General features: G+C 43.3%; 1 protein-coding gene and 1 pseudogene across 4 annotated transcripts; both read right to left on the bottom strand.

Annotated features, from left to right (window-relative positions):
• Nucleotides 1-9,484: 9,484 nt before the first annotated feature.
• On the bottom strand, nt 9,485-108,554 carry LOC119969700 (casein kinase II subunit alpha). Of its 4 annotated transcripts, XM_038803692.1 has the most exons (14): nt 108,216-108,554; nt 105,693-105,793; nt 81,612-81,820; nt 61,658-61,769; nt 60,213-60,314; nt 54,363-54,413; nt 49,358-49,417; nt 43,845-43,928; nt 31,434-31,544; nt 23,479-23,580; nt 16,045-16,145; nt 15,815-15,963; nt 15,380-15,469; nt 9,485-15,223 (listed from the first exon to the last, which is right to left on the bottom strand). In XM_038803692.1, exons 3-14 carry the CDS (start codon nt 81,710-81,712, stop codon nt 15,108-15,110), a joined length of 1,179 nt encoding a protein of 392 aa, XP_038659620.1. In that variant the 5' UTR covers nt 81,713-81,820; nt 105,693-105,793; nt 108,216-108,554; the 3' UTR covers nt 9,485-15,107. The 4 variants fall into 4 exon arrangements, with proteins under 4 accessions (XP_038659620.1, XP_038659619.1, XP_038659622.1 ...); XM_038803691.1 differs by lacking the exon at nt 105,693-105,793; XM_038803694.1 differs by lacking the exons at nt 31,434-31,544; nt 105,693-105,793.
• Nucleotides 37,969-39,168, bottom strand: LOC119969701 (annotated as a pseudogene).
• Nucleotides 108,555-110,917: the final 2,363 nt, after the last annotated feature.

Below are 110,917 nucleotides of genomic sequence, written 5' to 3'. Positions count from 1 at the left end.
TTGCGATGGTTAACGTGCAGCCAAACTGGGGAGCAGTCCCTTTAGAAGAAACACATGCATTTATATAGCACCTTTCACAACGACTGAACATTCTGAAGCGCTTTATAAGACCAGAAGACATAGAAGCAGAATTAGGCCATTCGGCCCATTGAGTCTGCTCCACTATTCAATCATGGCTGATATTTTCTCATCCCCTGCCTTCTCTCCATAACTCCTGATCCCCTTATTAATCAAGAACCTATCTATCTCAGTCTTGAAGACACTGTGATTTGGCCTCCACAGCCTTCTGCAGTAAAGAGTTCCACAGATTCACCACCTCTGGCTGAGGAAATTCCTCCTCATCTCTGTTTTAAAGGATCATCCCTTTAGTCTGAGATGTCCTCTGGTTCTAGTTTTTCCTACAAGTGGAAACATCCTCTCCACGTCCACTCTATCCAAGTCTCGCACTATCCTGTATGTTTCAATGAGATCCCCCCCCCCCTCATCCTTCTAAACTCCAACGAGTACAGACCCAGAGTCCTCAACCATTCCTCATACGACAAGCTGTTCATTCGAGGGATCATTCTTGTGAACCTCCTCTGGACCCTTTCGAAGGCAAGCGCATCTTTCCTTCGATATGGGCCCCAAAACTGCTCACGATACTCCAAATGGGGTCATACCAGAGCCTTATACAGCCTCAGAAGTACATCCCTGGTCTTGTATTCTAGCCTTCTTGACATGAATTCTAACATTGCATTTGCCTTCTAATTGCTGACTGAACCTGCACATTAACCTTAAGAGTATCATGAACAAGGACTCACAAGTCCCTGTGTGCTTCTGATTTCCTAAGCATTTCCCCATTTAGAAAATAGTCTCTGCCTAAATTCCTCTTTCCAAAGTGCATAACCTCACACTTTTCACAATGTATTTCATCTGCCACGCCCACTCTCCTAGCCTGTCCAAGTACTTCTGTTGCCCCCTTGCTTCCTCAATACTACCTGTCCCTCTACAGATCTTTGTATCATCTGCAAACTTAGCAACAGTGCCTTCAGTTCCTTCTTCCAGTTCATTAATGTATATTGTGAAAAGATATGGTTCCAGCATTGACTCCTGAGGCACGCCACTAGTCACTGGCTGCCATCCTGAAAAATACCCCTTTATCCTCACTCTCTGCTTTCTGCCAGTCAGTCAATCCTCTATCCATGCCAGGATCTTACCCTTTAACACCATGGGCCCTTAACTTATTTAACAATCTCCTATGTAGCACCTTGTCAAAGGCCTTCTGGAAATCTAAATATATTACATCCACTGGTTCTCCTTTATCTGACTTCCTTGTTACCTCCTCAAAGAATTCTTAACAGATTTGTCCCTTTGACAAAGCTGTGTTGACTCAGTCCTACATTATCAAGTACTCCGCAATCTCATCTTTAATAACGGACTCTAAAATCTTACCAATGACCGGTCAGGCTAACCAGCCTATAATTTCCCATGTTCTGCCTCCCTCTCTTAAACTGTTACATTAGCCACTTTCCAGTCCTCTGGGACCCTTCCTGCCTCCAGTGATTCCTGAAAGATCACCACCAATGCCTCCACAATCTCCTAACAATGTACTTTTTGAGGTGAAGCCACTTTGCACACAAAAGCTTCCACAATTAAAAATGCTTTTTTTGATGTTGGCTTAGGGATAAATATTGGCCAGATCGTGGCAGAACTCCCGTTTTTCAAAATTGTGTGATAGCAGCTTCTCCATTCCTAGACGGCAGACAGGATTTCCTTTTATTCTCCCATCTGAACGCATTGCAGAACTCATGAAATTTACAACACTGGTTCTGTGCCGGAGTTTATCCTCTACATGATCCTCTTTCCACCCCACTTCATCTCACCCGATCAGCATATCCTCCCATTCCTTTCTCTCCCAGGTACTTATTTAATATCCCCTTAAATGCATCTATGCTATCCATGTAGTTGGAAGCTCTGTTGGGAAAGAAACTTCTCCTGAATTCAACATAGGAATTATTAATGACATATTTATAGCCTGTAGTTTGGATCTGCCCCACAAGCAGAAGCATCTTCTGCAGGTCGATTCACTAAGGTTCGCTGCATCCTTTCATCTGCCTCAGATGATGGCCGTGCAGTAATCGGATCTGTTGGGAATGGGGCATAAGGTGCACTTTTGCAGATGGTTGAGGAAACCAATCGGAGGTTCTGCCACAATTGCTGCATATGAAGTGCTTATAAGGACTTCTGGTTGCGGCTATGCGGAGCTAAGCCGCACGTTCGGCAGCTCCCCCTAGAAACGGACTTTGGGGCTCTTTTCAGGGCCCCCAGCGGTGCTTTATTGACGATTCCCGATGTGGGAAGGGGTCTGCAGTAGATCCCCATGGTTCTATGGTCCGGACCAGGAGTGGGGTGAGCAGAAAAGCGGTGGTAGCGCCTCTGGAAAAGCGGGGGAAGGAAAACAAAATGGCAGCCGGCAGAGCCCTCGAGGAGTGGAGGCAGTGGGCGCCGGAGCAGCAGGAGACTCTTCGGCGCTGCTTTCAGGAGCTTAAGGTGGAGCTGCTGGAGTCGCTGAAGACTACCACCGGTAAGCTGCTGGAGACTGACAGTCCAGGGGGTCCCAATCCGGGAGCTGCAGCAGCAGGCCTCCGAAAGGGAGGATGAGGCCACGGCCCTCGCGGGGAAGGTGGAGATGCACGAGGCACTCCATAAAAGATGGCAGGAGCGGTTCGAGGAGATGGACAACCGGTTCAGGCGGAAAAATTTATGGATCCTGGGCCTCTCGGAGGGGTCGGACCTGGCGGCCTATGTGGTAATTTTGTTGAACTCGCTGATGGGAGCTGGGTCCTTCCAGGGGCCCCTGGAGCTGGAGGGGGCCCACAGAATACTGGCCAGGAGGCCCAAGCCGAATGAGCCACCGCGGGCGGTGCTTGTGCGGTTTCACCGGTTCGTTGACCGGGAGTGCATGCTTCGGTGGGCCAAGAAGGAGCGGAGCAGCAAGTGGGAGAACACGGTCGTGCGGATCTACCAGGACTGGAATGCGGAGGTGGCTAAGCGGAGGGCCGGGTACAACCGGACGAAGGCGGTGCTGCACAGACAGAGTGTGACGTTTGGCATGTTGCAGCCGGCGCGTCTGTGGGTCACCTACAAGGATCGTAACCATTATTTTGAGTCCCCGGAGGAGGCGTGGGCCTTTGTGCAGGCTGAGAAATTGGACTCAAACTGAGGGTCAGGGATGGGGGTTTTGTATGTAAATGTAACTGTCTATTTTTTGGAGGGGGGGTTCTCTGTTTCATGCAGGATGTCTGTTGGCTTTAGGGTGGGTGGGGCGATGTATTTATGTCTTTTTGTATGGGTCTGGTGGACGGGTTCGGGCAGGGAGGTAAACTGGGAGTGTGGGAGCTGGTGGTGGGGACTGGCAATGGGAGTTGCCCTAGAGGGGGCGGGGTTGGGCAGGGCGAAAGTGCGGCCTTTCCTCTGGTTTCCCGCGCTGTGGGGTGATGGGGGCTGGGTTGGGGCTGAGAAGTGCGGGTCTTTGCTGGTTTTTATTTTCCCGCGCAAGAGCTGGGGGGGGGGGGGGGGGGGCTGCTGATGGGCACGGAGGAGGAGGAGTAGCCCCACGTGGGGAGGGGTCGGAGGTGTGGTGGGGGCCGGGTTCAGCAGAAGTTAGCTGGCTCACGGGAGTGCTATGGGGGGGGGTATGGCTAGGAGGGGTCCTAGCCTGTGGGGGGGGGGGGGGGGGGGTGGTACCAGGTTGCTGCTGAAATGGCCAGGAAGGAGCTGGAGTATGGGGGGGGGAGGAGTTGTCGCCGTGTGGAACAGGCCGAGTGGGGGGCGCTGGCCAGTGGCGGGCAGGGGATGGGTTATGGCTAGTCGGCAGGGGAGTGGGGCAGGGAGCCCTCTGATCCGGCTGATAACTTGGAATGTGAGGGGGCTGAATGGGCCCGGGTGTTTACGCACTTGAAGGGGCTGAAGGCGGATGTGGCCATGCTCCAAGAGACGCACCTGAAGGTGGCGGACCAGGTTCGACTGAGGAAGGGATGGGTGGGCCAAGTATTTCAGTCAGGGCTGGATGAGAAGAATCGGGGGATGGCGATCCTGGTGGGAAAGAGGGTGTCGTTTGAGGCGTCAAAGGTGGTGGCTGACAGTGGCGGGAGGTATGTGATGGTGAGTGGTAAGCTGCAGGGGGAGCGGGTGGTGCTGGTGAATGTTTATGCCCCAAACTGGGACGATGCGGGGTTCATGCGGCGCATGTTGGGCCGCTTTCCGGATCTGGAGGCGGGGGGCCTGATCATGGGGGGGGGGGGGCTTCAACACGGTGCTGGATCCCCCATTGGATCGATCCAGGTCCCGGATGGGTAGGAGGCCGGTGGCGGCGGCTAAGGTGTTGAGGGGGTTTATGGATCAGATGGGAGGGCTGGATCCCTGGAGGTTTGCGAGGCCAAGGGCCAGGGAGTACTCGTTTTTCTCCCACGTGCATAAGGCCTATTCCAGGATTGATTTTTTTTGTCCTGAGCAGGGGGCTGGTTTCGAGGGTGGAGGATGCCGAATACTCTGCCATAGCCATTTCGGATCATGCCCCGCACTGGGTAGACCTCGGGCTGGGGGAAGAGAGGGACCAGCACCCGCTCTGGCGCTTGGAGGTGGGGCTGCTGGCAGACGAGGAGGTGGCCGGGAGGGTTCAGGGGTGTATCAAGAGGTACCTTGAGGCCAACGATAACGGGGAGGTCCAAGTAGGGACGGTCTGGGAGGCATTGAAGGCGGTGATTAGAGGGGAGTTGATTTCCATCCGAACCCATAGGGAGGGGGGAGAGCAGAGAGGGAGAGATTGGTGGGGGAGATGGTGAGGGTGGACAGGAGATATGCGGAGGCTCCGGAGGAGGGATTGCTGGGGGAGCGGCATAGCCTTCAGGCCAGGTTCGATCTACTGACCACCAGAAAGGCGGAAGCTCAGGGGAGGAAAGCACAGGGAGCGGTGTATGAATATGGGGAGAAGGCGAGTAGGATGCTGGCACACCAGCTCCGAAAGCGAGACGCGGCCAGGGAGATTGGGGGAGTGAAGGATAGAGATGGGACGGTGGTGCGGAGGGGGGTAGACGTTAATGGGGTCTTTAGGGACTTTTATGGGGAATTGTACCGGTCTGAACCCCCGGTGGAGGGGGGGGGGGAATGGGGCGCTTCTTGGACAAGCTGCGATTTCCGAACATGGAGGCGGGGCAGGTGGAGGGACTGGGGGCGCCGATTGAGCTGGTTAAAGGGATAGGGAACATGCAGTCGGGGAAGGCGGGACCGGATGGGTTTCCGGCTGAATTTTATAAAATGTATCCGGACCTGTTGGGCCCCCTGTTGGTTCGGACCTTTAACGTGGATGGTTGGATCTTGTTCTATTCCGTTATTTTTTGTTACAACAAAAATCGTTTGAATAAAAATATATATTTTTATTCTAAGTTTCACCAGCCAGAACCGTCCCATCAATTAGGTCATATGGTCAAACCCAGTTCCTACTGTGGTTTGTTGTCTCCAGCAGCACAAATTTTGTCTCAGGACTGCACTATTTCAGGTAGTTTTTGAAATACAACATGAAACAAAGGCCTTGGCTGCCCTCAAGTAGATATAAAAGAACCATGTGCCATTTTGAAGCAGTGATGACCTTAGCCCCCACTGTTGTGGCCAATATTTACCATTCATCCAAGACATATTACAAATTATGTCAGTATTATCATTTTGCTGTCTGAGATCGTGCTGTGCATAATTTGGCCATGTTTCCCATAATACAACACTGACTACCTTTCATTTCAAAGCACTTTGGGACATTCTAAAGTTGGGATAGTCACTATATAAATGCAAGTTTTCTTTTTTTTGATTAGCTGCACAGAAATAACCACAGGAACAAGCTGTCCTTATTTTTGACCCTGCCTTTTACACATACTTCTGTCGAGGGCAAAGAGCAACATAAGCAAGAAATTAATTTTCCAAAGGAACAATGGTGATGTAGGAGAGATGTGCCGCCCACCCCTTTGTTGTGGTCAAATCTCTTTCCACAGCTTGTAACAGAGCTAATAGGTCAAACACCAAAATCCTGCTTTGATGTTGGCATTCCAAACTTTGAAAGTTGCCCAGCAAAGCAAGCATTAGTTGTCAGACCAATGATTAGGATGGATCCTGGGCTTCAGTACAGCTTTTCACAAATCTGCCTCCCAAGTTTCATGGTTGGTGGTGGGGAGCAATTTCTATAAATCCTCTTGGGGCACAGTATTTTCCCTAATACCATTTGAAAGCCCATTGCACTTGCTTCACCTCTACAGCTGAGCTATCTACTCTAATTTCCTTTTCTAATTCGCCAATGGTCACATGATAAAACTCCACATTCTAATCATTGAAAAATAACTCTTCCAACTTCAGTCTTCATTCAATTTATGCCTCGCGTTACAACCCAACAACCAATGAAAGCAATCAATATATTTTAATTTTATACCGTTTCCCTATTAGTTAAAACACACCCAATATTTTGAACTTTCTTCACAAAAATATTCTTCCCTGCACCCTTTCCATGGCTCCTATTGGGTGTGCAGAAACACACACATTACTCCCAACTATTAGTGAGGTGTTATGCAAAAAACCAACATGACTTAATTGCTTTTAAATGTGATATTTTCCATTTAAAGCCCCAAATCTCATTTTCCCTTCTTCCTGTATTCCCGTTTTAAAAAACTGTACTCACGTAAAAAAAAAATCTATGTACCTGAACCACCACTTGTGTTCAACTTCGACTATAGCTGAGGAGACACACTGCCAAAGGTTTTCCTCTTGCATTCATCAGGACAAATGCAAGAATGCCAAATTTCAAACAATCACAATTTGTCCTACAGGAGAAAAGAGTGCTGACTGGCTAGTGATTATAATTTCCCGTTACTTCATCCCAAAATACACTGCCACAAAATGTATCAATCGCCTATGCAAGATTGTGGACAGCAGAAAAGTAAAACTGTTTGGATCGCTCTTTCAAAGACAGAAAGAGATGAGACAAATAGCCTCCTTTAGTGCTGTACAATTTTATCTGTACTCCCATCTTTCCTGTTCTCCGTAGCCATCAATATCAGCAGCTCCAATTTCATATCTATTGTAAAATATTTATACATAAAAAAGTTCTTTCAAAGATACTTTACCAATTACTTTCTGAAATTATCTACACCACCCATTTCCAACACATTTCCTTTATTAATAAACACATTTCCGTTGAATGTCACACCCTTTTGAAAGATCAAATAATTTGGCACCAAAGAGTTGGAATTTTAAGTCTACTTCCAGGTTTCTCTGGCAGGCAAAGGAAAAATAAAAACGTAAGATTTAAAGAAAAGCACAAATGTCAAGGAAAGTATGTGAAAGGCATATAAAAATAAGAGAATTAAAAAGCTTTTGAAAGACATAATGGATAAAGTACAGATAGAGGGAGACAGAGTGGAAAACCAGCAGAAAAAGCAAGTTAGAAATAATTTAGTGTGAAATAAGCCGAAATAGTGGAAAATTGAATTTTATTTTAGCCACAAATGAAATAGGGGATCAATTGGTTAAAAAAAGATGAGAATTTGTCTCGCTAAAAAATTCTTGCAAAAAAATCCTTCAGGAATGCATTGAAGTACAAACTTTTCAAAATTCTGACTGGCAGTTGCTTCTGTCCACACATCCTTAAACTAATAGGCATCCAAGAACACCATGCATTATAAGCGTTCTGCTCCAACGCTGCCAAGCAGGCAGTGTTACTGCATAATGCAAAACTTCAATAAATTGGGGGGGTGGGAAGCATCAGGTTAAATTCTTGATTTTTGCTGAGCGAAGCAATCTTTACCAATGCAGCAGTTTGGATGCTAAAAATGACCTCCCAGATTCCCAGGGAACACAAGTAATTCAGCCGTTGCCCGATTGCTAATTACTAATGTCTGCTGGAAGTGTACTTACCAACTGAAGACTGGCTCAGGCAAAACCTGATGACCCTGCCTGCCCTCATTCTCCCCCCCCCCCCCCCCAAATATAGTCAAAATAGTCTGATGACCCACTCTTCAGCAGGTGTAGGAATTATTTATTGGATTCTGTGACAAAGGTTGCTGCTTCCTGTTGAGTGTATCCCAGCACAAATTACTGAATCCAAATAAAGGAAATAATACTTGTATTTATGTAACATCTCATGTAGTTGAAGTATTCCAAAACACTCCAGTGAATTGATTGGAGACCAAATATGTATATATGTAAATATATAAACAATACATAAACAAAACACCAAAACTTCTCACCTACAAAATCTAAATTCCAAAACAGTGACCCAAATCAATAACTACATTTACACTTTAGAAGTTAGAGTCTGGAAATCTTCAATTACAGTGGTAGAGGTGTTTTGGAGGATGTACAATACTTCATGCTCCCACAGAGATGGATATATAAAATAATTTTTGTGCCAATTTGGTTTTTGAGTTAGTTGAACTAGTTTCCCTCGGAACTACAACTAGTAAGTTACCCAAGACATTGCTCAAGGTCAGTTAATGAGTAAATTTTTTTTGTATATGTGCAAGTTGGGACAGACTTCAGAAACTTGTACCACAGAGCAATCTAGTGGCTAAAGCCAGCAATTGCATTGTGACCAGATAACACAGCAAAGCTTAATGGACATGTTGTTGACATAGCAATATCCAATTATAAAAGCATGACCAAAAATCATGACAACTGTAAGCTTTGTGGACATGAAGTGTGTGCCTTGTACAAGATCTTCAATATATTGCGTCTTACTAATTTAACCTACAACTCTGGTATATAACTATTTCTACTTGCAAGTGTACAATAGTGTACTTAGCATTAAAGGCACTTGGTTAGCAGTGCGCAATTTTATTTATAATTTTAGCACTCATCCATTGAAGGATGTCGGTCCTGACTAGGAATTGGAAAGCCAAATTCCAAAATGTTGGTACCTAATAAGATTATCCCAAGTGCTCTCGATGAAGAGCACTTACAAGCAGGCAAATACCTGTAATTTCTATACGTTTGGGTAACAGCTGGAAACAAACATTGCTAACCCACCATCAGCATCATCTAGTCAGCTTCACCCACCCATAAATATTTATCTGCTCTCATTGCCTGGCACAATATATCATCTCCACAGAATTCAAACTGTAACCTGAACGTATACACATCAAACATCTCTGAAGGAACATCTGCATAAAAGGAGCTGTCCTGCCAAGATCACAATAAAATTAAGATAGCTACTATAACTATCTATCGAATTGAATGACTTGTTCCTGCATCAGCCTGAGCTGCATAGTCTCGGTTATGCTCCAAGCTTTGCATTGAAAGAGGCCAGGAAATTACTGCAGCAGCATTCAAGGGCAAACCATTCTAACAAGGTGAGAACATCTACACCCTATCTCCCCACCCCCACCAAAGTATCCATATCTGGGAAAGCCAGCTTCCTTTTTAAACGTATACTCAACAAATTATTGATTAGACACTGTTGAAAAATGGTACTGTGACGTGATAGAATATTTATTGGCGTTTGGGTACAGTAGCACCACTGCACAGTGAACAAGTACTTCTGCATACTTTTAATGGCATACCATATTTTGCCACAAAGAGAGGAATAAAAAGAAAAGGAGTATGGGCGACTGACACAAAGTCAGGCCCCTCATTAAAAATAAGCACTGCAATACTGGATGACCCTCTTAATTATATTTTACACACACACACACAAAACCATTTAAAAATGAAATGTGAACGTGGCTTTCAATAGGTACACTGCACTGAATCTCCTAGATTATTAAAAAGGAAATTCTTTGCTATAAAATGCACCATAATTTTCCAAAGTTTTTATATATATATATGGTTGTCAGTTGTTGACATAAAATTGATCTACATACCATTTGACTGCTCCCCCCCACCCATCCCTCCATTTAAGTTCAGATAATGCCACGCAAAGGAAGACAGGTTTTAGCAGATATGAAATATCTGTTCCAGGCACTGATGGGGCAGGCGAGCTGTCACAATTCTTGCATTTAATTTAATTTAATTTAATATTTGCAACTGAAATATATGGTCAAAGAAAATCCTCAACACATTGGCAGTTTTCATGTTTTCCCTCTGGCAGGTTTATCAAGAATAAAACTACAACCTGCAGGGTCTTTTTTTTTTTAAACTCCCAACATTAAAAACATATCATTTCAGACTAGTAATTTTTCCTGTGCATTTTTAAACAGATTGAAAGTTGTATTCAGCAGCACGGTAAAATATTGGCTATTAACCGTCAGAATCAAATGTGAGGCAAAAGTGCTGAAGCACAGTTGTTTTCAAATACATGAGGTAATTTACAGATGCAGTTAACATTGCAACACTGCAACGAATGGCAGAAGTCCAACTTAGCATTCACTGTCATTGCAAATTTGTCTTCCGTCTGCTCGGTTGCTTGTTTCGGAGGAAAGCGCAAGTCAATGGAAAAATATGTCTTCAATCTCAATTATTTTCCATCTACTCCGGGCTTAAACTATACATGTTTGAAAACAAATCTGCAAATAAAAGTTAACCTTACATCCAATAAGTTGGATGCTGCAACATTCAGTAATGCTATGAGGCTTTCAACACCAGATGAGAATTTTCATTATACAGCGAAGTTCCATGGCGCGATCTCTTCTGACTGCTTCAGTGGGTTTTACACAGACAAGGCATGTTGACTTGTCCTCAACATGACATCAATCAAGTCTACACTCCTAAGTCAATCTGCAGGCGACTCAGAACCCAGGTCCTTGCCGAACACTATAGGTGCTCCATTGCACCGAAAATGTCTGGGCACACAGCCCAAGAAAAATAGTCACATCCACCTGTACAAAAAAGCAATACAAGATCGAGATATCCCAAACCAAGCTCTATTTTCTATCGTTAATTTTACTTGGAATTAATGGTCGCCAATCTTAACCCAGCAATTTTACCTCTCCAGTCGTTTTTGATTGTGTGTGTGCAGGGCACTGGTATCCCATAACCCCAATAAAGTGACTCACTGCTCCAGTGCCTAAGTTTTATGTGACAGAGCCTCCATGGAATGCTTCCTGTGCGCTTTGGCTCGAGATAGCTGCCATTTATTTTAGAAAGCTACCTTTGGGCACTGGTTGGGGGAGTGGGGTGGGGGAAGCTCTGGAATAGCTGGCTGCAATCTGGCGCTGAAGAGTAATACCAGTTAGGGGAAGGTTTGAATAATTACAAGATAATAATCACAGTAATGAAATCTTGGGTCAAGAGCAGCATCGTCTACTCCCTCTATCGGTGAAGCAATGAGAAACTCCCTAGAATATAACAAATGAATCATCTGGCATTCAAATGGAGGGGAATAAATCTGGAACAATTTGGTGAAATGTTGGATAATGGTGAAGAAAGAATGAGGGGACAAGAACAGACATCTCCAATCTGTTTGGGCATTTCACGCTGTGCTTAAAAAAAACAGAAGCACATTCTCTAAACTCAACAATATACTTCAAAATTACATTTCCGCTTTTCGTGAAACAAAATAACCAATGTTACCCATAAAGGAAGTAGTGTTTCCAACAGTTTTTGAGGGTACAAATCAAAACAATGAGCTAGAGATCGTAGAGCACAAGAAATGTAATGTATCTGCCCTAATAACTCCTTATGGGGTAATCAAATTTCTGTCAAGTACTGGGCTTGCCAAGTGATCAGATAGTTCTTCAAGTTTAACCATAACAAAACCATTGCTGTTTTGACATGATGGTTCGGAATAAATTTACTGTAAAACTGGCTTCAAATACTCCTCCCATTAACTTTAGAACAAAGCAGAGACTTGTAATTTTAGCAATTTATTTTCTGACAGATCACCTGTCAAATCTAAATGCATTTCACAACTAAATTAGTTATTCCTAAAACTGCAGGATAACAATCAGCTTCATTTAATTATGTAAATAGGTGCACATGGCCATAGTTTTTTTTTAAATAAAAGGAGACAATGTCTGATGCATTGAAGCTTAGAACCTTAAAACACATTGTGGTTTCGGTCGGAAATTCAAAACAGTAGATACATTCTATACGCTGTTTAATGATGACTATTTTAATCATCACTTCTTCAGGGACTGAGATTGTTGGATCAATATATACATACATCTAGGTGGCCCAAGAGTTTCAAATGTTATGCGCTGCTGCTTCCCTATGACTAGATGGCGCTAGTAAGCACAGCAATATTGAACAGTGGAACCAGCATACTACAGTGCTACAATACGAATTAGATACCCAAGTGCTGTTAGTAAGGCTGTAATTCACTCCAACTGCTTAAAAGAACACCATAAACCTTTAAGATTGGACAGCAGTCAATTTTGTGAGTTTAACAAAACCCTCCCTTCATATAGGTCCAATTCCAACCTTAAACCCCATTCTTTGCATCTTGATTATTTCATGGTGAATAGGTTAGTAAATGGTGACATCCACTCCTTATAGTTGCACAGTAGCACGACATAGATACAAGGTTTGTAAACGTGAACTGAGACACAGCCATAAAACCGTACCAATCATATAATGTTCATTGTATCACAAATAATCTTTTTGGGACTTTTTTAAAGCGTTTTCAATTTTTGCACAGGTCCTGGATTTAGGTCCTGCTTGTGATTCAAATTTGAAAAGCAGATCTCGGGCTCTCTGCTAGTGGAACTTTGAATCCCCATGCCCAGAAATATTAGAAAATTAAAAAGGGAAAGGGGGCTTAAAACATTTACTGTGAAACAGCAACATATATGACATATTGCTGCGTCATTGTGCTAATGAACCGCCTGCACCAAATGGAATGTGAATTCAAACAGATGCAGAAGTTTGCATTGTCTATTGAACCCAGTTTTGACACAAACTCAAAGTGGGGATCTCATTAGAATTTGTGAAATAAAATGAATGAAAACTACAAATAAAACATGAATCAGCATCTGGCCTAAGTATCCAAAATGGCTCTTAATTTTCTCTACTAAAATATTTTAACAGCCATTTCAGAATACACATCACCACAAACACTGAACCATAATACTGTTCTCCAATGGGTCATATATTTTGGCAAAACAATGATTAAATTAGGAAAAAAATGACACTACAATATGTCAGCTGGATATCGCAGTGTTTTCTATTGCTTTCATTATGCTTTTTTTTTGACATGTAAGTCTTATACAACAGATCAACGATGGCCTCTTTATTTGGAATGGGAAGAGAGAGGGATGAAGATAAATATCAGGACCACAGGGTTTGGCATAAGATTGTTCACCTACCCACACTGACGTTGTTCACCCACAAATGCACACTGACCCCCTAAAGTGTGGACTACAAGAGCCACAGAAAAAACAAACATCTGCCTGCTTTTATGTCAACCTGCATAAGTAACACCATATTTGTACACCAGCACTGCACCTATTTTTCATTTTCGGGCAAGTAGCTCTCAGGTAACCAGTTTAATGGATGATTAAATATTGACTTTTACCTCTTCCCAAAGCAAAAAAAAAAAATTCTTATCCTTTTCTTGATTAACTGCCGTCTGGAACCTTTTCAGCTCAACTTATATTCACACTAATCTTTTCAAGAGTTGATCTGGGGCTACATTCAGCTAGAATAGGACTGAAGAAAATAATGCACACCAATGCAGGGGAGTACCACCACTCCAAAGTTTGCTAACAGAGGGATGGCAGTGCAATGTACTCCCACCCATTTAACAAACACCAAGAGGTTTTAGCACCCAGGAGTTCAGAACTCCAGCAAGCCCTGGACACGTCTCAGATGCAGAACGCTCCAATTTCTCTAATCTGCTCCAGTCCAAATAGGGCTGCAGGTGCACGAGTCTACACATGGACCTGATCCTGACCCACAGCAGGTCTGAGGAGCCAGGAGGACAAAGTACAATGATAAAATGCAGAGTGGAAAGAACAAATAATGCACCTAACTGGATGACATGTATAACCAGGGGCTGTTTAATAAAATGTAGTCAAACATACTATTTACTCAACTGCCTCCCCCTTAATCAACAGCGGTTTTGTTTCCAAATGCTTTTCTTAAAAAAAAATCCCTTCCCACGCTCCACAAAATAACTGAGCCCCATTTCCTAATTCGCCCCCCCCCCCCCCCCCCCCCCCGTGCTTAACTGCTTTAAATAAAAGGCAACTGAAAAGAACACAGTAGACACTGAGAAATGAGCATATGAACTGGTCGTCTACATGGTGCTAATTGTAACGATGCTTTTTTTTCTCCTTTCGTTTCAACATTCTCAACACGATTAAAAGCCTTCAGTCCAAGTGTTTGAAAACAAATCCACCAAGGTTCGAACTCCGATAACAGTTGCATGATAGATAGGGCGTAGTGCACTCAGACCAAAAAACAGGAGGAGAAATACAGGTTATGACTTGCTTGTGATTTCCAAGCAAATAATTATTTTCTTTAAAAAAAGTCAGAGCAACAGATTCATTTTTAAACATACTCTTAATTAACAGCAGGTGTAACAGAGTACTTTCAAAAGCACAATACAAATTTAATGCCGTGCTTCCAGTATTTCATGTTCCCAACAGGTTTCATGTCAGAGACCGAATCCCTTTTAGCACGAGCCCAAGGCTATTTGATTTTTGGATAATAAAAATGCAACTCACACTTACTCCCTTTACTCTAATTGTCTGGGAATAAGACTTTAATGAAAAAAAATTCATTTGAATGCTCCAAAGTAAATTATTTCCGAACCACTAAATTATTACAGCAGACAGTTCTCGCAATATTGACATCATCTGCTCAAACTCCACTCAAAACTCAGGGGGAAAATGTGGTAACACTGAACAAGTGCATGAGAACAGTGTGTAGGCAACAATTTCTGACAGAGAGGCATTACATATGGCCTAGTTTAGGACTAAGAGAGGTATACTGTCTCTAAGTCTGGTGACATACAAAACACAAAAAAAAAAATTCTCAAGTAAAAATCAGCCTTTTTTCCTTTTCAGAATGATTGAACTGAAGAGAATCCATAAGCAACTGCTCAGATGTGACATGCCCAGCTGGTTCCCCGTGCTTCCAAGGAGGAGTGAGGTGGAGGGGAGGAGGGGTGGACCAGGCTGTTGACAGGGTTACAAGTGGTCAGGAGGGCGATGTCAAGGCTGAGCCCCGGCAGTGGCTGGAACCGGCGTCCCGAGGGTGTTGGTAGCAGAGATGACTGGTGAGCCAGCAAGGGGTCCCAGTGGTGATGAGGTTGGCATTGCAGATATCCCTGCATTGAAACATTAAATAACATTAGTCTTCAAAAAGAACAAATGTATTTTCAACAGATTTCAATCTAGCAGACTTTGGCCAAAACAGATCTGCCCAAACATTGATATTATTGAGACTTGATTACTACGTTTGGCTAATTAGCAGCATTACTAACCTGACATCATACTGGCTGAGCTGATCGGGGTGCTACCAGTTGGCATGTTAGCACAGGAGCCCATTCGGGACTGGTCTTTCACAATTGGGTCTGTGGGACAAAATAAAATCGAAACAATGGTATAAGCATACCTGATTTCCCCCAATTTCACCCTTCCCAGTGCTGCACCATGAGTTTTGAGGACAAACCTCATCCCACAACAAATAAAACACAGCAGCACTTAGTATCTTGCCCTTTCAACTGGTTGAAGGAAGGATGTAAAGAAACAAACAGACCAACTTCCCTTTCGGCCTTGCATAGCTGTGTTCCCACTCAATGCCTCTCTGGCAAGGGGAAGATTAGCATTAGGGTGGGTGGGGTAGTAGGAAGAGGCGTTCAGATCTCTGGTGGGCATGGCCATAATAAGTCCTAACAAGCATCATAGGGAACACTTACAAAAATAAGGATGTTCCATAGCTTCTCGTGCTGTTAAACGTGTTTGATGATCATATCGTAGAAGCTTGTCCAAGAAATCCAGTGCTTCGGAGCTAACCAGGTGCTGATTCTCACTGTGGACAAAGCGTTCCCATCTTTTACGGGAATGTCTGAAACAGGGAAACAAGAATCTTTTAGGTAAATAATACATAAATCACCCCATATTAGTACCAAATGTGTTCCTTACTGACCTGCCCAGGATGTCATTAAACCGTGGGTCCAGCTCAATGTTGTACTTGTCAATGTAGTCATACAGATCTTCTGTGCCTAGCACCTTGGCTATTCGGACCAACTTAAAAGACAAAGAGGAAGCATGTTACAGTCATTAGATTAAAAAGGAATCACACCACAATTGGAATTTAAAGAGTTACCAAAGAAGCATTTACTTTAATTTGATCTTGTTTAAATGATAAACAATTTTGGCACAAAGAAAACTTGCTCGAATGTGCAACTGCAACACTAACCCCAAGTTAGAGGAGATGGAAAGTTTCCTTTACTTTGCTCCAACAAAACAGTACTCGATGCCAAGAATTTAATTACTTCCAACATTTGTGACATTAGGGGCTGGTTTAGCACAGGGCTAAATCGCTGGCTTTGAAAGCAGAGCAATACAGGCCAGCAGCACGGTTCAATTCCCGTACCAGCCTGCCCAAACAGGCGCCGGAATGTGGCGACTAGGGGCTTTTCACAGTAACTTCATTTGAAGCCTACTTGTGACAATAAGTGATTTTCATTTTCTGTGCCTTCAGCTACCTGGGCCTTAATCGCTGGAATTCCCTTTTTAAATCTTCCCGTCTCTCCAGCCCTCATTCCTTCTTTAAACAGCTCCTTAAAATCTCCTTGACCAAGCTTCTCGTCACCTGTCCTAATATCTCCTTCTGCACGTCAGTGTCAAATTTGAATTGAAAACTTTCCCGTGAAGCTCCTTGGAACGATCTACGATGTTGTAAAGGGCGCTTTATAGATGTAATTTGCTGTTGGCCTCTTTCTGTGCTGTAAAATGCACCTCCGCCTTCAACACCATAATCCCAGCCAAGCTAATATCCAAACTCCAAAACCTAGGACTCGGCTTCTCACTCTGCAGCTGGATCCTCGACTTCCTGACCGACAGACCGCAATTTGTAAGGATAAACGACACCTCCTCCATGATAGTCCTCAATTACGGGCCCTGCAAGGCTGCGTACTTAGCCCCCTATTATACTCTCTATAGACACATGACTGTGTGGCAAAATGCGGCTCCAACTCCATGCTTGCTGATGACACAACAGTAGTGAGTCGGATCTCAACAACGATGATTCAAAGCACAGGAGAGAGATAGAGAACTTAGTGGCACGGTGCAATGACAACAATCTCTCCCTCAATGTCAGCAAAACTAAGGAGCTGGTCATCAACTTCAGTAAGCGAAGTGTCGTACACACCCCTGTCTGCATCAACGGGGCCGAGGTGGAGATGGTTGACAGCTTCAAATTCCTAAGTGTAAACATCACCAACAATCTGTTCTGGTCCACCCACATCGATGCTACGGCCAAGAAAGCACAACAGTGCCTATAATTCCTCAGGAAATTAAGGAAATCTGGCATGTCCACAACAACTCTTATCAATTTCTATAGATGTACCATAGAAAGCATCCTATTTGGCTGCATCACAGCCTGGTGGTACTTGCTTGGCCCAAGACCGCAAGAAACTAGAGAGTTGTGAACACAGCCCAGTCCATCATGCAAGCCCGCCTCCCAGCAACTGGCGCTGTCTACATTGCCCGCTTGGGAAAGCAGGCAGCATAATCAAAGAGCCCTCCCACTCAAGTTATTCTCTCTTCTAACCTCTTCCATTGTGAAGATACAAAAGTTTGAGAGCACGCACCAATAGATTAAAAAACAGCTTCTTCCCCACTGTCACCAGACTCCTGAACGGCCCTCTTATGGACTGAACTGATCTGTCTATGCATCTACAGGCAGCATGGTGGCACAGTGGTTAGCACTGTTGCATCACAGCGCCAGGGACCCAGGTTCAATTCTGCCCTTGGGTCAGTATGTGTGTGGAGTTTGCAAGTTCTCCCCCGTGTCTGTGGGTTTCCTCTGGGTGCTCCGGTTTCCACACTCAGTACAAAGATGTGTGGGTTAGGTGGATTGGCCATGATAAATTGCTCTTAAGTGTCCAGGGATGTGCAGGTTAGACTACGGGGTCATGTGGATAGGGTGGGCTGGACATGGGTGGAGTGCTCATTCAAAGGGTACGTGCAGACTCGATGGGTCGAATTGCCTCCTTCTGCATTGTAGAGATTCTATGATCTATCACCTTCTTTAAAGTTGCAGCACGAGCTACTGTATACTTACCCGCTGCCTGTGTTTATGTGTTTTCATTATGTATCCTCATGTATTTATCCTATGTTCTCATGTATGGAGCAATCTGCCTGGACCGTACACGGAACAATACTTTTCACTGTACCTCCGTACACGTGACAATAAATCAAAATCTCCTACTCTATTTTTCCACATAAAGAATCCTAGCATATTTACATAGCCAGAATGTCTCTGATGCCAATTAACCATGTAAACAAATGGCATTTATCAGTTTCAAGTATCCAATATTTTGCAATTTGACAGATGTACCTGGTTCCACTACATGCCTTGTTTTGGGACACAGTTCTAACATGAGATAGAACATGAATCTGATTGAGAACTTATAGAATCTATTCGTTGCAAGTTGCATCCTAGTATATGCTGATATGATTTCAAACGATTCTGTTGAAACAATTTTGCCATTCCCCAAACAAAATAACATTAAATTGGACTGGAAGAGATTTGTGCTGATTTCCTGAAGTGTCAGAAATTTCAGAACTCATTGTCAAAAGCTCTTCCTACAAGTGAGAAGCATTTGGAATGGACTTCAAGGAATGACAGCTCAGATTTCTTGAATATGACATCTTACAGCTTTACAAGTCCAAGTCGGACTCTGAAGTCACAGCACTGTGCAATGTTAAGGGGATTGAGTGCAATTCTGCAGCTGATTTCCATAGGTCGGATTCATTCAGTGTGGTGAGCAGTTCAATCCGGGTGACCACAGCTCAAGACAAAAACCGTAGAATAATTTATCAGATTCTGAGAGTGTGAAATGGGCAGGTACTTAAGCTAGGATGGTAAAACTTCTTACTCATTCAGAGCTTTCCCCATTTTACAGGAGTGATGCTGTGAAAAAGCACAAATGTAGTATACTTTTTCCACCAGCAGATGGGGGTGTTTTTCTACACCTGACAGGATTCTTGAAACATCCAACACAAGCACATAATTTTAGCAGCGTTGAGTGGGTTGTACCACCCACTTGCATCAGCACTGTGCTGGAGAAAAGACAGCTCTGTGCAGGCTCATTCAACAGCTGCACTCCCATTCAGAGGAGCAGACAGGATTTGTGTCAATGGAAGAACAGTGAGGTGTAAAAACTGAAGGGGGAAACAGAACCAGAGAGGATTAACAAAACCTTCAAGGCCTTCTACCAAGAGCTGTACACCTCAGAGCCCCCAACGAGGAAGGCTGGGATGAACCGGTTCCTTGATGGACTGGTCATACCAGTCGTGGGAGAGGGAAGGAAACGGGACCTGGAAGCACCACTAGCACTGGGAGAGATCATGGACAGTATCAGCTCCATGCAGACGGGGAAGGCGCCGGGACCGGACGGATTCCCGGCGGACTTCTACAAAAAATTTGCGACAGCGCTGGCCCCGCACCTGCGGGAGATGTTCACAGACTCGCTAGCTAGGGGCACACTGCCACCCACGTTAGCACAGGCCTCAATCTCGCTGATACCTAAGAAAGACAAAGACCCAACGGAATGTGGGTCATACAGACCCATATCTCTGCTGAACGCAGACGCCAAAATACTGGCCAAAATCCTAGAAGACTGTGTACCTGAGGTGGTCACAGAGGACCAGACGGGCTTCGTCAAAGGTAGACAGCTCACCTCGAACATCAGGCGCCTGCTGAACGTGATAATGACCCCCTCCGGGGAGAGAACACAAGAGGTGATCGTCTCCCTGGACGCAGAAAAGGCCTTCGACAGAGTCGAATGGAAATACCTCATAGAGGTACTGGAGCTGTTCGGGCTTGGAACAGGGTTCACCGCGTGGGTAAAACTCCTATACAACGCCCCCATGGCGAGTGTACGGACCAACAATACCAACTCCCAATACTTCCAGCTGCACAGGGGCACCAGACAAGGATGCCCACTGTCCCCACTGCTGTTCGCACTAGCAATCGAACCGCTAGCAATTGCGCTCAGGGCAGCAAAAAATTGGAGGGGGATCCGAAGGGGAGGCAGAGAGCACAGAGTCTCACTCTATGCAGACGATCTGCTCCTCTACATCTCGGACCCACAAAGCAGCATGGACGGAATCATCGCGCTCCTGAAAGAGTTTGGAGCCTTCTCGGGCTACAAACTCAACATGAGCAAAAGCGAGATCTTCCCAGTACACCAGCAAGGGGGGGGGGGAAGCACTAAAGGGGCTGCCGTTCAAACAAGCCCGACATAAATTCCGCTACCTGGGGATCCAAATAGCCCATGACTGGAAAGGGATCCACAAATGGAACCTCACCAGCCTGGCGGAGGAAGTAAAAAAGGACCTGCAAAGATGGAACACACTCCCACTCTCCCTCGCAGGAAGAGTCCAGACGATCAAAATGAACGTATTGCCCAGATTCCTCTTCCTGTTTAGATCCATTCCGATCTACATCCCCACGGCCGTCTTCATAGCGCTGGACAAACTTATCATGGCGTTCGTATGGGGGGGTAAAAATGCTAGGATCCCAAAGAAGGTCCTACAGAAAACAAAATCCAGGGGGGGGCTAGCCCTCCCGAATCTACAATTCTACCACTGGGCGGCAACAGCCGAGCGAGTAAGGGGATGGATCCAGGAGCCAGAAGCCGAGTGGGTGCGTGCGGAGGAGGCCTCCTGCATGGGGACCTCCCTCCGGGCCCTCGCCACGGCAGCACTCCCATCCCCACCCAAAAAACACTCCAGCAGCCCAGTGGTGACAGCCACCCTCCAATCCTGGAACCAACTGCGGCAGCAATTTGGCCTGAACAAAATGTCGGACAAGGCTCCCATCTGCAACAACCATAGGTTCAAACCAGCACTGACTGACGCCACCTTCAAAAGGTGGAGACAGGACGGGGGGACACTGACAGTCGGGGACCTATACACGGACGACAGGATCGCAACACTGGACGAACTGACAGAGAAATTTCAGCTAGCTGGGGGGAACGAGCTACGGTACCTGCAGCTCAAAAACTTCCTACGAAAGGAGACAAGGACGTACCCACAACTGCCACTACTGGAAGACCTACTGGACGCAAGTATCCTAGAGAAAGGGAACTGTAGTGACATGTATGGCCGACTGGTAGATAGGGACGACACCGTACTGGACGCAACAAGAAGGAAATGGGAGGACGACCTGGGGATGGAGATAGGGTGGGGACTCTGGAGCGAAGCACTGCATAGGGTCAACTCCACCTCCACGTGCGCAAGGCTCAGCCTGACGCAACTAAAAGTGGTACATAGAGCCCACTTAACGAGAAACCGTATGAGTAGGTTCTTCCCGGAGGTGGAGGACAGATGTGAGCGGTGCCAAAGAGGCCCGGCCAACCACGCCCACATGTTCTGGTCTTGCCCCAGACTTGTGGAGTACTGGACAACCTTCTTCGAGGCTATGTCCAAAGTGGTGGGGGTGAGGGTGGAGCCATGCCCGATAGTGGCGGTCTTCGGGGTTTCAGACCAGCCAGATCTATTCCTGGGGAGGAGGGCGGACGCCCTTGCCTTTGCCTCCCTGATCGCCCGCCGTAGAATCCTGTTTGGCTGGCGGTCAGCAGCACCGCCCAGAGCTGCAGACTGGCTGTCCGACCTCTCGGATTCTCTCCAAATGGAGAAAATCAAATTCGCCATCCGAGGGTCGGACGACGGCTTCCACAGAACGTGGGAGCCATTCATGCAATTGTTCCGGGACCTGTTTGTGGCCAACGTACAAGAGGAAGAATAGTCGGGGGAAGGTAGCCGGCGGGGAGGGGGGGGGCTACGGGCTCGTTACGGGGATTTGATGGCTAGCTAAGGCCCAAAACCAAACTAAATAAATGCCAATAAACATGTTGGGGAATGTAAAATATGTATGCCGGCAAAGAGGGGGAGGCCACAGTTATTACTACGAAGATGCTCACCTGTAAATATATATGTTAATTTTTGCGTGTTTTTTTTTCTCTCTCTAACAATTTGTAATTTGTTCAATATAAAACATGAAAACTGAATAAAAAACATTTATAAAAAAAAAAACTGAAGGGAGGTATAGAAGAGGGTGCCCTGTCTTTGTAAACTCAACAATAGTAGAGCAGTCCCTATCCTGGAATGGTATTGTACTGGTTACACATTTCAAATAGAACCATTTCCTATATATTATTTCTTTTCTATGATAATTTATTCAATTTTTTTTAAAAATTCATTCGGGGGATGTGGGCTTTGCTGGGCCAATTGCCCTTGAACTAAGTGGCTATTTTCAGGGGGCTTTTGAGAGTCAACCACATTGCTGTGGGTCTGGAGTCACATGTAGGCCAGACCAAGTAAAGTAGATTTCCTTCCCTAAAGGACTCTAGTGAACCAGATGGGTTTCTACAACAATCGACAATGTTTTAATGGTCATCATTAGACTTTTAATTCCATATTTTTACTGAATTCAAATTTGACAACCTGATGGAATTCAAATCCAGGTGCCCAGAGCATGACCCAAGGTCGCTGGATTACTGGTTCAGTAACAATTCTAGTCTGCCACCACCTCCCCTGTAATGCTCCTACAGTAATAAAATGCTCCAAAAGTTTTGTTCAAAATATAAAACAAGGCAAAATTATGTCAATTGCCAGATGCGAGACCTCAGGTTGACAGTCCTGCCAAAGCAGATATTGCTCTTCAACAGGGCTGAATACACTGGATACACTGAATCCTGGATACCCTGACCAACACAGTGCAGATTTGAACATGTATAATGACCAAACAGTGGGATGTGGGTCACTAAGCTGCTATTCCCAAACTGCAACCCAGATCTTTGCTGTGCCTTAGCACAGAAACAGAACAATCCCAAAAAGGGAAAGGAGAATTAAAGGGTATCGGGGTTTCTGAACTGAGGCAGGAAGATGGGGTGGAGATACAGATCAGGCACGATCTAATTTAATGGAGGAAGAAATCTGAAGGGTTGAATGGCCAACTCCCTAGTTTCTGTTTACAGCAATGAAGAGTCTCGGGATTTGTAGGAACCTTCTGCACAGAGATACAAATCTCGTGTTGTCTGGTTAGGCTTACTGTGAGAAAAGATAAACAACATCTGGAAAAAAGCCCAGTGAAAACATTTTAAAGCGGAATATCGTGACTATAAAACGAGGAACCTGGAGTTTGCACGATGGACATGAGGGGGATTTGCACTCGTCAACTCTACCAATGCAAGTTTGGCATTCTTGATTGGGCAGGAAGGAAGGAAGACATGACGGTCAATGTGCAAGGTACAGTGCAGGTGGTCTGGTGATAGTCATCAGTCGAAGTATCTGCCACTGTGGCAGTGAACTTGCCTCTGAATAGAGCCAAGCTGAGCACTCTTACCTGATCATAATTGTCATGACCGTGGAAGAAAGGCTCTTTTCGGAAGATCATGCTGGCCAGCATGCATCCTAAACTCCACATGTCTAGACTATAATCGTACATCTGCAATGAAGCAAAAAAATATTTTCAGTAATTGGAATTGAAACTTATAAAGGAGAACATTAAAAAAACACTTTAACTCAGTCACGAGATTCTTTTCAAAACACTGAAGGCACAAATGTAAAATACTTTATGTATTTGAGGGACTCTGATACCTGCCCATTTTCTGAATGCTTGTTCGTTATTGGTTAATCACTGCAATGCTCGAATCAAAGTTCAGATGCTGAAGCCACTCCTATAGCACCAATTGCAGATTTTTTCCACTCAAATCACTAACACATATCCAATCTGTACAATTCTACTGCTGTATTTGCTTCTCAAACTCCTCCCCTTTCAACAGTGGCTATTTACACTTCTGATGCACCAAGTGCAAGCAGACTGATGTACTATGTAGGGTATCTCAGCAGAACTTTCCAACAGGGGCACTGTAGTGGTCTGAGCAGCAATTCTGAATGGCAGGCCAGCAGCACGGTTCGATTCCCGTACCAGCCTCCCCGAACAGGCGCCGGAATGTGGCGACTAGGGGCTTTTCACAGTAACTTCATTGAAGCCTACTCGTGACAATAAACGATTTTCATTTCATTTCATTCCATATCTTCAATTAAGCCAATTGAAATGCACCACTTTAAAGCCAGCACTGACCAGTGAATGAACCTGGAACCACGTTTGTCTTTATGGCTCAGCTAGCTATCCAATAAACTTACTGGGAAATGGGTGATAAAGAAAGAACAACCTGTATTTATATAGCATTGTTCATGACGGTAGGATGCTAAGGTAGCCCATATAATTATTGACCAGGGTACCACAAGAATAACCCTGCACATTTATGTGCACCCGAGATGTGAAATGGAACCTTAGTTTAATGCCTCATCTGAAAAACGGCAGCTCCTCTTAACCCTCTTTCCTCTTGTTAAGAGGAAAAAGGAGGCCTATGTGAAGATGAGGCGTGAAGTCTCAGTTGGGGCGCTTGATAGTTACAGGGAAGCGAGGAAGGATCTAAAGAGAGAGCTAAGACGAGCAAGGAGGGGACATGAGAAGTCTTTGGCAGGTAGGATCAAGGAAAACCCAAAAGCTTTCTATAGGTATGTCAGGAATAAAAGAATGACTAGGGTAAGAGTAGGGCCAGTCAAGGACAGTGGTGGGAAGTTGTGTGTGGAGGCTGAGGAGATAAGCGAGATACTAAATGAATACTTTTTGTCAGTATTCACTCAGGAAAAAGATAATATTGTGGAGGAGAATGCTGAGACCCAGGCTATTAGAATAGATGATGTGGATCTGTTCCACAAGGATCTGTTCTGGGGCCGTTGCTGTTTGTCATTTTTATAAATGACCTAGAGGAGGGCGCAGAAGGATGGGTAAGTAAATTTGCAGACGACACTAAAGTCGGTGGAGTTGTAGACAGTGCGGAAGGATGTTGCAGGTTACAGAGGGACATTAGAATAGATGGCATTGAGGTGCGTAGGGAAGAAGTGTTGGCAATTCTGGACAAGGTGAAAATAGATAAGTCCCCGGGGCCTGATGGGATTTATCCTAGGATTCTCTGGGAAGCCAGTGAAGAGATTGCTGACCCGTTGGCTTTGATTTTTAGGTCATCATTGGCTACAGGAATAGTGCCAGAGGACTGGAGGATAGCAAATGTGGTCCCTTTGTTCAAGAAGGGGAGTAGAGATAACCCCGGTAACTATAGGCCGGTGAGCCTAACATCTGTGGTGGGTAAAGTCTTGGAGAGGATTATAAAAGATACGATTTATAATCATCTAGATAGGAATAATATGATTAGGGATAGTCAGCATGGTTTTGTGAAGGGTAGGTCATGCCTCACAAACCTTATCGAGTTCTTTGAGAAGGTGACTGAACAGGTGGACGAGGGTAAAGCAGTTGATGTGGTGTATATGGATTTCAGTAAAGCGTTTGATAAGGTTCCCCACGGTCGGCTATTGCAGAAAATACGGAGGCTGGGGATTGAGGGTGATTTAGAGATGTGGATCAGAAATTGGCTAGTTGAAAGAAGACAGAGAGTGGTGGTTGATGGGAAATGTTCAGAATGGAGATCAGTTACGAGTGGCGTACCACAAGGATCTGTTCTGGGGCCGTTGCTGTTTGTCATTTTTATAAATGACCTAGAGGAGGGCGCAGAAGGATGGGTAAGTAAATTTGCAGACGACACTAAAGTCGGTGGAGTTGTAGACAGTGCGGAAGGATGTTGCAGGTTACAGAGGGACATAGGTAAGCTGCAGAGCTGGGCTGAGAGGTGGCAAATGGAGTTTAATGTGGAGAAGTGTGAGGTGATTCACTTTGGAAAGAATAACAGGAATAAGGAATATTTGGCTAATGGTAAAATTCTTGGTAGTGTGGATGAGCAGAGGGATCTCGGTGTCCATGTACATAGATCCCTGAAAGTTGCCACCCAGGTTGATAGGGTTGTGAAGAAGGCCTATGGTGTGATGGCCTTTATTGGTAGAGGGATTGAGTTCCGGAGCCATGAGGTCATGTTGCAGTTGTACAAAACTCTAGTACGGCTGCATTTGGAGTATTGCGTACAGTTCTGGTCGCCTCATTATAGGGAGGACGTGGAAGCTTTGGAATGGGTGCAGAGGAGATTTACCAGGATGTTGCCTGGTATGGAGGGAAAATCTTATGAGGAAAGGCTGATGGACTTGAGGTTGTTTTCGTTAGAGAGAAGGTGGTTAAGAGGTGACCTAATAGAGGCATACAAAATGATCAGAGGGTTAGATAGGGTGGACAGCGAGAGCCTTCTCCCACGGATGGAGGTGGCTAGCATGAGGGGACATAGCCTTAAATTGAGGGGTAATAGATATAGGACAGAGGTCAGAGGTGGGTTTTTTACGCAAAGAGTGGTGAGGCCGTGGAATGCCCTACCTGCAACAGTAGTGAACTCGCCAACATTGAGGGCATTTAAAAGTTTATTGGATAAGCAGATGGATGATAAGGGCATAGTGTAGGTTAGATGGCCTTTAGTTTTTTTCCATGTCGGTGCAACATTGAGGGCCGAAGGGCCTGTACTGCGCTGGATCGTTCTATGTTCTATGTTCAACCATGCTGCATTCCCTCAAATAGTGTTTGAGAGTGAAGTATTGGTTCTAGAATGCCAGTGGGGATTAGGTACTCAATCACAGAGCTCAAAATATCCCACAAACCTTCTGACTCAGGTAAGAGTGGTACCACTGAGCAAAAGGCAACATTCATTTTCTTTTAACAGTTTGTTTTCAGATGGATTCTTGTGCCAACAAATTTTGAGCAGGAATCCTAACCATGGGACACCTTTACCAAATGAAGAGTGCTTTGAACTCAATAACCAAAACCTCGTTTTGTGCTCATTTGTGGTTTGTTTGTGCTTCGTATGTAGAACATTTAGCCTGAGATCTGATGCGCTTCATATTCTTCTGAAGCATTACAAATGGAGAGTGCAGTTTTGAGCAGTAATTCAATGCCATCTCTCTACACAATAGTCATCAGATCTGTAACAAATATCTAGCTCATGTTAATATTTAAGAGGTAATTTTTTAATCTGGGAAGATTAAAGTTTAACTGCAGGAAGTAGGGTTAATGCAACTAAAGCAGTTTAAAGACAATTAAACTTAAAAGGTCGAGGCCATGTTGACTTAAGGGTCAACCAGTTAGAAAGGCAAGGTCCGAAAACAGCAGGTGGGCTTACGCAGCTGAAGATGTGACGTCTACACTGCTTGCAAAGAAGTGCAGTCCAGAGAGAGGTTTTGTTTTCAGAGTTCTAAATTAGTTAATTAGTTAGTTAGCTAAATTAGTTAATAAAACATTGAGCGAACCCCGAAAGACGTCATCATGGAGATGGGGGGAGTTGAATTTATCTCTGTTTGTTAGGAGAACGAGTGTTCTGCAACAGGTGAAGGGGTGATCCAGGTAGTTCAAGCTCAGAGCAGAGGCAGTAGCAGAAGGTTACTGGTTCCGTGCTGGAGGCAGTTCGCGTTCAAGAGAAGTTCTGGGAGCCATTTGTAGCTTGCCATAGTTCAGAGAGGTACTGTCTGGGTTTAGCGAAGCTAGCAGGGTGTGAAAAAGCTCGAGTTGTGATGATAATTACAGGCAGGAGTGCAATTTTCTGAATCTTGCGGAACACAGTCTCGGGAGAAGAGGCTGAGCAGTTGTTGAGGCAGTCCGAGTTGATGCAGCTTTGAGGGGGATTCATCGGTGAGAGCATTGGAAGTGAAGAGTTGAATTTTCCCCCGAGGGAGACGGAGTTTTACTAAGAATTTGTGAATCAGAGTGGCCATTGATGTGTCCGTGATTTGTTGAGAAATACATGGGATCCACCTCGGACACATCTGCCACTTAACGGACAGTGTGGTGTGTCTGACCGAAGTTTGTCAGCTGATTTATAGTTATCTCCTGTTAAATCTGAATGACCAAGACAGATACTGCAAATAGTTTTACTTTTATGACTTTGTATAGTAAAGTTTATCTTGTTTAAAACTATAGAATGTTGTGATTGTATTTAAGTGTCTGGGATTTCAAACTTTGTCTACTTTAACAAAAAGTTACTAGCCCCTAATTGGATCGTAACAATCAGAGGCAAAACAAGTAGGATTTATTGAAATAATATAAAGCAACTTTTTCTCCACTATCTCATACCTAAAGCACAGAGTCCAAACTGCAATCGCTGGAGGTCAGATTTGTCCATTAACCTCCTTGCACATTTTAAATACTGTCCACAAATATCCAGCTTCAATCGGGTAACTGGCACAATCACCTTAAAAGAATACATTCTCTCAAAAGTGGCTCAATATTTGCATTAGAACAGCTTCTAGGAAAATCCACAGCTTATAAGGTATTCGCCCCACACCCGCAAAGTACTGAAGCTCATTCTGCCCCACAGCCCCGTGGTATTTATTTCCCGTGCCAACCAGCTTCCCAATCGTTTGAACCAGAATCTTCCAGCAGTGTGGAAGCACCTCGCTGTGAGTTACCTGCTGTTTCCCATCTCTCCACACGAGCCACAGCCTCAGCGTTGCAGGGCACTTTGCTTCCGGCAACAAGGAATTCACAAAGCAGTAAATCCACACAGGACATGGGGAGGCGTTTTACAATTAAAACAACACATCTCGCTCTTTCCACATTCGGATTACAGAAAAATCATATTCAGGAAAGCCAAGTTATTAATTTTTGCTTTTACTTTGCCCAGCACTTCATGCTGCAGTATGGTTACCAAGGTGCTCAGTGACGCAGGAGCTGTTGTTGGCAACATCTCAGGAAATTAAGTCTTTGGATTAGATTTCCTATATCCATCATAATAGTGGACAGAATATAATTTGGTTTAACGGTCTTCTGGAAGCTAAAAGGTGAATACGTTTTCTCTTTAGGAAGGGAAAGATCCTCTGAAAGGATTTCACTCACATTCACAATAATGAGTTTTCAGAAGGCTGCCTAGAAACAGAATCTGCACCTCAAGGAGTGGAGGAGGGTAGCTGGGCAGAACAGGGTAGGAGAAAGCATTTTAATGCCTGTTAAACCTTTTCCCCTTAATGAAGCTGTGACAAAATCTTTTTGTTTGTAAGGCTGTGGGAAAAATATATCGGAGCTTTTGGTTTTATAAGCCGGAGCATTGAGTGTACAGGAATTTATGCTAAACCCTTCTAATTGGTTTGGCCTCAGCTGTAGTATTGTGCCCAATTCTGGGTACCACACTTTAGAAAGGATGTCAAGGCTTTGGAGAGGATGTAGAAAAGTATACGAGAATGATACAAGGGGAGTTTACTTATGTGCTGAGACTGGAGAAGTTAGAATTGTTTTCTTGGAGCAGGGAAGGCCAAGAGGAAATTTCACGATAGTCTTCAAAATTAGATAATCATAAATAGTGAGACAGATGCAAGATAATTGCCAAAACAACGATAGGGCAGTTAAGGAGAAAACGTTGATCTGAAATGTATTCTGTGAAAGGGTGCTGGAAACAGATACAATAGTAAATGTCAAATAAACTGGAAGCACGCTTGAAAGGGAAAAGAATGAAAAAGCGCAAGATTAATTAGCCCTTTCAAAGAAGGGCTGAACATCTTCCCAATGTGCTGTATGATTTTAAAAAAAGGTTTCCATTACCAACATCTTAGAACTAAATTTCCCATTGCTAAGAACACAGTGTCTGGATATCGGAGGGAAAGAACAGAATAATTTGAAGGGATATCCTGTCAGCCTGAGGAGCAGTCTACACCAAAACACTTTCAACTCAAAAACACTTAACTCACATCCTCCATAACTGAAAAGATGCAGAAAGAAACAAATCAAACCATCAACCATGAAGCAAACTGTCAGCAGAGGGCATCCACTGTTGCAAATTTTTCATTCCAGAAAATTTAGCAAGAAAATTAAGCGTTGCTCAGGGGAGCCCGAGCAGGTGGGAGGGGGGAAGAGAGCAGGGGGGGGGGGGGGGGGGGGGGGGGGAGGTAGCGAGGGTGGTGGGGAAGGGAACGAGGGGGGGAAGGGAGCGAGGGGGGGGGAAGGGAGCGAGGGGGGGGAAGGGAGCGGGGGGGGGGGAGAGGGAGCGGGGGGGGAAGGGAGCGAGGGGGGGAAGGGAGCGAGGGGGGGGAAGGGAGCGAGGGGGGAAGGGAGCTAGGGGGGGAAGGGAGCTAGGGGGGGAAGGGAGCTAGGGGGGGAAGGGAGCTAGGGGGGGAAGGGAGTTGGGGGGGGAAGGGAGCTGGGGGGGGAAGGGAGCTGGGGGGGGAAGGGAGCTGGGGGGAAGGGAACGAAGGGCGGAAGGGAGCGAGGGGGCGGAAGGGAGCGAGGGGGCGGAAGGGAGCGAGGGGGGAAGGGAGCGAGGGGGAAGGGAGCTGGGGGGGAAGGGAGCGAGGGGTGAGAACTCGTTAAGCTGGCTATAAAATCCCCGTGTGTGTGTGGGTTTCCTCCGGGTGCTCCGGTTTCCTCCCACAGTCCAAAGATGTGCATGTTAGGTGGATTGGCCATGCTAAATTGCCCTTAGTGTCCAAAATTGCGATTGGTGTTGGGTGGGATTACTGGGTTATGGGGATAGGGTGGAGGTGTTGGCCTTGGGTAGGGTGCCTTTTTCCAAGAGCCGGTGCAGACTCGATGGGCCGAATGGCCTCCTTAAGCACTATAAATTCTATAAACTCTAATTTTGTTCAAGAATTCATAACTGGAAACAGGTTGGACTTGGATCCTATGAGGAAGAGTTGGATTTGAACCCAGCTTTGAGATGGAAGACAGTTTTCCAACCTGCATTCCAGTCACTATTGCCTGGCTGCTCTTATATACTACACTTACTGTAAAATGGAAGTTAGGCATTCAGTGCTTTAAATTAAGCTTTCAGAATCACAAAACAGAAGTATTTCACAAATATTTTAAGACCACAATGAAGTTTATAATTGTTTAAATGGACAGTATAATACTGTTAACTTATCAGTTTCGTTCAATAAATCTGCCGAACATTTTAATTATTTAAGCCATTCTCTCATGACCTTCACTTTCCTGCAGCAAGTTAAACCTCGTGGTAGAATGTGGCATAATCCTGCAAACAGAAAACACTAAGAGTTCTCAGTCTGACCTGTGCTTTACACGTACCAAGATATTGGTTGTAAGAAGCAAACGAGTTTGCGTACTGGGTGGCTTATGTCAGTGAACCCAAGGAAAATGTCTCGTGTTAAACCGTAAATGTGTAACAAGGAATTCATCATACTGTATTCCAAAATTGCAGTAGATCAGTTAAATTTAACAGTAGACACCAAAATAATTAACTTCTGTACTAAAATGAAAAGTTTGTTAAACTGAAAGGAGCATGGTTGCAATCCATGAATGGCCAGTAGAAATTAATTCAGCACACACAAAAGCTTGCAATCCAAAAAGGGTAATTTTCTCACCTGATAATCTACAAGTAGTTCGGGTCCCTTAAAGTACCTGGAAGCCACTCGGACATTATATTCCTGCCCAGGATGGTAGAACTCCGCCAGGCCCCAGTCTATCAGCCGTAACTGATCACAGATAAAACACAAATTTAAAAACAGATTGTGAATATGGGATGAGAAGGCCTTTCGTATCTGAAGAATTGGCTGAGAGTATGGAGGTAATTAAAATTGGAAGATCAACAGTAAATTATTTCCCATCTTATTTAAAGACAGTGATTCCTGCTGGGATACAGCTCCACAGGTGCTGTCAGTTTTTTGATACTTCATCCAAGTCCCCAGTGCTTCATCTCAAAACTTAGTTATTGGACCACAGAAAACACCACAGGTGATCCAAACCTGCCCTTAACTGAAATTCACACAAATTCATTATCCAGCAGAGCTCAGTGCACTGTGATCAGGGACACTGGAGCAGGAGTAGGCCATTTAACTTCTTCCACCATGGCATCATGACTAATCTGAGACATAACTCAATACCCCTTAATGTGGTTGATTGACAAAAACTAATCAATCTTAGATTTAAAATGAACTGACCTAACATCATTTGTGGAAAAGAATTTCCAACTTCTACGAAGTGTTTCGGAACTTCACTCATTGAACAGCTAGCTCTAATTTTTCAAACAAACTTTGCTCTCGAGTCCTAGACTTCCCAACTAATGGAAATACTTTCTCCCAAACTACCCTGTTCCCTTAACATGTTGAAAACTTAAAGTAACCCTTTAATATTGCTGAAAAAGGGACATGCTGTTGAAGCTTTTCATCTTACACTCATCAGCACAGATATGCAAGAATGCCAATTGTAAAGAGAACAACAATGTACACTATATGAGCAGAGTGCTCAATGGTTGGCAAGTGGGCTCTGCCATGCAGAATGCAACAGGGCAGTTAGCTGCCAAGCCTTTGTTTACATTCAAACTATGCACACCGACTCTGATTCGGCAAGAACCAGGGAATGGCTATCCCCCAAAATTATGTTGAAAAAGGCATAAGACATGGACATGCTCCTCTGCCTACAAAGTACAGGGCCCTGTGCATGTATGTAAGTAGCTTCCAGCATGGTGAGGCACAAAATTGATTAGTGTAATTCTTAGCACAATCAGGACTGTTTAGCAAGTACTGTCCAATTGCAGATTTGCAACTAGTGTTGGACATGGTGTTTGGACTACTTTGGCTGTTGTGAATAGCCAAAGGGACATGCTGTTTGATACCATAGGACCATAAAAAGGTTAGGGTGCAGAAAGAGGCAATTCAGCCCATGTGTGAGCACCAGCCAAAAGAAAAGAAGAAACTAGCCGCTCACTTGAATCCTACTTTCCAGCACCGAATCCAGAACCTTACAGGTTCCAGCACTTCAAATGCAAGTCCTGGTGTCTTTTAAACAAATTGAGCACATCAGCCTCAACCACCAACTTAGGTCATGGATTCCAGATGCCTGCCACCCTCTGGGTGAAGTCTTTTGTCATATCTTCTCTAACCATTACCAATCATCTTCAATTTTGATTTGATTTGATTCATTGTCACATGTACTGAAGTACAGTGAAAAGTATTTTTCTGCGGCCGAGGGAACGTACACAGCACGTACATAGTAGACAAAAAGAATAATCAACAGAGAACATTGACAAATGGTACATCGACAAACAATGATTGGTTGCAGTGCGGAACAAGGGGCCAAACAAAGCAAATACATGAGCAAGAGCAGCATAGGGCGTTGTGAACAGTGTTCTTACAGGGAACAGATCAGTCCGACGGGGAGTCGTTGAGGAGTCTTGTAGCTGTGGGAAAGAAGCTGTTCCTATGTCTGGATGTGCGGGTCTTCAGACTTCTGTACCTTCTGCCTGATGGAAGGGTCTGGAAGGCAATGCCTGGGTGGGAGGGGTCTCTGATAATGATGTCTGCCTTCCTGAGGCAGCGGGAGGTGTATACAGAATCAATGTGGGGGTGGCAAGTTTGTGTGATGCGTTGGGCTGAGTTCACCACACTCTGCAGTTTCTTGCGATCTTGAACTGAGCAGTTGCCATACCAGGCTGTGAGCAGCCAGATGGGATGCTCTCTATCTCAATCTATGCCCCCTGGTAACTGATCCCTCAGCTAGAGGAAACAAATCTTTCCTGTCTACACTATCCAAGCCTCTCAATTTTGTACACCTCAATTAGGTCACCCCTTAGCCTCCTCTGGTGTAAGGAAAAGTTATCCTACCTTTTAAAAATTTTTTAGAGTACCCAATTATTTTTTCCAATTAAGGGGCAATTTAGCATGGCCAATCCACCAAGCCTGCACATCTTTTTGGGTTGTGGGGGCGAAACCCACGCAGACACGGGGAGAATGTGCAAACTCCAAATGGACAGTGACCCAGGCCGGGATTCGAACCCGGTTCCTCAGCGCCGTAGGCAACAATGCTAACCACTGTACCACCATGCTGCCGCAAGTTATCCTACCTAAGCGTTCTCACAGATGCAATTTTCAAGCCCTGGCAACATTCTTGTAAATCTCCTCTGCCCACTCTCCCGAGCAATTATGTGGTGACCAGAACCATACACAAAACCCCAGCTGAGGCCAAAACCAGCATTTTATACGGTTCCATCATTACATTCCTGCTTTAGTATTTAACACCTTGTCCAATAAAGGAAAGTATTCCATATGCTTTTTGACCACCTTGGTGATTTATCCACTGCAAGGATGCCCAGCCCTCCAGTACTTCACATATCACTCTGCTTATTGTATCTGATAATTCACACTCCAACGAGAATGTCTGCATCATCCCTCTCCTTAGTGAAGACAGAGGAAGAGTACTCATTGACAACCCTGCCCACATCTTCTTAATAATCCCACAAGTTACCATGTAACCTGTGATAGGCCCTACCTTTTCCTTAGTTATTCTCTAGCTCTTCACATACTTGCAAAACATCAAGATTTTCTTTGATTTTACCTGCCAATATTTTTTCGTGAACCCTTTGCTTTCCTAATTTCCATTTAAAATTTTTTTTAGAATACCCATTATTTCCCCCCCCCCCCCCAGTTAAGGGGCAATATAGCGTGGTCAATCCACCTACCCTGCAAATCTTTGGGTTGTGGGGGTGAAACCCACACAGACACGGGGAGAATGTGCAAACCCCACATGGCAGTGACCCGGGGCCGGGATCGAATCCGGGCCCTCAGCGCCGTACGCAGCAGTGCTAACCACTGTGCCACCATGCCGTGCCAAATTTCCATTTTTACTTCAGCCCTGCACTTTCCATTGCTTTCCACAGTATTAAATCTTCCATGACTGTCATAAGGTTTATTTTTCTGCTTTATCTTGGCCTGTACACTACATACAGTGAGCAATGATATGATCAGGGTAGCCATTTTCCTGCAGAATGCCTTTAACGCGGTCTATTTCAGCATCATAAGACATAGGAGCAAAATTAGGCCACTCAGCCCATCAAGTCTGCTCCACAATTCAATCATGGCTAATATTTTTTTCATCCCATTCTTCTGCCTTCTCCCCATAACACCTGATCCGCTTATTAATCAAGAACCTATCTATCTCTGTCTTAAAGACACTCAGTGATTTGGCCTCCACAGCTTTCTGCGGCAAAGAGTTCCAGATTCACCACCCTCTGGCTGAAGAAATTCCTCCTCATCTCTGTTTTAAAGGATCATCCCTTTAGTCTGAGGTGGTGTCCTCTGGTTCTAGTTTTCCCTACTAGTGGGAACATCCTCTCCACGTCCATTCTATCCAGGCCTCGCAGTATAATAATAATAATCTTTATTGTCACTGCAATGAAGTGCCTGTTCGGGTACACTGAGGGAGAATTCAGAATGTACAAATTACCTAACAGTACGTCTTTTGGGTCTTGTGGGAGGAAACCGGAGCACACGGAGGAAACCCACAGACACGAGGAGAATGTGCAGACTCCGCACAGACAGTTACCCAAGCCTGGAATCGACCCTGGGACCCTGGCGCTGTGAAGCAACAGCGCTAACCATTGCAAGTTTCAATAAGATCCCCCTTCATCCTTCTAAACACCAATGAGTACAGACCCAGAGTCCTCAACCATTCCTCATATGACAAGCTCTTCACCCCAGGGATCATTCTTGTGAACATCCTCTGGACCCTTTCCAAGGCCAACACATCCTTCCTTAAAACGAGGCCCAAAACTGCTCACAATATTCCAAATGGGGTCTGACCAGAGACGTATACAGCCACAGAAGTACATCCCAGTTCTTGTATTCTAGCCCTCTCGACATGAATGCTAACATTGCATTTGTCTTCCTAACTGCCGACTGAACCTGCACCTTAACCTTAAAAGAATCTTGAATAAGTACTCCCAAGTCCCTTTGTGCTTCTGATTTCCTAAGCATTTACCCGTTTAGAAAAGTCTATGCCTCCATTCCTCCTTTCAAAGTGCATAACCTCACACGTTTCCACATTGTATTCCGCCTGCCACTTCTTTACCCACTGTCCTAGCCTGTCCAAGTCCTTCTGAGGCCCCCTGCTTCCTCAATACTTCCTGTCCCTCTAGCATCAAGCTGGTACAATGGGCAGATGGTTCAGGCCCTATTTACGAGCTTGTCAATGAGGTCAATCTTACAGCATGTAGAACTGTAGGAATCCTAAAGCATATATTGACCAGTGAAGAAGGTAGGGTTGTGATGGACAGTAGCAGAGAACTCACTGGCAGATTTCTCAACCAGCACATCGAGGAATTACTCTGACAAGCAATTTAAGGGAGCTAACCGTGTGGCTCACTTACACATGCCAGAAGCTATATATCTGTCCTTTGCAGACAAAAGGAGCATGTCCATGCATTGAGTCTTTTCCATCTAAACAAAAGCTTGGGGGACAACCATTTGCTGGTTCATTACCCAAGGTAATACCTTGACGAGAGTCAACCTACCTGGTTGAAATGTAAACAGAACCTTGACAGTTAACTAACTGCTCCTTGTTGCATTCTTCCGACTGAACCTGCACCTCTACCAGAGTCGACCTGCCAACCAATCAGTACTCTCAGTTCATGTAGTGTAAATTGTTGCGCCCTTATACTATTGGTATTCTTGCGCATCTGTTCTGATGAGTGCAAGGTGAAAAGCTTCAGCAGCCTGTCTCTTTTTTTGGGCAATGCTCGTGTTCTGTATTACCAGACGGCTAACCCTTTAATCTGATAAATTCTAGGGAATATAACCGGAGTTTATTTAATTTCTCCTCGTAGTTTAACTTTTGGAGCCCAGTAAGGTGGAATTTTCGCCGAATCCTCCACCTGAATCACCCACTTCCTAGTCCTTGGGTGCATCATCTCTACTGCTGCACCAGCTTCAATGACAATTTATTCATACAAAAGCTCTTCCCTGCACAATTATAGAGAAGACCAAACTGGCAACAAGTTACACAACAGATCAGAATTTAGAATGATACTGGAATGGTCCCAATCAGTAACCCAACTGGATTCACTATTCATTAAGCCCAACTTGGCAGCTTCACTTTAATATCGGTTTTGGCAGCTTTGTTTGATACCGGTTTAAGCATGTAGTGAGAGGGCCCACCAGAAGGGAGATAGCTACATTTATCCACACATTGTGTGGAATTGCAGCAACAGCTGTGCAGCAGAAGTATTATGGATGTTTGAAGTTACTTTAATTCTGCAATGGTACTTGAACACAATCTTTACAGAAATTTAGAAAACTAGTTGTGTCTAAGTAACAATTATATTTAACATTTTATTCCAGCTATTAATCTACACTTTGATAACTTTGATTCAAGGGGTTCAACTAAGCCTGGAGAAGAAGGAATTTCACAATTTACTGGGGGGAAAAATCCTTCAACCGCCGCATGGCGTGCCACGTTCACAGATATCTTTGATTCTAATGAAAAATGCATCTTAAGAACACAGTGAACAAAAATTGAAGGGACCAGTTTCATCCTCTCTTGCGAATTTTATAGTAAAATTGTATTCTGACCAAATGTTGCTTTGGCAAATGCACTGTCACTAGGGTGAAATGCTGAAAATGATTGGCTGTCGTCAATAGCAGTATATTCAGTTTTCACGTAAAGTCATAATATCCGATGGCAGGATTGTCATATGAGGAGCGATTGAGTCAACTGAGCCTGTATTCACTGGAATTTGGAAGAATGAGGGGGAATCTAATTGAAAGATTTAAAATTCCGACAGTGCTAGACAGTCTGGATGCAGGGATATTGTTTTTTTTAAAAATGGGTTTATGAATTGTTTTATTGTATCATGCACACTTGTGTAACCTAATTGTTGACAAAACGCTGTATGTTCTAGTTATATATTCATACTGCTTTAAATCCAAAATGTGAAAAAATTAAAAATGAAATGAAAATCGCTTATTGTCACGAGTAGGCTTCAATTGAAGTTACTGTGACAAGCCCCTAGTCACCACATTCCGGCGCCTGTTCAGGGAGGCTGTTACGGGAATCGAACCGTGCTGCTGGCCTGCCTGGTCTGCTTTAAAAGCCAGCGATTTAGCCCTGTGCTAAACAGCCCCTAGGATGTAGGACATATAAGCAGGTCTTTCAGATTATATTGAATACTAAAGTCATCTCCTAAAACTCTTCCCATTTATATTTAACTACACTTTTCAAAAACAATATGCCACGTATCCCAGGTTTCTTCTGTCCAAATTACAGTACGACAGTAGGGAGGAAGACGGCAGGGCTCAAAACTGGCTTCATGCAGTTTTCTGCTGTCCCTTCTTCCCAATCGGAGACTTATGGGATGTGAGGAATCACACCACCACCAGCAATGGTTACCTTGATCAGCAAATCCAGCTCGTCCATAACCTCGGATAGCCAACTGCAAGTGGCATGGCGTGATGCGCTTCACTTTCAGGTCCTTCAATGCATTTCCTGCCAACTCCAACACCTCAGCAGTGAGATGCTCGAGGATGGCTGCACGGTACACATTGCAACTGTAGCATCCACCCGCCTAGTGGCTAGGTGGTACGAGTCTTCAAATGCCCATGAATATGACCTACAGGAAAACTGTAGCCCTGCTCATTGCGAGCGGGAAACTGCTTTCGTCTTGGCCTTTCCCAAGTCCTTCCCAGCTTTCCTGCCATCCATCTTTCTCTCGCTGCCTCTCTCTCCCCATGTAGGGATATTGTTTGCTCTGGCTGGGGGGTGGTTAGAGCAAGCAGACACAGTCTCAGGATACGGGGCCGGCCATTTAGGACTGAGATCAAAGAAAAAAATTCTTGACTCAAAGGGTGCCGAACATTCTGTGGAATTTTCTATCACAGAAGGCTGTGGAAGCCAAGTCATTGAATGTATTTGAAAAGGAAATAGATAAGATTTCTGGATGCTAAAAGTGTCAAGGTATGGGCAAAAGCACAGGATCCCTTTATGAATTAGAATGTGAGCTTATGCACAAAGTTATGGGGTTGGAAGTGGCAAAATAAACAATGAACACTTTTTTTTCTCCACTGGGATATGTAACAGCAACGAAAGAGGCTACATAATGTACCTCTGGCCCTTTCCAAATCAGCACAATCAACCACGGTGACAAAACATATGTCTCAAACTGAAAACTACCAATTAAACAAGATTCAAGATTAACAGAAGTATAAAAACACCAAATTTATGTGATTACAATATTGGGCGGCACAGTGCCAGGGACATGGGTTCAATTCCGGCCTTGGGTCACTGTCTGTGTGGAGTTTGTATGTTCCCCCCCCCGTGTTTATGTGGGTTTCCTCCGGGTACGCCGGCTTCCCCCCCACAGTTCAAAGATGTATGGGGTAGGTGGATTGACCATGATAAATTGCCCCTTAATGTACAGAGGCATGCAGGTTAGATTATGGGGTTGCAGGCATTATGGGGTGGGCATGGTGGAGTGCTCATTTGAAGGGTCGGTACAGACTCAATGAGCGAAATGGCCTCCTTCTACACTGTAAGGATTGTATTCTATGATTTCACTTCACTTCATAGGATTGTACAGCATGGAAGGTGGCCATTCAGTCCATCATGCATGTGCTGGCCCTTTGAAAAAGCTATTGATTTAGTCCCACTACCTAGGTTTTTCCCACATGGCCCTTCAAAGTTTTTCTTTTCAGCACATACCCGATTCCTTTTCAGCATCACTGTATCATTTGATTCAGGTAATGAACTTCAATTCCTCAAATGGAGTAGTGGGTCCAGTTCTCTTTTTTTTTAATTTAGTGTACCCAATTCATTTTTTCCAACTAAAGGGCAATTTAGTGTGGCCAATCCACCTACCCTGCAAATCTTTGGGCTGTGAAGGCGAAACCCACGCAAACATGGGGAGAATGTGCAAACTCCACACGGACCGTGACCCAGAGCCGGGATCGAACCTGGGACCTCGGCGCCATGCTAACCACTGTGCCACCATGCTGCCCCTGTGTCCAGTTCTTGACACCATACTTCTGTAAAGATATGAAGGCAAGAAAGGGCGTGCACAAAAGATTCCGGAGAATGGTTCCAAGGATGAGGAACCAGTTGCGTGAATAAATTGGAAAGACTATGTGTGTAATTCTTGGAGAAGAAAAGTGAGAGTCAGACCATAAGATGGAGGAGGAAACCCTGCAGCTCATCAAGCCGGTTCTGCAATTCAATAAGATCATGGCTGATCTGGCTGTGGCCTGAACACCACTTTCATGCATGTCTCCCAAAGCCCTTGATTCCCATGTTGATAAATGGCCCAGCCTCCACTGTTCTCTGTGGAAGAGAATTGCAAATTTAATAACCCCGAGAGAAGAAATTCCCTCTCATTTCAGTCTTAAGTGATGGACCTGTTATTTTGAAACTGTGCCCCCATGAAGGGAAACAGCCTCTCAACATTGACAATGTCATGCCCCCTTCGAATCTTTTATGTTTCAATAAGATCCTACTTTAGCCAATCGTTTGTGTAAGACACTAGTTTCAGATCCAAATTTCATACCCTCAAACTGAATGTAAAATTTTACTACTCTTACCTCGAGAATCTTTTACGATGAGATCATTAACTAACCTTATGCATTTCGCAACACTGGACGAACTGACAGAGAAATTTCAGCTAGCTGGGGGGAACGAGCTACGGTACCTGCAGCTCAAAAACTTCCTACGAAAGGAGACAAGGACGTACCCACAACCGCCACGACAGACACTACTGGAAGACCTACTGGACGCAAGTATCCTAGAGAAAGGGAACTGTAGTGACATGTATGGCCGACTGGTAGATAGGGACGACACCGTACTGGACGCAACAAGAAGGAAATGGGAGGACGACCTGGGGATGGAGATAGGGTGGGGACTCTGGAGCGAAGCACTGCATAGGGTCAACTCCATCTCCACGTGCGCAAGGCTCAGCCTGACGCAACTAAAAGTGGTACATAGAGCCCACTTAACGAGAAACCGTATGAGTAGGTTCTTCCCGGAGGTGGAGGACAGATGTGAGCGGTGCCAAAGAGGCCCGGCCAACCACGCCCACATGTTCTGGTCTTGCCCCTTCTTCGAGGCTATGTCCAAAGTGGTGGGGGTGAGGGTGGAGCCATGTCCGATAGTGGCGGTCTTCGGGGGTTTCAGACCAGCCAGATCTATTCCTGGGGAGGAGGGCGGACGCCCTTGCCTTTGCCTCCCTGATCGTCCGCCGTAGAATCCTGTTTGGCTGGCGGTCAGCAGCACCGCCCAGAGCTGCAGACTGGCTGTCCGACCTCTCGGAATCTCTCCAAATGGAGAAAATCAAATTCGCCATCCGAGGGTCGGACGACGGCTTCCACAGAACGTGGGAGCCATTCATGCAACTGTTCCGGGACCTGTTTGTGGCCAACGTACAAGAGGAAGAATAGTCGGGTGGCCAAGAATCAGGGGAAAATGGACGGGAATCGGGGGAACGTAACCGGGGGGGGGGGGGTTACGGGCTCGTTATGGGGGTTTGCTGGCAAGCCAAGGCCCAAAACCAAACTATAAATAAATGCCTATAAACATGTGCCTCGGCCATATTGGGGAATGTAAAATATATATGCTGGCTAAAGGGGGCGGCCACAATTGTTGTTATGAAGATGCTTACCTGTAAATATTCATGTTAAATTTTTGTGTTTTCTTTTTATTTCTCTCTAATAATTTGTAATTTGTCATATATAAAATATGAAAACTCAATAAAAAAACATTTATAAAAAAACTAACCTTATGCATTACACTCCTAGGTCTCAAATTGCCTGTTTCCTGGTTTGTTCCAGATTGTTTTGTCTAAAAAAACTGGCTCAAATACACTACAAACTTATCCTCTAGCTACCCATGCAATTTAAGTTATCCAATTTGTACGAAGACTTAAATCATTCAAGAGTATTGCAGTACCTTGCCTTCTTACCCATTATTTCTTGATGTATACTCTGTTCTACAGTGTAGTTGCTGTCAGGGTGCCTATTAACCACTCCCACCGGTGACCTTACTTTTATCTCCACCCAAACTGATTCTATATTTTGATCCTCTGAACCTACATTACTGGTCCCATCCTTCACTAACAGAGCTATCCCACCTCCTTTTCCTTTCTTCCCAAACTTCCGAACAAATATTCTTGAATATTCTAGTCTCAACCATGGTAATTTTGCAACCATATCTCTGTAATGACTATCCTACCATATTAATTTATTTATATCTGTGCCATCTATTCATCAATCTTGATCTGAATGTAAGCAGAATCCATAACAAGAACCTTTAATTCTGCCTTTTTACCATTTTTCCCTATTCTGACCTTATTTGGGCAAGTTTGCACGCTCTGTTCCTTCCTGTCACACATAAGCTGCAAATCTACCCTACACTATTATCTTGTCCTTTCTCTTCAACTTTCCAAATCTCCCCATATGTGAACCTGCCCCCACCCCCCCCCCCCCCCCCACACACAATTTAGTTACAGCCATTTCTTCTGCACCAATCCTTGAGCCACCCATTTAACTCTCTATTAGTTACTCTGTGCCAATTCATTCATGGCACAAGTTGAAATCCAGAGAACCTTTGTGGTTCTGTTTTTAAAATTTAGACACTAGCTGTTCATACTCCCTCATCAGAACTTCTTTCTTAGTCCTACCTATGCCATGGGTATCTACATGAACCACGACAATTTGATCTTTCCCCTCCCACTCTAAGTTTCTCCTCCCTGTTCCCAAGTGGATGTCCTTAACCGCGGCATTGGCAGGCAACACAGCCTTCGGGACTCTTGTTCTCAGCTACAGTGAACAATGTCTAGTAGATAGGGAGAAACTGTTTTCGATGGCTGAAGAATCGAGAACCAGAGGAAGGTGATCAGCAAAAGTAACATGAGGAAAAACATTTTACACAATGTGTGGTTAGTATCTGGAATCCACTGCCTTAGAATGTGGTGGAGGCAGATTTAATTGAGATCTTCAAAAGACAATAGGATAGTTATCTGAAGTGAAAACACATTTTTAGGGCTCCAAGGAAAAGGCAGGGAGCCAAGAGTTGCTCTTGTAGAGAGCTGGCACAGACATGGTGAGCTTTCTTTCATGCTTTAACCATTCTATAATTGTCAGAGACGACGTCGTAGAATTCTACCGTGCAGAAGGAGGCCATTCAACCAATCAAGTCTTCACCAAACCACCAAAAGAAAGCCCAACCCAGGCCCAGCAACCCCAAAACCCTACCTAACCTGCACATCCCTGGACCCTGGACACTAAGGGGCAATTTAGCGTGGCCAATCCACCTAACCTGCACATCTTTGGACTGTGGGAGGAAACTGGAGCACCTGGACGAAATCCATGCAGACACGGGGAGAAAGTACAAACTCCACACAGAGAGGGACCCACGGCAAGAATTGAACCAGAGTCTCTGGTGCTGTGAGGCAGCAGTGCTAACCACCGTGCCGCCCCAATTGTATGCACCCCAGATCATACTAGCTTGTTGCTTACAATAACATTTCAAAACAATGCAAGTTCCACACTTAAAACCATGTGATAGAAGGTTTTGCACGTGATAGTTGCAGTGAAAATGTGAAACAGGAAATCACTAAAAATAAATCTTGGCTATAAAGTGGGTTGCATGGTTCCTTTTCATTGAAACCAAGATGGTGGGATAAAAGAGAGTTTGTTTTTTAAATAAACGTATGATCAATTAAAACTGGTTGAATACATCATAGGCCAAAGAGCCAACAGAGAAACTAGTTTATCCATCCATGAAGGAAGCTTCCGAATGGAATAATCAGACAATTAACTTACACTCTTCAACACCTGTGTCTGATAGGAATAGCCAAAAAATACTCCAATGTTTCTGAAAGGAGGCTTGGCAGAGATCAAAAAGTGCATCACCCGCATGAACAGATGGACTGCTGGTACCAATTTTAATTATCATACAGCATTAGAAAGGAAAAATAGCATGTGCACCTTTCAGTACTAGTGATTGTGTTTTTTTATTGCTACCTTTCTGTGTTCATGGTCAATCATAACGTTGTGCGGTTTCACATCTCTGTGCATGATTCCCATACTATGGCAATAATCCAGAGCCTGCAAACAGAGGAACACCATCCAACCATTGTTAGTACACTCTCATTAATTAATAAGACTGACAAATGAACAAAGTACCACAAGTAATTTACAATGAAAACTAGTTGATTTAAGACATGTCAGGAATCCTATTAAGAGCTTATCTCACCAATAATTACATTTTGTTGTTACATTAAAAACATTAACAATCTGAAGAACAGTAAATTAAATGGTCCCCATGGATTTTTCCGCGAAATGCTTATTCTCTGTCTGGATGTCGAATAGGATTGTGATTGAAAAGCAGTCTTCAGTCTCCCTGATCGCAAGAATTTTATTTTGGCCATAAAAATATAAAAGGTTGCCCTGTACTAATCCCATTGGTATTCATATTCATAGAATCCGTACAGTGCAGAAGGCGGCCATTCAGCCCATCGGGTCTGCACCGACCCTCGGAAAGAGCACCACATCTAGGCCCACGCCCCTGCTCCATCCCCATAACCTTACCTAACCTGGACACCTTTGGACACTAAGGGGCAATTTAGCATGGCCAACCCACCTACTACTACAGGCACAATTATTAGCAAAAGTGCTCCTTATGGCAAAAAACTGCCCAAAATGGCAAGCAAAGCATTTAGAGCACTTGGATCAATTCAGGAAGGGTGTGACAAGGCAAGGGGCATTTCAGTGAATTGGTGGCATAGTAACTCAGTGTATTGTGTCAAGAGAAAAGAGCCATGGCAGGGATTATTTAGGTGATTGATTGTGGTCTTAGTGCAGGAAGAGTAAAAAAGATTGCAACTTACCCTAGTATCCTAGTTACTCTAGCACACTTATACATGCCATTTATATAGAAGCAATCCACCCAAAGAAACTCTTGGCAGAGAATTAAAAATAAATGAATTTTAAATGGCTATGGTAAATACCAGTTCAAGCAGCAATCATCCTTGTGTATTGCAAATAAAAGACTCATTTCTGCTGTGCAGCTAGCTCCTCACCTAGCTTTCCCCCATCTGTTGTTCTCATTTTAAGACGAGTAACGTCTCGCCTTCCAAATAATTAATAACTCACCATGCAGCTGCAGTAGATGTGAGCGAGCCATGGGTCTAGACAAGTTTACAATGAATACAGGACAGTTGCACTGTCAAGGGATGCCATCTTTCAAATGAGACATTAAACCGGCTTCCTCCTCAGATGGATGTCAAATGATCCCTTGCCACAAATATGAAGAGAAGCAGGGGAGCCCTGCCCAGTATCCTGGCCAACATCATTAAAAAAAGGCTGTCATTACTACATTGGCTATTGTGGGAGCTTGCTGGGTGCAATCTGGCTGCCCCATTTCCTACATTACAACAGTGATTACATTTCAAAAGGACTTAATTTGCTGTAAAGAGCTTTGGGATGTCCTGAGGTCATAAGAAGTACTATATAAATCCAAGCCTTTATTTCTTCTATACACTTCAGAGACACAATATCTGGCATCTAGTTTGTACTAATTCACAGAAAGGAACCAATCTTTCTCTTGTATAATGCTCAGCTTTGTGATATTTATAAAACTAAGCTATTTGCACTAATCATTACCCCTGTTCAATAAAAAATAATCCTCAACAGCAAACCAAGGCAAACTTTCCCAGGAGAAAAGACAGGGTATAGGGAAAAGGAGGGCAGTTTAGTTTAGCCTCCAGGAGACCGCAACTAAGGAGCGACATTCAACATTTAAGCTACTGAATCTGACTTCCTTATCTGGGTAGAAGAATCATAGACCCAGTTTAAGGATGTTATGCCTCCCAAAGTCCAATCCGAATGAACACCAGTATAAAAAGCAGCTCGTGACCAGCAGAGCAGCAACTGTAAAGAGCGGGGAATAAGTTGCCTGCCTGGTCTGCTTGACAGGATTTTGTACATAAAAGCACTAAACAGAAAAGAAAAATCTATAAAGGAAAGTGAAATGCAGCAGGCTTCCTGCAGATACTCAAAATAAAATTTAAACACAAAACAGAGCCTGGAACAGGCTGCACAAATAGGAAATATAGACTAGCAACCTCCAATCAAATTAGATTTCTGATCATTTTACGGCTATAAAATTTAAACAGCCGCGTTAAACATGTGGAATAAGGGAAGCAAGGCCGCACCAAAACCCATCCCATGCAAAGGCCATCAATCACACTGCTGAACAGTCGCACAAAGCCATAATGATTTCCCAGCTGAGCAGTACCATGCACCCTCGATACGCAGATTTGATGCAGCTTTTATTTTACAATCTGTATTTTAGGCACAAAGATTTAAGCACGATGAAAGGGACATTGCCTCACATGCAAGGTCTTTCTCATTCTGGCCCTGGCAACGTCCCACTGATTTTGGCTGCCAATTCGATGCTGCTGGAGGCATGTAATAGGCCTAGAAAGCGCGGCTCCTCTTCCTGCCCTTCTCCTGACTTCTCCTGACTTTTGATGTCGGTGTTCAACTATCAAATTAGGGCTTAGAGGGTTAAATTGATAGCAGGTTGCATGAACTTGCCTCATATTGCTCACAGAGGGCACACTGATCTACGATCTAGAGTAGATACGGAGAAATGATCTCCTCTGATGGGGCGAAAATCAAGGATGAGGAGATGAAATAAAACCAGAGCTAGGCTGTTCAGAGGAAGGAAGTCGGAAATAACTATATTGAAAAGATACAGTTGTATAAATGAGGAATTCTCTCCCCTCAAAAGGCTGTGGCTGCTCAGACTCAGACCAATTGATTATTGTTGGGTAAAGTTATAACGGGTATGGGACTATGGTGAATAAATAAAATTGAAGTGCAGATTGTCCATGATGTGGATCGGGCTGAATGGCCTACTTTTGTTCCCATAAGAACTAACCACTTGTTACTCTACACCTACTTCTTGTTTATTAATTTTTGGGATGTGCACACGCTGGCGACACCAGCAGTTAATGCCCATCCCCTTAGTGAAGCCAACTTGTTGCACCGCTGCACTTTGTGGGATGTACCAGAGCAGTTCAGGGCTGTGGTTAAAAGAGATGAGAGAGTTGAGGAAAGTGCGTCAGTCAACATATCTGGGATGTGCATGGATGAAGGCAAAATGTCGAAAACATTCTTGCAAAAAGGAATCATGTTTCACCCAAAGAATTCCAGACACGGGGTGAATGTGCAAACTCCACACAGACAGTGACCTGGGGCCGGGATCGAACCCGGGTCCTCAGCGGCGTAAAGGTCTACACTGTTTACCTACAAATTGTAAAACAAGGGAACAAAAGCAACAAACACGAGTACCAAATTCATGACCAACAAACCAGGGTAATGTTGGGAACAAAGAATATGCCATGATTCAATGGCCCCATTGTGCCTAGCAGAGTCGACTCGCTCCGCCTGGCTCAATCTGGATGTCGCCTCGCTGGGCGAGATCCAGATCTACATATTTAAGTGAGCCTAGTGGCCCATTTAAATACCGGACGCCTGATTCACACGGTGCCAAAGTTGTGACCTGCGAGATCTCGCCAAGTTGCCGTAGTGGGTCACACAAACGCATCAGGGCATCTCGCAGGCCAGTGGAGACTGTGGGGTGGCCGAGGACAGGGCAGGATGCTACCTGGTACGCCCCTTTCACCTGAGCACCTTGAGCCTGGCAGTATGCCCATGTAGCACTGCCAGGGTGCCAGGTTGGCACTGTCAGGAGCAGGGCCTAGGCCCGGGGCGGGGGAATGCTAATCAGAGGGAGGTGGGGGAGTCCCAGGGCTTCGACATGGCATGGGGTGAGGGTTCGATAAAGCCGGTAGGGGAGAGAATTGGGATCGGGGATGCCAATCAAAATGGTGCCCTGATCTGTGAACATCAATTCCTGCTGGCGGGCAAATCACTCGAAGTGCGGCCTCAGTGAGGAGTAACTCCCCAAGGCCAGAAAGGTGCCGTTGAATAACAAATCCAAAAGCATCGTTTAACATTTGTCCGCTGAATCGCGCCCTATAGTCCCCAAGTGGAGATGAACAAACTATCCAGCATGAGCATGGGGATTTTTGCAACATGGGTATTGAAATCAGCTGGACTAACCCAATGCCAAATTATGGTACAAATGTTGTCTACTGTGTAGGGTCCATCGGCAACCTCACCCCATTCCCTTTTAATGTTGATTAATATGTTCAAATCCAGTAGTGCATGAGCAAATGTAAAAAAAAGTGGAAAAAAACCGACTCTACCCACCAAAACAGAGTTCTGCACATGAGCTTGCATTAACAAACAGACTCTCATTCGCTCAGTGGCTATTTCATAACATTAGGAGGGCTGACATGACTATCTGCTTTCACTAACATTAAAAAAGTTTCAGTAAGGTTAGTGGAGGACCAACAGACTACACAAACACTTCTACAGCCCAGATTCACTCAGCACGGGGCGGTATGGTGGCACAGTGGAAAGCACTGCTACTTCACAGCACCAGAGACCCGGGTTCAATTCCAGCCTTGGATGACTGTGTGGAGTTTGCAGGTTCTTTGTGTATGCATGCTTTTCGTCTGGGTACTCGGTTTCCTCCCACAGTCCAAAGATGTGCAGATTGGGTGGAATTACGGGGATAATGCGGGGGTGTGGGGCGAGGTAGAGTGCTCTTCGGAGAGTCGGTGAAGACTCGATGGGCCGAATAGCCTACTTCTGCACTGTAAATTCTATGATCTATGAAAGCACCGGAGGTGTCCCACCACTTGCTGTAGCATGCTTGAGCCAGGTCAAGACCATACCCAGGAATTCTGTTGCCATCTTGATAAACTGGGCATTTCATAGCAACTCCAAACACATAACTGCATTTTACACCTGGCTAAAATAGTTTATGTCTCTATGTATAGGAATAATCAATAATTTAATCAGGACTCAAATTACTGATTGCTCAAGATGAAATGAGCAGTTGACATCGGTCACCTGAATTTGCAGATTGCCATCTTGAAGTTCTCTCTGGTAAAAATTGACTGCAGTTCATCAGATTAATTTAAATGTGAATCAATTTACCCATCTGTACTCTACATGTCCCTGAACATTATGACAGTGGTGTCATTACATCATCAAGATCAGCATTGAACTCATGACCCACGTGGTACAGTTTTTCCTGCTAATCAATGTGGATTCCTAAATAGGCCCTTCAACAATGACAGTTCAATTATCAAAATTCTTGAGAGATCTCCTAACTAAATTGGAAGCCACAGGCAGCTCAAATACTGACGCAAAGTCACAAGAACCACCTCCATAAAATTGGGTATAGCCGAGGATGTTGATGCGGCTTCTGGCATCCTGAGATGCGGACTATCCTGACATCCTGACTAGTGCTTTCAATCACCCAAAGAGCTCACTTGTGTTTTGGGATGTTCACACCAGCATACTCCTCAGATACTGCCATGTAAACATTCCATTCTCTGTTCTAAAAGTAAAATGGCTTACCAGAGTACAAAGTTCTGAAAATGTCAACATACCTTCAAAATCTCATACATGTAGAATCGTATATCATAATCTGTTAAGGTCTGGTACAGCTGCTGTAAGGAATATATACAAGAAAATATTAAGAATATTAACAAAGCTAAGTCTGGTTCATTGGAAATAAAATTCAATAAATCTTATAAAATAATGAAATACAAAATATATTTCTTCGCCAACATAATTACAAATACACTTTATCCGTAATTTCTCTTCACAATTAAAGAAACTGAACTCTTTAAAGCTCATCAACATAATTGTGCAGTGTGATGGTCAGCTAGATATTTATGTTCAAGCTTCCACTAAACCAATCCACAATCTCAGTTTGGACATCAAAGTAATCATTGATAAATTGTTAATTCCAATGTCTTTCTCAAACCCCCTCATCTAGAATATGAATCAGACACCATCTCAACTGGGGGGGGGGAACTATGTAGAAGTAAGACACTTCCTCACAAGACAAAGTAAATATCACCCAGTTCACTCTGTCATCTCCCAGAAGACAATTTAATAGTGAAGATTGGGCAGAAACATGGGATGGATTGTCTGCCTGGTCACGTCCATTAAAAGGCATGTCATAGTCAAGACTTTAAACATGGAGGGTGCTGCTTTGGAAGCTTCTGGAACTGTTTTTATTTAAAATGGACACTGAAATGGACACTTAAGGTAGCTGCCACGGTGATCTTTGCAACTTCAACACAAGCTATTAAGCTTCCGGACAATTCAGAATTGATTCATATTGGGTGGAGGCCTCCCCCTTGAATGGACAATGCCTAGGCAGCACTCCTTTGTGGAATCTATACTTGCCATTGTTTGGAGCTTAACCAAAATTCAAGAGTCAAGGAACTCTGAAGACTCTTATGTCTCCAGGTTTGCAACATAGCAAAGGAAAGGAGACAAAAGTGTTGAAAACTAAGAGGCTTAAAAGTCTTTGCCATCTTCTTTAGTTGCATCTTTCTTGCGTGTAGTGTTTGACTAATGTAGCGTTTAGATCTTTTGGAGTGAGCATGTGAATAAATAACCCTCTTTGTTTAAACCCATGGAAGTCGGCTGCTGACATTTTGTAAATTGACCACCCACTAACAGGGGTTTAAAAACACACACATCTACCTTTTCAAAAATAACTCTGCTTATGGACAGAAAGGAATGGTGGTGGTGGTGGTTGGGGGGGGGGGGGGATCGGTTTGTAACAGCCTTCAAGGTAAAAAAAAAAAGACATAGGTGCAGCAAGCTAACTTTGAAAAATGTTGAAACATTAACTGACAGAAAGGTGAGTTCAAAAACAAAATCTTTTAAGAAAGAAAGACTCACATTTGTGTCGTGCTTTTCAAGACCAGGACACCTCACAGCCCATGAAGTACCTCTGAACTGTAGTCACTGCTGTGGTGCAGGGAATACAACAGTTCATTTGCACACAAGGTCCTACAAACAGCACTTGATAACGACTAGATTATCTGTTTCAGTGATGTTGATTGAGAGGTAAATATCAGCCAGGACATCAGAGATAACTCCCATGTAGACAATGGGGCTGTCTGCCCTGCTCTTCTGTGATGGGAATTTTCTACCTCCAGCTTGAGAGAGCAGGTGAGACCCTGACCTTATTTGACAAGGATACCTCCTGCGGTGTGTCACTCTTACCAATACTGCACTGGAGTGTCAACCTTGATTTTTATGTTCAAATTCCAGAGTAGGATTTGAACTCCAAACCTTGTGATCAGACAAGAATCAACAGAGCCAATAAAATAAAAACAAAATACCGTGGATGCTGAAAATCTGAAATCAAAAACAGGAAGTACTGAGACAGTTTATCCTTCGAGTTGTCTAGTCATATCCAACTCGAAACACAAACTCTGTTTTTCTCTCTCCATGATTTCCGTCAGTCCTGCTCTACATTCTGAGCACTATGTTTTTATTTTAACCTAATCACGCCTGGTACGTTAGTTTTACCACTAACTATTAACCTAATTTTAGAATGGCTGTAAGAAAACAGAATAATTTCAGACTTTATTGGCATGAGGTTAGTTTTAATGAGGGTCTTTAATGAGGACAAGAGGCGAAGATGACATGATACAGTTGAAAGTAGTATCTAATGATGTTGGGCCAATGGGGAAAATTTATAAAAGGTCGGTTAGATTAGTCGATGGTGAGGCTTGTAGGATGAATGTGGGCGGGGAGGTATGAGGATTGGTGAATTTTATATTGGTTATAAGGAAACAAGGGCAAGAAAGATGGAGGTGAGGGTGCTGCAGAAGTTTCCTGGAAAATGGAGAACTAAAAGCTAGGCAAGTGGGATTTAGGAGGTGCACCTGCAGCTGGCCTGAAGGAGTTTTCTTTTTCGCAGGGATAGTTACAGAAGGAAGTAGCATTGGAAAGTAATGGGGTGATGTAGTTAATAATGATCTTCATTAGTGTCACAAGTAGGTTTACATTAACACAGCAAGGAAGTTACTATGAAAATCTGCTGAGACACAAAAGTTACAGATGTCTGTGGCGGAGATCACAAATGGAATGAGGTAATGGAGTTGGTACTGTCAAGATAATAGCATTGAATATGAGCAGGTGAATTTAAATAGAGTAAGAAGCTCAGAGACGATGAGAGTCAGCGAATTAAGGGAAGAGAACGAGGTGGACTATGACAAAGATGGAAATAACCTGAAGAAGTAGGAGGGGTGTAACCAGGTATGGTGCTGAAAGAAGGATAATTATGCAGTCGAGTAGCAGGAGACCAAGGTGTGCTTTGATTATAACAGCCACACATTGCCACAGCTGTATTTTGCGTAGGGCAAGTAAGTAGGAATTATTGACAGGGGCCACCATCAATAAGGCAAGTTTCAGTCAAAGGCTAGGATGCCAATGCAATTAACCACAAGTTGTAGATTAACCTTGTCAATGAGTGAATGGACATTCTGAAGGAAAATAATAAGAGCTGGCAGTAATTGATCCACTGGCAGAGCTAAAACAATTAGGGTGCAAAGGAGAATGACAAGGTTGACCCGAGAACACAAGCTGGGTGGAAAGGTTGACAAGAGGAGGATGATTTGTTAGTTGGGGTTGCTGGTTTCAAGGAAGGGCAACGAATGTCCTTCATGAGCCCTTCTGAAAATGTCAAGATAGGCAGAGAGGGAGCTATGGACTTATATAACGGGGTTGGGTGATTCAGCACTAAAATTGCAGGAGAGTAGGAAGGTAAAAATCCTGATGGATTGATATAGAGATTGGGTGTTGGGCAGAAGGATTTGACTCAAAGTACCAGAGACAGTACAAAATAAATGCACCTTGACTGGGTGATGAGGTAGGATGAAATAGGAACGGTCATCCCATTATGCCCAAAAGAGGAAAACAAAGAAGATAGTGTTATGGGCCAGGGTTTAGAGAACCCCAAAGTGTATCATGGAGTTCACCTGACCTACAACTTTTAATAGATTGTGGTATGGGGAGCACACAGCCCACTCTACAGGAGTGGTACAGCAGAAATGGAAAAGTACTTTTTAAAGCAAAACAATGTTTATTCTATTAACTCAAGTTAACCTTTTTAAAACATACAGTGAATATCTTAGCAATCATTAATTCAAATACTACTCCCAAAGACTACAACACTAAGTAAACCTTTAAGTTTTCCTTTTAACATCCATAAGACTTAAAAACATTACCTTTAACAGAAGCACATCAGGTTAAAGCCACTACTGAGAGCAGTTATTAGTTTTAAATCACCAAAGGATCGATTTATAGTTTTTAGATTACAGAGAGAGACTAATACCCCTTCTGGCTGTGACTGCAGCTATCCAGCTCTGAAAACCAAAACTAAAAAACACCCTGCAGCAAACAGCCTAAAATGAAAGTAAAAAGCTGACAGACTGCCCAGCTCCACCCACACTCTGACATCACTGATAAAACAACCATTTCGTAAAGGTACATTTCTTAAACACCCATTTCTTAAAGGTACTCTCACATGACAATAGAAATAAAAACCTTTTTCATGGCAACAACCAAAATGGACATTCAGGGGATTCAGATTACGCTGGCATGGGAGAGATTAGAGGTGTCACCGAGTGAAAAACACAGGACCTTCAATTCACACCATGGCTTTATGGGTGAAATCAAGGTTAACTGCCTTTTGGCAGCTCATCAGGGTTCAGACTGTCAGGGACAGACAAACACACATTTTGATGCGGCCTTTTAAGCCAGGTAGAAAATATCTGCACTTCATGGGGATGTTCATGTGCTCTGCTGGAAATTATGGGCTCACTTATCAATTTGCTTCACTGTGTAGTTGGAAATTCGAAGTGTAGTTGAAAATTGCACTTGCAAAGTGTGATGGAGTTTGATGCAAGGCGTAAAAAATTAGCATTTCAAATATGGAATTAATAAATGCTGAATTAGAAATGTAATTAATCAATCTTAGACAGCTATACTTGGAACGGGAAAAGTGATAAGAGTGGCTGGGAATTATGAAATCAGTTTCAGGAAGGTACTAAATAACAGAAGGAGGGAAAAGGGAACTCCTTGGCTAAAGAGATCAAATGGTAACACCAGTAGCTGGAGGGATTAAACAGTAAACTCAAGACAATGATTCCCCAAGAACAGTCAGAATTATATACTGCAGTCTCCAATGCATTGAAGGAGAAAGTAACACAAAGCTGATAAATTATTGCTCATGCACTACACTGGAAGAAAGAATTGCTCCTTCTTAAAACATTTTTCCAATTTAAGGGACTATTAAGCGTGGCCAATCCATCTACCCTGCACATCTTTGGTTTGTGGGGGTGAGACTCTCGCAGACACGGGGAGAATGTCCAAACTCCACATGGACAGTGACCCAGGGCCGGTATTGAACCCGGGTCCTCGGCGCCGAGAGGCAGCAGTGAGGATTGCTCCTTTTTTCACCAAACTCTAGCTTTGTGGGGCTGTGGGGTGGGGGGGGGGGGGGGGGGGGGGGGGGGATAATGGGAGATGAATATCAGTGATATTTGCATCTAACTTGCAATGCAAAAGGCACAATCTTACCTTGAAATCTGTATTGTTTACATGTTCAAAAACCAAAGCAGGTGTCCGTGACTGAGGAGAAACAAAGAATCAGAGTCATAAGTCTTTAAAATTAACAGTTTCTGTAAAATACTTTACAAGATAATGCGTTTACGAACCCCTTTGTTGGAAATGGCCATTGCCTGGCACCTAATTAATAGATGCAAAATGTAATGATATTAAATAAGCCAAGACTGTTTTCATCATGTCCCGTAACACATATTTCACATTAGTCAAAGGGTCATGAAATATAGGTTTTTAATTTCTTAATCATTGCAATTACTGTTAAAACAGGCTGAAGTAAACAACATTTCAAGGTACATCTCAATATTAGCAAACATGTATTCAACTACATTTCAAATAGTCAGAACCGCAAACCAGTCACCTTCTCTATTTCTAATACCCGCTTTTCTGAAAAAAATCACTTAAACATTAATTCAGAGCACTTTTTCATAAGATGCAGGTGAAGTGGTTTATAGAAGTGCCAGTACTGGGTGTGGGGGGGGGGGAGATTGCACTATAATAAAATGATAAATTAATTGGTTAGTGTAACTGCACCATACAAAGAACTGGTGGAATTAAATCCACATCAGCCTTTCTCTGCATGGCTCATTACCACACTCACTCAGCTCTGGGATAAAAGGTCAAATGAAGGTCAAATTTCTCTCAAAAACCAAGATAATCTAAGAAAATAATCCATTCCAATATACTTTCAATTCATCCATTAGGATCTAGGTGGTGCAATGTACGGTATTAAGATACTGGTCTTTTACCTTCATAGCTTAGTGTTCAATTTAGACAAGACAGAATTATTGTTTTAAAAGTCCTATGTAAAAGGAGTTAAACCAATCTGAATCTAGCTCCCAGTTTGAAACCACAGCATGAATCTAATTTGGCATTAAAGGAAATTAAATGTTCACATCACAGAAATATAACAGTATGGAAGGTATGGAGGAATGGAAAAATGTCACACAGGTACAGAGTACAGAGAACTTTACATTGAACCCGATCTAGGCGTGTCTGATATCAGAAAGGGTACAATATCACAAAGCATTCTAGTCACCAGATTAAAAAGAAAAATCACAGAAATAATTATATGCCTAAAAGATAAACGATTTAACATCAAAATTACATCGCAACTGAAGTTTTATATTCCAATGCAAAAATACTTCAGGGATTGAGTCCAGGTGTGTAGGAAACAGGCACATCTCTGAAGAGAGCTTTCATACAATCCTCTGTAACCGGGCTATTTCTATTTACATTTCTATACCCAATAAATGCCCACCAGACTGCAACACATTTCTGGTATCAGTTTGTGATTGGACTACTTTTATTTTTAATTATTTATTTGTTCATAGGATGTTGACATCACTAGCTAGGCCAGCATTAATTGCCCGCCCCTAATCGCCCTTGGGAAGCTAGTGGGAAACCGCCTTCTTGAACCCCTGCAGCCTATGCGTCGGTACAACCAATGTTGTGGAGTGCTTTGGGGGGGTTCCAGGGTTTTGACCCGGCGTCAGTGAAGGAACGGTGATATATTCCCAATTCACATTATTCATTAATAACGTGGATGATGATATAGAAAGTCATATGTCCACATTTGCTGATGATACAAAGATAGGCGGCATCGTAGACAGTCTCGATGATAAGGAGATATTGACAGGCTAAAAGTGCAGTTTACGTTCTGAATGGAAAGCAGTTAGGTGCAGTGGATGTCCAAAGAGACTTGGGAGTTCAGCTGCACAGATCCTTAAAATGCCACCAACAAGTGCAGAAAATAATCAAAAAGGTGAATGGAATGTTAGCTTTTATATCAAGAGGATTGGAATATAAAAACATAGAAGTTATGCTGCAGCTAAACAAAACCCTGGTTGGACCGCACTTGGAGTCACTGTGAGCAGTTCTAGGCACCACACCATAGGAAAGATACTTTGGCCTTAGAGGGAGTGCAACGTAGGTTTAAAAAAATGATACCTGGACTACAGGGATTAGGTTGAGGAGGGATTATATAAATTAGTTCCTTCCTTCATCGTTGCTGCCCAACTTGCTGAGTTTCTCCAGCATTTCCAGCTTCCAGCATCTGCAGCATTTTGCTCTGCTCTTGTTCAAGAACTTTGTGCATTTAGTTCTGCTGCTGAAGTTCCTTTAATGGCAGTGGCACAACCCTGTCAGACATCTTTCTACTTATGTAGGGTCTTCACTTGCTGCTCACTCAGCTGAATTTTAAATTACCCTTGTCCTATAAACCAAATTTCTTTGAATGTTCTTCCTGAACTCGCTAAAAAACTGTTAAAGCCATTCTTCTAATGGAAGCTTAAATAGGACTAACATGCTGGAAAGAGTATTACAGCTGACATATCCCGTTCACGCTGCATTTTACAAAAGCAATCAAAATTTAGTGATTATAAATTTGCCAGCTGGTCACTAAAAGAGAGGATTTAACTAAAAGTTTCATGCAATATATTCAGCATTTTCGATGTTTTTATCCTTTGATCTGATATATGATGAAATTAGTACGATTGAATTTAAAACAGAGGACATACATGAAATTCATACACAAAGCATATAGAAAAAAGGGGTGAGAAATTTTCTATGACTCTCTGGACATGCATGATGGACACATGAAAAGTATCCACCCTCAGCTATCCTTCTGTGATGAACGGAAGAAATTGGTATATACTGTATTATACTTATTTGGTGCAATAATGTTTCGAAAGCCTGGATTAGAGTGTGTATGTATCTGCTGTAGTAACATTTTGATGTAGTAATGGGAGGAGCCAGGTCTGTGCCAGTCAGTTTTGAATTAGTTTAGTTTTGGATGTGAGCGGAACAAGAGCTTCTGCAGAAGGCTGTCAGAGATTCAGCATTAATCTGACAGGATCTCTCCCTCTCCAAGCAGTTTCTCAAAAGATCTCTCTATCAATAAATCTATCTCTATCTCTAGCAATAAATCCAATGTTTGCTAACTTTATTTATCAGTGACTTTTGACCTGTGATGGGTTTTGTTTGATCATAGAATCCCTCCAGTACAGAAGGAGGCCATTTGGCCCATCAAGTCTGCACTGGCCCTCCGGAAGAGTACTCTACCCGCCACCCTACCCCTGAACCTACACATCTCTGGATACTAATGGGCAATTTAGCATGGCCAATCCACCTAACATGCATATCTTTGGACTGTGGGAGGAAACTGCAGCACTAGGAGGAACCCATGCAGACTCTGTGAGAACGTGCAAACTCCTCACAGATAGCCAGCAAAGTCGGAATCGAACTCAGGTCTTTCATGCTGCGAGGCAGCAGTGCTAACTACTGTGCCGCCCTCATTGATTGGAGATAAAAGAGATATCAGTTAGGAGTTAAAGTGTTTCATTTTATTGTTGAGTATTGTTTAACTAGTAAATCCCAGCTATATATCTGTGATGTTAAGGGAGTTTAATACTGGGTTAATAATAGTTTGTTTCAATGCACCATGGGCTGGATTCTCCGCCGGCGGGATGCTCCGTTTTGCCGGCAGCCCGGGGGTTTCCCAACGGCGTGGGGCTGCCCCACAATGGGAAACCCCATTGACTAGCCGGTGTAATGGAGCATCCCCACCGATGGGGTGAAACAAGAAATGTGGCGCAGTGGGGCGAAGAATCCAGCCCCGTATCTCTATTTGTGCATGGAATCACTCTTGGAGTGAAGTATCCTTTCCTCACAGTTTTACAAATTAAAAGTATGGGGGTTCCTGTCACGTTTCCTAGCAAATGTTGGGGTGCGGTCTGGGATTGTAATACCATGTGCAGCACGGTAGCACCATGGATATCACTGTCGCTTCACAGCTCCAGGGTCCCAGGTTCGATTCCCAGCTTGAATCACTGTCTGGGTGAAGTCTTCCCATTCTCCCCGTGTCTGCGTGGGTTTACTCTGGGTGCTTCGGTTTCTTCCCACAAGTCCCGAAAGACGTACGGTTAGGTGAATTGTACATTCTGAATTCTCCCTACGTGTACCCGAACAGGCGCCGGAATGTGGCGACTTGGAGCTTTTCACAGTAACTTCATTGCCGTGTAAATGTAAGCCTACTTCTGACAATAAAGATTATTACACTTCATTCTCAAATTCTTACACAACTGTATTCAGTCTAGATAGAAATCAGAAAATGAATACTATTGCTCATTTGGGATTCTGATAACAGACAAAAAAATGTGTTTACTACTGTCACTATGGAAGGAGTTTTCAGCTATCTTCTGATGATCGTAGCTCAGTATGGGCTATCAGCAGTCAATGGCAACAGGCGGAGGCCATTTGGCCCATCAAACCTGCTCTGCCTTTCAATTAGACCATGGCTGATCATCTGCATCAGCGCTACTTTCCCACATTTTCCCCATATCCCTTGATGCCATAAATATATAGAAATCCATCGATTTCAGTCTTAAAACGTGCTCAATGATTGAGCTTGCACAGCCCAAGGTGAAGAAATTCCTTCTCATCTCAGATTTAAATGACTGCCCCTGATCTTGAGTGTGTGTCCCCTGGTTCTAGACTCACCAGCCAGGGGAACATCCCATCTACATCTGTAAGAATTTTGTAAGTTTCAATGAGATCACCTCTCATTCTTCAAAGCTCTGGCAAATACAGGCCCAGTTTCCTCAACACCTCCTCATAAGATAATTCCACTAATCAGGGATTAGTCTGGTGAAACTCAGTTGCATTCCCTCGGTGGTAAATATATCCTTCCTTAGGTAAGGAGACCAAAACTGTACACAATACTCCAGATGCAGTCTCACTAAGGTTCCATATAATTACAGCAAGACATTAGTATTCCTGTACTCAAATCCCCTTGCGATGAAGGCCAATATACCATTTGCCTTTCTAATTGTTTGCTGCATCTGCCTGCTGGCTTTGGGCACTAAGTGCTTGATGCCCCAGGATAACCATGGATCTAAGGTTTCGTCACTGGCAAGTTCATCAACAAATTATATGCACTCAATTTAGTGGAAAAATATTACCAGTGAACATGATTTAAAAAATTAACTAACTCTGTGTTACACAGTTGTTAACTCAAGAAATACCGTTGGATAGCCTTGATTTACTATCCAGATTGTAGTGGATAGCAACTTAAACCAATAGCTAGATACAGCAGAGGTCCGTTGTGCCAGTGAGTAACAGAAAATGCTGAAATCCGAATAGTTAGCACAGCTTTTCTAATGTGGACTCTCATTCAGAGAGTCGTGAACACAGCCCAGCCCATCACATGAATCTGCTTCCCATCCATTGACTCCATCTACACCTCCCGCTGCCTGGGGAAAGCGGGCAGCATAATCAAAGACCCCTCCCACCGGGCTTACTCACTCTTCCAACTTCTTCCATCGGGCAGGAGATACAAAAGTCTAAGAACACGCACACACGAATAGACTCAAAAATAATAATAATAACAGCTTCTTCCCTGCAGTTACCAGACTCCTAAACTACCCTTTTATGGACTGACCTGATTAATACCACACTCCTGTATGCTTCACCTGATGCCTGTGTCTATATATTTACATTGTGTACCTTGTGTTGCCCTATTATGTATTTTCTTTTTCTTTTCTTTTAATTCATGTACTTAATGATCTGTTGAGCTGCTCGCAGAAAAATACTTTTCACTGTACCTCGGTACACGTGACAATAAACAAATTCAATCCAATCCAATTTCCTTTCCTGTGTGATTAATAGCCACAAAGACAATAAAATCCTTCTCAATTAAAAGATGTGTGCTAAATGTCTTAATACTGTGTAGTTTAACATTCAATTTTTATTAGAATTGGATTTCAGTATAAACGCAATTAAAGTGAAAGAACAGAAATCTTCACTTACCACGGGATCTTTGACAATATCTATGAGTGTGATAATATTTGGGCCTCCACGCAGATTCTCCAATATTTTAATTTCACGTTTTATTTTCTTCTTCTTTACAGGCTACAAGAATAAAAGTATATATTTGCTTTAATTATAAGTTACAAACTAAATTGTGATTGCTCTATTTCTTCCCTTTGCTTTTGCACACAAACTTCGGAGTTCCATTGCACCAACGGGAAAGATTTTAAAAATATTTATTTTCTCACAGGATGTGGATTTGATGGCTAGGCCATCGTATTTATTGCCCATCTCTAATTGACTTGAGAAGGTGGTGGCAAGCACCTTCTTGAACCTCTGCAGTCCATGCAGTTATAGGTACACTCACAGTGCTGTTAGGGAGATGAAAGTTGTGGGATTTTGACCCAACAGCAGTGAAGGAGCGGCGATATATTTACAGGTCAGGACGTTGAGTGATTTGGGGGGAAACTTTCAAGTGTCGATGTTTCCATGCATCTGCTGCCCTTGTTCCTCTAGGCAGTAGAGGTAGTGGGGTTGCAAAGTGCTGTCAAAGGAGCCTTGGTGAGTTGCTGCAGGACATTGTGTGAATGGTACACACTGGCGACACCGAGTCAGTGGTGAGGGAGCAAATGTTGAAGGTGTTTGCTGGGATGCTAACCAAGTAGGCTATTTTATTCTGGATGGGGTATCCTTCGAGCAGCACTCATCCAGGCAAATGGAAAATATTCCATCACTCTCCTGACTTCTGCCTTGTAGATGGTGGACAGGCTTTAGGGAGTCAGGCTAGTTACTCTTTACAGAATTCTCAGCCTCTGGAGGCTCTTGTACCCACAGCATTTATATGGCTGGAAAAATTCAGTTTCTGGTCAATGATAACCCCCAGGATGTTGATAGTAGGAGATTCACCAGTGGTAATGCCATTGACTGTCAAAGGGAGATGGTTAGATTCTCTCTTTTTCATTTAATGAATCACAGATTCTTATAGCACGTAAGCAGCCCACTCAATCCTTTGTGCCTATACTAGCTCTTTGAAACAGCTATCCGATTATCCCCAATCTCCTGCTCTAAGAACTTTCTTAAGAAGGCTATTGGTGTTTCTTAAGGTAGGCTCAACGGTCGTTGGAATACTGGACTTCTTCAAATAGTAGGGCCTTTATTCACATTCTGCAAGGGTGAAATTGGTAGCATGTAGCTCAGGCATGAATGATGAGATATTGCTGAAAAAGACTTTCCGTCTTGCACTCATCAGGGCAAACACAAGAATGCCAATGTCAGTGTTCTTGCATTGTCCTGATGAGTGAAAGATGAAAAACTTCAACAAAATGTATTCTTTCTACAATATTCAAGCTCTGTGCTGTCAAAGATATGCTGAGATTTTGGAGTGTGCCATGTTCACCAGCACTGAAGCAAGTTTTACCTTCAGCATTGATTGAAGCAAGTCTTACCTTAAGTATTTTAACAACTACTTTTTCATTGTTTGTGATGTTAATGGCTTCAAACACTTCACTGTATTTCCCTCGACCTAATTTACGAACTAATTGGTAGTCATCTTGATTTCTGCACAAAGAAACAGAACATGAAAGAGAAGAGTTTAAAAACATGCAACTCAGTTCAGTCGATAAAGCAAAACAAATTACGGCTTTCGAAATTATAAAAAGATATACAATGGACCACAATTTCACAACAGCTCTGGAATACCAAATTTGCCGATTAATGTCTTCCTCATCCGCGGAATCTTTCACTTTCATTTCCATTGAGTACATTATTTATTACCACACTACATATCAACACACTGCTTTAAATTGGGTAAGAGATATGTGCAATAACTATCATATGTATACAGCAAATATCACACGGACATATCCATACGTTGCATAAATACAGACTCTACAAGGCAGCAGTTGTTATTCCAGTCCAAACTAGATCAAGAGTAACAGCAATCACAGTCTTCACTTGAGTAACATTCAACATAATTGGGTCCTAAAATAGGATTTCTGACCTTTCTTCATGGGCCAAATGTTGCAATGTATGCCTCAGTTGATGCTCATTTTCCACAGTTAGATTTCAACTGACAGCCTTTCCAGCAAAGTTCAAAACTGCTATCAATTTGCTCGGTGCTGGTGATCCATGCTTCTCGTGCACTTATTAAAATGGATAATTGGACAAGTTGCGCGTAATACCAGGCAATCCAAAAGTTTTTTTTGCTTAAAAAGGTTGTTTAGGTTTGTATGTTTAACAAATCAAAAAGACTCAAAAATGAAGTGTACAAACAGTTGCTTCTTCACAACCAGATTGACGAAATCAACCCCTTTGCTTTAAAAGCCCAGTAATAAACTCTTACTCTCCTACAAGGGGGGGGGGGGGGGGGGGGGGTTGCATCTGCCAAAACAGTGCAGTAGGTTTCACACTGAAAAATATTTATTACAATCAAAGAATGATGGTTTGTACCAAATTATTAGGACGCAATGGTTTCGGGAATATTTGCAACACAGAACAGCCAGAAGCAAGCATGAGTTCAGGGTTAACTTCAGAACTACTGTATATGTGTGCAATCATATTAATTTACACCTGTTCTTTCTCCCATTTCCCAAATCTATTCTTAGTTTAAAGTTACTTAACTGCAATTGAAATTATGCAAAAACCATGTTTTATTAAAATCGTTTTATCCACACTACTGGATATGATTTTCTTCCCCATGCAAAATAAATGACTAAAGTGAAGTGCTTCATGACAAACAACTAATGGGATATCATGGTGAGCCCAATCAGAGAGTCAAGGACATGACCGGCAAAGAATGACGGATGCCCCAAGCACACTGAAGCACCTGATGTGTACGATACACAACATTAGGGATCTAAATGTCCTGAAATGACTAAGGGCTTCTTGACAAAGAATAGTTACTCTCTGGGAATTATTCTCAAGGCAGCAATCTAACCTGGGAGGGATGGGGTGTGGGTGGCAGTGAGGAGGGGGTTGAATGGTTTGTAATGATCTATCTGCAAGTAAAGTTGGCAATAAGATACATATCCAAGAATCACACTTTTAAACACAGCTTTGAGCGTGCTCCTATTGGCAATATGATGGTTACATTGAAGATTTTTAAAAAATGTTTACAGTTGCTAGTTTAATTAACCAATTTGTAGTTGATTGCAAAGAAATTATTCAGTAGTAATTGAGTATTGAGTAGTAATCCGTATGCGTAGGAGGCATGGTGGCACAGTAGTTAGCATTGTTGCTTCACAGCGCCAGGGTCCCAGGTTCGTTTCCCGGCTTGGGTCATTGTCTGTGCCGAGTCTGCACGTTCTCCCTGTGTATGCGTGGGTTTCCTCCGGGTGCTCCTGTTTCCTCCCACAAGTCCCGAAAGACGTGCTTGTTAGGTGAATTGGACATTCTGAATTCTGCCTGTGCACCCGAACAGGCGCCGGAGTGTGGCGACTAGGGGCTTTCACAGTAACTTAATTGCAGTGTTAATGTGAGCCTATTTATGACAATAATAAAGATTATTATTATAACAGCATTGCACTGTTACCTCCCCACAGCAACGTGTTCATCTGGTCTGACTGTCAGAAAAATTGTTTTATTTTCGGCAAAATTATATTTTGAACTACAATGGCTCATCCACATGGATCCAATTTCTCTGGGAAATTTTCCATTTTTTCAGCAAAAGAGTTACACCAGCAGAAGACAATATTGTCAAAACCTTCCACTGCAAATCCAATTCAATGAGCGGAACTCTACACACAAAGCTTGCCAACTTAAAGCACCTGCATACACACTTAACAAGAGGCCTCACTATCAGCTCGCAAAAGACTTGCGAGTTGGGTGCCAAAAGCTGCCTGCTGGCACATGAACGATGAACCAAGTAACTGCTTAAAAAAAAAATCAACAGATTGCCCTTCATAACCAGTTGATAAAATGCAAATATAATTAATTTACTCTCAAAATACACCTAATCAAAATACACACTGTAGGATGCAATCAAAAATAATACCAGCAGGTCTTTATCACGTCTATAGATATATTTCCATATTACTTTCTATGCATTTCAAACTCATAGAATGAACCGTTACGCTCAGCAGCTTCCAATTCTAATATACCTGTACACTAACTTGCATGCAATGAATGATGCTCTGAATGGTCTAGGTGCAAAAATATCAATATTAATTATTTGATATTTTCTCTAATTAAGCCTTATTGCAGATTTATTGTAGATAATCACAAAAAGCACTAGCAATTGAACCAAGATTTCACAATTACTCAACCTCATAGGTTGTTCTTTCAGTGGGTCGGTGTAGATTCAATGGGCCGAATGGCCTCCTTCTGCACTGTCGGGATTCTAAGCTTTGAAAGTAACCTGAGGTGCTGAGTGTTTTCAGTTTCTGGGCACAGAGCCATCCAATGGCCTAGCTGTGTAATTACAGAATAATGAGTATGCCCATCCAAATACAAAGAGAAAATTTAACACTGTAATAAAAACAAGTCACCAAGTCAAGTTTTACAGGCTGAAGATTTTTCATTCCTTAAACAGTCTATGATGTTTCACCAATTAACATAGAATCACAACAAGCTCTGCGAGGGAGAGGGGAGCGAGGGACGAGGTAGAGGGGGGCAAGCGAGTGAGGGAGACGAGCGAGCGGAGAGGGGGCGAGCGAATGAGCGGAGAGGGGGGGGACGAGCGAGCGAGGGAGGGGGGGGGCGAGCAAGGGAGAGGGGAGATTTTATCAACTAAATCTGTTCACTCTTAAATATTTGGTTGTCCAAAAAAACCTGTTGAACATGAGCAATGGAACAACAAAACAACTTGGCCAAAAAACAAAAACGTGTTCCTTATGTTTGTTTCCAATACTGGAAAAACAAGAAGTCATCCAGTAGTTTCCTATCATCAGTGACTTCATTAATTTTCAGAATACCAAGGTTAGTAAATCAAGCAAAGACCAAATAAATGGTTGTTCAATTGAGCTGAAATCGGAGAGAGAACAGATTAATTCAGGCAGCGCAAGCGCACCAACTTGCATCTAATTACACAGCAGGTAACGCTGGCAATAGGACACCTGCCTACTCTGTTGGTTCGAGACTGTTACACAGCCCAGAGGAGGGGTCATGACACATTAGGGAAAACAGGTCTAAAAAAGCAGCCAATTGGGAAGCGAACCATTTTTCAAAGCAAAGCAAACATTGTGAACTGTAACCCAAGATGAGAGGTTTATCTTCAGAGGAAAGGTTGGGCAGGCTGGTTCTTCATCCATTACAGTTTTGAATAATGAGAGGTGATCTTACTGAAACATGCAAGATCCTGCGGGGACTTGACAGGGTCAGTGCTGAAAGGATGTTCCCCTGGTGGGAGAGACTATAACCAGGGGACATTTTTAAAAATAAAGGGTCTCCCATTTAAGACAGAGAGGAGGCAATTAGAGGGTTGTTAGTCTGTGGAACTCTCTTTCCCAGAGAGGAGGCAGTCATTCAATATTTTTAAGGGAGAGGTAGATAGATTACCTGCCCCGTAACTTCCTCGGAGGGACCATCACCGCCAGATTGCTACTTTGGAGGGACTTGCCCTTGATGAAACTCGAACGCCCAACTTTCCTCCCCGAGGCTGGGGCTTTGTCGGGATGCCAACCCAGAGCAATTGTCCAGGGGTAGTCAGCCCTTCTGGACAATTACCCGGTAAATTCTCCCATGGGAACTTCCTAGAGGGATTCCCTAGCACATCATTGCTGTACCTCTCCACACACACACAACCCCCCCCCCCCCCCCCCCCCCAAATGTGACGACAGGGAACTAGGTTATGGGCCTTGAATAACAAGGGTGTCAGAGTGTACACGGGTCAGGCAGGAAAGTGGAGTTGAGGTTACAATCAGATCAGCCATGATCATATTGAATGGTGGAGCAGGCCCGAGGTGCCAAGTGGCCTACTCCTGCATCTAATTAATATGCTCTTATGTAATAGACAATAACAGCGATTATAATACACTGAACTTCAACTTACTTAATTTGTGTTTAAAGCTTCTGATGTTATTACCATATTCATCTATATTAGTGTCCCTAAGGTACTAAAATATCCCAAGGCACTTAAGACAAAATAAAGAAAAGTCAGCAAGCAGAGATGGTCAGAAATGAAAGACATTCAACGGCATTCGTTTTGATCAGACTTTGAGGGGTAGAGTGAGGTTGTACGGCAGAGTAGTTTAGAGAGCATTTTAGGTATAGGGCTAACATACATGAAGACTCTACCACCAGAGTAGTATAGGAAACAGAAATAGAAAGGAGGCCAGAATTAAGGCAGCAGTGAGTACATGAAGGCATGGCTGGAGGAGGCAGAAGTACAGAGGGATATGAGAGATTTCAAATTTAATTGTGGTGACAGTCAGCAGTTACAGTAGTAAATCGGGGAGTTGGATATAGCGCCGGACTGGTTGCAGTTTGGTGTTTGTATATGGTGGAGCTTCAACTGCCTGTAGGGAAAGCATTGAAGTAGAACCTAGAGTTGACGATATAGCTGGGTATACAGTGGCCATAAATGTATGATGTTACAGAGGTGGGATATGGAGTTTCAAGCTCAGATTAGGATCAGTATACAATTTGTAAAACAGATTCTCTGGCATTCGTGGTATTCTACGGTGAGCAGTTAACAGAGACAGGACTAGGATGCAGAATTCTTCTACAAAATTGAATAAGACCGGTTCAGTCTTTCTGGTGTTAAGTTGGAGAAAGATTTGAATGGATGACAGGCAAGCAGTTAGATAGCAATGTAGTGGGATAGGCAACTGAGCTGCAAAGGGATATTTAACCAAGCATATTTTGCAAATATGTGGAATGTGGCCCAATATGTATGAATGATGTCACTAAGGACAGATCACAGAAACAAAATGAGCGGATTAAAGATGGAATCTTGGGGTACACCCGAAGTGATCGCGCACAGACAGGAGAATGAGCCATTGCAAATGTTACAGGTATGTCAGGGCAGGGAGGACAATGGATTGGTGGGTGCTGTGAAATAGACAACTGATCAGATCAATAATTCATGACCTGCAAAAGTCAGGAGTCTGAGGGTTTAATGTACAATGTTACTTTAAAAAAAGAGCACTGAGCATTCGCTCTTCTGGATTCTGCTTCTCTCTTTCTTCCTCCTCCTCCGACAGCCCTCTAAAAGACCTCATCTGGCCAGTTGTTGGGTCATTCATCATGATTAGGCAACTGAGAGGTTAGTAAAGAGCTTTGGGATTTAATAAAAATTCCACAAGAAATATCGTGTTCCATTCAGCTCACAAAAGTCCTGACTGTATTTTATTAGAATACCACGAATGCCAGCAAAAATAGGAAATACAACTGTTTTTTATGTGTGTAATGTAAATATATATAATTTATGCCATTACCACAATTATGTTTCGTCATATGGGGGTAGTGGGGAAAGATAGGTGGGAGAAGAGACAGCTACCAAAAAATTATTTCCGTAGCTGGAAATAAGGAGGTCTTTTTGCAGCCAAAATCTCAAAGTCCGAAATAAAAGGCAGGAAACAGGTAAGTCTTCATAAGAAAGCATATGCAGATGGTATTGACAGGTTAGGGAATGACAATGTAATCTGAGAATATTAAGAACATAAAGGTTGGTACATTGCCAAATGCTAAAATGAAAATGATTTGCTATGCAATTATCAAAGATTCACTAAACATTTCCACATCAATAAAATGATATAGGTGTATGGATACATATTGACAGGCTCTAATTACACTAACATTGGTTAATTTATTCTGTTATCGATTAATTAATAACATTTTGAATAGTTTATGTTCACTAGTAAATGATGTGTGTGTGTGTGTGTGTGTGGTGGGGGGGGGGGGGGGGCAGAGAGAGAGAGAGAGAGACACGCCTCGGGGGAAGTCAATACAATTTCAAAAACAAGTCACAGGACAGAGCGTAAAGAAACAGACAGTAAGGAGTCCTACTTCAGGTACGGCAGGCAATGGCAAAGCTATAAGTATATTTATTGAACTAGAAGAGAGAAATAATAATTGGGTGAATAAAGCATCAGTGCGGAGGCTCAGGTTAGAGTGTATGGTCCACATAAGAGTTCTATGCACAAATGCACAGAGTGCAAGGAATAAGTTAAATGACCTGCAGGCACAAATTCAAATTGGAGATTATGATATAGTAGCCATTACTGAAACATGGCTACGGGATAATCAGAACTGGGAACTTAATATACCAGGCTACGGTTTACAGGACGGATACTCCCGGTAGCAGCCTGGAAGTGCTGGATTGTATAAATGCAGAAATTAGGCAAGTGCGTCGCAAAGTAGTATTAATGGGGGGCTTTAACAACCTGTCTGATAGATAGTGAATTTCTGGTGTGTGTCAGGGGTAATTTCCTTCAGCAATATGTCCTGAATGCAACAAGGGGGCAGTAATGAGCCACATTTAATTAGTAACCTAATTGTACATGGGCATTTATCAAACAGCGATCATAACATGATTGAGTACAATGTAATGTTTGAAAGTGGAAAGCACAAATCAGCTGCTAAAATTTTAGATTAAGACGGCCGACTTTAATGAGATGAGACAGAGACTGTCCACAGTAAACTGGGAGAATCTGCTTATGGGTAAAACAACTGAAGAACAGTGGAAGGTGCTTAAAGAAACATTTAATGCAATATAGAATCAGTTTATACCAGAGAGGGTGAAGCTCCACTCGACAGAAAAAACAGCCACAGACAACTGAAGAGGTAAGGGACAGCATAAAACTAAAGGGCTTACAAAAATGATTCTGGATAGGAGCGAAAGTAACAGGGTAGTTGTTATGGGGGACTTTAACTTTGCAAATATTGACTGGAAACACTATAGTTCGAGTACTTTAGATGGGTCCGTTTTTGTCCAATGTGTGCAGGAGGGTTTCCTGATGCAGTATGTAGATAGGCCAACGAGAGGCGAGGCCGTATTGGATTTGGTACTGGGTAATGAACCAGGACAGGTGTTAGATTTGGAGGTAGGTGAGCACTTTGGTGATAGTGACCACAATTCGATTACGTTTACTTTAGCGATGGAAAGGGATAGGTATACACCGCAGGGCAAGAGTTATAGCTGGTGGAAAGACAATTATGATGCGATGAGGCAAGACTTAGGATGTATCGGCTGGAGAGGAAAACTGCAGGGGATGGGCACAATGGAAATGTGGAGCATGTTCAAGGAACAGCTACTGCGTGTCCTTGATAAGTATGTACCTGTTAGGCAGGGAGGAAGTGATCGAGCGAGGGAACCATGATTTACTAAAGCAGTTGAAACACTTGTCAAGAGGAAGAAGGAGGCTTATGTAAAGATGAGACGTGATGGTTCAGTTAGGGCGCTTGACAGTTACAAGTTAGCTAGGAAGGCTCTAAAGAGAGAGCTAAGAGCCAGGCGAGGACATGAGAAGTCTTTGGCAGGTAGGATCAAGGATAACCCTAAAGCTTTCTATAGATATGTCAGGAATAAAAGAATGACGAAGGTAAGAGTAGGGCCAGTCAAGGACAGTAGTGCGAAGTTGTGCGTGGAGTCCGAGGAGATAGGAGAGGTACTAAATGAGTATTTTTCGTCTGTATTCACACAGGAAAAAGACAAAGTTGTCGAGGAGAATACTGAGATACAGGCTACTAGACTAGAAGGGCTTGAGGTTCATAAGGGGGAGGTGTTAGCGATTCAGGAAAGTGTGAAAATAGATAAGTCCCCTGGGCCGGATGGGATTTATCCTAGGATTCTCTGGGAAGCTAGGGAGGAGATTGCTGAGCCTTTGGCTTTGATCTTTAAGTCATCGTTGTCTACAGGAATAATGCCAGAAGACTCGAGGATAGCAAATGTTGTCCCCTTGTTCAAGAAGGGGAGTAGAGATAACCCCAGTAACTATAGACCAGTGAGCCTTACTTCTGTTGTGGGAAAAGTCTTGGAAAGGTTTATAAGAGATAGGATGTATAATCATCTGCAAAGGAATAATTTGATTAGAGATAGTCAACATGGTTTTGTGAAGGGTAGGTCGTGCCTCACAAACCTCATTGAGTTCTTCAAGAAGGTGACCAAACAGGTGGATGAGGGTAGAGCAGTTGATGTGGTGCATATGGATTTCAGTAAAGCGTTTGATAAGGTTCCCCACGGTAGGCTATTGCTGAAAATACAGAGGCATGGGATTCAGGGTGATTTAGCAGTTTGGATCAGAAATTGGCTAGCTGATAGAAGACAAAGGGTGGTGGTTGATGGGAAATGTTCTGACTGGTGTCCAGTTACTAGTGGTGTACCACAAGGATCTGTTTTGGGGTCTCTGCCGTTTGTCATTTTTATAAATGACCTGGAAGAGGGCGCAGAAGAATGGGTGAGTAAATTTGCAGATGACACTAAAGTCGGTGGAGTTGTGGACAATGCAGAAGGATGTTACAAGTTACAGAGGGACACAGATAAGATGCAGAGCTGGGCTGGCAGGTGGCAAATGGAGTTTAATGCAGACAAGTGTGAGGTGATTCATTTTGGAAGGAATAACAGGAAGACAGAGTACTGGGCTAATGGTAAGGTCCTTGGTAGTGTGGACGAGCAGAGAGATCTCGGTGTCCATGTCCATAGATCCCTGAAAGTTGCCACCCAGGTTGAGAGGGTTGTTAAGAAGGCGTACGGTGTGTTAGCTTTTATTGGTAGAGGAATTGAGTTTCAGAGCCATGAGGTCATGTTGCAGTTGTACAAAACTCTGGTGCAGCCGCATTTGGAGTATTGCGTGCAGTTCTGGTCACCACATTATAGAAGGGATGTGGAAGCATTGGAAAGGGTACAGAGGAGATTTACAAGGATGTTGCCTGGTATGGAGAGAAGATCTTATGAGAAAATGCTGAAGGACTTGAGGCTGTTTTCGTTAGAGGTTAAGAGGTAACTTAATTGAGGCATACAAGATGATCAGAGGATTAGATAGGGTGGACATTGAGAGCCTTTTTCCTCGGATGGTGATGTCCAGCACGAGGGGACATAGCTTTAAATTGAGGGGAGATAGATATAGGACAGCTGTCAGAGGTAGGTTCTTTACTCAGAGAGTAGTAAGGGCGCGGAATGCCCTGCCTGCAACAGTAGTGGAGTCGCCAACACTAAACGCATTCAAATGGTCATTGGATAGGCATATGGACGATAAGGGAATAGTGTAGAGGGACTTTAGAGGGGTTTCACAGGACGGCGCAACATCGAGGGCCGAAGGGCCTGTACTGTGCTGTAATGTTCTATGTTCTAAAAATGCAAAAATTAAAGCACTGATCCTACCGAACAGGAAAGAAACAAAGACCAACAAAGGGCCACAAAGCTGCTAAGAAGAGCTACGAAAAGGGACCATGAAACAAAACTTGCAAGGAGCCTGTGGGGAAATATTAAAACCAAGTGGAACACATCACCTTTTCTGAATCCAGACTACAAATGTGACAATGTAACAAAGTAAGTTAGAAAGCAATGAGAGTGCTGGTATGGAGAGCCAATCAGAAGTTACAATTCAAAACTTGTAAGCCAAAAGGAGGCAGGACAGGGAGGGGTGGGGGCAGTACCAAAAACATGCAGCTATAAAGTTCTTGGTGCACTTGTTCCCCGCTTTCATCTTCGTTCTCTTTCTATTGTTCTCTTCCTTTTGCCCTGCTGGGCTTTTGATTGCATATGAAAGTGTACTGATCAACTTTTGCAATAAACTCAATATCACACTACACCGGACCACGACTCTTATCAGAAAATAAGAGCTCCTACAAGGCATCAAAATCAATAGGAAGTTTTATAGGTCTATAAAGAGAAAGCAGGTGGCCAGGAGCAATATTAGCCCGCTAAAGACCAAAAGTGGGGATATTGCCAATGACTATGGGTCAAAGGCAGATATGTTGAATAATTACTTTGCTTCCCTATTTACAGTATAAAAGGAGAATAGCTTGCCCGGACGTCCCGAGGACATTAATAGTGGAACAGGGACTAAATAAAACTAACATAAACATCAATAATAATAATGTGGAAATGAATGGAATTAAAGAGTGACAAATCCCCAAGACCTGAAGGTCTCCATCCCAGGGCGTTAAAAGAAGCAGGGGAGGGTTAGCCCTGTTGCCTCACGGTGCCGAGGTCCCAGGTTCGATCCCGGCCCTGGGTCACTGTCCATGTGAAGTTTGCACATTCTCCGCGTGTTTGCGTGGGTTTCACCCCCACAACCCAAAGATGTGCAGGATAGGTGGATTGAACATGCTAAATTGGCCCTTTATTGGAAAAAAAATGAATTGGGTACACTAAATTTATAAAAAGAAAAAAAAAAGCAGGGGAGCATATTGTGGATGCCCTAACTAAAATCTTTCAGAGATCCTTAGATTCAGGAGTCGTCCCTCTGGATTGGAAAATGTTTTTTTTTGGATTGGAAAATTGCTCATATTTTAAGGCAAAAGAGGAAAGGGGGGGGGGGGGGGGGGGGGGGAAGTACAGACCAGTTTGCCTAACATCTGTGACGGGGAAATTGTTGGAGTCTATAATCATCAATAGGGCAACTGAACACCTTGAAAATTTTCAGTTAATCAGGGAGAGCCAGCATGGATTCATAACAGGTAGGTCACGCTCGACAAACCTCACTGAATATTTTTTGAAGAGGTGACTACGGTAGTGGACAACGGAATGTCTATGGATTTTGTTTATGTGGACTTCCAGAAGGCTAAAGTCCCACATAAGAGACTGTTACCTAAGGTCGAAGCCGACGGAATGGAGGGCAAATTATTGACATTACTGGGAAATTGGTTGAATAGTAGGTGACAGAAAGTAGGGATAATGGATAGTTACTCAAATTGGCAGGATGCGAATCATGGCGTCCCACAGGAATCTACATTAGGGCCTCAATTGTTCACATAATTCATAAACGGCTGAGATAATGGCATAGGAAGTCATACATCCAAATTTGCTGCTGACACAAAGTTGGGTGGGATTGTAGACAGTGTAGATGACAGCATAAAATTACAAAGGGATATTGATAGACTAGGTAAATGGACAAAACTGTGACAGATGGATTTCAATGTATAAGTGTGAGGTTATCCACTGTGGACCAAAAAAGGATTTATCCAGATGGTATAAAGCTAAATTCAGTAGATGTCCAAAGAGATCTGGAGGTTCAGGGACATCGATCTTCACAAACAATGAACAAGTGCAGAAAGTAATCAAGAAGGCTAATGGAATGCTGGTCTCTATAGCTAGAGGACTGGAGGATAAGGACGCAAATGTTATGCTGCATCTTTAGAAAAACCCTGGTTAGGCCCCACTTGGGAGTATTGTGAGCAGATCTGGGCACCACACCGTGGGAAGGACATTTTTGCCTTGGATAGAGTGCACTGTAGGTTTATAAGAATGATACCTCGACTTCAGAGGTTAAGTTATGAGGAGAGAGGGCAACACGGTGGCACAGTGGGTTAGCACTGCGGCTTCACGGCACCGAGGTCCCAGGTTCAATCCCGGCTTTGGGTCACTATCCTTGTGGAGTTTGCACATTCTCCCCGTGTTTGCGTGGGTTTCGCCCCCACAACCCAAAGATGTGCAGGGTAGGTGGATTGGCCACGCTAAATTGACTCTTAATTGGAAAAAATGAATTGGGTACTCTAAAGTTTTTTTTAAAATGTTATGAGGAGAGATTATACAAATTAAGCCTGTTTTCTCTAGAATTTAGATGGTTAAGTGGTGCTTTGGTCGAAATCTTTAAGATCCAGCACAGTGGTTAGCATTGCTGCCTCACAGTGCCAGGGAAGGTCGTGATTGCTGTTCTTCTGAGGTGGCAGAGAACCTGGATGAATGAACGTACAGAGGAGACCATTACAGGCTGCGGACAGAGATTTTAACTTGGAAGCTTGCTGTGGAGGGAGGTGTGCTACAAAAACCTCATCTGAAACAAAGATGTTCCCTTTTCCTCGTACCTTTTACCTCTTTCCACTGTGTGTGTATATTGGGTGGGGGGGGGGGAAATTAAAGTGGAGAGTTAGGAATTAGTTAACAGTTAGGCAGTTGTATTTGCTGCATATTTCATTATATTTCTTGTTATGAATAAACAGTAATTGTGTTTAAACTTAAACCTGGTGACTGCAATTATTGGGCATCCAAAGGGCCAAAGACTTTGGGTATTTTTCTAAAGATTAATGGTTAATTCACTTGTGTTGTGACTCCGGGAGAAGTGGGGTTGGAATTGACCACGCATTTGCCCAGGGTGTCATAACAATACCTCCCACCTCCACTCGTCTCCTGTGCCGATTAAGTGTCTCCTTATCGTGCTTGTGTAACAATCCAATCAATGCCCTCCACCTGTATGTATTTAACCTAACCTGTGTTTCATGTGATTTTGAAGCTACCTATCCTTCCTCTCAGCAGGAAATGGTTACTTAAAAACAGTAGAAATGCATGAGAGAGAAACAAGAGTTCAGGTTGATGACCTTTCACCTAACATAGTCCTGGAAAGTTAACTCTTGCTTCACTTTTCACACAAGATGCCAGACCTCTTGAGTATTTCAAGCATTTTCTATTTTTATTTTGTTTTGCCAGCATTTGGGTTTTCTGCTTTTCATGTAGAAAAGAATGAGCGTGGGGTTGGCTAGTCTGAGGAGGAAGATGAAAGTGCACAAACACTTGTTCCAGGCAGAAAATTAGAACCATACCAAACACATCACAGACAAGAAAAAATAACTAGCTCATACCTCTGTAACTTCCAAGCTGACCCTAACCTGAACCTCTTACAATTGCACACAAGCACACAAACATACCGAATCTCACAGATTCAGTGTATCGTTACGTACTTTCTTACTAACATATAATACAATAAGCTTTGACATAGACATAGACCTTAGCAGCAAGAATAGGCCACTTGACGCTTCTGCTGTCATTCAATAATTCATGGTTATCGACCTGAAAATTATAAATCTGTGCTGCAATTAAAAATCTGCAAAAATCAGTAAAGTGCGCATTAAGAAAAAATATTTTACTTAAAAAGGGGCCATTATCTGAATAAACCTTTACGGGGTGGAGGGTGGCAGTGGTGGAGAGAGAAAGAGAAGAGATACGTATCTGGAGTAGAGCCCAACTAGTTCTGAAATGACTCCAGAGGTCCCCAGTACCAAAACCGGAAATCCATTCTTAAAAAACTGCAGATGCAGAAGCCTTCCTACCAGTGATCCTTTCATTAATTTTGACCACTTTGTCTGACAAGTCATTTGGAAAAAAAGACTGGATTAGCCAATGGCATGGCAACATTCTGGCCCAAGATTTAAAAAAATACTCAGGGTCAGTAGCAAGGCCCAGGACTATAGCTAATGTGAGCTTCTCTAGGAGCAGAACATATTCTGATCCACTGCTACTGTCCCATTCCTCAGCGCTGATACTTAAATGACAATTTTCTTGCTGACTCCTGCTGCTGATTGCGGGGTGTTTAAAGGCTAGTGCTGTGTTTTAATGCTAATTCTCTCTTCCGACTTAAAAATATAACTGCCGCCTCATAATTCCTCAAAATACTCAAGTCATTTGTAACTCTCAGCACATTTTGAACCCTTAATTGCTACGCATTTGCCTATCAGCAGCTCAGATTAGCTCCATTCTACTATGACAAATTCAATGTTACAACACTGACGAAATCTTCCTGCGTGTGGAAGCATGGCACTGTATGTATTGGTGGGTACTGAATCAGTCAAGATTCCACGGGCAAATTAAATTGTATTTGCGCTGGTGCATCATGTGGTTAATTAAAAGCTCTTCAGAATCATAATGCTTATGAACATGAAATGCATGTGCAGATGTCCTAAGAAGGATTTTACTCGATTTCCGATCATTGTTGAGCAACACTGTCAAATATAAACTTAGGAACGAAATCCATTGTTGTTTCAGCTGGATATCAATAACGCAAAAAGAATTGTCCATTGTATATCTATATATTTTATATTCCGAATAAAGTAGGTAAAGCCCCTTCGCACTGCAATTTGAAATTATGGACTCTTCAGGTCAATGCACTCCATGCATGAGTCTGCATATTATCGCACAAATGTCAGAAAGGCCTCAACCATTGCTCACCACTGACAAATTAGAAAATTTGACAGCATATTGACGGCTGCGATATTTTTTCTTTTGCATTACAAATGACATATTTTCATGTAAAATAATAAATGTTTCTAGCTAGGAAATAACCCAATAATCGAGCAAGAGATTTATAAGCATCGAGGAAAGCTTCCTTGGTTTCAGAATATGTGTGTTTTAATCAGCAATATCTAAATTAACCTGCTCGGAACACTGCTGCATATTCAGTCCAAAATTAAATGGGTGATCTCATTGATCTTAATTTGATTGAACAAAAATCTGTACAAAAAAAATTTTTCATAGCTCTGTTAGCACTGCTCTTCACAATTCAGGAACTGAGAGCCACAGGGCGGTTTCCATGTTAGTTAGGAAGCTGAAAAATATACATATTGAAGATATAAAAAGGAAGTTCAGTTTTTAACAAGGACAATACAAGGACAAGCCACTTATCAATGTTTTAATATTTTTAGCCCCTATTTTACAGCTGTGTGTGCCACTCAGAACAAAGTGGCACATAATCACTTCACAGTCACCCATCAAGAACAAGCTTGCATTTACAGGACACCTCACTGTGTTTCCCTGAAGGCCCAAAGTGCAGCGCATCCAATACTTATTCATTCTTGAACAGTTGTTAGGCGACCTATTTCCTCATAGCAGGAACCCACAAATAGTATTTCAACCAGGTCACTGACACAACTTATATTCTTCAAATAGTGCAATGGATTTTTATTACATCAGGTCAACAAGTGCACAGGACCTTGGTTTAATGTCTCTTCTGAAAGAAGTAACTGCTAACGGTGCAGCATTCACTCAGTACTACACTGCAGTAGATTATGGACTCAAGTTCACAACCAACTGACTTGGAGGCGAGTGCACAGCAAATGAGGCAAACTTGTCTTCAGTTTCAGTAGGTGTACAGAAGTGGAAAAGATGGCCTTGTCCCTGCAATTTTCTCACTCTGTAACTCTCTCCCCAATGAATTGATTAAGGTGGACAGAATGGGTACGGTACAGAATAGAGCCAGAATAAACCATTTTTGGAAACAATAACTACCTTCAATGGATTCTAAAATAAAACAAACTTGTGTGGCTTAGCACTAATGGTACTATGATTGCAGAAAGGGAATCTTCATTACCTGGTTTTATGCATTATAGGGTGCACAACAAAGAGCTACAGGAGTCAATGAATTCAGAGGAACATGAAATACTTCTGCTTCTGACAATCTATTTTAAATAAGTATTCTCCTTATGCTATTATAATTTCAGTCATTATTTTATATTGTTTTTAAATTATCATAAATTGACGCGTACGCTGATTTTGTGCAGAAAAGATGGTATTCTGAGCCCATAATGGGATAACATGCTGTGATGTCAAAGTGCTCTACTTGGGTTTCTTGCTTCGTTGAAGTGTAACTGAAAAGTATAAAGAGGAAATCTGGGGGCATGTGCAGTCTTTCTTAGAAAGGCATCAGGAGACAATAATAAGGTAGGAGATAGGCAGAACACGAGAATAGCACAGATGATAAAAGACAAAAAGCAATACCTGAATCATCTTTAAGCAGACAATGGTTATTTAAATAAAAACTTAAAATAGCACTGCACAGACAAAGCCTCCTACAGAGCCATGGTTTGGGAGCAGTACAAATTAATCACTCTCTTATTCATTTCCTAAGGGAAAAAATTAGATCTGTTGGAATTTGGGGTATCAGAATCAATTAACCATATTCTCAAGTTCCAAAATGAATCAAATTGATCATCCTGATATATGACAGTGGTTATATTGTATTCAGTATTAAAAAATTGACACAGTGAGCAGTATTATCAAAGCTCAACATCATCATTACACTCTGAGCAGAAATGCAATCTCCATGAAAGTAGTCCCTGGTCGTGCCCCAGGTACCATCGCATCAGTCAATGCAATGTGCCAAACCTCTACAAATTCTGTGTTCACGGAATCTGCTCTTCTATTTCTTTTTTACACAGCATAGGCTGAGGAAATTTACTTTATCCAATCATTACTTTGCTATATTTGAGCATTCCAATTGCAAACGGTGAACCATCTACGCCTCCCCCAAGCCTGGTCAAACCTTCAAGGTCTTGGCCTTGCCACACACAAACTCTTATCAGCTTGCAAATGTTTCACTGCTAAGCATCAAAAACATGGCGGCCTTGGCACCCAGGTCTCTTGTCAAGGATTCAAGGCACCATTGTACCCTTTGCTGGGTTTCTGGAACCCTGCATAGGTGTTAATGTTTAATTCTCTCACAGCACTCTGCTTGATTTCTGCTGAAGTTTACCTTTCAGCAATTTGGTCAATGAAGGCCAAAATCACAATTCCTCATCAAATCAACTCTTAGCTGTTCTTTTACCCATGCAGAGTACACCAGAAACTGGATTAAAATATAATTCCATCAAACAATGACATTGAAGCGTGGAGTCGGGTCATAATATTTCAGCTAACTCTCGTTAATTGGCAAGAAAAACCGAAGTAGGGGTTCCCCATGATTCTTAAAGACTCAGAGGTTGCTGGCAATGCGCAAGGTACTCAAAAGATGCCTAGTAAATAATGGCCATGACTGTAAATCAGAAAAAATAAACTGTAACTTTCACCCAAGGAAAACAAAAAGTTAAAATGCAGGATGCAACAGTCTGACTCCAATACGAAGCTTTCCAGATTCCAGGGATAAACCCCAACAGAACAATGGATTTGTTCAATAGTGTGTCACAGACGGAGATATAAATGGACAGGTTGAGGAGAGAATTTTTATATCACCAATGAACATTATTCCTTCACATACAAGTCATTGTCTATTGCTCCACGGCCTCTACAATGCAGACTTGCAAGAGGCAATTTAACTTCTTAACACCTTTCCTCCTTTTACTGTTGGACCTTTCTACATCTCAAATGGGAAAAACAGGTATGTGGACTCCATCATACAATGGGCAGCAGACATAAATCTACATCCTACTTCCCCATAGTGTCATCTTCTGTCAACATCAACTGTGTTTAATCAATCCATGCTTTGTGCTGTAACCCAACATGGTCCAGTGGAATATTAAAGCTACACAGAAAACTTAGAAAAAGAAAACTCATCCAAAAACACTAAACATAGCTTTATTAATTTAAGAAACCATAAACCTTTACAGATCAGTTCATGACTCTGCTCTGGGGACAACCAGTTACACTTCCAACAAAAACACTGCATGCCAATTGCCACACAACTTTACTTCAGTCATTTATCCATTTAAAATGAATGAGGGTATTAGACCAGCTCAGGAACACTGGACAAGCTGACTCAGCCTTCTATAAGCAGGTAGTTAGCCAATATTGGCTGATTTCTGTCAACAAGTTCACCCTCAACACTTGCAGACAAATTATTTGGCAACGTTCCAATGGCATTTGATCTAATAAAATAAAGCCCACATACAGACTATGGGCAAAAGGTTGAACAATCATGCATTTGAGCGTTAGGATAAAACTCAGCTGGCAGGCCAAAATAAGATACTTAAATTGAGATTATGTACAGCATTTGCTGAACCCTTTAGTAAAAGTCTGATATCAATTTACAAAATATTTGAAGGACAGCTATAACATTTATTCAGATCACATTCGAGAAAAAAGATTTCTCTGACCAACTCAATTTACATTCCAATTTATTTCAACAGAACAGACTAAACCAAACTCTCAAAAGTGAAAACATGCAAGGAACAAAACTGCTCCATAAATCATATTTATTTTTTGACAGTACTCAAAAGTAAATGTCCAAGTTTCTGAAGCATTCAAATATACCATGTGCAACACATCGTGAAGCATATGTTTCAACACCTTGGAAACCTACCTTAGCAAAAACAAATGCCGCCAGAAGAGACCAAGAAATTAACTTGCTCTCGAAGATTAAATATAAACGACAATTTCAAGTGTTAAGTGTCTCAGCTATTAGTATTTTCATGACTGAGTCAAAAAGTTTTTGGTTGAAGTGTTGCAAACTCTACTTTATAAAAAACCTATATATGATAAATTCCTTTAATTCCAAAGCAAAACTAACAATTCTGGAACAGTGATAATTGGATTTCCTGGTTAGGACATCAATTCTGAGAAGTTAAGAATCTGGCTGAGGTTGCTCAGGGGATTTGGGGGGGGGGGGGGGGGGGGGGGGGAAGCTAAAAGGGGCAAAAGAGGCTGATTGTAGAGCATTATACGGCATCTACCTGGTGTGTTCAGGAGCAGACAAACAGATCAGTCTTCTGTTTCGCTGGAAAAAAATAAAATTCCAGAAGCTCTTGGGGAAGTAATGTATGAGCCAGATAAAAGAGCCTGTAACCTAAAGGCAGTGTGAAGAACTCAGGCATGCTAGGCATTTATATTCGAGGACCAGACCGTGAAGTGGGTGTTGTTGGTTGGTTGAAAAGGAACTCTGGAAAGCTATGCCATCAGGACTGATATGACCTGAGTGGGAGAGGGTTCATAGACTTGCACACTCCAGGACCTGAATGCCAGATCTTGGCTAACAACAACAGTACAATACTGAAGAAGTGTTGCATCTTCTGAGGAGCCATGTTTCAAATGAGATGTTACACAGCATGTTTAAGTGTTTTCATTCCTGTATGGGGATTGCTGTGTATTGCTCATCCCCCATTGTCCATTAGAAGGTAGTGCTGCAGTATGTGTGGTATATGTGCATCCATGGTGCTTCTAGGTCAGAAGTTACAAGCTTTTGATCCAATGATGTTGAAGGATCGTGAGAGACTTGAAGGGAAGTCTTAAGGTGATGGTGTTCCCTTGTGCCTGCTGGGTTTGCTCTTCCAAGTAGCAGAAGTTGAAGTAGCCCTGGCAAGTTGCTGTGGTGCATCTTATAAACATTGCCGTCACTGTACACTGGTGATGGAGGGAGTCAATGTTTATGGTGATGAATGTAGTGCCAATTAAGAAGATTGCTCTGTCCTGGATAGTATATAGCTTCCTGAATGTTGTTGGAGCTGCAATTACCCAGACAAGTAGAGTATTCCATCGTATTCCTGACTTGCGTCTTATTGATGGTGGAGAGCCAGGAGGTGACTAACTGATTTGGGCACAAAAAATTCCATTGCACTCCGGGAGCTCTTTTCACAGCCTGGCCCACACAAATTCCCTCAACCTTCACTACCACAAAGAGTATCTGGCACTTATCTCACATGCTTACTGTGCACAAATTGGCTAGCTATTTGTCTGTAAACTAACAATGATTACACCAAAAGTAATCTACTAATTGCAAAGCATTTTGGAGTGTACCGTGATTATAAAGGGTCTATAAAAACACAAGTCATCTCTTACATTTGTTAGTTATTCAAACAAAACAATCTGATGTAATATGAACTTACCCCCATTCCACCACATGAGATTCGTAATCCCAGTATTCCCTTGGTTTGTGTGTGTTTACATCGGTGTAAACTCTGGCCCTGCTTGGCACAGGTCCTGCCATGTCTAATAGGAGGCCAGAGGCAAGCTCCGAAGCAGGTGTTGTGTTTTAGCAGCTAGGGGCGGGTAATTATCTTCAGTTCTGACAATCAGCGGATCGGGAAGGGTCTCTCTGTTAGAAAGAACACAAATGTGATAACTACTATTCTGACAAAACCAAAATGCTGCCAAAACAGTCAACTTACTGATGCATATTATTTCCACGCCTAAAGATTCAACTACCTAAAACTTCCCCAAGAGATACTGAAAACACAAGTTGAAACATTTAAAGTTTCAAAGCAAATCAGTGAAATAACAGAGGTAAAAAAATCACTCAGCGGGATTATGGATACAGTAACTATTAGTCACCCAGAAGATACAGTAACTATTAGTCACCCAGAAGATAGAATTTACTTTATGCAATTGCCTGTTTAGTGCTATATTGAAAAAATTCTTATTCGCCTGAATTTTGATAATGATGCAAACTTTCGATGCTGCTGGGAGTATTGCAAAACCTTTTGACTGTTATAAACCCACTGAAAGTGTTCAAAACTGTATCAGCTTCTGATGACATGAGTTTGAATTCCTGAATGACAAAAGTACTCGGACTCCATTCAGTTTCCTGAGTTCCAACTCGAATATAGTAGAAGCCAAAACAAAACAGCTTTAGGATATGGCTCCAATGCAGAGAATACAGGCAATTCTTATGGAAAAAAATCTCACACTGCATTAGGATAATTTAGGCCAATGATAAATACCACAACGGGAGACCCGTAAAAAGATCACACTGTACAAAGTTAAACTTTGTCTACTTTGAAGCTGCTTTCCTCGATGGTCAATGCTGAAATCATAACAGGTGGATTTCAAAGGAATAGTGTGTTTATTCTTCAAATATTATTGAGCCCATCAGCTGTAAACCTGCCCTGCTCCAACTCAGGAATAAACAATTCCCAACTAAACTTTCATATTCAAGGACTACCAACAAGTCACAAGGCTAGACTTGACAACATTTGTATTTACATTCCTCGGCTTATTTTGACACATGGACAACATTATGTAGCACTTTCCAGATAAGAAATGTTGATTCTCCCAAGTCTTTGATGAAAGAGTAACCAGATTTTTTTTAAATTAAGATATAGTACCGTTGCAAAAAAGGTATTAACTCAACTGCAAACATTTTGCTTAACACATGTTACAGAAAATTATTATGCCACAATGGTCAGAGAAATTGGAATTCCATTCTATCTGAAACAAGTCTTGTTTTCATACATGCCTTAAGTTATGAATTAAGTTTTCCTGAAAATTTCACTGTGTCACTTTTGTTTTAAGCAACTGCTTGAGATGTCACACCACGTTGAAGTGTTTCTATATGCAGAATAGAAAATATCTTGGATCAGAAATATTTGGCAATTCAAACTTTGGAATTCCAACAAGTCAGTTCACAATTAACAATGTAAGAGTGGGCAGCAGGGTGGCGCAGTGATTAGCACTGCTGTCTCATGGCTCCAAGGTCCCAGGTTCGATCCCGGCTCTGTGTGGAGTTTGCACATTCTCCCCGTGTTTGCATGGATCTCACCCCACAACCTAAAGATGTGCAGGGTAGGTGGATTGGTCAAGCTAAATTGCCCCACAATTGGAAAAAATGAATTGGGTACTCTAAATTTATTTTTAAAAACTATGTAAGAAACAATTCAAATACATAGTATTGTACAGCCTTCCCCAACAATGTTATTTGAGCGCCATGCAAAAAGCACAGTAAAGAGATAAACGTCGGAAAGTAGAAAATAAAATTCCTGGGTAACCAGATGACTGATCCACCCCAGCCCTTGGCTATGCCCATTACCTGACTACCCCCGCCCAACACAAACCAACTAACTCCCACCACCTGACTCTACCCATCTGTCACTCTATCCATCTGCCAGCCTACCCTGATTATCCACTTACTTCACCCACCCTACAGCCTTACTCACTACTCTAACCTACCTACGACACTCATTCATGAACAAGCTTAAAAGCTGTCATAAGACTCAAAGTTTTTCAGTCTGTCAATGAACACTTAACAGAATGTAGCAACTAGTGTTTTTGGATGGATTCTCCCCAGCGATGTTTCTGGAGGTTTCCCGCAGGATCCTCTATCAGAAGATTGGAAAGAAAAATTAGAGGAACTTAAGTGGGTACATTTTATGTCTGACCAGCATCAGGAATAAAGTTTCCGAACCTGCTAGGAAGATTTGTGTCAATATAAATCAACCAATGATCTATTGAGATTACTTATGTGCTATTATACGTCATGCCACATAAAGCCTTGTTGTATCACCTTGTCATGTGAGAGTACCTTTAAGAAATGGGTGTTTATAAATGGGTGTGTATAGAAATATCTGTAGTGAGAGTACCTTTAAGAAATGGGTGTTTACTACTGCAGTGATATCAGAGAGTGGGTGGAGCTGGGCCGACTGTCAGCCTTTTACTTTCGTTTTAGGCTGTTTGCTGCAGGGTGTGTTTTAGTTTTGTTTTCAGTGTTGGAGCTGAAGCCAGACCAAGCAGATGTACTGCTGTTCTCTCTGCCATCAAAAGACTATCTCTTCATCATTTGGTGAATTCAGAATTATAAATGTTTTCAGTAGTGACTTTAACCTGATGTGCTTCTGATAAAGGTTTTGTTTTTAAGTCGTATGGATGTTCAAAAGGAAAGCTTAAAGGTTTACTTAGTGTTGTAGTCTTTGGGGGTTGTATTTGAATTAAAGGTTGCTAAGATGTTCACTGTATGTTTTAAAAAGGTTAACATGAGATCATAGAATAAACATTGTTTTGCTTTAAAAAATATTTTCCATTTCTGCTCCACCCTGTAGAGTGGGCCGTGTGCTCCCCATACCACAATCTATTAAAAGTTGTGGATCAGGTGAACTCCATGATACACTTTGGGGTTCTCTAAACCCTGGCCCATAACAACCTTCAAAGATTTGCGTATCTGAACCTGAAATTTCTCCGCTCCTGGGAACAGAAGTTGGCTATTTAATCCCTTGAGCCTGATCCTCCACCATTCAATGAGATTGTGGTTGATCAATGGGGAAATTTCATGTAATCACCTTTGCCCCATATCCCTTCACACCGTTGCTGATTAAAAACTTATTAACCTCAGATTTCAAATTTACAATTGATCCAGCATTAACTGTCGTCTGCAGAAGCGAGTTCCAAACATCTCCCACTCTTTGTGTGCAGAAGTGTTTCCTAATTTCACTCCTGAAATATCTGATTCTAATTTATGGACCATGTCCCGCGAATCCTAAATTCACCAGCCAGCAGAAATAGTTTCTCTATCCATCCTTTCTGTTCTCCTTAATACCGTCATAACTTTAACCACCCTTTAATCTTCTAAATTCCCTAGTTTATGTAATCTCTCTTTGCAATTAACCCTATGCTGCATTCCTTCCAAGCCCAATATATCCTTTCTGAGGTGTGGTACCCAGAACTACTCTCAGCATTTCCAGGCGGGTCTAACCAGGGTTTTGTCCAGCTGAAGTTCAACTCATGAAACGTCAACTGCAACAAAGCTTGAATTTGGGCATCCGATATTCCAATGCACTTGGCTGATAGGGGTTAATTATTTGCCTTCTTGTATTTCCTCAAACGGAGACCTGCAGAATGTTTTATCACTGTTTAAACATCAACCATGAGGAAATATGGCGCCAGGAACATGCACAAAAACGATGTTCTAGACATTTCTATGCAGTTAACAATAATGCGTCCAAATGCTGGCACCTCTGGAGCGTTGCTATGGAAATGCTAGCATACATTGGAAAGTTGCCTTCTGCAGATTAACCTTTTAAATACTGAAAGATCTACAGTATCTTATCTCGTATGGGGCAGCATGGTAGCACAAGTGGATAGCACTGTGGCTTCACAGCGCCAGGGTCCCAGGTTCGATTCCTCGTCTGTGCGGAGTCTGCACGTTCTCCCAGTGTCTGCGTGGGTTTCCTCTGGGTGCCCCGGTTTCCTCCCACAGTCCAAATACGTGCAGGTTAGGGGGATTGGCCATGATAAATTGACCTTAGTGACCAAAAAGGGTAGGAGGGGTTATTGAGTTATGGGGATAGGGTGGAAGTGTGGGCTTAAGTGGGTCGGTGCAGACTCGATGGGCCGAATGGCCTCCTTCTGCACTGTATGTTCTATCTGTATCTTCACAGACACACAGATAGTGAATTTAGTTCATGAATGGATATTATATGTTGACACTGGTCACAGACCAGCCACCATTGCAATCCTTCCTAGCTCCCAGCAATCACTGACCTTCTACTTTGCCCCATCCCGTCATATACAGTACGTAATCCATCACATTTTCCCTCTCTTTAGCTCTGAAGAAGTCATGCGGGCTCGAAATGTTAACTCTGCTGCCATCTCCAGACGGGGCCAGGCATGAATTTTAATTTCAATGACACCCTGGTAAACTCTTTCTTTATCCCCAACTCCTCATCCCCTTCCCACGCACCTTCCCTTGCAATCGCAGAAGGTGCAACACCTGCCCCTTTACAACCTCCCCCCTCTGATTTGATTTGATTTATTGTCACATGTACCGAAGTACAGTGAAAAGTTTTTCTGCGACCGAGGGAACGTACACAGTAGACAAAAAGAATAATCAACAGAGAACATTGGCAAGTGGTACATCGACAAACAGTGATTGGTTACAAGGGGCCAAACAAAGCAAATACACGAGCAAGAGCAGAATAGGGCGTCGTGAATAGTGTTCTTACAGGGAACAGATCATTCCAAGGGAGAGTCATTGAGGAGTCCTGTAGCTTTGGGAAAGAAGCTGTTCCTATGTCTGGATGTGCGGGTCTTCAGACTTCTGTACCTTCTCCCTGATGGAAGGATCTGGAAGAAGGCAATGCCTGGGTGGGAGGGGTCTCTGATAATGCTGTCTGCCTTCCTGAGGCAGCGGGAGGTGTATACAGAATCAATGTGGGGGTGGCAAGCCCGTGTGATACGTTGGGCTGAGTTCACCACACTCTACAGCTTCTTGCGATCTTGGACCGAGCAGTTTCCATAACAGGCTGTGATGCAGCCAGATAGGATGCTCTCTATCGCACATCTGTAGAAGTTTGTGAGAGTCGATGCAGACATGCCAAATTTCTTTACCTTTCGTAGGAAGTAGAGACCTTGCTGGGCTTTCATGACTGTTGCATCAACATGAGTGGACCAGGACAGACTGTTGGTGATGGTTACCCAGTGTTCAAACAGTGACCTTGATGGGCCTCAAGGCTCATGGCCCTCCTTTCAGGTTAAGCAGTGTTTCACTTGCTCCTCCTTCAATTTGGTTTACTATATTTGCCACTCCCAATGCGGTCTGCTCTACATCGTGGAGACCAAATGCAGATTGGGTGACTGTTTTGCAGAACACCTGCGTTCAGTCTGCAAGCATGACTCCAACGTTTCCATTGCTTGCTATTTTAACTCAACACGTTGCTCTCATGCCCAAGCCTGTCCTTGGCCTGCAGCAATGCTCCAGTGAAGCCCAACACAAACTGGAGGAGCAGCATCTTATTTTCTGATTAAGCACCTTATAGCCCTCAGGACTCAACATGGAATTCAACAACTTTAGACTCTCGACACTTGACCTGCACATTGGCTGCTTTTTTTTTTAAAGCAACGTTTTTTGTCCCAATGCAAACATCCCCCACCGGGCCATTTGTCATTTCTTCCTCAGGTTTGCTTTCACTAAGCACTGGCCGTTGTTCTCCTATTAACACATTCTGCTATCTTATCTTAATGCCACTATCAGCACTTTCTTTAATCCTTTTCACTGCCACTAACACTTCTTCTGTCTTGTGCCCTACACATCTTTGTTGCAATCTCGCCCAGTTACCACTTATTACTGACCTTCTATTTGCTCCACCCGCTCTTAACCAGAGTACAATTCATCACATTTCTCCTTCTCTTTATCTCTGGAGAGTCATATTTGACTCGAAATGTTCGCTCTGCTTCTTTAGGGGCAGCACTGTAGCACAGTGGTTAGCACCGTTGTTTCACAGCGTCAGGATCCCAGGTTTGATTCCCGGCTTGGGTCACTGTCTGTGCGGAGTCTGCACATTCTCCCCGTGTCTGCGTGGGTTTCCTCCCACAGTACAAAGATATGCGGGTTAGGTGGATTGGCCATGCTAAATTGCCCTAGATGTCCAAAATGTTTAAGTGGTGTTACAGGGATAGGGTGGAGGCGTGGGCTTGAGTAGGGTGCTCTTTCCAAGGGCTGGTGCAGACTCGATGGGCCAAATGGCCTCTTCTGCCCTGTAAATTCTATGATTCTATCCCCACAGATGCTGCCCGACCTGCTGAGTTTTTCCTGCATTTTCTGTCTTTATTTCAGAAGGCATAGCAATCTGTTTACGAGAACAATACACTTTCTGTCAACCGACCAAACAAGCTGAGACAGGTAAGCACGCATGGATCATAACATGGGGCACCATTTGCTGTTTTCATGCAAAAAAAGATGAGATATTTGAAATTACAATCCCCAAAAGAGTTTTTAAAAATCCTGAAATCCCATGGGCTGAAAATAAAATTTGAATGTTTCAGTGTATATAAATTAGTAGTCCTAATTATAAATAGAAAGAATTACAGAAATACAACACACATTACACTGGTAAAAAACCTGGAATGCCATGCAATTAAAATGGAATTTGGCTTTTCAGTGGCCATTAAACAGCATTCCTAATCATGGTGTATAATTGCATTGTGACCTAAAATTGAACTGTGATCCCAAAGTACATACGAGCCAGTCAACATCTGTGACTCAATTTTTATTTTAATTGTACTGTCTGTATCAGTTGCCTCCATTCTCCTATTGGCACTGGGAGGCCAATTCAGAAAACAGAGCTCGTCTTCCAGCCAAGAATGAACAATTTTGCTTTTGATTGAAACAGACTTGGAAAACTCAAGATGGGATTACTTCAGCAATTAAAATTAATAGGAGGCTTGAAGAAAAATTATCTACCGATTTACAAAATGTAGAACAATCAAGGCAATTAGACACTACAATCATATCCGTAAATGGAACAGGCTTGCCTACATTTTAATATCATCGGCCTTCCAACTTACTACATTCATCTGATCTTCTAACGTTGTCATGAAGAGCTTGTGCTGTCTAATTATCTGCACAAAACACTGCAGGGCATTGCACACCTCTAGTCAATTTACAAAACTGGGCCACCAAGTATAAGACTGCAACTTTTAAATAAAGATAAACTTTGTACAGAATGTGGCCTACATTATATGTCACTTCTCTCTCACCACACACAAAAATAGAATCGCTCAGGTGAAAACATTATAGATGAGTGAGGGGGTAGAGGGAAGGTGAGAAGGCAAGGTAAATCCTATGCATGAAGGGATGAACCCATGGAACTGTTCAAGAGATAAGTTTTAAAGTGCTTCTGAAGGCAAATGGAAGCGGTTGAGCAGATTTCTAAAACTCAGCATAGTAATGGTGAATGGACTGACAATAACGGTGGGCAGAATAGGCAGGGAACTGGCAGCAGACCAGAGTCAAAAGAGGAGGATTTGGTCAAAGCCATATAGACTCCGGAAGACTTGTTTACAAGTGGTATTTGGTGGATAGAGATTCAAAAGTAGCCTACAAAAGGGAATTGGTTTAATACTTGGAAGAATAAATTGTAAGAATATGAGGGAAGAGATGTGGGCGAGACTAACTGGGTTGTTCTACAAAAGAGCTGGTGCAGACTCAATGAGTTGAATGACCTTCTTCTGTGCTGTGCTATGTTATGATTAATTTAATAGGGAGGTTGGCCATTCGGCCCTTTCAGGCTGTTCAGCCACCAATTTGATCATGGCATTCAGCTACATATTCCTGCGCGACCCCTATATCCTTTGACTCCCTTGGTATCTAAATTTCTGGTCTCTCTGTTGAACGTACTCAATAACAGAGCATTCACTGATCTTTGAGGTTGAGAATTCCAAAGGTTCACAACCATAGAGACGAAATTTTGCACCTCAATCCTATGTTAGACGTGAAGAAGGCTTCTTCAGGGGCTGAGGATGGCAACAAGCAATACTTCTTATTTTTGCTTTCACAGTTCTTGCCCCTGGAGATGAGGCATGGTTTTACAAGTTAACCTAGATGCTGAATATTTAGAAGTCATCCAACTGAGGGAAGGGCTTTCCAATAGGAAGCAAAGGATAGCGATCAGCACACAGGATGTGGGATCACTACCACCCCAACGAATTTCAGAGCAACCAGAAACTCCCACCCAGAGAAAATCAGTAGAGAACTCAGATTAATGAAATGAAATGAAAATGAAAATCGCTTATTGTCACGAGTAGGCTTCAATGAAGTTACTGTGAAAAGCCCCTAGTCGCCACATTCCGGCGCCTGTCCGGGGAGGCTGGTACGGGAATACGGGAAACAGGAACTGTTCTGCTCTCTGCATCAGTTTTTGGTGCAACATTTGTAAAACATGCAAGAATACAATTCAGAGTCACAGGTTTTTACAGCACTCAATTAGACACACCTCCACCCCACAGGCAGTCTCAACTCTATCCAGACTCATGATTTTGAATACCTCTGTCAACTCTCTGTGTGAACAAAATCTCATCTCACTTCTGGTTATTTTGCCAATCATCTTAAATCTGTCTCCTCTGGTTACCAACTGTCCCGCCAGTGGAAATAGTTTCACCGCATTTACTCTATAACCCCTCATTCTTTTGAGCACTTCTATAAAATCTATTCTTAATCTTAATCCAAAATCCGCACATTATCCTCACCCCGGTATCATTCTAGTAAATCTCTTCTGCACGCTTTTTAAAGTCTTGACATCCGAAATTGCGGTGCCCTTAACCAAACATGTTATTCCAGTTGGAGTCTCACAAATGACGTATGCATGTTTAGTCATAGCTTCCTTGCTTTTCTACTCCATACTTCTGTTTAGATAGTCACGGAGAAATTAGTAATCTATGCCAGCCATTGTTGAAACAAAACTGTGAATCTCAAATCTCACTTTTCGATTCATGTTTGATTGACTGACTGATATTTATTGTCACATGTAACAAAGTACAGTGAAAAGTATTTTTCTGCGGCCAAGGGAACGTACATAGTAGACAAAAGAATAATCGACAGAGTACATTGACAAATGTAACCATTGTCAATCACTACATAAGACAACATTATGTTTTGACACGGTTTTCAATATGTACAGAATCGTGGGAAGACAGTCCCTGCATAAGCGCACCTTAAAGGCCATTGAAAGTCTCTCCCACATCACTTGACACTGTTTTTTTTGGCCAGTGTTCCGATTTCCCAGTCTGGTCAGGTTGCAAAAGCAAGACAGTTCCCCATGTGACCACTGTGGTCGCAGGTCAAGTGGTCACCTCCACCTCCAGTCACGTGAGCGCTATCAGGGTCTGAAAGTTTGGATTGGCCATGGGAGGGAGAGGTGAAGGAGAGAAGCAAATGTAGCCCAACCATTTTTGTTACTTCATCTCTTTCTACAGAAATATTGTGCCATGAAAATGCCAAGGGACATTAGGAGAGAGAAAGAGAATTGGTATTGTGCGGAGAGGGGTTTGGGATAATATCTCACGAGGTGAATTACGCCTGAAATTGTCACTTCCCGCAATTGCACCAAGGTTTGTAGCCAATCTCAGACATTCATTCCCATTCCTGATTAATCGAGTAATAGAAATTGAGTGGCACAGTGGTTAGCACTGTTGCCTCACAGCACTGGGGGCCCGGGTTCGATTCCGACCTCGGGTGCCATTGTGTGTGGTGCTGGTACATTCTCCCTGTGTCTGTGTGGGTTTGCTCCTATTTCCTCCCACAGTCCAAAGATGTGAAGGTTAGATGAATTGGTTATGCTAAATTGGCCCTTGGTGGGGTTACGGGGATAGTGCAGGGTTTGAGCTTAGGTAGGATGCTCTTTCAGAGGGCAGGTGCAGATTTTCGCAGTAACTTCATTGCAGTGTTAATGTAAGCCTACTTATGGCAATAATAAAGATTATAATACTCGATGGGCCTAATGGCCTCCTTCTGCACTGTAGGGATTCTATGTTCCCTGAACAGAAATTTGTGGCAGTGTCAAAACAAGGACTCGACAGAGATGAGGATTTGGGAGAGGCATTTCCGGCAGTTGACCCTACAATATAATCCTTTGGCAGCTCAATTTTAAGCTGAAATAGTAAAGTGAACAAAAGCTGGTAATGATGGTTGTGTTCCAGTAAATATATATGCTAGAGTCAAAGGGCAAACATCCATACTGCATCAACTGTTAGTTATTGTATGAGCAGAGTGCCCAATGTGACCATTTCAGTGATTCCTATAAAGCAGTTTTACATAGATAACGCATTGCTGACAGGCACAGAAAACTCCAGCAGCCAATGGCACATTATAACATAATGAAGGCAAACTCGGTGCCTTCAAAAGTCCAGGATCCAACTTTTGTTAATGCCCAGAGTCAGCAAGTGCAGATACGAAACATGAAAACCTTTCATAAGTCAGCATACAAGTATAGCAAAAAGATCAGCATTTGTGGTTACCATTTAAGCACCATTCTCCCAGAAAGAGTCCCAGTTATATAAAAGTGCCCCAAGGTTTCAAATCGAAACATCAGCAGCAGCTTGAATAGATGCTCTGACCCAACATCAGCAGTTGCTTAAATTTATAATACACGCTTACACATGACTTTCCCCCCAATTTATAGGATAAAATGCTCAAATACAAATTATGGCCTTGACAAAGCCCCTCTGGCATCTCAATCTCATATTGGGATGAAAATCAACTCCAAAGTACATTTAATTCCACAATTTGGAAGCAGTGCTACAAAAATCCATCTTAAAATTCATGGTAGGTTTGGTGACACTCAACCCATACTCTAAACTGAGATCAACAGCACAAAGATGCCAGCATACAGCTCACTTTAATCAAGTTTCTTAAATAATTAGTGTGCATACTCTGTAGCTAATTCTCTATACTAGTAGGGTTCAATGATAGAAGATTCATGATCAGGTAGACGATAGTTAGGATGCAATCTCAACTGGCACTACTTTGATTTAGAATTGTGTCTACTCTATTTTCTGAAGTGGTTTATGCCTCCAGTAATCCATTGGTAGGAACAAAAATGACATGAGGACGGTAAAAATGTCATTTACAATTTCAAATGTTAACACATAGAATACATCTTCACAATGCAATGTCCAAACTACCAATTTGCCAAATACCCAAAACATACATCATCCAGCAAGCCACAGCATCCATAGTGTTCAAGCATGTCCAAATTTGTCAACGGTTTATACTAATGTGATACTTCCCCACCCCCCACGACACCAAACATTCAAATCAGAATATAAGTTGAGAAATAACTGGTTTGTTATTTGGTAATCGCAGGTGGCGCAACTTGTATTGCATTACGTGAGCAACTCGACTTCTTGTGAAGTTCTCAACACACTTCTGCTCTCACCCTTTCCCCTCCCTCACTTAACCACAACAGGGTTCTCTCGTCTTCACCTTTCACCAGCCTATATTCAATGGATCACTTTCCACTGCCTCGACAATAATGCCACCATTAATACGCCTTCCCCTCCCTTTCAGCCTTCGGAAGCGACCACTCCCTCCTCGACACTAGTCTACTCTTCAATCATCCCAGAAGCCCTCTTCTTCCCAGAGATGCAACAACCGGTGCTTTACCTCCTCCCTTCTCACCATCCAAGGCCTCAAACAATCCTTGCAGGTGAAACAGCAATTTACTTGCACTTCTTTCAATTTAGTATAATGTACTTGATGCTGCGAATACATGCTGCTCTACACTGGAAAGAGCACAGACGGATTGGATGACCACCTTGCACAACACTACCGCTCAGTGCGCAAGCATGACTGAGCTTCCCGTTACCCATCAGTTAAATTCTCACCTTGCTCTCATGCTGGCCTCAGCCTCATGCAGTGTTCCAATGAAGCTCAAGGAACAATACCTCATCTTTTGATTAGATACTTAAAAGGTTTCTGGATTCAACCAAGTTCAACGATCACCAATCATTACCTCTGTTCCCATTTTATTTCCTTTCCCTTTCCTCACTTTGAGTTCACTTTTGCCTCCTCACAGCAATGACTATTCATGATTCTGTCAGCCACACCTTTTGTCGGCATCTTTTTATTTCTTTACTCAGCCCATCACAATTCTCTTCTGCATTGTACCATGAACCCATTCGTCATTCAATCGCTTGTGCCTTCCATCCAATCAAAATCTTACCTTTTGTTTCCTGCTACCCCTGCGACTTTGAACTTGCTTAGAATCTGATACATTTTTTAATTTTAGCAGTTCTGATGAAATATCAACCTTAAACGACGTGTTTTTCTCTCCACAAATGCGGAATATTTCCACCATTTAGTTTTTATTTTAAATTTCCAGCATCCACCATATTTTGCTCCTGTTCTACTTGTGGTGTGCTTTTCAAAAATGTCCCCAGACATGCTCCCCCCACGTAGCTTTGAAAAATAGTTGAAACATCTTATATAATTTCACACAAATTAAGATTTCAGTTGTCAATATAGCAGTGGAACCCAGAGCTCTTTACAATTTGGCCACATTATGCGGCACATAACCAGTTTTAACTTAAAAGTTATTCAACATAAAAATTACATAATTTATCACCCAATCTGCTCTGGATTCATAAGTCTCTGAACTCAAACCAGATCATTTAAAAAAAATCAATTTTTTTTTTAGAACAGTACAGCACAGAACAGGCCCTTCGGCCCTCAATGTCGTGCCGAGCCATGATCACCCTACTCAAACCCACATATCCACCCTATACCCGTAACCCAACAACCCCCCCCCCTTAACCTTACTTTTATTAGGACACTACGGGCAATTTAGCATGGCCAATCCACCTAACCCGCACATCTTTGGACTGTGGGAGGAAACCGGAGCACCCGGAGGAAACCCACGCACACAGGGGGAGGACGTGCAGACTCCACACAGACAGTGACCCAGCCGGGAATCGAACCTGGGACCCTGGAGCTGTGAAGCATTTATGCTAACCACCATGCTACCCTGCTGCCCTTAGAGTACCCAATTAATTTTTTCCAATTTAGGGGCAATTTAGCATGGCCAATCCACCTAGCCTGCACATCTTTGGGTTGTGGGGGCGAAACCCACGCAAACATGGGGAGAATGTGCAAACTCCACACGGACAGTGACCCAGAGCCGGGATCGAACCTGGGACCTTGGCACTGAGGCAACAGGGCTAAACTACTGCGCCACCGTGCTGCCCCAAGCCAGATCATTTGATGCAATATAGAAATTGCGCAACATTGCTAAACACAAGACAACCATATTTTGCAAATAAAGTTTAGCAAAGAGAGGCAATTTCAGAAGCTATTGCTCAGTAAGTGCCATTAAAGTTTATATGTATAAACAATGCCGCTTTAATTCACATGCCTTGAAATTGAAACCCAAGCTGAAATACTAAAATCAACTCCTAAAAGACAGAACTAAAAGCCTACAACTCATCTCAAGTAACACTGTTTGCCATAACAGTATGGCACCCTGCAGAGAATGGCCAGCAACTGTAAATGTCAAGCTGACAGCTTTCTGATCTATGTAACCTTTCCACCTTTTGGCACTTTCTGCCTAATCTTGATGCCAACAGCATCTTAAGTTAACGACAGCTCTTTACTCATAAGGAATCATCTTGAAAATGCAATTCCCCAATTCCATGATGCCTGCACCTAAAAAATGCTGCAAGTGCCAAGAATAAGCAGGAGAAAAAGAGCACAGATTAAGGAAAGACAACACATTAAAAAAACAAACATACTTCAAATGCTGAACATCTGAAAAAAAATAAAAGTAGCAAATTATGGAAAAACAGTGCACCTGTCAACATCCAAAAATATAATAGCTTGTTGTTCCAGTTCCGAAAAAGGTTCCCCACTCCCAAGATGTTCAGCTGCTTCTTCCAGATGCTAAACCCTTCTTTATATTCCAAATTTTACTTCAAAGAACTCGTCGCTAAATGGAACTTGCATATAATCAAAATTACGGTTTGGTCAAGTATAGTCTCAGCAACAGTAGGACAGTTATAAAACCAATTATTTCTTAATGGTGCGGAGAGAGAAATTAAGCATCGCAATAAAATTGGGGTTTGCACTGTGCCAGCATATGCTATATTCCACTATCTAGGTTTTCCAGTTTGCCCAGCCACCAATATTTGCACTGAATGTGTGGAAAAATCAACAGGTGAACTGCTGAGGGTGGAAACCTTGATTGTTATCTTGAAGTGCAGAGGAAGTTGATCCAAAAACCTGAAACTCCGGCAAATGTAAAATTCAAATTGTTACAAAATGAGATTCAAATTGAAATATCAAAAGCACTCATGCAAAGTTGCCCCCCCCTCCCCCCCACAAAATTCCCAAGTTCTCCTTGGCACCCAGGAAGATCAAGTGGCAGCTGGTCTCAAATCAACTATGTCAAGAGAACCTGCAATCTAGTGTTCCACAGAACGGGCAGCACGGTAGCATGGTGGTTAGCATAAATGCTTCACAGCTCCAGGGTCCCAGGTTCTGTTCCCGGCTGGGTCACTGTCTGTGTGAAGTCTGCACGTCCTCCCCGTGTGTGCGTGGGTTTCCTCCGGGTGCTCCGGTTTCCTCCCACAGTCCAAAGATGTGCAGGTTAGGGGGATTGGCCATGCTAAATTGCCCGTAGTGTCCCAAAAAGTAAGGTTAAGGAGGGTGGTTACATAGAACATAGAACATAGAACAGTACAGCACAGAACAGGCCCTTCGGCCCTCAATGTTGTGCCGAGCCATGATCACCCTACTCAAACCCACATATCCACCCTATACCCGTAACCCAACAACCCCCCCCTAACCTTACTTTTATTAGGACACTACGGGCAATTTAGCATGGCCAATCCACCTAACCCGCACATCTTTGGACTGTGGGAGGAAACCGGAGCACCCGGAGGAAACCCACGCACACAGGGGGAGGACGTGCAGGTTAGGGGGATTGGCCATGCCAAATTGCCCGTAGTGTCCCAAAAAGTAAGGTTAAGGAGGGTTAAATAAGGAGGGTTGTTGGGTTACGGGTATAGGGTGGATACGTGGGTTTGAGTAGGGTGATCATTGTTCGCCACAACATCGAGGGCCGAAGGGCCTGTTATGTGCTGTGCTGTTCTATATTCTAGAACAGACCATCAGCCAGTTCGAAACCACCAGTACAGACCATGCATACCTGCTTATTAGGGTAGTGAATGCACTCACTTTAAAGGTGGGAGAAGGAAAGGGATGGCAAAAACCAGCCACGCCTCAACACAAATCCATCTTTAAAGAATGGTACATTATCAAATTGGTAGATTAATTTTTTTCTCTGCATCTCAAGGACCGACTGTGCCATCTCCCTGAACAACTTCCCACTAAACTTGAAATCCTGAAAGAGTTAAATTGCAAAGTAAACACACACCAACGGGGTCACGGCTGCGATATCGTATTTACACCAATTTGAGGGCAACTTAAATGTAGTGAACACAGACCTGATTTTGCTTTAGGAAACTACAGCAACAGCAGCCACAATGACAGTCACAATTATTACTAAATTTTGAAACCTATGTAAATTCAAATTTAAAGACTAGCATTTCGATAGCACCTTTCACAATTTCAAAACATCCCAGTACATTTTACAGTCACTTAAGTAATTTTGAAATAGTCACTGTTGTAACACAGGAAAACGGCTGCCAAATTGCAAGCGCTACAGAAAGGATTAGAATCCATGACCAATCACGTGTTTTAAGTGATGTTCAAGAGGAACAAATCGGCCTCAACATCGGAAGAATGTCCCCCTTCTTCTTCCAAGAATAGTGCTCCTGGACTTTTTACATCCAGCTGAGAGAGCAGACAGGTTTAACATCTCTGACAGTGCAATTAATTGCCAGCCTGGGTTATGTGGTCAAGCTTCTGAAATGGGGTTTGCACCCATGATCATTTGACTCAGAAACTAAGGCTGACGTCATCATCTAATTTGCAGTCTGTTTATCAAAGCCGCCATCAGATTTTGGAAGCTGAAATAACCAATTCTATTCAGACTTACTTTCCCAAATTCCAAGACACCCTATTGAATTGAAGGAATGGGGGTAAAAAAAAAAAGTTATTTGCATTGAGGTCCATTGCTAGTTAGCTTTAGTTTGCTTTGTAAATATCTAAATTTAAATGCAGTAAGTGTTCTAACAAATGCCACTACCGCCTTTGAGCCAGAAGGCTCAAGACTTACTCCAGTGCTCAAGCACATAACCCACTGTCAGAGGTGCCATGTTTAAGGATGAGGCGCTGAATGATAAGATGACAATTTGAAGAGCAGGGAATTGCTCTCAAGTGCACTGGACAACATTTGTTCCTTACCGAACATCACCAAGAAACACAGTAATTTGGTAATTTATTTCCTGGGATGTTTACAGACGCTACAGCACACAATCAGCCTGATGTGCTTGACATTATTTTTAAGCAAAATTATACTAGAAATGTGGGTGCCGTAAGCAAGGACATTATTTACTACCCAACCCTAACTAGATCGATCATTTCAGAGGGCAGGTAAAAGTCAACAACACTGCTGTGGTTCTGGAGTCACATACAAGCCAAACAAAGTTAGGATGAGAGATTCCCTTCCCTCAAGGCGATTAAGAAATCAGATGGGTTTTTACGCAAATCGAGGTTTTATGTCCACAATTACTAATACTAGCTTTTAATTCCGGATTTAATTCATTAATTGAATTCAAATGCCCCAGCTGCCATGGTGAGATTTGAACTTTGTCTGCAGATCATCAATGCAGACCTCTGGATTACTATTCCAGTAAGATAAATACTATGCTGCCATACCAATGTAGCAGGTGACTACATTTCAAAGTAATCAATTGGCTGTGAAGTACTCTCGATCCTCTGAAAGGTGAGGAAGAACTGGGATTTAGATTGTGCCTTTCATTTCTGGATGTCCTGAAAACACCTTACAATCTCGATAACGTACTTTTGAACTGTAATCACTATCGCAATGTAAAAGTGCTATAGGTTCTTTTAGTGACATTTAATCGCAAGTCCTGCAGCTGAATCTAACTGGAATTGCAACTGCACACAAAAGATTTTTGCCTAGAATTCAAGGACGGTTGAGCTCCCCTAATGCATTTAAAGTAGCCGATGATTCAAAATTACCAGGGTACTCTCCTGGTTTTTGTTGACCTGAGGTCGCAGTGTCCTCAGGCTTTGGGAAGGGAAGGAAAAATCATTATTTACCCTTCCCATTGTTCTTAAAAGACTTCCATGAAAATATTATGCACCAGCATGTTTTGAAACTTCAGCCGCAACCAGCTTTCAGTTTTGAACCAAGGCAACATGTGTTGACTGAGCCACATCATCTATCTGTAAAAGAGGTCTTGTATATATTATGCTTGGTCATATTCCAGAAGTCATGCTTCAGAATTGAAATAAAGACACCGCACTCTTAAATTTGAAGTACAAATCAACTTTTCTGGTTCTTTGACTTTAACAGACTAAATTTTGTTAGGTTATTTACACTGCTTATATTAGTATTAGATTAATATTCTTAACAAATAAAACAATTATGAGCATTACTAGCCACCATTTCATACTGGCTTCTTCTGACGTGGAGATGGAAATTTGTACCCTGCTTCTAACATGTAACTTCCTTCCCCGAAGAATAGCGACATTTAATTGCACGAAGGATTTACAGCAATTATACTTTGCAGCCTTCAAAACTGAAGCAATTCTTAATAGATCTGATGTAAAGGAGAACACATATCTGCATAAAACAAAAACCTCTATGTGAGGGTGCACAATATTTGCTTAGTTGTTTTATTGCACTGATGAGTTTGTGAAATGGTGATAATCAATTTTCTTATGCTGGTAGATTGTGTCACACTTCCAACATGAATCATGCACAATGGTGTTAACATTGAATGATTAGCATTTATTAACCAATGTAAGGTTACTGGCTGATAATTCAAATGTACAGCACTTACATGTAAATTAAAGTAGTCATCTGCTAGATTTCTGATCAGTGAATGGCTCAATTCACTTGCACGTCGGTTAATCCATAGATTACACACGTAGTCACAAAAATTGCAACAGCCCTGTTCAATTCCGAGCAACACCCAAAATTCCAACTGCAATTGGTAAATGTTGCTGAATGTCACCATAACATTTAAAATTATTATAAATTTTACTTAAAACGCGATTAATGGTTAAATCTAAGTTACCCACATAAACACTACATCGTAATTAAAAGCCCAACTGCTGCTCTAAAATCAAAATTGAAGCATGTTTCGAATGGAAATACCTCATAGAGGTACTGGAGCGGTTCGGGCTTGGAACAGGGTTCATCGCTTGGGTAAAGCTCCTATACAACGCTCCCATGGCGAGTGTATGGACCAACAATACCAACTCCCAATACTTCCAGCTGCACAGGGGCACCAGACAAGGATGCCCACTGTCCCCGCTGCTGTTCGCACTAGCAATCGAACCGCTAGCAATCACGCTCAGGGCAGCAAAAAATTGGAGGGGGATCCGAAGGGGAGGCAGAGAGCACAGAGTCTCACTCTATGCAGATGATCTGCTCCTCTACATCTCGGACCCACAAAGCAGCATGGACGGAAAGAGTTTGGAGCCTTCTCGGGCTACAAACTCAACATGAGCAAAAGCGAGATCTTCCCAGTACACCCGCAAGGGGGGGGGCAGCACTAAAGGGGCTGCCGTTCAAACAAGCCCAACACAAATTCCGCTACCTGGGGATCCAAATAGCCCATGACTGGAAAGGGATCCACAAATGGAACCTCACCAGCCTGACGGAGGAAGTAAAAAAGGACCTGCAAAGATGGAATACACTCCCACTCTCCCTCGCGGGGAGAGTCCAGACGATCAAAATGAACGTACTGCCCAGGTTCCTCTTCCTGTTTAGATCCATTCCGATCTACATCCCCAAGGCCTTTTTCAAAGTGCTGGACAAACATATCATGGCGTTCGTATGGGGGGGTAAAAATGCTAGGATCCCAAAAAAGACAAAATCCAGGGGGGGGGGGGGGGGGGGGGGGGGGGCTAGCCTCCCGAATCTACAATTCTACCACTGGGCGGCAACAGCCGAGCGAGTAAGGGGATGGATCCAGGAGCCAGAAGCCAAGTGGGTGCGTGTGGAGGAGGCCTCCTGCATGGGGACCTCCCTCCGGGCCCTCGCCACGGCAGCACTCCCATCCCCACCCAAAAAACACTCCAGCAGCCCAGTGGTGACAGCCACCCTCCAATCCTGGAACCAACTGCGGCAGCAATTTGACCTGACCAAAATGTCGGACAAGGCTCCCATCTGCAACAACCATAGGTTCACACCAGCACTGACTGACGCCACCTTCAAAAGGTGGAGGCAAGACAGGGGGACACTGACAGTCAGGGACCTATACATGGACGACAGGATCGCAACACTGGACGAACTGACAGAGAAGTTTCGGCTAGCTGGGGGGAACGAGCTACGGTACCTGCAGCTCAAAAACTTCCTACGAAAGGAGACAAGGATGTACCCACAACCGCCACGACCAGACACTACTAGAAGACCTACTGGACGCAAGTATCCTAGAGAAGGGAACTGTAGCGACATGTATGACCGACTGGTAGAAAGGGACGACACCGTACTGGACGCAACAAGACTGAAATGGGAGGACGACCTGGGGATTGAGATAGGGTGGGGACTCTGGAGTGAAGCACTGCATAGGGTCAACTCCATCTCCACATGCGCAAGGCTCAGCCTGACGCAACCTAAAAGTGGTACATAGAGCCACTTAACAAGAACCGTATGAGTAGGTTCTTCCCGGAGGTGGAGGACAGATGTGAAGGGTGCAAGAGGCCCGACCAACCCCGCCCACATGTTCTGGTCTTGCCCCAGACTTGTGGAGTACCGGACAGCCTTCTTCGAGGCTATGTCCAAATTGGTGGGGGGTGATGGTGGAGCCATGCCTGATAGTGGCGGTCTTTGGGGTTTCAGACCAGCCAGATCTATTCCTGGGAGGAGGGCGGACGCCCTTGCCTTTGCCTCCCTGATCGCCCGCCGTTAGACTCCTGTTGGCTGGCGGTCAGCAGCCAGCCCAGAGCTGCAGACTGGCTGTCCGACCTCTCGGAATCTCTCCAATGGAGAAAATCAAATTCGCCATACGAGGGTCGGACGACGGCTTACACAGAACGTGGGAGCCATTCATGCAATTGTTCGGGTCCTGTTTGTGGCCAACGTACAAGAGGAAGAATAGTCGGGTGGCCAAGAATCAGGGGGAAAATGGACGGGAATCGGGGGGGAACGTAGCCCGGGGGGGGGGGGGGGGGGGGCTACGTGTTCGTTATGGGGGTTTGATGGCTAGCTAAGGCCCAAAACCGAACTGTAATAAATGCCCTATAACATGTGCCTCGGCCATATGGGGAATGTAAAATATGTAAGCCGGCTAAAGGGGGCGGCCACAGTTGTTATTACGATGCTTACCTGTAAATATACATGTTAATTTTTGCGTGTTTTTTTTCCCTCTCTCTAATAATTTGTTCAATATAAAATATGAAAACTCAATAAAAAACATTATTTTTTTTTTAAATTGAAGCATGTTTTTAAAATTTTCACAAAAATGAAATAAATTAGTCCAAATATTAATCATTTCAATGCCATATTTAATTTCTATTTAATGTATTTCCCTCCAAAAAAACTATTGTATTCAAAAGCTACATTCTTAAGCATCACTGCAGCAAGCATGATAAAAATCCTACATTTTACACAACCCAAGTGAAATTTCAAAATATTATTCGTTGTTCCCCAGCACACTGCAAATTTAATCAATAAATCAAGCCAATTATGACTTATATCATCCATTTTGCATACCAATCTGTGGGATTTCATCCTCTCCAGCTTGTTAAAATACAACGCAACAGTGCATTCAAATGTCTACCACTCATCTGAAGGTACTCATCATTGCAACACAAAAAAAACATTTTAAAAAACATAATTTAAGAGATGTGGCATTAAGAGAAATGATCACTATGAAGCCATCCACTGAAAGTAGTACTGACAAATATTTCCACAAACTAGCGAGGAAACTATTGCTAACAAACCCAGAATGAATCACCACGCCAGCCGCAAGTCCACAGATAGCAGGCCACTGCGGAGATTTACAAGTTCTCCAGAGTTTAAAAACACACAAATTGGAGATTGGTACTAAAACATTTAAGGAAGTTGGCAAATGCAGAGAGCAATATAATGCTGGAGCTATCATTCAGCCATTATGCTGCATCTTTGAAAGTGCAGTCTCTTTGAAAGAGTAGCCCAATTAGTCCAAATCTCCCTTCTCATAAAATCAGTAGTGTGGAGCTAGACCATTCGGCTCATCAAGTCTGCACCGAACCTCCGAAAGAGCACCGTACCTAGGCCCAAGTCCCCATTCCCGTAACCCCACCTTTAATCTTTTGGACGCCAACGGGCAGTTTAGCATGGCCCATCCACCTAACCTGCACATCTTTGACTATGGGAGGAAACCGGAACACCCAGAAGAAACCTACGCAGACACGGGGTCAGAATTGAACACAGGTGCATCGTGCAGTGAGAGCCAACCACTGTGCCGCCCTTCTCTTTCCCTATACCATCCAAGTATTTATCTAATTCTCTTTTGAAAGTTATTATTGAATCTGCTTCCAGGCAGTGGATTCCAGATCATAATATATTGTATTTTTAAAAAATCCTCATGCTGCCTCGGATTCTTTTTGCCAAGTTCGGCAAGTCCATGTTCTCGAGTTACCAACCATTATCAAATCCCTCTCAACCTTTTTTGTTCTAAGGAGAACAACCACAGTTTCTCTAGTTTATTTATTTAATCAAAGCTTTTCATGCTTGGTAAAATTCTCATAAATCTCCTCCGCATCATCGCTACGGCTCTGACATCCTTCCTAAAGTGTGGTGTCCAGGATTGGTCACAACAATCCAACTGAGGCTAAGCCAGTGTTTCATAAAGGTTTAGTACACTATCCTTGCCTTTGTACACTATGGCTCTTAACATAGCCCAGGATCCTTTTAAACAATTTTTTCAGTGCCCTTGATACTTTCAAAGAGTTGTGTACATGCACTCCCAGTTCTCTTCCTGCTCCCCATTTAAAATTGTGCCATTTAGTTACTGCTGCCTCGCTCCATTTTTCTTATTAAAATAGTCCTAGTCACACTTCCCTGCATTAAATTTCATCAGCCACATATCTGTCCATTTCACCGGTTTATCTAGGCTCTTCTGAAGTCTGTTAGTATCTTAAGAACATAAGAAATAGGTAAAGAGCCTGGTCCGCCATTAAATACTATCATGGCTGAGATTCTGCACTTTTCCCTCCCACTATTCACATCCCTTGATTCCACAAAAATCTATCTATCTCAGCCTTAAATATATTCAACAATGGAGCACCAACAAACTTTTAGGGCAGAGAATTCCAAAGATTCACAACCATTTGAGTGAAAAGATTCCTCCTCATCTCAAGTCTTAAATGATTGTTCCTTTGTCCTGAGGCTGTGGCCCATGTTCCAGATTTCCCAGCCAGTGGAAACAATAGCTCAGCATCTACCATGTAAAGCTTCTTCAGAATGTTTCAGAGAGATTACTTCTCATTGTTCTAAACTCCAGAAAGTATAGGCCCAATTTACTCAACTTCTCATCATAGGACAACCCTCTCATCCCAGGTACCAATCTGGTGAACCTTCGCTGTACAACCTCTAAACCAAGTATTGTCCTTCCTCACTCATCGCTTACCACGTTTCAGAGCTTCTCGTCATCTGCAAACTTTGAAATTATCCCCTTTACTGAAGGGCAATATTTCCAATGCCAACATTTGGGGGATATCGGTGTCATGATTCCTTCTGGTCTGAAAATTAACCACTTACCATAAGTCAGCTGCGGTTCAGTTGGTTGCACTCCCATGAGTCACAAAGCTCCAGGTTCAAGTCCCACTCAAGGGCTTGAGTACAAAAAGCCACACCAGTGCAGCACTGAGGGATTGCTGCATTGTCAGAGTGCCTTCATTTCATTCAGTAAAGATGTTAAACTGAGGCCCCATCTGCCCTCGGGGGTAGATGTAATAGATCCCATAGCAATATTTTGGAAAAGATCTGGGGAGTTATCTTCAGTGACCTGGCCAATATTTACCCATCAATTGACATCACAAAAAAACATTATCTGGTTATCATTTAACTGATTGTGGGAGCTTGCTGTGCTGCATTCCATACATTACTTCATTCACCGTGAACTTTGAGACACCTAGTGGCCATCAAAAGCACGACATAATGGTCATCTCTGCTTTTTGTCCCAATTTCATATTTGCACTGCTCATGGGCTTCAAATTTCTTTACAAGTCTGTTACATGGCACTTTATTAAAAACAACATCAACTGCATTACCCTCACGAACCCTCTCAGTCACTTCAAGGGACCAATTTCTCCATAAATTGGGGGTTAACTGCCAGCACAGAAAGCAGACTCAAGCTTACCAGAGGGTCAAATAAAAAATGCCAGAAATACAAAGTCCATCAGAATTGAAACAGCAGGTTCATGTTTCAGAGTGGAGATATTTATAGTTTATCTTTTAAGACACTGACAGTCTTGCTGCATATTTCCAGTATTGAGTTGTTTTACCTTTTCAGAATTTATTCTTATGTTTACTCATTAGTGGCTCACTATTCACTTGTGCATGAAGATAACCTCTACCTTTTAAATTAAGAAATCCACCTTCAGAGTCAACATATTCAACAGAAACCTATTTATCAATCTTTGATAAATATATATATATATAGATATATATATAGATGTCCAGCCCCTCCCCATAACAACCATTTCAACTGTGTTAGCTGGAACATTGACACCAGCAGTTCAATTCCCCTTTCCTACATAACTTGCAATCTGCTGCTGTGAATTTGAAGTCAAATTTTGCAGTAAAATAATCAGAATTATCAATAATGTGAACTAAGTAACTTACAGAGACAAAGAATTAGCATGTTCATCACTGTGCCTGACCTGGATAACGCAAAGGCAACAAGGCTAGTCAGAGGAGAACTGCACTAGAATTTCTTTAGATACCTTTGGAGACAAAAACATGTTCCTCTTACTTTAAAGAGACCACCTTGAAACACAAGTAAAGAGAAAATTACAATCAACAAAATACTCAAAAATTTATGCCAGTCCTCTGCAAATCCATCCAGAGGTCAACATTCTGCACTGGTTTCCGTTAAGGTGTTTATACCCAACCCCTTGAAATGAAATGAAAATCGCTTAGTGTCACAAGTAGGCTTCAATGAATTTACTGTGAAAAGCCCCTAGTCGCCACATTCCGGCGCCTGTCCGGGGAGGCTGGTACGGGAATCAAACCGATTTTGGCCTGCTTTAAAAGCCAGCGATTTAGCTCAGTGAGCTAAACCAGCCCTTCCCACTATTTCAAAAGATTCCTCACTCACTGTTCCAAAATCTCTCAAACCCTGAAAGGTTTTGAGCTCACTGACTGTTGCGGGTTAATTCACAGATCATAGGTCAATACAATTTTTAAAAACACATCTTTGACAGACTATTGCATTTTGACTTTTACCACTAAGAAAACAATTTCTCCGTGAAAGTATTTTCTTTAAATCTCAACTTCAGATCACAAAATACAAACAACTCTTCTTGTTGCTCCGCCACTCTACATCAACATGAAAGACCATAGTTTGCTTTTCCTTTTCCCGCTCAATGGATGGCAGTCTAAACTTCCAAACAGGAACAAGCCTAAGCTTCAGTTGAATTATGAAGTATTGATGTATTGTTGGGGCCGGTGTTGGCTGGTCCAACAATTGGGGTTGCCTTCTACTTCGCACACCACCCTCAAGAAAAGACTGAATTCTCCAATCAGAAGAATGGGAGGCCATTCTCAAGGAAAGATATGGGGGTCATATTACTATAAACTGCCGACATCTTATCGTCAGGAAGTGGGGCTATTACAATCACCTCTTGATCGTCAAAAAGGGGAAGCTATTAAATTAATATGCACCCACATCTCAGAGTACCCTGAGAACCATCTCGCCCTCAATACAAGGGGCAATCACAAATTCCCTCTTCTCCCAGTATGGTTATGATGAGGGGTTACCACAAATACCCCCCCCCACCCCGGTACATGAAGAGTTATGGCAAATACCCCTCCCCGGTGTATGAGAGATTAACACAAATATCTCTCCCCGGTACGTGAGAGATTAACACAAATACCCCCTGTACGCAAGGGGTTACCACAAATACACCCTCTCGTAAGATATAGGAGCAGAATAAGGCCACCCGGTCCATTGATTCTGTTCTGCTATTCAATCATGGTTGATATTTTTCTCATCCCCCTTCTCCTGCCTTCTCCCCATATCCCCCTATTAATCAAGAACCTATCTATATCTGTCTTAAAGACACTCAGTGATTTGGCCTCCACAGCCTTCTGCGGCAAAGAGTTCCACAGATTCACCACCCTTTGGCTGAAGAAATTCCTCATCTCTGTTTTGAAGGATCGTCCCTTTACCACAAATAACCCCTCCCCAGTACATGCGAAGCCATCACAAATACTCCATCCCTGGTGCATGAAGGGTTTATCACAAATAACCTCTCCAGGTAGATGTGGAGTTATCACAAATATTCCCTCCCCGGTACATAAGGGTTATGTACACAAATAACCCCTTCGGTACTTGTGCGGTTATCGGAAATAACCCTTCCCGGTACATGTGGGGTTATCACAAATACCCCTCCCGGTACATAAGGAGTTATCAGAAATATCACCTCCCCGGTACATTAGGGGTCAAATGTCCCTCGTCGGTACGAGAAGTTATCACAAATACCCCCTCCCGGTACATGGGGGTTATCACAAATACCCCCTCCCGGTACATGGGGGGTTATCACAAATATCCCCTCCCAGTACATGTGAGGTTATCATAAATACCCCCTCAATACAAGGGGTTATTATATTGGATGACCAACCCCCTCCCTTCCATCAGGGGGCAGTACTAATCCCCGTCCCCTCAGCGGGCAGTACTAACCCCCCCTTCCTCCCCCATCAGGGGGCAGTACCAACCCTCCTCACATCAGGGACAGTACTAACCCCCCTCCCCACCCATCAGGGGCAATACCACCCCCCCCCCCCCAACCCATCTGGGGCAGTATCAACCCCCCCTCCCACCCATCAGGGGCAGTACCACCCCCCCCCCCCCAACCCATCTGGGGCAGTATCACCCCCCTCCCCACCCATCAGGGGCAGTACCGACCCCCCTCCCCCACCCATCAGGGGCAGTACCGACCCCCCTCCCCCACCCATCAGGGGGCAGTACCGACCCCCCCTCCCCCCCGCCCATCAGGGGGCAGTACTGACCCCCCTCCCCCCCCCACCCATCAGGGGGCAGTACCGACCCCCCCTCCCCCCCGCCCATCAGGGGGCAGTACTGACCCCCCTCCCCCACCCCCCCAAAAAAACTGAGAACTACAGCCATGAAGACCGCCCGCTTACCTGGCCTGATTGCTGGGAGCGGGCTCTTGCTTTTCTCTCTGTCTGTGTCTCTGTGAGGAATTGTTTGCCTTTCGGGGTGGGTGAAGGGAGGGGTGGGGGGGATGTGAGGGGCTATTTTTTTTTCTCCCCCGCGTCTATTATCTTTTCTCGTGTTGGTTAGTCCTTTTTCCTCTTTTTGTTGCTGTTTCAGATGTGTGGTTTTTTTTGTGTGTGTGTGTGACCCTCCTCTCTTCCCTTTTAAAGTCCGAGCCGCCGGACTCGGCGCTGGAGACACTCCGACTCCCAACAATATGGCGGCGCCGCGCTTCCCCCGCCAGCCCCGCGCGACAACGAGGCTGCGCCGGCCGGTGCCGCGCCCAATAGCGCCCGGGCGAAACACTCACTCACAGTGTGAGAGTGGGGAGGGGGGAACCATTAACCTGTTACACCAGCTACCAACTGGGGCTGGCATGACCCACTTGCCAGCTGGCCTCTCCCAATGCAGCCTGACTCCACTTTATAAACAAAAAATTTACAGCCACCCAATTATTTTTTTTTGACTTTCCCCCAATTACAAAATCATGAGGGGCAAAACAAAACATACGAAACCATAGACAGGGTGGATGGTCAGAGACTTTTCCCCAGGGTTGAGGGGTCAATTACTTGGCCGGGGGGGGGGCACAGGTTTAAGATTCGAGGGGCAAGGTTTAGAGGAGATGAAAATCGCTTATTGTTGTCACGAGTAGGCTTCAAATGAAGTTACAGTGAAAAGCCCCTCGTCGCCACATTCGGGGAGGCTGGTACGGGACGTACGAGGCAAGTTTTTTTTACACAGAGGGTAGTGGGTGCCTGGAACTTGCTGCCGGAGGAGGTGGTGGAAGCAGGGACGATGCGGACGTTTAAGGGGCATCTGGACAAATACATGAATAGGATGGGGATAGAGGGATACGGACCCCGGAAGTGTAGAAGATTTTACTTTAGACGGGCAGCATGGTTGGCACAGGCTTGGAGGTCCGAAGGGCCTGTTCCAGTGCTGAACTTTGCTCTAAGGGGCAATTTGGCGTGGCCAATCCACCTATCCTGCTCTTTTTTGGGGTTTCTGAGGAGGAAAGTGCAAACTCCACACCGAGAGTGAGCCGGGACCAGGATTGAACCCGTGAGGCAGCAGTGCTCACCACCACGCTGCCCGTTGACTCCACTTTTATGTTCAAATGCATTGCCAAATTTTTTAACCTTTAGCTCCATGCAATGAATCAGCCCTTGCAAATTACTAATCATAGAACATACAGTACAGAAGGAGGCCATTCGGCCCATCGAGTCTGCACCGACCAACTTTAGCCCTCACGTCCACCCTATTCCCGTAACCCAATAACCCCTCCTAACCTTTTTGGACATTAAAGGGCAATTTAGCATGACCTATCCACCCAATCCTGCACATCTTTGGACTGTGGGTGGAAACCGGAGCACCCGGAGAAAACCCACGCAGACACGGGGAGAACGTGCAGATTCCACACAGTCACCCAGCGGGGAATCGAACCTGGGACCCTGGCATTGTGAAGCCACAGTGCTAGCCACTGTGCTTCTGTGATCCCCTCCTCTCCTGACACTCTCGCCATTTGTGAAATATTAAACCACTTTTGATCCAGTAAAAATGCAACCTCTCTTCGTCTTTTTCATACAATAAAATGCATTCTCAAACATTAAACTATTCTACAGTAAAATGCACTCCCAAGTTAATAAACTATCATATTGCAGGTGGAGGCAATTCGGCCCATCGATTCTGTACCAAAGTGCAATGATCAACGTGCAGGATTACGGGGATTATGCGGGGAGTGACCGAGGTAGAGTGCTCTTTTGGAAGGTCAGTGCCGACTCAATGAGCCGAATAGCCTCATACTGCACTGCAGGGATTCCAAGGATTCTGTGGATCAAGATATGTCAGAATGAAGCTGACAATGTGCAATTCTCCCTCCCAATAATAGAATTTATGTGCAAATAATATCCACCATCTTTCTAGCATCTGTCATCCATCATTTAACTGACACAAGTCCTGTGGTGTTGGGCGAATGACATAGCAGGTGTGGGTTTACTGGGAGCTGTAGCCACAAGGGCAGCATGGTAGCACAGTGGTTATCATTAAGTGCTTTACAGCATCAGGGTCCCAGGTTCAATTCCGGCTTGGGCCACTCTGTGCGGAGTCTGCACGTTCTCCCCGTGTCTGCGAGGGTTTCTTTCGGGTGCTCCGGTTTCCTCCCACAAGACGTGCTGTTAGGCAATCTGGATGATTTGGAGTTGGGGACCAAGGGCAATGTGTCCAAGTTTGCAGATGACACTAAGATGAGTGGTAAAGCGAAAAGTGCAGAGGATACTGGAAGTCTGCAGAGGGATTTGGATAGGTTAAGTGAATGGGCTAGGGTCTGGCAGATGGAATACAATGTTGACAAATGTGAGGTTATCCATTTTGGTAGGAATAACAGCAAACGGGATTATTATTTAAACAATAAAATATTAAAGCATGCCGCTGTGCAGAGAGACTTGGGTGTGCTAGTGCATGAGTCACAGAAGGTTGGTTTACAGGTGCAACAGGTGATTAAGAAGGCAAATGGAATTTTGTCCTTCATTGCTAGAGGGATGGAGTTTAAGACTAGGGAGGTTATGTTGCAAGTGTATAAGGTGTTGGTGAGGCCACACCTGGAGTATTGTGTTCAGTTTTGGTCTCCTTA

Source organism: Scyliorhinus canicula, chromosome 7, assembly GCF_902713615.1.
Source record: "Scyliorhinus canicula chromosome 7, sScyCan1.1, whole genome shotgun sequence".
NCBI lineage: Eukaryota > Metazoa > Chordata > Chondrichthyes > Carcharhiniformes > Scyliorhinidae > Scyliorhinus > Scyliorhinus canicula.
This window is presented reverse-complemented; position numbering and strand designations above follow the sequence as displayed.

Excerpts from the sequence above, each read along its gene's own strand:
- LOC119969700 (XM_038803692.1), bottom strand. The coding sequence starts at position 81,712 with ATGGCAGGACCTGTGCCAAGCAGGGCCAGAGTTTACACCGATGTAAAC. Across the intron at positions 31,545-43,844 it reads TTGACCATGAACACAGAAAG|TTACGGCTGATAGACTGGGG; the intron begins GTAGCAATAAAA and ends ATCTGTGATCAG. Across the intron at positions 23,581-31,433 it reads AACTACTTGTAGATTATCAG|ATGTACGATTATAGTCTAGA; the intron begins GTGAGAAAATTA and ends GCTTCATTGCAG.